At 42.0% G+C, this 144,179-nt stretch overlaps 3 protein-coding genes across 3 annotated transcripts; 2 read left to right on the top strand and 1 right to left on the bottom strand.

Moving 5' to 3' along the window:
• The first annotated feature begins 763 nt into the window (after positions 1-763).
• On the top strand, positions 764-2,311 carry LOC611985 (sugar phosphate exchanger 3-like). Its single transcript, XM_038586619.1, is given in 3 exon segments — positions 764-1,168; positions 1,170-1,709; positions 1,711-2,311. Coding segments are annotated over 3 exon segments (1,470 nt in total). The 5' UTR covers positions 764-839.
• Positions 2,312-55,437: 53,126 nt separating this feature from the next.
• GPR101 (G protein-coupled receptor 101) lies at positions 55,438-56,952 on the top strand. Its single transcript, XM_038586618.1, has one exon. It carries the CDS (start codon positions 55,438-55,440, stop codon positions 56,950-56,952), a length of 1,515 nt encoding a protein of 504 aa, XP_038442546.1.
• A 10,061-nt stretch (positions 56,953-67,013) lies between these two features.
• LOC611979 (transmembrane 9 superfamily member 2-like) lies at positions 67,014-143,784 on the bottom strand. Its single transcript, XM_038586617.1, has 17 exons — positions 143,432-143,784; positions 140,670-140,737; positions 139,036-139,129; positions 134,979-135,106; positions 134,413-134,542; positions 120,736-120,863; positions 114,847-114,958; positions 102,678-102,757; positions 99,269-99,374; positions 98,043-98,175; positions 96,902-97,021; positions 96,449-96,506; positions 87,475-87,634; positions 83,454-83,602; positions 81,546-81,657; positions 78,782-78,953; positions 67,014-67,210 (listed from the first exon to the last, which is right to left on the bottom strand). The coding sequence occupies exons 1-17, from the start codon at positions 143,621-143,623 to the stop codon at positions 67,143-67,145; spliced, it is 2,010 nt and encodes a 669-aa protein (XP_038442545.1). The 5' UTR covers positions 143,624-143,784; the 3' UTR covers positions 67,014-67,142.
• Positions 143,785-144,179: the final 395 nt, after the last annotated feature.

The raw sequence follows: 144,179 nt of genomic DNA, 5'->3' as shown, positions 1-144,179 counted from the left end.
ATTCCACTTATATGAGGTATCTAAAGTGGTCAAACGTGGGGCGCCTGGGTGGCTGAGTGGTTGAGCATCTGCCTTTGGCTCAGGTCATGATCCTGGGGTCCTGGGATCGAGTCCCATATCGAACTTCCTGTGGAGAACCTGCTTCTGTCTCTGCCTCTCTCTGTGTGTCTCTCATGAATAAATAAGTGAAGTCTTAAATAAATAAGTAAATTAAGTGGTCAAGGGATGCCTGGGTGGCTCAGCAGTTGAGCGTCTGCCTTTGGCTCAGGGCGTGAATCCCATGCTCCCAGGATTGAGTCCCACATTGGACTGCCTGCATGGAGCCTGCTTCTCCCTCTGCCTATGTCTCTGCCTCTGTGTGTCTCTCATAAATAAAATCATAAATAAATAAATAAATAAATAAATAAATAAATAAATAAATAATCAAACTCATAGAAACAAGAAGTAGAATGGTAGCTGCCAGGGGCTGACGAGAAGGAGGATCGGGGAGTCATTTAACAGGGACATTAAAGTTTCAGTTTTGTAAGGCAAAAATTTCTAGAGCTCTGTTGCACAACAATGTGAATGTACTTAACACCACTGAACTGTACACTGACAAATAGGGTGGTAAGTTTTATGTTATGTAGTTTCTCCCACAATAAAAAAAAAAAATAGAACTGTGGTCGCGGAGCCATGGGTGAGGTAGCGGCGCAGCGAGAGGCTGTGGGTAGCATAGCCCAGCAAGCCGGACGGTGGGCCGCAGCGAGGTGATTGCGGCGGATCTCGGAAAGAAGAAATGATGTAAATAATTCACTGTCCAAACTTTAAGGTCAGAGGTGAGAAGGAAGGTCAGGGAGACTATGGCCTGGCCAAATATTTTTCAAAGAGGAACTCTGTTCTCCCGGTTCAGCCATCATCATGTTGTTGTGTTCCTGCTTACCTTCTTCAGGTATTCGTTACTCCACACATCAAGAAAAACTTTTAGCAATGTCAAAGTCAGTATCTCTAAGCAGTGGACCCCAAGTGCTTTTAACAAGTCAATTAGCCTGCCTGTAGAGATCTGGAGCAGCAACCATTTGTTTCCCAGAGCAGAGGAAGCCACACTTTTCCTTGGGACACTGGATACTATTTTCCTCTTCTCTTATGCTGTGGGCCTTTTCATCAGTGGAATTGTTGGAGATCGGCTTATGATGGGTTCTATCTTTTGGCATGTGCTCTTCTGCACTAGTGGTGTTTGTCTTTGGCACTGTCACAGAATGGCTGCATTTCTACAACAAGGGACTCTACTGCTGCCTGTGGATTGTAAATGGCCTGCTGAAGTCTACTGATTGGCCCTGTGTGGTTGCTGTTATGGGCAATTGGTTTGGGAGAGCTGGACGAGGAGTTGTTTTTGGTCTCTGGAGTGCCTGTGCTTCAGTGGGCAATATTTTGGGAGCATGCCTAGCTTCTTCTGTTCTGCAATACGGTTATGAGTATGCCTTTCTGGTGACAGCGGCTGTGCAGTTTGCTGGTGGGATCATCATCTTCTTTGGGCTCCTGGTGTCACCAGAAGAAATTGGTCTCCCAGGCATCGAGGCAGAAGAAAATTTTGAAGAGGACTCACACAGGCCACTGATTAATGATGCTGAAAACAAAGATGAATATGAGCCTAATTATTCCATCCAAGAAGGCAGTACTATTACCCAAGTCAAGGCAATAAGCTTTTATCAGGCCTGTTGTCTTCCTGGAGTTATACTCACTGGCCTATGCCTGCTTGAAGTTAGTAAATTACTCCTTCTTCTTCTGGTTAACCTTTTATCTGAGTAACAACTTCGGATGGAAGGAGGCTGAAGCTGACAAGCTGTCCATTTGGTACGATGTTGGAGGAATTATAGGTGGGACTTTGCAAGGTTTCATCTCTGACATATTACAGAAGAGAGCACCCGTTTTAGCTCTCAGTCTACTTCTGGCCATTGGGTCCCCAGTTGGATATAGCCGTTCTCCAAACGATAAATCCATTAATGCACTTCTGATGGCAGTTACAGGATTTTTTACCGGTGGGCCTTCTAAAATGATTAGTTCTGCTATTTCTGTGGACCTGGGTCGCCAAGAGCTGATCCAAGGGAGCATTGAGGCTTTGGCGACTGTCACAGGAATTGTTGATGGAACTGGAAGCATTGGAGCTGCAGTGGGCCAGTACTTAGTGTCTTTGATCCAGGACAATCTGGGATTATGGGTATTCTACTTTTTCATTCTCATGACAAGTTGTACAATTTTGTTTATATCGCCATTAATAGTGAGGGAAATCTGCTATCTTATGCAAAGATGACAAGCTCACGTATTGAGTGAGTGAGTGTTGCCCACAGAAGAAAAGAACAATGGAAGACACATCAGGACTATTATTTTTTTAAATTCACCCTATTTGGGGGTTGTCTTAAGAGCTCCAACAAAACCTCAGAGTGTCAAGCCTCTTTCAACAGTGTCAGCCACTTGAGATATTGACCAGTGGTGAAGGCCAGGCTGTTTTTCTACACTACATGAGTTATTGTGGATGATTTTCACTGTTTCATAAATGTACTGATTGGCCCATGAATCTGCCAGCCTCTTTATTTGGCCTGTTGAAATTTATCCTTTTAACCTGAAATACTGTCTTGGACTTGGACCTTAATTCTCCAGCCTGGAAAGTTGAGTGGCCACAAGACAGTTGCACATGGTTTGCATCAATGACGGGCTCCACGAATAGGAAGGGAGCATTGGATTTTGCTTTGATAATGAATTTGCAAAGAGCAGTCACTCATCTTTGAAGCATCAAATCCTGGTAGTGTGCTCAAGCTGGATCAAGTGTAAGCCTGCCTTGGACAAAGACTCCCTTTGTTCACACTACATGGTGATTGGCTCAGTCACTCTATCTGATCTAAAGTTATTCACCTCCAGAAGCAGAAATACCTTCAAATTATTGTCACCTTGTTCTCCTCATTCAAAATTCAACTCCTGGAACTACACAGTCTTCGTTTCAAGAACCATAAGGTACATCATCAGTTGTCATGAACATTCCAAGGTGTAGCTCATGACTGAAGTACTCAACTCCAGATTTGCTCTTTGGGGACATTAGGATCCACTAGGACGCTAATCTGCTTAGCCCTGTTTTCAGAGAGTTGATCTTTCTCACAATTGGGTTCCTTGAGTTACTTCAGCAGAAGACTAGAATTAGAGACAGAGGACAGACCTCTTGTCCTAGTAAGGCATTAAGTATATGACCTTGAATCACAGGAATGGGTTACTAGGGCCTGGGGACTAGGTATCTATCCGTTAGCAGTTTGTAGCACGTATGTCTTCAAGGCTGTGAATTCTGTACTAATCATCAATATTTTTAGGTCATTCTGCATATGTATTTTAAATTATGGACATGAACTTGGAGGAAAATGTTCAATTTGGAGGGCTGCTTGATTTGTGTTGGGTTAGGGAATATTTTTCATCTTCTTGCTTTATACTCTAAAATGTGGTGTGTTTATGAACTTGTTCATGTTATTTAATCAAGGAGATTTCCAATCAGTTAATTCCTCATTACTGACAAAAAAGGGAAAATATGAAACACAGGAAGGGAAAATAAACTGACTTTTATAGTAAAATTTAAAATTTAAAAATTAAAATAAAAAAATAGATGGTGCAGATTCCATAGCGATGAGAGAGCCTCCGTGGAGTGGCGGGAATTCAACTGACCCAGACATTTCCCACAATGCCTTTCACTTCCAAGGAAGGCCCACTCAACACCTATGTCTCTCTTCGATGAGCATGATTTCTGCAGCTTTGTATTCATGATCCTACTACTGAATTTTCCTTCAGGGCGGGAGACTAAGGAAGCGGAAGCGCATGAGACAAGCATTTTCCCACCAACTGCTTCCCATATGATATTTAGCAATGTTCAACTTCCTCTAAGGAACAGCACACGGGAATTTGCAGCTGCTTTTCTCACCCATCTCCCCTTATTACCAGGCGCTCTGTCAAACTCACTCCACGTGAGCTTTTGACTAAGCTCATGGATCAACTGAGTCACTGTATGCATATGAAACATGTTCATAATATTTAAATATTTAAAACCCCATAATATTTAAAACCCCAGAGCCTACCTTTAAATATCCTCATTACTGTGAAACTCATCAGCAAAAAAAGAGGGACTCTGAGGCAAAGTGACCAAACAGCATGAAATTGATGAGCAGAGAATGGCTGGGAGAGAAAAGGAAACTCAGCTCTGGCTCAAATCTCACCTTGTTGAGTGTGTGTGTGTGTGTGTGTGTGTGTGTGTGTGTGTTGCTGATGGTGGTGGTGGTTGTTTCTGGCCAGCCTGAGATGTTTTCATTTATCACAGTATTTGTGTAAACAAGGCAGTTAATTGTCTAAATGTCATAAATATTTCCAGCCTAATTGAAGAGAACATCAATATGGGTTTTTGACCTCTCACCATTTGCATAATAAACTCTAAACAAATCTCTTATTACCAACTTCCCTGAAAAACAAACATATCCTGCTAAAAATAGAAAGCTCAGAAACAGATGGAGATGCATGAGCCCAAATCACCTTCACTGTGCCCTCAAAATGTCCCTGGATTCACTGACTTCTTTTGCCTCTCCTTCCTCCATACCTTTTCCGTTCCCATATCCTCCATCTAGAGCGGTGCCATCTTACCAGTGGATTCTCCCATAATAGACTCTCAATTATTTCTCTACACTGGATCTCTGCTTAATTGTAGTAATGACAGTAACAGTGGTCATCATGGTGGTGATAATGACCGTGATGTAATATCGGTGATAATGATATTAATAGCAACAACTGATTGAGCCCCTAATATGCACCAGGTACAGTACTAAATCCTTTATGTACGTGGCTTTTCTTTAACATGCATAAAAAGTGTTGTGAAATAGATACTGTGTCACCCCCACTTTACAGGTGAGGAAAAACTTAACAAAATTTAACACAGTTTGTAAGTAGAACTGGGTCTGTTCTGATTCCAAAGGCCACTATCTTTCTGTTCCCCCATGCTGCCACTAAGAATTCTGTTCTCAGACTTGAGAAAATGTGAAAAAAGAGCTCCAGGTGTTATAATCCACATTCATACAATGTATGACAACAAAGTAAAATGCGGCTTCTCTTTTTCAACCAACCAGCAGAACTTTTGTATCCAAGTGAAAGAAGATACTCTGAGTTGCACCCACAGGAGGACACACACTGAGTCCAAAGACAGAAACACTGCCCTAGTGTTGCAACGTTTCTAGCTCTCTTTATTTGAACTGCTTCCAAAGCTCACTTTGAAGCCACATACAAAAATGTGTCTCTTTACCGGAGAGATACAGCTCGTTTCTAAATCCAAAACATTCATTGCCAAGCATGATCACCCACCTTATTCACCAGTGTGGGCTCTAATGACTTTTAGCTGTTCAAATATAGCCTGTTCTCAGAGGACAAAGATTTGTCACCACTGAGGAGATTTGAAGCAATGTGCGACAGGCTCTGAATGCAATTTGACAATTGGGTTGCTTCCTCCTCCTCAACATCTAGCATCTGGTTTGCCTTTTCAAAATCTCATGGCAAACAGGCAACAAGGAATCAAGAAGTTCTCTTCTGAATTAAAAAACAAACAGACTTTTTCCCTTTAAATATAATGGTAAGTCCCAGAAAGTTTGTCTCCGCCAGCAGACATTCACAGATTCTGGAGGGGACCTCAGTGGAAACCAGTTGCTGGTTGTCCTTTGCTTTGGAGTGGCCAGAATCCAACTGACTCCCTGGGAGTTATTCACAATGAACCAGGAAACAAACTACTTCTCACTGCAACTCTCCCCTGGTTGGAACTGTTGACTCCAGGAATAAATTAATTGCTGGTATAAAACTCTATTCCTACTCTGTCTGATGTATGTCTGTGAGAGGAGAGAGTGAAGCCCTTTGCCAAGTGGCTGCTTAGAGATAAATGGGCAATGGCAAACCAGCCACCAGTTGGTCATCCTTGCCACCACCTTTAAATTCATATTTCAGGCTGTCTCTCCTGCTCCAAATGATAAAATATTCTAGCATATTTATTGCTCAGGAAGTAATCATCTCAAACATAAGCTTGATGTACCAAACCACATTGCTAAGTAAGATGCATGTTTCATGGATCAATTACCTTCATGCAAATAGCACAGCACTTTAATTAACACTCTCATGAAGTGTCAAGCTTTTTGCATTGGAGTGCCACACAGGACACGAAGAGGAGTTGTTATTTGGGGGCTAAGGAAATTATAACCACCTAACATCAATGAGAGACTTTCTGGACGTGGGAGTTGCAAAGAAAGGAGTGCTTCAAGATAACCTAAGCAACAGATGGCCAACCTATGGCTAGCCCATGGGCAAATGTGAAAGAAAACCGGAAGCCATCCTGAATGGGACTGATGCCATAATCAAATGTCATATTATATCTCTTGGATTATATATTGCCCTCAAAATGCCTGGGAGCACTGTAATAAACAAGCAATGAGGGGGGGAAAAGGGTTTCACGATGTTCTTTTCAAGTAAAGCCAACAGTGGACTGAGCCACTTATCAGAGGCACTAGTGAAGTCTAACACCTGCCCTCAGATCCCACTGAAAATCTCACCCTGAATAACCCAGGGAACCATAGTTGTGGGCAATGTATCAGAGACTCACTGGGCTCTTGAAGGCTTCCACCACCTTCCCCTCCTCACTTCTCATCCCCATGCACCCAGTCTCTCCCCCCACCCTCTGACAGTCATCTGAAGGACCTCTCACAGACCTCTAGCAGACCGCCTGAGGTGCTGCTACGGGTTAGCCTGGAGTCGCTGTGACTGCCTTAGATCTGTGTTTAACTTTATAAGGTAACAAACTGAAGCAAAACCCAGCTGTGATACCCAACTGAGGATCTGGTGTGAAAAGCACATTTTACACAAAATGTACCTATAATATTCTCATTAGTGAGTGAAATTAACATTCTTGCATGAACTGGAAATGCTCAATTTCTTCCCCAGGGTTTCTCCTCTCACTAGGCTGCCTTTATCCCAGTGAAGGCGCAAATAGCCTTTATTTGTGTTTGTGAGTATGCAAGCCTCTAAGAACTCTTTACCCATTCTCTTCCTCAGTCTGGCTTTTAACATTCCTCAAGGGAGAAAAATTTGTTTGACATGTAGCCGGAGCTCTCAATAAAGTCCAAATCATGTTATATGCCAATGAAATGTTGTAATAAGCACTGCAAGAAAGTTAGCAATGTCCAGTAAACATTACCTGTACTTGGTGCACATTTGCCTCTTCAACAGGATGGGATGCATCTGCATCAAGAAATGCTTTAGCAATACTAATGCAACATAAATTTAGATACATTCAGCTCCTCCCTCCTGCAAATAGAAACAGGAAGCCCTATGTTAGAAGGCTGAATGGCTGGCTGCAAAAAACAAATCCTTTTTTCCTATGCTGTATTATTTTCCTTCCATAGAGACTCTTGATTCTTGGTGAATTTGCTTCTAGATGGGTCCCATGAAACTTCAGATTGACAATGAGGGATTTGCATTTTCCCCAGCTCTCTGGGAACCACCAGCCAGAGAGAGAACATTCCCAATTTGCCATCTTTTGCAGCAGGGCATGTTGCCTACCACTAGCAAATCACAGAGCATGAACACAATCTCTCTCAAAGGTCGCCTTTGCTGCTGCTGCTGCAGTTTGTGAAAACATCAAGTTTGAGAAAAAGTAATTTCACATGAGCTTGTCTGGCACTACTACCTGAGACCAGTCTCTTTTTCTCCCCCTTGCACCTATCTTCAAAACACCACGTGTTAGTTTAGAGGTCCAAGTGACATTCCCCAACCTATCAGTGGCCCCAGGGCCAAGTCACGAGAGCTGTCGCCCCTGCGGACACCATTAGAGAGTACCCTTCCTTCTTTTGTACCACAGCAGACATCTAATCCACCTTTACATGAAATGCTTCAGCCCTTCAATATACTACACAGATATTGCTGAAGATTCCCTGTGTGCCCATCTTAAGAGGCAGCACAAAATTTCTACATTTTAATTGACAACCATTCAGAGCATGCATTGATGAAAGACTTTGTCAGTTCATGGCTCTGCGGACAGCCCTGGGAGGGCTGCTGAATCCACGCTTCAACTTAATGAAGTTTTTATGATGATGAGACAAACCAGCAATCCATTCCCAAGCCTGTAACTTATTTAGGACTATTGAGCAAATCTGTGTACATCTTCAGGAAAGTCAATAGGAAATGTATGTAGTCCTGCTCTTTTGTCATCACTAAGAGATTTTTCAGCCTGTCCATGTGGCCAATCCCATCTCTCAGTGTTGTTTCAGTAATATATTCTATAAGCAATTTTCCCTTGCTTTGCACGGAAGGCATTCACTTACATATTGATAGTGAGACTCATTAGCCAAAAGAGGCACTCGATTTGCCTTCTTTTCCTCTCCCCATCCTGGGACAGTCCCAAATGCCTCAATGGACCAGCAGAGGCAGCTGGTAGGTTTTTCTCTAGTGACAATGGCATTTGCTCTTAGAGGACGGGGGCTGAGCAGGGAGGCAGAGAGAAAAGGGTCATATGAACAAAGTCACTAATATTAAATCCCTTGTAATAATGGTAATAGTGATTATTTAACCCCTAAAACTGGCCAGATGTCATAACCAACAGTAATCATCTTCCCTGTTCTTTAGGAAAATAGGTGGTCTTTCAATGTACCAATGTATCTTTCCCCCAGCCTGTAATACAGCTGAAATTGGCTTGTACGGCACACTAACCCCAGGATTCTTTGTTACTGCCGTGTCACCCAGGTTTAAGTCCTAGCTCTTCTCTTTTCTAGCTGTGTGACCCTGAGGCAAGTCGCTTCACCTCTCTGAACTGTTTCCTATCAGTAGAATGTAGGAAAATCACAGTACCCACTGCACAAGGCTGTTGTAACACTCCAAATCAAGACAAGAGGATGCAACACTACCTACCAAGTGCTCTAAGATGCAGACAGACTATAAAGTAATTTATAAATGTAAGGAGACATCGTCTCCAATGCAGTGATAATCTAAGGTCATGTGGTTGCTGAGAGAAACTGCAAGATCCCAAAATGCTTCTTGATCAACAAGGATACTTCTAACTGCATGGAGTGCAATTTAGCAATAAGGATATTTCGCTGTGTTCTCCTCCCTTGAAGCATGCATCTTCCCTGCATGTGGGACACATCTACTAGGCAAAGCAGCTGGTTAACCAGCAACCCCACCTCCCAAACCTGCTGAGCGGTATACCAAGCCCTGTGACTCAGAGATAGCTATACCCCTCAGCCCATGTCTCCCCAGACATCAGCTCCCTCCGGTTCACATGCAGATTCGTGCATGTAGCTTCCACTTCCCAGGAGGAAGACACATGTTTGCCAACATGGAGTGGTAAAAGAGAGATGGGGTTCAATATGTATGTAGCATGGCTCCTTTACTACATGCAAACCACCAACTGGCAGCTCCTTGGCTGGTGGCCATTCAAATCCTAGAGCCCATCTGGCAATAGGATCGCATTTACCCCTTGGGGCTCACAGATGTATACTGGATGGCAATTAGCTGGAGCCATGGCTAAACAATTTCATTCCAGCTATCCCCCCCCAAAATTATTTATGCCCAATTACAGCATAAAAAGCCCACTAATAACCCATTGTCATTGGTTGTTCATGTACACACTGTATGAGGCCAGTATTCCACAGATACCAGCTTACATTGATACTAGTTTCATGAAATACTTTGCCATGTGTTATTCCACATTTCTGCTCACAATAACCCAGGAGGGACTAGCCAAGATTGGTGCTACCCTCGCCACTTTCTAAATGATGAGGCTAAGATGCAGAATGTTATTGCTCCAAGTAATTCAGATGGTTAGCAAGGGGCCTTGGCCTAGAACCCAGCTTCTTGACTCTCAGTGCTCCCTCTAGATGCTGACGCATGAACATTTGTTATCTTACGACTGAATAAGAAAGGCAGCTATAGTCATTGTAGGTGATGAGAGAGACAGAGGGGCTATCAGAACAGCCATATCAGGACCCACGTCTTCACTGGCCCATCAACACTCAGCATCTTCAGGGCATCATGCTCTTTGACCCTCTGGGGGCAATTACCGGCTGCCTCACTGCCTGAAATTCTCGTCATGTTAGTGCTCTCTCCACAGTAAGTACTCCAGGTTAACAGGCACGTTCCTTTGCATACATCAAAAAAGACTGGGGTTCAGGATCCCTGGGTGGCTCAGCAATTTAGCACCTGCCTTCGGCCCAGGGCATGATCCCAGGTTCAGAGATCAAGTCCCACTTCAGGCTCCCTGCATAGAGCCTGCTTCTCCCTCTGCCTGAGTCTCTGCTTCTCTCTCTCTCTCTCTCTCTTTCTCTCTCTCTCTCTCTCTTTCTCTTTCTCTTTCTCTCCCTCTCATGAATAAATAAATAAAATCTTAAAAAAAAAGACGGGTTAACCCAGCCTCTCCTACTCCCCAGAAACTCAGTTTCTACTGACTTCAATCTGAAACTCACCAGCCTGACATCTAAAATCACCATATGTAACCCCTACAACGTTACTGTGAATCGCCCAGTTCCTCAACCTCTTGGCTTCCCTGACGGAAGAAGCAGGGAAGAAACCACAGCGCAAAGGGAACAGCTTGGATCATTCATTAGGAGTAATGGGAAACAAACCTCAAACCTAACCAGGGCTGCCCATAAACAGGTCGCACCTTTCCTCAGTGTCCCCTGGGCTGAATCTCTTGTGAGCCCACCTATTTCTGAGAAAGCTCTTTTTACTGTTGTTATGTAAGCGTGCCCATTGGACTCTGAACTTTTGCATGGGAGGGGAGCTGCAGATGAAGCAGAGTCATGTTAGTAAGCCACAGACATTAAAGTCATTTCCTACTCCCTGGCCCTACTAATTACTGAAAATAATTATGCAACAGTAAGAGCTTTCTCCCTCGTTGTGTTTGGACGGATCATAATAGGAAGTTCTTGGGCAAATGAGAGGGCTAACAACTGCTTTGTTCAGAGTGGGAGAGAACAGTTAACTGCGAGGAGGGCACAGGAGTAGAACCCAGGAGAATTGGGGTAATTGAAGTTCACTGGGAAAGTTTCTCACCTTAGAAAGAAAGTCATCTTCTGAGTGGCTCTTCCCATATTTTAAGAGCAAAGCAAGAATAATAGCTCTTGTGCATCACTGTGGAACCGTGGACTTTCCCCGAACTGGAATAGGTAGCTCTTTGGTCAGATCAATGAAGGTAGTTTTCATGCCAGAGACCAATCACTTGCTCCTGTGGTAATTCCCAATAAGAGATCCCAGACATCACCAGTTGCAACCACTGAATCCAAGCTGCTGCTGTAAGGGAGGGGCTTACCGGCCTTTATGGTACCCAACTCACCACGATTTCTCATGGTAGGTCCCGTCTCTGGCACCTATAGCCCATCACCTGTTTGCTTATGATTTTTATAAGTAAAATTTATACAGAGAAATGTGCAAATCTTAAGTATAATATTCTTTTAAACAATATTTTATTTATTTATTCATGAGAAACAGAGAGAGGCAGAGACACAGGCAGAGGGAGAAGCAGGTTCCATGCAGGAAGCCTGACATGGGACTCGATCCTGGGTCCCCAGGATTACGCCCTGGGCCGAAGGCAGCACTAAACCACTGAGCCACCCAGGCTGCCTGTAAGTATAATATTCAATGAGTTTAGACACATACACACACCAGGATAATGCACATCCCTATCAACTACTTAGGAAGCTCCATCATGCGTGTGTGGGTGCATACACACACCCCTCCGTGGCAACCACTGGTGTGATTGTTTTCACTGAGGCCTATTCTAGTACTTCAGGTAAAAGTCAACATACAGCATTATACTCTTTTGGATAAGACTTATTTCACTTTCATAGAAATTCATCTATGCACTTGTTCATTCCTTTTTATTGCTGAGTAGAACTCCCATATGTGACGAGGCCACAGTTTGTTTATCCCTTCACCAGATGATGGACAAATGTTTGGGTTGTTTCCAGATGGAGGTTATTATGAATACAGCTGGTATGGGCATTCTTTTACAAGTGTCTTTGTGGAAATATGCTTCCATGTCATTTCTCATGAGAAAATGCCTAGAAGGGGGATTGCTGGGTCAGTGGGTAGGCATATACTTGGTTAAATATGAACTGCCAGATTTTTTTTTAATTTTTTTTTATTTATTTATGATAGTCACAGAGAGAGAGAGAGAGAGGCAGAGACACAGGCAGAGGGAGAAGCAGGCTCCATGCACCGGGAGCCTGATGTGGGATTCGATCCCGGGTCTCCAGGATCGCGCCCTGGGCCAAAGGCAGGCGCCAAACCGCTGCGCCACCCAGGGATCCCAAACTGCCAGATTTTTTTCCAAAGTGACTGTCCCATTTTACATTCCCATTGACAGTATATGAATATGCCAATTGTTCCACATCTTTGCCCACATGTGGCATTGTCAGTTGTTTTAATTTTAGCCAATCCAGTGACTGTACAGTGGTGTCCAGTGGTTTTGATTTGCATTTCTCTAATGACTAATAATGCTGAGCACCTTCTTATGTGCTCACCAGCCATTTGTATTATCCTCCCTTTGGGAGATATCTGTTCAAATCATTTGCCCATTTTTTTTTAATTTTTTTTAAAATATTTTTTTCTTTATTTATTTATGATAGTCACACAGAGAGAGAGAGAGAGAGAGAGAGGCAGAGACATAGGCAGAGGGAGAAGCAGGCTCCATGCACCGGGAGCCCGATGTGGGATTCGATCCCGGGTCTCCAGGATCGCGCCCTGGGCCAAAGGCAGGCGCCAAACCGCTGCGCCACCCAGGGATCCCAAACTGCCAGATTTTTTTCCAAAGTGACTGTCCCATTTTACATTCCCATTGACAGTATATGAATATGCCAATTGTTCCACATCTTTGCCCACATGTGGCATTGTCAGTTGTTTTAATTTTAGCCAATCCAGTGACTGTACAGTGGTGTCCAGTGGTTTTGATTTGCATTTCTCTAATGACTAATAATGCTGAGCACCTTCTTATGTGCTCACCAGCCATTTGTATTATCCTCCCTTTGGGAGATATCTGTTCAAATCATTTGCCCATTTTTTTTTAATTTTTTTTAAAATATTTTTTTCTTTATTTATTTATGATAGTCACACACAGAGAGAGAGAGAGAGAGAGAGAGAGGCAGAGACATAGGCAGAGGGAGAAGCAGGCTCCATGCACCGGGAGCCCGATGTGGGATTCGATCCCGGGTCTCCAGGATCGCGCCCTGGGCCAAAGGCAGGCGCCAAACCGCTGCGCCACCCAGGGATCCCCATTTGCCCATTTTTAATTGGGTTATGTGTCTTGTTATTGAGTCATAAGAGGTCTTTATATATTCTGGATACCAGCCCTTTGTCTTAGTGTTGTGAATATTTATTCCTAGTCTTTGACTTAACTATTCGTTTTCTAAATGGTTCAATTTGGTGAGAGGAAGTCACAAATTTTGATGAAATCTACCCTATTATTTTTGTCTTTCTTCTATGGTTTGTGTTTTCTGTGTTGAAAGAATCTAATCGATTTTTAAAAGATTTTATTTATTTATTCATGAGAGATACAGAGAGAGAGGGGCACAGACACAGGCAGAGAGAGAAGCAGGCTCCATGCAGGGAGCCCTATGAAGGACTCAATCCCAGGTCTCCTGGATCACACCCTGGGCTGAAAGCAGTACTAAACCGCTGAGCCACCTGGGCTGCCCAAATCTAATAGATTTTTAAGTCCTGTTGACACTGCCTCTTTAATTGGTCCTGGATCTGGCCCCTCTTCTCCTTTCTTTCCCTTTTGCAAATGACCAACTCCCAGCCACTACCAGCTTTTGTCAAGACCACTCCAAGAGCTTCTTAGAGGCCCAAAATAGGACTCACAATTCCCAACTCTTCACCCCTGCCCCACTCCTCCCCTGGTCTTTCCCATCTCTTTAAAGGTTTTATCATATAACTAGTCAAGCAAGAACCTAGAGTCATCCAGGACTTGTCTCCTTTACATCCATCCCATCACTAAGCACATTTGATTTTACCTCCTGCCTATTTCTCAAGTGCATATGCCCTTCTCTATCTCCTCTTTCACAACCTTAGCTCAGGCTACCCTGACTACAGCAGCTGCTCCTAACTGGACTCTCCAAGTCTACTCTTGCTCCCTTCATTCCCTTCTCTACAGAGAGTTAGAGTGACTTTCCCAGCTATCTATTGCTACATCCAAAAGCCTCCCCAAACATAACACTTGGTGGTGTAAAAAAAAAAAAAAAACTGTTTTGTTGTGTCTATAGATTCCAGGGGCCAGGATTTAGGGGAGGGCTCTTCTCTAATCCTTGATATCTGAGGTCTCAGCAGAGAGGAGAGTTGAACATTTGTGAACTGGAATCATCTGAAGGCTTTTTCACTCATATATCTGGCACTGGCCTGGGATAACTTAAAAGCTGGGTCCAGCCGGGACTGTCAACCAGGGCCTTAATGTGTCCTCCCCATGTGCCCTGGGCTTCCTCACAGCTATTCTTGGGGAAGCCAGATTTCTTACATGTTGATTTGGTTTCCAAAAATGAATGTTCAAATGAACATAGTGAAAACTGAATGCCCTTCTATGTCTAGCCTTGGAAGTCACATAGCATCACTTCCCTTATAACTTACTGGTCAAAGTTGTCACTACAACCAGTTTTGTCAGGAGAGGATATAAACACCACCTCCCAATGGGAGCTGTGTCAAAGAATTTGCAGCAACCACAGTGCCTATTCTGAACCACAAAGCAGATCATGACATTGCCTGATGATGGCTTCCAATTGCCTTGGCAGTGACTCTCAAGTGAGGATACCCCCTCTAGATGATGGCTCAGGATCACCTGAGGAACAGTCCAGTCTTCTAAGAGTTTGTGTTCTCTAGAAGTTAGAGATCATCCAACCAGCTTACTCTCATTCATTATCACCCTTCCACTGAGTGCATACGGGGCCAATACTTGCTCATAAGCCATCAGTGTGCAAGTTTCAAAGGTGCCCCTTGCCCCCCTACATACATGGGACCCAGTTCCAGTTTACATGAGCATGGTAAATGAAGCATGGGTTATATTAAGTCGCCACCCCCTTGCTCCCTAAGCCAGATGTCTTTGTGTATGACAAGAGATACACAATGATATATAATCCCCCTGGGAACACAGCTTTCTGGGTGTTTTGCAAGACACAACCCAACACCTACAAAAGTGTTTTCCCTGTCCTTGGTGCACCCTTAATTCTCTTTGTGCACCTACACCCTGTGCCCAGACTATCAGGAAACCATATCACCTTTCTCTCTAGACATGTATCACAGTCTAGCTGGAGTACAGTTATGAATGCTTTTCTAGTCTTCTCTACTAAAGAGCAAGCTCCTTGAGGCAAAGACAATACCTAATTCACTTTCATGCAAAGAGAAGGCAATTGTTTAAGTGCTGCAATGTGCTGTAGCAAAGAGTGCCTCTCTCCCATCATGGTGCCCAAATGCCTCAAATACCAACATCAGAAATGCCTTTCTCTGGGTTCCTGAGTATACTTTAAATGCCACAATGCCAGGTACATCCAATTCATTCCCACTGAAGTGTTAGTGGCACATCATGCTTCCTTCACGAAAATGCTTTAGGTTCATGGGGGAGAACAAGAATACCACCAAAAGAGAAGGATGATGGGGAGAAAGGCCCATAGAATAATTTCACCTTGCCATTGCCCTGTACATGTGCATTACCAACACCTTACTGTGGCAGAGCAGTACTCAACTGGCTAAACAAAAAAGATGTTTCATACCCAGAATGTCTCAGAAACAGTCCTCTCTCCTACAGTTACAAAATCTGGATTACAATTCAATGTCAGAAAGCCAATTCAGAAGCACTATTATACAGCTACTGGTGGCTCTAGAAAAAAGCATAAAGGACTCAAGAGACTTCATGACTGCAGAATTTAGAGCTAATCAGGCAGAAATTAAAAATCAATTGAATGAGATGCAATCCAAACTAGAAGTCCTAACAACGAGGGTTAACAAGGAGGAAGAACGAGTGAGTGACATAGAAGACAAGTTGATGGCAAAGAGGGAAACTGAGGAAAAAAGAGACAAACAATTAAAAGACCATGAGGATAGATTAAGGGAAATAAAAGACAGCCTGAGGAAGAAAAACCTACGTTTAATTGGTGTTCCCGAGGGTGCCGAAAGGGACAGAGGACCAGAATATGTATTTGAACAAATTCTAGCTGAAAACTTTCCTAATCTAGGAAGGGAAACAGGCATTCAGATCCAGGAAATAGAGAGCTCCCCCCCTAAAATCAATAAAAACCGTTCAACACCTCGACACTTAATAGTGAAGCTTGCAAATTCCAAAGATAAGGAGAAGATCCTTAAAGCAGCAAGAGACAAGAAATCCCTGACTTTTATGGGGAGGAGTATTAGGGTAACAGCAGACCTCTCCACAGAGACCTGGCAGGCCAGAAAGGGCTGGCAGGATATATTCAGGGTCCTAAAGGAGAAGAACATGCAACCAAGAATACTTTATCCAGCAAGGCTCTCATTCAAAATGGAAGGAGAGATAAAGAGCTTCCAAGACAGGCAGCAACTAAAAGAATATGTGACCTCCAAACCAGCTCTGCAAGAAATTTTAAGGGGGACTCTTAAAATTCCCCTTTAAGAAGAAGTTCAGTGGAACATTCCACAAAAACAAGGACTGAATAGATATCATGATGACACTAAACTCATATCTCTCAATAGTAACTCTGAACGTGAACGGGCTTAATGACCCCATCAAAAGGCGCAGGGTTTCAGACTGGATAAAAAAGCAGGACCCATCTATTTGCTGTCTACAAGAGACTCATTTTAGACAGAAGGACACCTACAGCCTGAAAATAAAAGGTTGGAGAACCATTTACCATTCGAATGGTCCTCAAAAGAAAGCAGGGGTAGCCATCCTTATATCAGATAAACTAAAATTTACCCCAAAGACTGTAGTGAGAGATGAAGAGGGACACTATATCATACTTAAAGGATCTATTCAACAAGAGGACTTAACAATCCTCAATATATATGCCCCGAATGTGGGAGCTGCCAAATATATAAATCAATTATTAACCAAAGTGAAGAAATACTTAGATAATAATACACTTATACTTGGTGACTTCAATCTAGCTCTTTCTATACTCGATAGGTCTTCTAAGCACATCTCCAAAGAAATGAGAGCTTTAAATGATACACTGGACCAGATGGATCTCACAGATATCTACAGAACTTTACATCCAAACTCAACTGAATACACATTCTTCTCAAGTGCACATGGAACTTTCTCCAGAATAGACCACATATTGGGTCACAAATCGGGTCTGAACCGATACCAAAAGATTGGGATTGTCCCCTGCATATTCTCAGACCATAATGCCTTGAAATTAGAACTAAATCACAACAAGAAGTTTGGAAGGACCTCAAACACGTGGAGGTTAAGGACCATCCTGCTAAAAGACATACCCAGAATGTCCCACACTGGTTATTTTCTCCACAGATGCAACTCACAACAGAAAAAATAAAATAAAGTTCCTCAAGACCTTAAGAATTTCTGTATAAAAGTTTAAAAAATAGGCAGAGGAAACCATCTAACCAAGATGATGGAAATTGGTAAAACCTTTCTGAAAAGCAATTTGGTTCTCTATGTCATAAGCCTTAGATTTAGAAATGCCCATTCTGGCAACTGATCCTATAGGGGAGGGGACAAAACCTAGAAAAAGAAATATGTGCAATGATACCCACCTATAATGGTGAACAAAATAGACAACCAAAATGTCCAATAATGGGGAGTTGGGTAGCTAAGATAAGAGAATACAATGCAGTCAATGAAAGTGGTATTTTCAATACCACCGTGTTTAATGACATGGGAAAATGCTAATGATATAATTTAGTAGATAGAGCAAAAGACAAAACCACATATGCAGTATGGACATGTTTATGTTATAATTTATTGCTGTATATACAGTGCCTAGAACAGTGCCTGGCTCAATAAATAATCACTAAATTAATAAATATCATATACATATCATATATAATATAGTCAGTGAGTGACTAAAATAATTGAGTGCTCTCACAACGTATCAAGCTCATGCTCATGTGACATACATACCCTGTTAACCTTTACCACAATCCTTGTGAGACAGTTACTGATATCTCAATTTTTACAGATGAGAAAGTTGGAAGTCCAAAAGGATAAGTGATTTTGCTCAAGGACACAGAGTTACTAAATGGCAGAGCTAAGATTCAAACCCAGGCGGTCTGATCCAAAGGCTAAGATCTTTAAAAATACAGTATTACTTCAGGTAGACTTTTGCACACATCTGGAAAAAAGACTGGGAGGAAAAACACCAGCATATTACCAGCACCTTATCTCTGAGTGATAGAATAAGAAGGAATCAGTCTTTTTTCTTTTTTCTAAGATTTTATTTATTTATTCATGAGAGATACAGAGAGAAAGAGAGAGGCAGAGACACAAGCATAGGGAGAAGCAGGCTCCATGCAGGGAGCCTGATGGGGGACTTGATCCCGGGTCTCCAGGATCATGCCCTGAGCCGAAGGCAGGCACTAAACCGCTGAGCCACCCAGGGATCCCCAGTCTTTTTTCTTCTTTTGCTTTCTCTTATGTTTTGAAGTCCCTACAATAATTATATATTGCTTTTGTATTCAGATTTTTTTGAACCAATAATTTCATTTTTAAACAACCAAGAACTTCGGAGATTTAGCAATCAAGTCCAGCCCTCTGTCCTAACTCCACACTCTAGTCCTAACCTAGCCATATGTTCTGATTCTGCCTTGCCAAACCCACCCCGACTCCCCAGCCATAAGTGTAAACAATGCTTCCTGACTGAGGTTGGAGTTAACTCTGTGTCCCTTTGCAGCCACCCTGCCTAGTGTCCAGCTTTTTGGCTTACCTTGGTCTAACCCCTTTCTCTCCCTTTGCCACTCAGGCTCTCTGCCTCCTAGCAAACCATTCCCACCCCATCTCTGCCCCCATCTTTCACTCCCAGAACCTATAGGCTCTGTATGACATCACTGCAACATCCACTGCGGCAGTTGGGGGCGGTGAGTCTACGTGCAGAGCCCTTGCAGTGCACAGGATTGAGGGACAAGCCACAACAGCCCTCTGTAACTTCTTCCCTTCCCTCTTCAATTACAGACCCCAAGCTGATTACGCCACTTGAATAAGGCCCGATCAATGCTAAATAGTTATATTTTATGATTCCTGCAGGTTGTATTCCTGTTATTATTACACATCACAGCATCATATTAGCTTTCAAAAAACAAACCAGCATTGATTTGCTGACTCACTCTATGGTCTCCTATGACGCCCAGATCTCTTTCCATTATGTTTGCATCTCCAGGCAAGGAGAGAATTGATTTCCTCTCCAGCCCTCTAAGAGGTTCCTGTTCACTCACTCCTCCCAATCTCCACTCTGCCTCAGTACTGCAAGTGGAAAAGTGTAGAAAGCAGTAAAACCCTGAGGTCTATTTGTTAAACCCCTGAGCAACAACAAAACAAGACGAAACAATCACAAGAAGTAAACTAAAGGTTCTTGCCTACTTTCTACCGAACTCTCCAATTTTTGTTTGAGAAACTTGGGTAGCTAAAAGTAGTTTATTTTATGGGCTATAAATCAATACAGTGGGGGGTGGGGTAGTTAAGAGCTTAAGCTATGGAGTCAGAGAGATCTGGATGCAAAATCTAGCTCCGAAACCTCCTAGCTGTGTGATCTTGAACAAATCACTTTGCCTTTTAAGACCTCAGTTTTACCACCTGCAAAATGGGAGTAATTATAGTATAGTCACTACTGCTATAATGTGACGTACGTGTTCCGAAAATTCACATGCTTGTAAAATTGCGCATTAAAAGCCACAGGACAAGGCACACCTGGGTGCTTCAGTGGTTGAGCATCTGCCTTTAGCTCAGGGTATGAACCCAGGATCCTGGAATCAAGTCTTGCATCAGGCTCCACGCAGGGAGTCTGCCTCTCCCTCTGCCTATGTCTCTGCCTCTCTCTGTGTGTGTCTCTCATGAATAAGTAAATAAATAACTTATAAAAATAAAATAAAAAAATAAGAGCCACAGGACTTATGGGGAAAAAATAAGTTTAGAGGCACAATGCTCAAAAACTTCATCAGCAACATATTTTAAAAGATAGGAACCTAATAACAGTATCACAATTTCATGCATGTTAAATAGTCAAGTAAAACATAAATACTACAATAAATGTGGCACCTTTAAAAAAGACCGGAGTCTGCTTGTGCAAAAAAGGTTGGAATTGCTGCAGCTTGTGAATTCTTGCCAGGGGGCGGAAGGAGGTCTGAAATGGGACAAAAGTTGTAACAGCAGCTGTGGACGGGTGTGGCTCTTATCATACATGGGGAACTGAGAGAGCTGCTGGGTGTTCAGGGGTTGTTTGTGCACACACATGCACACACACATGCATTGTGTATCCCTATATGGTGCCGTCCGGCTGGGTGCAGTTTCCTGTGCTCACCCAGGGTTTCTTGTGGAAGAGATCATGCATGAGAAAACACGAAGTTCATGCTCAAATTGTTTCCTAATATGTCAATAGCATTAGAACGAATTCACATTTTTCAAAACAAGAGTTCTAGTGGAACTTCCTGTACTGACTTCCTTGGCTTGAGAAGATTACATGAAAAAAGATGTTTAGCAAAAGGTCTGGCACATGGTCAGCTCCCAATAAAAGGTAGCTGCAGTCAGCCAAAGCGGCAGTAATAGCTCAAATCTATGGACCCTACAGTGCCTGCAGATGGAATCCAAAACCACCTTGATGTGGCTTTTCCTACACACATCTGATGGGAGGCAGTGGAAGCCCAGGAAAGCTCAGCTCTGTTCATAGTCAACTCTTCCCCATGTCCTACCAAGTGCCTATTTGCAATTAATTCTATGAATATCTCTTATGGCCCTAGAGTGCCAGATAGTGGCTCAGCAGTGTGAAATCTTTAAGAAGAGCCAGAGGCCCAGCTCTTGGTCCAAAAGAGCTTCCTCTCCTCTCTCTCTGAACAGTGAGAGAGGGTGGTGGTATAAGAGGGGCCAGGGCTAGCTGGCTGGAGGATCTCCAGCAAGCAATAGGAGACACTGTTGGTTCGGAAGCAGGGATATGACAGTATCGGAGGCATTGTTTAGAGCAGATGTCAGCAACCTTCCTCTGTAGAAGGTCAGATAGTAACTTTCAGGGCTTTGTAGGCCATATCATCTCTGTTACAATGAACCAAATCTGCTAGTGTGGCATGAAAGCAGCCATAAACAATATATACATGAATGAACATGGCTGCATTCCAGTAAAACTTTAAGTATAAAACACGCACTGAGCAAGATTTAGGCCACAGTCTGCCAACCTCTACTTTAGGGAAGTCTTATCTAATAGAATGTGTGCCACAAATGCAAGCCACATAGGTAATTTCAAATTTTTCTAGTAGCCACATTCTTAAAAATCAAAAGAAAATGGTATCATTAATTTTAATGTATATTTTATATAGCCCCCAATATATCATATCATTTCAACATGTAATGAACAAAAAAATTATTAATGAGATCTTTTACATTCTCTTTTACCAAATCAGATCTTTGAAATCTGTTATGGGTTGATTGGTAGACCACAAAAGTATGTTGAAATCCTATTCCCTAGTACCTGTGAATGTGATCTTATTTGGAAACAGGGTCTTTGCCAATGATCACATTAAGATGAGTTTGTGAGGGTGGAATCTCACCCAATATGACTGTTGCCCTCCTAAAAAGGGAAAATTTGGATACAGACACAGATACAAAGAGAGAGAGCCATGTAAAGAAGAAGGCAGAGATTGGGGTGATGCTGCAGAAGCCAAGGAATGCCAAAGGCGGCCCGCAAACCACCAGAAGCTAGAGGAGAGGCCTGGAGCAGATTCTTCCTCACAGCCCTCCAAAAGAACCAACCCTGCCTACACTTGGGTTTTGGACGTCTAGCCTCTGGAACTGGGAGATGATACATTTCTGTTGTTTAAGCCACCCGTTTGTGATATTTTGTTATAGTAGCCCTAAAAAAGGAATACAAAATTTATGTCTTTGTATTGTATATTTTCAGCACAATTCAATTCATACTAACCACATGCCAAGTGCTTAATAGCCATACAGCCATGGTGTGGCCACCATATTGGACAGTGGATCTTGAGAGAGAGCAATCTGGCTACCTCAAATTGATTAGCTTAGAGACAGAAAGGAATCAAAGACAGAGAGCTTGGAGATTAAGTGTAAACAAAGGACTTTTTGAAAACCTTGACCTTCCTTGAGAATGTATTAAATGGGATGGTTCTTGGAATTTATTTTCTCTCAGCAGTTTGGGGGCCCCCAGGAACTGAGCATGGCACAGCCAATGAATGCCCCATTTTCTTCAGCTTTGGCCAAAGTCATTTCATCCCAGAACTCCGTTTTCACTCCTATGGGGTATGATCATTTTTGTCTCCGAACTGACTTTTTCTGAATTCAACATGTGATATTTTCCCTTGAAGTAATTTGGCAGTGTCATCACTTTATTGATATTACGTTCCCCACTAACTGTATTTATAAATGCAATATATCATGTGAAGTGACAGGGCAACTGTAACAAAAAGTCTAGCTCCATTGTTGATATTTGCCTGCTGACAGCTTTCAAGCTTCTTTTCCCTCCTCCCCTTTGGTCCCACATCTATCAAGGCAATAAGAAAGCCTGGACACTCTGTCCCTTGGTCCTGGTGAGAAAGTTCAAATCAAGAACATCCAAACCTAAGTTCATGCCAGAATCTTCACCCCAGCCCCGTCCTCACAATTAAAACCTGAGCCAGTCACACCTTCTTCATTCAGGCTAAATGGATGGGCTTGAATGTCTGCCTTACTCTCCCCAGAAAGCCTCATGATGTGAATAATAGGCTTTACTATGTGTGACATCATCGGCCTCAAGATCTGAATCAACTTTGGGTGGGAGTAGGGAGCTTGGTCCTGCCTTCTGTGGAGGAACCTCAAGACAACTGGTGTTGACAGCTGGATGATTAAAGAGATGACCACTGGCTCCTGGAGGTCTTTCTTCTATTGCTCTCATCTTACTAACTGGATCCACAACCTGCTGGCAAGTATGCACTGCTGCCTGCTGCCTGCTGCCTGCTGCCTGCTGCCTGTTAGTGAGCTTGCATTAGAGTAGTCATTGCATTTAATAAGTCCTAGCAAGCCTTGGTTGTAGATATGACCAACCCAAGTCAGAAGTGTTGCATGTAGGGGTAAGAGTATGTATGGGATTGGGGCCCTTCTTAATGTAGCACTGAGTTAGACACTTCTGTATCAGATCAAATCATGTATTTCAATTCCTAAGCAAGCTATGACTGATCCTAGACTCAGAGGAATGACTCTTACTCTGTGACCACTGATTGTGTTTCTACTAGGCATTGGTCCTGTTTCATAAAGTGTTTAGGAAAAAGGATGATATCATGTGCAACATCATGGTCATGCGTGGCCACTGGTGTGAGAAAAAATCACCACCATGTGGAGAGCTGAAATCACACTCCTAAAAGCAGATGGCTCACTAGGGCACTAAATGTCTCTGGTGAAACAGAGATTCTGGTCCTCAGAATTATAGGGGGAGAAACTCATGGTAGCCCCATGGCATAGACCCTTATGAGAAGAACCCTGAATGCTTTATCCCATCCATCTTAAAGAACCAGAGGACACACCATCACTTTATTGAACCAATGAAGACTTTAGGTTCTATTTAGTGCCATAGCTGGTCAAGATGCCAAAAGATTCATTCAAACTCAATTTAAGCCCAGAGTCTCTAGAACAAATAAAACAATTGCCAAAAGAAAGGTCTCCACACTTGATAATATTGATTTGAGACTCTTTAGAGGAATAAACGTATAAACATAACCAGGGTAGAGAGAATTCCCTCAACATGAAGTATGTTTTCATGGGACACCTGAGTGGCTCAGTGGTTGAGCATCTACCTTCAACTCAGGGTGTGATCCTGGGGTCCTGGGATAGAGTTCCGCATCAGGCTCCCCATAGGGAGCCTGCTTCTCCCTCTGCCTGTGTCTCTGCCTCTCTGTGTGTCTCTTATGAATAAATAAATAAAATCTATAAAAAATATATTAAAATTTTTTTCATACACAGGGAGGAAAGAGAAAATGAAACAGAGGCCTGAAATTTGACTCAATTATAGATCTAAATTTTACTAAAATAACTTACACATCAGAAAAATAATAGGGTAATGAATGACTTTTGCACTTCTAAAACATACATCCTAAATTAACAAGTGCTTAAATGCAACAATTGGCAAACTTTCATAGCCTAATTGATGCCAAGGCTCAAATTACAGTTATACCTGGGGATCTCACTGAAGTTAAACAAGGTATCCTCTATATGCTTAGGGGAGTTCCAAACATAAAATAAAGGACAAAAAGGTGCTTTTTTTTTTTGTGAAGACATTTTAAGAATAGTTTAATTGACTTTTGCCTTATTCTTAAAGAGTTCCTTCGATGGGAGCAAAGTAAGAATTTTATATCAGAAGGAAAGAAAAACACTTATGAGCACGTATAATGCCTCCTCAACCTGAAAAGCAGGAAAGGATAATAAATAGCAAAAATCAGATAAAAATACTTCTATTATAATAGACACCATATTGCAAGGGCATTTAAAATTAGCAATGCATAACATTTATTTCCTTGACATTTGTCTTCCAAAGAGTTCACAGTGGTTTTTTTTTTTTTTCAGTTTTCATGTGTGTCCATTTATTGATTGCTGGGAATACAGCCTATTGAGAACACATGAAATGCATTTGGGGAGAGAAATGTACCAAATCTGAAATGATCAGAACTTAATCATCAGAACTACTGTCTTGCCTAAATTTCCCATGGTCATCCATGACCATAGAGGGCACAGACACTCCAACCCAAAAAGTAATAAGCTGATATAAAATTAAATATTTGGTATTCACAATTGCCTTGCTAAAAATAGAATCACATGAACTTCTTCCCTGCTATTTAAAAATAATGAATAATAGCCAATAGCCCAAATTAGCCAGTGTTCAAGCCTCATTAAAATGAATAGTGCCTAGTAGTGGATTACTTCAAACTTAACTACATGGTACTGCTGATTGAGACCCCTCCAAAATTAGAGGGAGCACAATCTGCAAGACTGCCTTCACCTATGACACCAATTACAAGCTTAAGGGTTCTTGCAACCACACTCAGCTTCAGTAATTCACTAGAAGAACTCACAGAGCGTTACTTAGCTGGCTCAGTGACTCTTGATCTTGAGGTCCAGAGTTCAGGCCCCATGTTGGATGTAGAGATTACTTAAATAAATAAAAAATAAATAAACTTAAAAAAAAGAACTCATAGAGTTAACTGAAAGCTGTTATACTCACAGTTATAGTTTATTACAGTGAAAGAAGATGGACTAAAACCAGCCAAGGAAAGAGATGCATGAAGCAAAGTCCAGGAAAGTTCCAAATGTGGAGCTTCTGGTTGTCCTCTCTCCACAGAGTCATGGACAGTATTGCTTTTCTGGCATCGATAATGTGACAATACACATGGGGTATTGCTAATCAGGGAAGCTCACCTGAGCCTTCAGTCCAAAGTCCTTGTTGGGGCTTGATCACATAAGGCTAGTTGGCCATCCATGTGTCCAACCTCAATATCCACTCCTTCCAGAGATCAACTGACACAAAGCCCCCACCCTAAATCACATTGTTAGTGCAGCCCAAGGCCGCAGAGCAAAGATATTCCCATCAGTCATGTCATTTCAAGGGCTTAGATATTACTTCCAAGAAGCCAAGTGCAAAGGCCAAACCTGTCTTTGGACAAGGTTAAATTCTTTCTTATACACCTCTGACATACATATACAATATTACTGAAATTACTGACTCCTTCCAATCAACAAATGGAAAATCTTTTGCTATTGTAGATTTGGTGAATATGTTCTATTCAGTGCATTTTTCAATAGTCTCTTAGCTGAGGTTTGCCCTCATCTTCAAAGAGACAGAGTAAGCTTTTACCCAGCTATAAAGGCAGTATCTCAAGAGCCATGCCATTGCACACAATCTTTGCAGGCATCCAACTTTCCCTGAGAGCAGAGGTATGATATCACACTGATGAAACCGTCTCCAAAGCAATTCACTTGACATACTCATTCAGGACATTCAAATAATTAAAGGAGCTCACAAGAGTGATGAGCCATTGCCCCACACAGAATACAAGAATATGCCCTTCAGTCAAATTACTGGGAATCATTTGGTCAATGAAGGCCACTCCAGCAGACACTGTTGGGAAACAACTATTGACCTTCTCAGCACCCAAATCATTAAAACAAGCCAAGGATTGTTTAGACATGATTGGGTTCTGGAGGCAACATGTTCCTTGTTTAAAATTTTTACCTTAGCCCACTTTATGCTGATACTTAGAAATCACCTCATCTTGAATGGGATTCCCTCCAAAAAAAGGCTCTATAATACAAGAGGCACTCCCATCAGTGTCCTCCAGAGATCCCTTCACTGTAGAGCAACCTCCTCTCTGTAGAGTAATCTCTTCACTGTAGCAACCTCTCTCCTACCTTCGAAGTTTCTGGACCACTCATAATACCCAAAAGTTGTCTCTAAAAAAACACCTGGTTTTTTTCTGGTACAAAAAAACCTATTCTCTTCAGCTTCATGCTACACATCATTAGAGCAACAAATGCTGGCTGCATAGAGCCCTTCTGAAGACAGAGACTCTCACAAGTGACTCAATATTCTTTTGATCATGGAGGCAATGAAATGAAAATGATACTTTCATACTCCTTATGAAATGAAAATGATATGTACATGATGGAGCCAAAACTGGCCCTCAGGTATATCTCACCTACAAGAAGCGGGACACTCCTGTCCTCAGTCTTCTGGCAGATACAGTGGTGCTGAAAAAGATTATCCATCTCTTATACTCCATGACCACCCAGGGAGCTTCTTGGGATCAACTGAGTGATCAGAAAAAGGAATTTGTACCCTTTACATTCAGCAGTGCTGCTGGATAGCAGTGCCGCTATCACCTAACCTGGATGTCCTTAAGCAAAGACAGGACTCCACTGTCAGCAAAATTAGCCAAACTTCAGGCAATCATCCTAACAATAGACAATACCTGGCCAACAATCAGTCCCATATGCACATTTTTACAGACTCTCGGCCTATTGCCAATGGTCTGGCCATCTGGTGTGACCAGTGGCATCAATTCCTTATCCAAGGTTGCCCCCTTTGGGGTAAGGAACGCTGGGAATTTATTGCCTCACAGATACCCAAAATATAAATCAAGGTCACAGGTATCCCAGCATGTATTTAACACCACAATACAAGGTCTCAGCAAGACACTCCTTATCGTCTTCTGAGTTTCAGGCATCATTGATAGTGAATGAGGCATTTTTGTCACTTCTATAGACTATACAATGCTGGGCTCTTCAATAAGGTATCGAATGAAATATTCACTTCTCTTATTGGTTGAAGGCTACAGCTCTCATAGAGTACCATAGTGGCTTACTTAAACAAGTTCAAATTCAAATAAGTGAAGTAGGGCACAATTCAGTCACCTGTGAAACATCAGAGGTGAATTGTAATAGAGTCTGATTCCATTTTTTATGTTTGATTGCTGACTCTGTCAAGCTTCACTCCCCCTTTGCCCTTTGTCCCACATTTGAGCAAGCCCATAAAGAGCCTGGATGTTCCCTCCCCTTGTGCTGACAGGGAAGATCAAACTATCAAAATCTAAGTCCAAGCATGGGAACCCTCATCCCTACCCTACACCGTAACCACAATAAAACCAAATCCACTAGCCTCTTCCTTTGTTCAAGCTACATGGACCAGCTTGGGAGCCTGCCCTGCTCTCTCCAGAAAGTCTCATGATATGAATAATAGCTTTTTAATATCACCTTGGTGTATGTATGGGATCATCAGCCTCAACTTCAAAACCAATTTGGGACAAAGAGTTGGTCCCACCCTCCTCGGGGCAACCACAATAAAAGAGATTCTCTTAATTAATTAATTAATTAATTGATAACTAATATAAGACATACCATCATATTTCTAACGAAAAATAACCTCCAGAAGAGATCAACTTTTAGTCATAAAAGGGGATTTTCACAACTGTATACATGAGGGAACAAGACATTTTAGAAGCTTATATAACATATCACATACCTCCCCCACTCCCACTTAGTTACAAATTAATTTCCCCTTAAGTATATTTGCAAAAACTTACTTTTCTAGCCTGGCAGAAAAGAATACAATGTTCAGAGCCATCATCTGTACAGAAATCCTAATAAAGAGTTTTAAAAAGCTGCAAAGTCACAGCTACCCTGGTATTGTTAATCCTTGAAAAAAGGAGATGATGTTGTCCAGGAAAGCTTTGTTAATACTATAGCCATCACACATTTGACCACCACCAACAAAAAAGTGGCAGCGTTAGGAATGAAGCCCTAAGTAGTTTTTATAGAAATGAAGATTCTGTAATAACCTTGTGGAGTGGGAATGGTATTGACAAATGCCATAGCAACCAAAACTGCTTGTCGCCTTGTGAAGATTAAAATCTTCCTGATGATCAGGCATTTGGCATGTATCTGTAAGTGAATGTATGAATAAAAAGCTTCCCTCAGAATAAAATCCACTCTGGGACTGCTAATACCGTTTGGGAAAGAGGGAACTTTGATTCTGGAAATCTCTCTTTTTCAGTCTAATCCTACATAGAAGATAACCATTTAGCTTCCAGTGAAAACAGAAAGGAGAAATCTGTATTTATGTGAGAATGTGAAGTGAAAAGGTACTTCAAGAGGCATCCAGGCAGGGCTCTTCAGAAATACTGTATTTCCACAGAATGGTATTTCATTTTCTTCCTTTGCCAAACGCTGATCACAGCCCTCACTCAGAGTTATTTCGAGGTCTAACTTCCATTCTTCCTGCCTTGGTTGCAGTGCTTCTCATTGTTTTGGAGATTGTTTTCCTTTTGCATTACTGGTAGACTTCATGATGGCTCAGCATCCTGTTGGCTTCAGGAAAAGTTCTCAGCAATCTAATCCAGCCTTGCCCATGGGTTGATAAACTCAGAAATATTTCCATTCTATCACAGTGCTCACCCTGGCTTTAGTCCCCATTGAACATGAGTGCTCTTCTCTCTCTCCTAGGAGACACTGCACCTCACTTCCTACCTGAAAGGAATTTTAATGGAAGGTTTCTTTTCTATTGTTGGAGTATAGTTGTCATACAATATTACATTAATTTCACGTGTACAGCAAAGTGATTCAACATTTATATACATTACAAAATGGGGATCCCTGGGTGGCGCAGCGGTTTGGCGCCTGCCTTTGGCCCAGGGCGTGATCCTGGAGACCCGGGATCGAATCCCACGTCGGGCTCCCGGTGCATGGAGCCTGCTTCTCCCTCTGCCTATGTCTCTGCCTCTCTCTCTCTCTCTCTCTGTGTGTGTGTGACTATCATAAATAAATAAAAAAAAAAAAGAAAAAAAATATCAAAATGATCACTACGGTCAGTCTAGTTACCATCTGTCACCATAAAAAGCTATTGCAATATTATTGACTATATTCCCTATGCTACACTTTTCATCTTCTCTTTTACAACTAGAAGTTTGTAACTCAATCTCCTTCACCTTTTTGCCCATCCCCTAACCTCCCTCTCCATTGGCAACTACTGATTTGCTCTCAGTAACTATGAGTCTGTTTCTGTTTGTTTGTTCATGTTTTGTTTTTTAGATTCCACATATAAGTGAAATCATATGGTATGTGTCTTTCTCTGACTGACTTATTTCATTTTATACCCTCTTGTTCCATCCATGTTGCTGAAAATGGCCTGATTTCATTCTTTTTCATGGCTGAGTCATATCCTACTGTGTGTGTGTGTGTGTGTGTGTGTGTGTGTGTGTATGTATGTACTAAACCTTTTTTATCCATTCATCTATGGATGGACACTTAGGCTGCTTCTGTATCATGGCTATTGTAAATAATGCTGTAATGAACATACGGGGTGCACTTATCTTTTCAAAGTAATGTTTTTGTTTTACCCAGACATGGGGTTGCTGGATTATAGGGTAGTTCTGTATTTAATTTTTTGAGGATGGGCAGCCCAGGTGGCTCAGCGGTTTAGCACCACCTTCAGCCCAGGGCCTGATCCTGGAGACCTGGGATCGAGTCCCACATCAGGCTTCCTGCATGGAGCCTGCTTCTCCCTCTGCCTGTGTCTCTGCCTCTCTCTCTGTGTATGTCTCTCATGAATAAATAAAATCTTTTTTAAAAAAGTTTAATTTTTTGAGGAAACATCATACTGTTTTCCACAGTGGCTGCACCAATTTACCTTCCCACCAACAGTGTACAAGGGTTCCCTTTTCTCTACATTCTCAACAACACATGTTATTTCTTGTCTTTTTGATACTAGCCATTCTGACTGATGTGAGGCAATATCTCATTTTGTGTTTTTGATTTGCATTTCCCTGATGATGAGTGATGTTGAGCATCTTTTCATGTGTCTGTTGGCCATCTGGATGTCTTCTTTAGAAAAATATCTATTTGGGTCTTCCGCCCATTTTTTTTTTTAAAGATTTTATTGATTTTATATATATATATATATATATTTTTTTTTTTTATGATAGGCACACAGTGAGAGAGAGAGAGAGGCAGAGACACAACACAGGCAGAGGGAGAAGCAGGCTCCATGCACCGGGAGCCCGACGTGGGACTCGATCCTCGATCTCCAGGATCGCGCCCTGGGCCAAAGGCAGGCGCCAAACCGCTGCGCCACCCAGGGATCCCTTCCGCCCATTTTTTTAATTTGATTGTGTTTTGGTGTTGAGTTGTATGAGTTCTTCGTATATTTTGGATATTAACCTCTTATAGGATATATCATTTGCAAATATCTTCTCCCATTAAATAGGTTACCTTGTCATTTTGTAGATAGCTTCACTCGCTGTGCAAAAGCTTTTTGATTTGATGTAGTCCCAATTATTTATTTTTGCTTTTCTTGCCCATACCTAAGAAGACAGATCCAAAAATATTGCTAAGATCAATGTCTAAGAGTTCACTGCCTATGTTTTCAGTTAGGAGTTTCATGTGTTCAGGTCTTACATTTAGATCTTTAATCCATTTTGAGTTTGTTTTTGCTTCTGGCATAAGAAAGTGGTCTAGTTTCATTCTTTTGTATGTAGCTGTCCAGTTTTCCCAGCACCATTTGTTGAAGAGACTGTCTTTTCTCCATCTTAAATTCTTGTCTCCTTTGTTGTAGATTAATTGACCATATAGGTGTGGGTTTGTTTCTGGGCTCTCTATTCTGTTCTATTGATTTATGCATCTGTTTTGGTACCAGTACCATACTGTTCTGATTACTATAACTTTGTAGAGTTTGATACCTGGGATTGTGATACCTCCAGCTTTGTTGTTCTTTCTCCAGATTGCTTTGGCTTTTCAGGAGTTCTTGTGGTTCCATACAAGTTTGGGATTATTTGTTCTAGCTCTGTGGAAAATGCTATTGGTTTTTTTTTTATAGGGATTGCACTGAATCTGTAGATTGCTTTGGGTAGTATGGGCATTTTAATAATATTAGTTGTTCCAATCCATGAGCATGGTATGTCTTTCCTCTAATGGAAGACTTCTTTTATCCTCTTTCCTCTCTCCTACACACACACACACACACACACACACACACACACGTGCATGCCCAACTTCTCAGGAGTTACCATCTCAACAAAGCAGAAAGAACAAAAATAACTTGAACCTTCCCTATGAGTTGCCAATTTGATGAACCCCTCTGATCCCCACTCAGTTCAACAGGTTGTTGTGCTCCTTTTCCACATAAGGAAACTTAAGGTCAGAATCAAAGAAGTACTTGCAGTACTAGCACTTGGCAGAACTGAGGTTTAAAGCTTTAATTCCTAGGTGTCCCCAGTTTCCTCCAGTCCCCCACAATCAGACCTAGAGATCAAGAGCAGGAACACGGAGAGGCCAGACCACTCCCTTCATCCCTCTCACCTTTAAAAGTACTAGTAATATCAAGGAAATACCCAGTGGCTTTTTCTGGGAATCCAGCCTGAGGTTTTCCCAACCAATCCAATCTTCCAAAAAGACCAAGTAAACAGAACAAACAACCAAAGCAGAGTTCTACCCCCTGGGCTGTCTACTTACTTCTGCCAGGGGTCCTGCCCACGTCCCTCTAGTCTAAAGGCATATGGGCCTCTGCTAAGTGCTGAGCAGTGGGTATGTTCCTCACTATTTAGCCTGGTATTCCCTCCTAGTTCTCCCCATTACAAGGAGGTTGCACAGTTATGAAGGGAAGCAAGCATTTGAACACTGGCAGAAGAAATCAAGTTTGAACTGTGAAGTTTGCACATGTGCAACAATAAAATTAAAAATATAGGGGCTATGTAAGAAATAAAAGAAGAAATAGATTTAAGAAGATACACACAATACAAGCGCTTCTTAAATGTGTCATGCAATTGTTTCTTGCAATTGTATCTTTCTTATCATTTTCTCTCTCCAGCATCTTACAGATCTGCCTTTCACAGAAAACACACTTGATGATGGGTACTGAATTGGAACGCTCTACTTGTGATAAACCTGTCCTGCTGAGTTTATATAAGGGGGGGGGATCAAGTAAGAGAAGATAATGCCATAATTGAGACAATAATAATTCTTCTTCTTACTTTTGCTGTTAAAAACATTTTAACATTTGAAGTGATGAATACATATCCTCTCAGTCTCTGTTCTTCAATACCACAACTCCTTAGGAGGGAGCGAACTCGGTGGCGTTAAGAACACTGAATGAGCAAGAGGGAAATGAAAGCCGGTGTTACAAAGCCCCGTGGCCAAATTCAGAGGCGAATGATAATTAGATTGCCGTTCAAAACGCACAGGCGATCCAGGCACACATTTTGAATCTCATCCACATTTGCAGAAGGGAAGAGGTAACAACGGCTGGAATGTTGCCTTTCAAAAGTATTAATGATGCACGATCAATTTTGTCCACGTATTAACAATAATTCAGACCTCATTAAGCTCCAGTGCCGAGAGCAACCCACATTTCGGCACAGCAGGCCCTTGCAAATTTATTTTCCCTTTGTTAAATTCAGTTTACTTGAATAGTTTGCCATGCAATAGGCAGAAGCTGCGCGGGGGTGGAAATCAATTTCTACGTCTGATCAAATACCGGTCTTTCTAACCAGCAGCGCCCACGCTCTACGGACACGCGGGCATCTTCCTGGCTTCCGAAGAGATGGGGCGATGCCCGGGGCTGCAGCTGACATTTAGTTATGAATACGCTGCAGAGCGATAAGCCCCCCTTTCTCCTCCCCGTACTTCCCCGAACAAAAATGGTGGTGGGGGCGACCGACCACAGCCGCTGGGGGGCCGTGAGATGGGGGCCGGCGGTCGCGCTGGGCTCAGGGCACGGGGGTCCCCTTGGCGGCGCTGTGCTGCAGGCTCTGCCACCGACAGGAGATGGCGCCCTTGGGGGCGGGCGCGGCCGGGCCCCGCGGCCAGGGAGCGCCCTGTCAAAGGCACACTTTGACTAATGAAATGAAAGCCTTGAAGCGTCCCTCGGGTCGGCGTTCTGTGCATCCCGGAGGACTCCGGAGTGGAGGTGGAGGCGCGGGGCAGTGGCAAGGTCTTCGCAGTTACCTCTCTGCGGGTCTGGCCAGCTCCGGGCGCCGGCGCCGGCGTACTGACAGCGCGGGGGCACCAGAGGGCGCCGTACGCAAGGCTTGCTTGCGCCATGAGCTGGGCAGGGTCGGGGTGTTGGGGGCCTCCGGGACGGTGGGGACCTGAATGAGCCTCCCCTAGCCCGCCCAAACCGCCGCTCTTGGCCTGCACCACTCCCAGGCCGCCTCAAGCAGTCCTGCACTTCTCCGGAACACCCGATCAGATACTATCTAATGACAACCCAGCAAAACGCAAATGAAGGAGGGGGAAGCATCCATAACACCTACGGGAGCGCAACCAAATGTCATATTAAACTGCCGAGCAGGAGCAGCTGCCATCAGACCCCCTCCCGGGGCACCTCCCAACCCCTTAGGGCTGGCTCTGGTCCTGAGGTACACTCCGCCTTAGAGATACAATGGTGCCCCATACCAAGGAGGGCTTCCTGTGGAGGACGCCACAGAACCGCCGCGCAGACATCAAAACAGCACCTTCTACTTGCCATCGCTGCTGAGTATTTTCACATGGATCATCTCACTTGATCCCCAAAGGAGTCCCACAAGGCATCCTTAGCCCCACTTTACAGCTGGGGAAACTACAACTCACCGGGTGTACAACCTAAGTTCACACAGAAACCACGTTCTTTCACTGTATGCAAGGCTTCCCTGATGGGGAACACAGCTGTCCAAATGGCTGCTTACACACTCCTTCAAGCCAGCAGGAAATATCAGAGCTAGAAGTATGCATATGAATTCCTAAAAATAACTCAGGCTCTAATCCCTTTTCACTTAGAAATAACCCTCCAAACCTTCCTCCAGTGCCCTCTCAGTGGTGTGTCTCCCATCGGTTGAAGGAAATGTCCCCACTTGAGTGAGGAAGGGATCACACACAACCAGAGCCACAAGTGGCCTCAGACACCTAGAGCCTCTTCTTGCAGAATCTCAGGCATGTGTTCTTGGCGGCATTTGTGAGATCTGCTTCCAGAGCCCAGCATAAGGGAAAAGCATCCGGTGGTTGAGAGGTGGCACCAAGCACACGGGTATGAGCTGCTGATGCCAGGGTCTTACCTCCTTCCAAAAGGCTGTACCAGCTCCTTCTGCCCACGTTAGCTTCTCCAGCCTCTGACCTCCCTGCAGCACTTACTGTAGGAGCCATTCTGTAGCAACTTGCTCATCTCCACCTCCTGCTCTCTGATTCTCTCATGTGTGTATTCGTTCCCTGTTGAGCTGGCGAGAACCACAAGAGCAGAGGCCATGTCAGCCCTGGGCACGCAGCGGCTCTCAGGGAGTTGTGAAATTGAATTATGACTGCATCTCTGCTTACAACATCTATTACTTTCTACCAATTAAACAAGGTGGCCCTGTTTGCTTTTCCTTCTAGTTTTTAGGTTTGTTTACTGAAAACAGTGAGGCCCGCTGACAGGTATAGTTTATAAAAAGAAAACAGTAATTGTGAAAATGTGAATCATCTCCTTCACACAATACCATGTTCATGGCATCCTCTCTTCTTGTTTGGATCCCTGTTTTGTCTCTCTTTTTAAAGTTTTTATTTAAATTCCAGCTAGTTAGCATACAGTGTAATATGAGTTCAGCTGTAGAGTGTAGTGATTCCACACATTCATACATCAGTCGTACTCATCACAAGTGCCCTCCTTCATCCTCATCACTTATTTCCCCCACCCACTCTCTCCCCTCTCATAACCAGTAGTATTCTCTAGAGTTAAGAGTCTGTTTCTTGGTTTGCCTCTCTCCCTCCCTCTTCTCTTTTTTTTATTTTATTTTGCACTGTATTTTGATAACAGGTAGGCATATATGCTATAGAAAGCCAGATACAAATTAATACTAATAGGAAACACTGCTGTCTGGCAAATTCCCATTTTCCCCATCATTTGCTAGAATGTGCTTAGAGTAGTGTTGTGTAGCAATCAGATGTGCTGGGCTGGATCTCTCTCTCTCTTTCTCTCTCTCTCTTTTCCCCATAACGCAGTACCCAAACTGGCTGTTACTGGTAAGAAACGGAAAGATGAGCAGTGAGGGGGAGAAAGCAAGGACTGATGAAGGAACATGATGGAAAAGGCAGAAGAGTAGAGGGGATATTGGAAATTGGAAAAGCAACAAGGCAGCATGGATATTACAAAGCCCAGTAAGTGAAGAGATGGAGTGTTATGGTCTTAATGCTTGTGTCTCTCCAGAATCCATATGTTGAAATCCTAATCCCCAATGTGACAGTAGTTGGAAGTGAGGCCTTTGGGAGGTGATTAGGTCATGAGGGTGGAGCCCTCATGAACTGAGGTTAATGCCCTTATAAGAGAGACTCCAGAGAGTTCCCTCACCCTCTCTGCCATGTGAGGACACAATGAGAAGACATCGTGGTCCTGTTGATGAACCAGAAAATGGGTTCCTTCCAGACACTAAATCTGCCTTGATCTTGGATTTCCCAGCCTTCAGAACTATGAGAAATACATGTCTGCTGTTTAATCTCTCTTCTGTGATAGCAGCCCAAACTAAGACACAGAGGAAGGCCTAAAGAGTTGGGACTTCTTCTTGCTAGACCATGGTATGGTGCTCCATCCAAAGCACACGCACTTAAGAAAGCTCCAGAGTTTCCAGATTCCTCCCCCTCCCCAATATTGCTGAGCTGCTGTCTCAGCTTGAACATGAGTTCCTCAAACCAGCTAAGGTACTTTTGTTGAAAGGGACAGGGTCTCATTCGGGATCCATTCAGAAAATGGTCCACCTCGTGAATAACTAAATCTAGTTAATGATCCCCAGTAACTGTTAACATCACAAAGAGAGACACCATGCATCTTCTGATGGAAGCACACAACCATCTATGAAGGAGTCTTGCCAAAAGGCAAACATGAGTTTGATGAAGCATCAATCCAACTACCAATTTATAGGAAACACAAAGGACAGAGGAACATATTACAAGACATCACAGGGATGCAATCAGTAAGATCCAGACTGTGGGAAACACTACAAAACAAATGATTTCATTTCTTTAACACATCAATTGGAGGGAGAGGATATGTGTGAACCTGTAGATAAAAGAGGCTTATCAAGCAATCACAATTGAAGACCTTATTTAGTTCCTGGTTCCAACAAACTTTATAACTTTAAAAATCCTATGGCATCAGGGCACCTGGATGGCTCAGTCTGTTAAGCATCTGCCTTTGGCTCAGGTCATGCTCTCAGGGTCCTGGGATCCAACCCTGCTTCAGACTCCCTGCTTAGCAAGGAGTCTGCTTCTCTCTCTCCCTCTGCCACTCCCCCTGCTGTGTTCTCTCTCTCTCCCTAAGTAAATAAATAAATTTTTTTTAAAAAACCTATGGCATCTAAGAGATAAGTGGAAATTTTAATACTCAGTGGATAGCCTGTGATATAAAAGAATTACTGTTGATTATTTCATATGTGATAATGGCATTGTGTTTATGGTTTTTTTTAAAGGTTTCTTTTTTAAAATATTTTATTCATTTATTCATGAAAGACACACACACAGAGAGAGAGAGAGAGAGAGGCAGAGACACAGGCAGAGGGAGAAGCAGGCTCCATGCAGGGAGCCTGATGTGGGACTCAATCCTGGGACTTCAGGATCATGCCCTGGGCTGAAGGCAGCGCTAAATTGCTGCGCCACCGGGCTGCCCTTTTTTTTAAAGGTTTCTGTGCTTAATTCAGAGATACATACTGTTCTATTCACAGATGAAATGATATCAGAGGTTTGCTTGAAAATGTTCTGGGTGTGAATATATATAGTAGTATTATTGATAACAGCCAAAAAGTGGAAACAATCCAAAATTCCATCAACTGGTAAATGGATAAACGAAATGTGGTATATTCATATACAATGGAATATTATTCAACAAAAGAAAATGTACAAACTACTGATAACTACTACAGCCTCAAAAACATTTTACTGCACAGCCCGGGTGACTCAGCAGTTTAGCGCTGCCTTCAGCCCAGGGCCTGATCCTGGAGACCCGGGATCGAGTCCCACGTCGGGCTCCCAGCATGGAGCCTGCTTCTTCTTCTGCATGTGTCTCTGCCTCTCCCTCTCTCTCTCTCACTCTCTCTTTCATGAATAAATAAATAAAATCTTTAAAGAAAAACATTTTGCTAAGTGTAAGAAGCTAGATGCAAAATCTGTATATTATATGATTCCATTTATATAAAATGTCCAAAAAAAAAAAAAAAAGAAAGCAGATTAGCAGTTGCAGGGGGCTCAGGGTGGGAAAGAGAGTGTAGGGAAATGAGCACAAGGAATTGGGGTGATAAAAACTTTCTAAAACTTGATATGGTGATATTGGTACAACTCTGTAAATTTACTAAAAACCATTGAGTTTTACATTTAAAATGGGTGAGTTTTATAGTTTGTAAATTATGCCTCAATAAAGCCATTTTGCTTTTAGTGCTCCAGGGGATAGAAGAAGGGAGTGGGTAGAAATTAAACAAAACAAGACTGGCTCTGATGATTGCTTAAGCTGGGTGATGGGTATATGGGGTTTATTAAACTATTGTCTTCAATTTTGCATATGTTTGATAATTTCCACAATAAAAAATAATTAAAAAGTGAGAGGAGGAGCTTGGAAGTTGAAAGTCATCAGGAACTAAGGCTTCTCTGAGGACCTGCTACTCTCACCATTTCTCTTTCTCACATGCCACATTCTCTCTCCTGGTGCCTCTGCTCTCTTGCCCATGCCCCTCTAATGACCAACTGACCAAGCCTCTTGATGTTCTCTGGTCCAAATCCCAGAGGGCACTTTCTGCATGGCCTGGCTGATCGCAAAGGCCACTCTTGGGCCAAGCCCTTGGTGCCAACCTAGGTAAGGACCACTCTTGGGTCAGGTGTCCATTCCTTTTTTTTTATTTTTTTTATTTATTTATGATAGTCACACACACACACACAGAGGCAGAGACATAGGCAGAGGGAGAAGCAGGCTCCATGCACCGGGAGCCTGACATGGGATTCGATCCCGGGTCTCCAGGATCGCGCCCTGGGCCAAAGGCAGGCACTAAACCGCTGCGCCACCCAGGGATCCCCAGGTGTCCATTCGTGGTCCAAGCAGCCCATATCAAAACAAACAAACAAAAACAAAACAAAACACATAATGATATAAGCCTAGTTCCCTGAGAAGGGGGCTGTGGAATAGGCTATCTGGGCCAGAAGCAGAAATTCAGTACTGCAGATGCTAGCATATTCTGTATTGCCCCCATTCCTATTGCCCATAGAACATAATGTGAGCTGTTATATTTCTGCATGTGGCTCTGGCAGTTGAGTCTGAGACTCAGAGCATGGCCTTGCAACAAGAATGAGCAAAAGTGACGGCATGTACCCCAGTCTAGCACTGGACAGTAAAAGCTAAAGAACAAGTCAAAGTCTTCCAACAGGCCTATGGACCTAAATGTCAACTAAAGATATTCAAAGGGCCCCCACCACCTGGAGGGTTCAGTAATTCAGCAGGCCTGGTACCCGTCCTCAGCACCTTCACTCTGGTGACCAACTCTCAAAGTCTCGTCCTGAAAGTCCTTGACCATGAAGATGATAAGAGAGGCCCAAAAAGAAAGAGAAAAAAGCTTCCGGGCAACCCAAACTGCCTCTGCCTGCTTGTAGTGGGGCAAGAAAGTGATGGTGAAGGGTTCAGCAGTGGCAGTTCACCCCTACCGCCTCTGAAGTGGTTGATTATAAACATTTCCCTGGTTATCACCCCATGAGCACACCTACAACCACCCACAGAAACGGCATGTTGCCTTAGGCAGGGAAAGTGCTGCATTTGAGCAAAAAACGCTATTCAGCCTCCAAGCCCCATTGGCTTGTCCCACTTGAATACACCACAGGAGAAGTAGGACTTTCCCCTTGCCAGTCACACTCCAGCCACCACTCCAGCTCTTCGGCTGGGTCAATGCCAAGGGGAAATTCATGATGTCAAGCCAATATCCAAGGCTGACACAATTAATTCCAATTAGCTGGCCCCCTTTTCTTCTCTCTATTGGCTCCCAAGGAGCTTTTCTCTGATGGTGCTAGTCCAGCCAGGGCTCTTTCACAAGCTCCGTATCTCAGATAGTTACTCTCCAGATGTGTTCACCGTGGACAGTGCGTACAGCCTGCCCTCAACGCAGCTCAGGCTCCAACATGAACATTGTGCTTCACAATGGACCAAACGCAAGTACCTTAAGGGTGGATCTGCACATGCCAAGCAACACCAGCGCCCTTTGACCAGTACCTTTTAGTCTCTGTCCCTGGATCCCAACATCCCCATGACATTTCTCCACAGCTCCACGGCACAGGTGAGCATGCTCTCCCAAAGGAAATCATGACAGCTCCATCAAGAAATAAAATACCGGGATCCCTGGGTGGCGCAGCGGTTTGGCGCCTGCCTTTGGCCCAGGGCATGATCCCGGAGATCCGGGATCGAATCCCACGTCAGGCTCCCGGTGCATGGAGCCTGCTTCTCCCTCTGCCTGTGTCTCTGCCTCTCTCTCTCTCACTGTGTGCCTATCATGAATAAATAAAAATTAAAAAAAAAAATACCTGTGTGAGAGAGGTTCTGCCTAAAAATATTCCCTCTCTTTAAAAGAAAAATCTTAAAAAAAAATTCCCTCCCCACCACCATTTACTTGTACATAGCTTGCTTCTGTTTTTTTTTTTTTTTTTTTTTTTTGCTTGCTTCTTTTTTAGGTCACTGGCTTTCTAAGTCTACTATTTCAGCCATTAGTCCTTTGCCCTCATTCAAACAGCCACTTTGTATCTGAACACACTTCCCTCTCAGCTCCCTCTTTACCTTACTTTTTACTTGGCCATTTTTTTTTCCACAGATTTTGGCTGGTATAAGAGAAGGCATGGATACTCCTCCTCAGTTTGCCAACCACAGGAGCACTTCCCAGCCATTCCACACCTGCCAGCAAGCCTCTCACTAGAGAAGCCCCTTGACCCAAGATGAGATGCTGTGAGAATCTGCCCACTTGGCCCTCATTCCCTCTCCTTATTATTGTCGGCAGAGCTTAGCACAACTTCTCAGCTACAGAATTACTGTTCCAGAGGAAATGTCTCCTTCCAGTTACAGTCAAGGCTCTAGATTAATTCGGTGGTTTGTTGATCACCCACACTGGTCCCAATGCATAAAGTCAGAGCACAAGCAAGTTGCAAGGGAGGATGCTGAATTCAGTGCAGGCCAGGAGCCACTGTCTAGGACAGAGGTTGACCAAGGCGCCCTAGACTCCAGACTCAGTGGATTGCCTTCAAACATCATGAACACGGGATCCCTGGGTGGCGCAGCGGTTTGGCGCCTGCCTTTGGCCCAGGGCGCGATCCTGGAGACCCGGGATCGAATCCCACGTCGGGCTCCCGGTGCATGGAGCCTGCTTCTCCCTCTGCCTGTGTCTCTGCCTCTCTCTCTCTCTCTGTGACTATCATAAATAAATAAAAATTAAAAAAAAAAAAACATCATGAACACTCTACAGTTGGGTTCTGACTGGTGCATGTGTGTGCATGGGTGTGGATGTGGGAATGTGCGCTTTTCGGTAGACAGGGTCCCTAGCTTTCATCAGCTTTTCAAAGGGGTCTCTGATCCAGAAAAAAAAAGTTAAGAAACACTGTTCTCAAAAAAACATAGGCTTGATCGGTGGTGCTTCTCGGACCATTGTGAAAAAGATTGGAAAGCCAGAGTACAGGGCAGGTCCTGGTAGAACTGAGAATGGTATTTCAGGACCCTTTTCTTTTTTTTTTTTCAGGACCCTTTTCACCAGAGCCAGACAGCTCAACCACAGCCAGCAATCCAGATTGAAATGCTGACTCCAAGGTTCACACACTGGAGGGATTCAACACTCTTGCCCAAGACTCAGTCAAACTCCTTACTCACAGACAAGAGCACAGATTAAAAGTCACTGGAACCACAGTTATAGGTCTCTGTCCTTCCTGTGGGTGGTCCCCTCAGGAAAAGGAGGAAAGTGAGCCCAGAGAAGGGAAATGGCCTTCTAACTCTCATGTAGGGAAACTGGGCCTGAGACAGGCCAGAAGTCAGATTCTCTGACACCTATTTACTTCATTCTAGCAAAGGGAGCCCTGACCCAATGTGAGCATTTGTTAGGAGAGAATTTGAAAAAGTTAAGTAATTCAAGAACCTCAAGAGGCCTTTAGATGGGTTAGAAAATATCTAACTGGAAAACCAGGGCAGTATGTGGCAAAAATCTAAAATACCAGAAACTTGGAAAGAACTATCTTCGGGCAACAAGTAGCCAAGTAAGAGAGAGACGAGCACTGGGAAAAGCGCTCCTTCCCCAATGGAAATGTGTCACCTTTGCTCAAGCAAAGGGAACAAAGACATTACTCAAAAGTGGCAGGACAAAGGCAAATTAACAATCAGGAGGACCAAGGGAACTGGAGAGAAACCAGCCAAGGCACCTGAAAGCCAAAGGCAAGAGCCATTTGAGGAATGGTCTAGGAAGAACGCCAGCAAGATGATCAGCAAGGACAATTGACAGTTGGGATAACAGCCATGCTTGGGAGGCCAGGAAGAGAACAGATGATACCACACGGGATATCACTGGGACGTCTGTTCCCTAGCTCTCACTAGAAGTGCTCAAGGAGCTAGACTAGACAGGGTCAAATGCTGTGGCTGTCCAAGGCCTACAGAGTAGGCTAAAAGTACAGCCTTCACTGGAACTCAGGGGCAAAATGTCTGCCGGGGACAAATCAGAAGCTGCAATTTGTCTTCACCAAGGGCCTCCCATGACAAAGGCTTGCACATTGACAATATGATTTCCATTCTTAAGGTAGAGTCCTAAAGAGGCCCCAGGGCACAGGTTGGAAAATACATACTTTTTATAACGAAGAATGAGCTCAGCAGACAACAGTTTATACAAGATGAAGGCATGCCTGACCAATCTATCAGAAATTGTTAAGCAGTAAAAACGGGAATAAGCAGTGAAAAGCATGAATAAAAAGGGAATGTGAAAACGAACCTTTTTGATAGGGGGCCATATCACTCTGGGACTGAGAGTATGTTTGTATCATGAATAAGCAATGGGCACGGGGACAGAAAACAGGGATAAACCTGACTTTCTCTAAGGAGAAGTGTAGACTCTATGGCCTCCTCCTGAACACTGATGAAGATCTAACTTATTTGATTTACTCAAAAATTCTGTGGAAGAAAGTCAGCCTAGTAAAAACTTCAGGTTTCCAGGCAACACCCAACCCTTCTGGGTAGTAATATGTTAAGCTCTTTAGATTAAACTGCAGGAAGATGCTGAGAGGCTGTGTGAGTGGGCTGAAAAGTAGCAGGTGAGCGTCAGTGTAGGCAAGTGCAACATAATGCACTGGGAAAAAGAATCCCATTAACCACTCAAAATAACACACGGAGCAATCAAGCCTCCTTTGTACAAATCCTCGGGACATCTGCATACAAAATGAAAGGGCCAATTGTGCTATTAGATCAATGGAGTGACATAGAGATCATCTACTCCAATTCCTCCTTTGGGGAATGAGAAGGGACAGAGCCAGGACTCAAACCAGAAGATCTGGACATGAGCATTTATTCTTTAAGCATCAGTAATAGATCAGGATCATGGAAACAATGTGGTGTCCTGGAGGACTGTGGGCTTTTAAGGTAGACACAATCATATCCCACCTCCACTTCTAGCTGTGCACAAGTGAAGCGAGTTGCTCAAGCTTTCAGGGTCTCGGTTACCTCAACTGGAAGATGGGAATCATGCAGGGTTGTTATGAGGACTAGGGATATTTTAAAAGTGCTCCACAAGAGGATCTGGATAGGCATTGCTCTAAGAAAGACACACAAATGGCAGCACACACATGAAAAGATCGTTAGGGAAATACAAATCAAAACCACAATGAGCTACCACCCCACATCAACAAGGATGGCCAGAATCAAAAAAGGGGAAATAAAAAGTGTTGGTGAGGATGTGCAGAAATCACAAGCCCAACGCACTACAAGTGGACATGTAAAATGGTGCAGCTCTTGTGGAAAACAATCTGGCAGATCCCAAGCTAAACAGCATCACCCTACAACCCACTGATTCCACTCCAAGACATTTACCCAAAAGAACTGGAAACAAGTGTTCAAACAAAAACTTGTACATGAATGTTAACAGCAGCACTATTTGCAATAGCCAAAAGATAGAAACAGCTCAAGTGTCCATCAACTAATGAGCAGATAAGCAAATGGTAGTCTATCCATACAACAAAACATTATTTAGTCACAAAAAGGAACAAAGTGCTGAAACATATCACAACATATATGAACCTTGAAAACACTATGTTAAGTGAAAGAAGCCAGTCACAAAAAATATTACATACTATATACTCCCATTTACATGAAATGTCCAGAACAGACACCTCTATAGAGACAAAAAGGAGATTAGCGGTTGGTTAAGGCTGAGAAGTGTGAGTGGGGGATATGGGGCTCTTAGCTAAAGGGTATGGGGTTTCTTTCTGAGGTCATGAAAATATTCTAAAACTGACCATGGTGATGGTTGCACATATCTGTGAATAAACTAAAATCAGTTCAATTTTACACTTTAAATGTGTGTATGGCATGATGATTGTATCTCAGTAAGCCTATATAAAAAATGTAATGCATTCTACAGAAAGTGATGTGTTGGTAAATGTTTAACATCTGGATCTCAGAGAAAAACGTCCAAATTTGTAGTGTTTGATGATTTCCATGGTGAAAATATTCTCTTGGCCCATTTCAAGTGACCGATGTGGTATCAGTGGCTGCAGTGCTAGGAAGAGATGTGTAGAAGCACACCATTGTAACATATTTGCACCCTACAGATAGAATGGACATAAATAACCTCCAGATCACAGGTAATAGTAAAAGGTGATAAAATAATTAGGAAGTGATGTGTTTTTTTTATTATCCGTGTTTTGAATGTAATTCCACTTAACTGTAGGCTTATATAATTTCACTTTTAACAAGCACTTGCAAATTCCTGAACACGTAACAGTCGGCTCTCACAAACCAGAACAGACTATCTCCAGGTACTTCACTGTAACCACTAAGCACTCCTTTTGAAGAATTTCACAGAAGCATCTTCTAGAAAAGTGCTACCTTTTGCATTCACTTGGGCAAAAACTCAAAAACATATATAGCCATTACAGTTTGGCTTGAGGAGGTTGATTTTTCCCCCTCTAATGCTGATATCTGAGCATGGCAGAAATATTTTCCTAAATGTGGAAACATGCTCCTATTTTCTGTAGACTCCATTCTGAGGCATTTTGGCAACGTCGCTACAACCCACAAGCAACATGAACTATTCAAGGAAGGCATATGAGCACACTAGAATTCCCTTTCTCTGGTCAACACACTGGCTCCAGGGCTCTCTTCTGATTCTTAACTATCATCAAGCTCAGTGTCTGTACTGTTTTATGAAGTCAAATTTCCAAATGCCTTACTTCAGTGACAAATAAAAAGTAAGTCAGCCTTTGAAAACCCCAAAGACCCTGATATTTAATGCAGAGTCATGGGAGGTTTGAAGTGTTTGGCACTCTGAATATTCACTACTAATTAGCAATGTGTCAGTTCTAACCACCCAAGCCCTCAACCCAAGGAATACATGTTGTAGAATGGGGTAGGCCTGCCCAATGCCCCTGTCCCCTTGATACTGCAGCAAAGCCACATTGTGAATGTCTTGAGCCTCTGGGCAAGATGACTCAAGAAGAGTAAGTGTGGTTCCAAAGATGAGAGGGTTTCCTGCTCTGGGAGTGACAGTGAGCAAAGCAGCTACCAAAGAGTGAGCATTGATGTTGTCCACATGCTACTTGGATGACTTTGAGCAAATTATTTAGCTTCTCTGAACTTCAGTCTTCTCATCTATAAGATAAGGAATACTGGCAATACCCATCTCATAAGACTGTTGGGAAATTAGATGACATGAGGTGTATAAAGTTCCTTGCACATAAGTGAAATGTTTTAAAAATTGCTTACAATTGAGAAGGAAAATCATGTAGCAGCTACTACAATGTAAAGTCAGACTCTGTCCTAAATTCAAATTTTAGGCTTGCCTGTTCCCAAGTGACTTTGAGTAAGTCATGGCTCCTTCCTAAGGCTTTGGCTCCCCAACTATTAGAAGAGGCTAATGGGGCAGCCCCGGTGGCTCAGCAGTTTAGCACCACCTTCAGTCCAGGGCGTGATCCTGGAGAACCGGGATTGAGTCCCACATCGGGCTCCCTGCATGGAGCCTTCTTCTCCCTCTGCCTCTCTCTCTCTCTCTCTCTCTCTCTCTCTCTCTGTGTGTGTGTCATGAATAAATAAATAAAATCTTTATTTTTTTTTAAATCTTTAAAAAAAAAGAAGAGGCTAATGGTAGCACCTGTCTCATGGCATTCATTAAGTGAGCTCAGAGACATTAAGTGCTAGGTACACTGTAAGTCCTCAGTAAATGGGTGCTGTGAGCCTACCATGAGGGGATGGACACGATTCTGCAAGCATCTGAGAAGAGCTCACATTTTGTTACCATCATGTAAGGAAGGTGGGGCAAAGACACTGATTACTAGAACACAAGGGTGTTCTGATGACAGCCAAGACAGGGATGCTGGGAGTCCTGATGGTTCCCTCAGACAAAGGCCTGTGTATTAATGCTTGAGGTGGGATCCTGCAGACACAAACCATTGGCCTTGGGTTTTTTTTTCCAGGGATTCTTTTGTATTTACAGTTTTATTTAGTTATAATAGATGTAGATTAAACCGCACATATCTGAAGAGTACAGCCTGATGAGTTTTGACATAGGTATATACACCCACAAAACCATCACCACTGTGAAGATAATGAACCTGTACATCACCGCCAAAAGATTCTTCGTATCTCTTTTGTAATTCATTCCCCTTCCCTCCTTTCCCCATCCCAAGGCCACCACTGACTTGCTTTATGTCACTTTAAATTCATTTGCAGGGATCCCTGGGTGGCGCAGCGGTTTGGCGCCTGCCTTTGGCCCAGGGCGCGATCCGGGAGACCCTGGATCGAATCCCATGTCGGGCTCCCAGTGCATGGAGCCTGCTTCTCCCTCTGCCTGTGTCTCTGCCTCTCTCTCTCTCTCTCTCTCTCTCTGTGTGACTATCATAAATAAATAAAAATTTAAAAAAAAATTCATTTGCATTTCTGAAATGTTATGTAAATGGAATCATGCAGTATGTACTCTTTTTTGTGTGGTTCCTTTCACTCTGCATAATTACTCTGACGTTCATCCATGTTGTCATATCTATCAACAATTTGTTCTCTTTTAGCTGAACAGTATTCCAAGGTGCAAAGATAGCATCCGCCTGTTGGCAGACATTAGAATTGTTTCCAGTTTTTATCTATTAATAATCAAGGAACTACAAACATTCCATGTACACCACTGCATGGGCAAACCTTCTAATTTCTTTTTTTTTAAGATTTTATTTATTTGTTCATTTTTCCAACATATAGAATAACACTCAGTGCTCATCCCATCAAGTGCCCCCCTTAGTGTCCGTCACCCAGTCACCCCCACCCCCCACCCACCTCCCCTTCCACCACCTCTAGTTCGTTTCCCAGAGTTAGGAGTCCCTCATGTTCTGTCTCCCTCTCTGACATTTCCCGCTCATTTTTTCTCCTTTCCCCTTTATTCCCTTTCACTATTTTTTTATATTCCCCAAATGAATGGGACCATATAATATTTGTTCATGAGAGACAGAGAGAGAGGCAGAAACACAGGCAGATAGAGAAGTAGGCTCCCTGCAAGGAGCCTGATGCGGGACTCAATCCTGGATCCCGAGATCACGCCCTGAGTCAAAGGTAGACACCCTATCACTGAGCCACCTAGGCATCCCTCGAATTTCTTTTAGGAGTGGAAAGATTGAATCATACGGTAAGTGTGTGTTTAACATGTTTTTAACCAAACCCACTTTCCACTGTGGCTGCCCTATTTTACATTACAAAAGCAGTGCAAGAAGGTCATAGTTTCTCCAAGTCCTCATTAACTATCTGTGGAAACACACATTATGATGTGCTGTTCCTTGTGCTTGAATTTTGTTGAGGTTCTTGGATCTGTGGGTTTATAGTTTTTATTACCTTTAGGAAAGTTTCGGCCATTATATATTCACATAATATTTCTGTCTCCCTAACTACTTTTGGGACTTCAATTACACCTGAAGTTGTCCAACAGCTCACTGTCACTTTGTTCATTTTTCCTCTCTTTTTTCTCTCAGTTTCATCTTGGACAGATTCTATTGCTATGTCTTCAAGTTCACTAAAGTTTCCTTCTGCAGTGTCTAACATGGGAATAAGGTCATCCAGCACATTTCTCATCTCAGACATTAATATTCTTTAATATTAATATTCTGTTTTCTCCCTTCTGTGTCTCTCCTTAACAAGTGCATGCTCTCCCCCACCTTCTTGACCATATGAAGTCTATTTTAAAAAATACTATTTTAATGTCTTTGTCTACCAATCCTATCATCTGTGTTTCTATGTAAGGAGTTTTCTTCTCATGGGTCATACTGTCCTGTTTTGCCTACCTTGTAACGTTTTATTGGATTTTAGACTTTGCAAATATTATCTTGTTGGGTATGAAATAATTTCTGTACTCCTATAAATATTTTTGAGTCAGGAAGCCTGGGTGGCTCAGCAGTTTAGCACTGCCTTCAGCCCAGGGTGTGATCCTGGAGACCCAGGATCGAGTCCCACATCAGGTTCCCTGCATGGATCCTGCTTCTCCCTCTGCCTGTGTCTCTACCTCTCTCTCTCTCTCTCTCTCTCTCTCTCTCTCTCTCTCTCTCTCTGTCTCTCATGAATAAATAAATAAAATCTTTAAAAATAAATGTTTTTGAGTCTTGCTATGGGTTGTGGTAAAGATATTTGAAAACTGTTCAATTCTTTCAAAGCTTGATTTTAAGCTTTGCTGTGTAGGATCAGAACAAACTTTAGACTAAGGTTAATTTGGCTCTACCACTAAGGCAATGCTCTTCTGAGTACTCAGTCTGATGCCCTAAATGTTATGAAGTGTCTTCTCTCTGGCTTTTGGGAAACTGAGCTATAGCCAGCCATATGTGAATTCTAGAAATCACTCTACCTATTCCTTTTGAGTCATTCTTTCCCCAGCCATAGGTAGTTTTATCACACAGATGTGCTAATCAATGTTTGGGCAAAAAATTTGAGAGGTACCTTTTACAGATCCCTGGGGTGCACGTGTGCTCACATGTGCTCTCTCTCTCTCTCTCTCAAGCCCCTCTCTAGTATATTACCTTATAAATTCTAACCACCCTCACATCCCTGAATTCTAAATTGTCTCTCCTCTATTTAGGCAGATTTTCAGGTTCAGCCTCAGTTCCCCACCTGGAAACCCTTTCTATATAGTAAACTGGGCTCATCTCATTTAATTCTCTTTTCCTGAGGATCACTGTCCTGTACTTCTTGTTTTCCAGCATGTGAAATCATTATTTCATATATCTAGTCCACTTTTTTAGTTGTTTAAGGTGGAAGGGTAAATCCAGTCCTTTTTTACTCTTTCATGGCCAGAAGCAGAAGTCCAGATTTCAGTTTTTAAATATTTGAGTTGGATTAGTTTGGAGGATTTTTAATAATACCCTGATAGAAAGTAGATGGAATCAAAAGTCAGAAACTGGCAAGATCCTTAGAGATTATCGAACACCACCCTGGCCTCATTTGGTGGATTAATGAAACTGAGATGACACAGGGAAGGGGATCTTCTCATAGTCACACAGCAAGCTAGCCACAGAACTAGGACTAGAAATCAGGTCTCCTGCTCTTCATTTCTAATCCATCCAATTATTTTCTGCCAATATTCTCTTCCAAACCATTTGATTTGGATAGACATAGCTTTGAAATCCACACCTTCAGTCTTGCCCAAGCCCACAGAGTGGGCTCACACCCAGATAGTATTTAATTCCCTTTGGATTTTGCAAACACAACCACTAGGGTTGACCTAAACTGAATGCCAGAGCAGCTCATAACATGAAAAAACTTAAAACGTCCCCTGGGTAGGCACTCCAGAACAAGACCATATATTATTCCCCATTGACTTATTATGAACTCACAAAGCAAAAAGGAGAGTGACTTCGAATATAGATGAACTAATTTAGTCATTTCACCACCTGTGGGAGCCATGTATCCTACTAAGAGAAGTCATCAGCACCGTGCCTGCATTTGTCTTCCCGTAATTCTGGCAATTCACCTGGATTCCAAACTTTTTTTTCTGAGCTGGGGCTCTGGGAGCCTTTCTGCTGTATCTCTTGAGCCATCCCAGAAGCAATCTAGGAAATGTCCCTGTGGTAGAGTCAGTTAGAACAGGTTTTAACTATCAGCTCCATGGGATCCCTGGGTGGCGCAGCGGTTTGGCGCCTGCCTTTGGCCCAGGGCGCGATCCTGGAGACCCGGGATCGAATCCCACGTCGGGCTCCCGGTGCATGGAGCCCGCTTCTCCCTCCTCCTGTGTTTCTGCCTCTCTCTCTCTCTCTCTGTGACTATCATAAATAAATAAAAAAAAAAAAATTAACTATCAGCTCCAACATTTGCTTGCTGTGCAGCCTTGGGTGAGTGATTTAACCTTTCTGTAGGGACAGGGATGGTACTATTATACACCAATTCTAAAGTGCTTTTTTTAAATTTTTTTTTTGCATTTTAGCATCTTTGAAATCAAGAGGTATATTGCTGAGTGATGTGACAGTTAAATTTGCAGCTATTTTTCCTTAATGATATATGATATCTTGGATTCTAAAAATACTGTCTGAATCTCTAACTTGCAGAGTTTCCTCAGGGATTAAAGAGGATAAAGCAAACATTAGCGCTTGGCACACGGTAGGCACTCAAGGACCCTTGCACCTCTGTTGTTACCAGAACCAATACCTGGCTGGGTCGTGGGCCTGTGATTTCCCTCATCTAGCAGTTAGTACATCCCTCAGGGCAGTGTGATGAGGGGAACAAGTCTGGGAAGACCAGGATGGCATGCTGCTGGCCAACGTTGCAGTGTGTAACTGTCATCAGGCCCTAGAGCCCTTTCTAGTAGCTTCTTGCTCTCCAGCCCTGCCTCATTAATACCACTATCCCAAGCTTACTTCTTCTGCCACAGAATTGTGAAGGTGGGGAAAAGGACTAGGTGGTTTTTTGTGCCATTACCCCAAACTCTCCCTGTTTCATCACAAAGAACCTCTCCAGAATCTAACAAAGCTTGTCAGCTGAAGGGCTCTTCCAAGGCCATCAGAATTAGAGCCTGCAGGGCCTAAAGCCAAATTCACATTCTCCAAGGCCCCCCTACATACCTCCAGTTGGGATGCTGATACTTGAATGCCTTTGAAATTCAAGGACACCAACTCTGTTCATGCCTGGAGGGAATAAAAGGAAACAGACACCTGAGGATTTACAACCTTCTAATATCTCCGTGTACAAAAAAGTGACTTTAGTTTCTTCCCTAGAGCTTCCTTGGCTTTCTTGCTGTCTCCTGCAGGCGGACTGGCCTCAGTTGCAGAGGCCTCATCCCACTCAGGCTCCTCCACTCCCCCTCATCCCACCTAGTGGCCAGGGGTGCAGCTGCAGACTCAATGTGCCCTCCATCTGAGACACCCACTTTTAATATGTACCTCGAGGTCTGCGCCCTGTCCCTGACGGGTCCCAGCAGTCCAGGGAACCCTCAGAACCACAGTGGAAAGGAGGAGAGGGCAGGATGGACTGACCTGCCCTTTATCTCTGGCCACTTTTCACAGCTTGACTGCCTCCCAAATGATGCTAAAATATCAGAGTCTGAGTGAACTGCCACTTGACAGTGCATGCCACCCAGGATTCTGCACCACGGCCAGCATGAGGCTAGAAATTAATAACTGTGAGCGATTATCATGGAAACTGTCTCCAGGAAAAACGACCAGGTTTATACCATTCAACCTTGGGAAGATAAAATCAGGCCTAGCAGAAAAAAAAGACAAATGGTCTACAGCAAATGTAGGACTTAAAATCCAAAGAGCATCCTGGAGCCTGATAAGACACCTGCCTTGTCTACCTGTCCAGGAGGCATGGGGTGCAAGAGTGGGGGGCCATCTCTCTCTAGCCCATCAACCGACTCAGAAGCTTGTGCTCATTCTAAACCCTCTCCAACACCTCCTGCCCTTATCTCTCACCTCTGTCAATTTTGCCTGTCTGTGGGTCTATCTGTTGAGCCCCCTCCATGTGACCTCTCAAGACCAGACTTGTCCCCTGCCACAGCCTCCTTTCTGCTCTTGCTTCATTCAATGTCTCACACACTCCCAACTCAGCCCTGCTTCTAGAAGACCCTGGAAAAACAGAAATCTCATCACATCACCCTGCACAGAAACAATCCATGAACAATAACAGCAATATATTTATCATTGTTAAGGCTGAACGGTGGGAACATGGGGGTTTACTTTATTATTGCTACACTTTTGTGTGTTTGAAATTTTTCATAATAAAACAAATACTCGCCAGCCTTCTAGGTATCTCAGGATACAGTTCCCAGTCCCTATACTGGCATTTAAGGTCCCTCAGGATTGGCCCCTGCCCCATTTTTTTCAGCTCACCTCCTGACACTCACCATGCTGCAGCCTCTCTTGTCACCCAGCTCCCTCCAGAAGCCTTATCTCTGTCACTGTGTCTCCTTTTCCCTTGTTTCTGCCTAGAAAAAGTTTCCCCATCTCTTGGAAACCAGATGCAAATGACCTCTGGACTGGGATATGGGATACCTTTCCAGGCCTGGCCCTCCATTTCTTATTGGGGGGTTGTGGGGGAACATGCCTATGCCCTGGTATCTGCCCAGGCATGACACAGAGCAAACACTCCATATATGTTTGGGAGAGACCAGAAAGTCTTGGTTAATAAAGCAGGTGCAACATTCATTTGAACTTGAGCAAGTAGGGTAATCACTCTTTGTCTCTATATAATGAAGATAATAGCACTACTTATCTCATGAGGCTGAAGTAAGGATTCGGTGGTGTTTTCCCGGTAAACGGCTTAACACAGTACCACAGTACCTGGGGAGGGGGGGGTGTAGACTTATAGATAGACTTCAATCAAATAATATAGTGGCTAATTAAGCAGCTTCTCTTCAACGAGATGTTCCCCAAACTCACAGGAAGCAAACTACTGTTTAGCCCTTGCTGGGAGCTAGAAAAAACTGTGGGAAATTGGTGACCACAAAGGATCCCTCTCTAGGGCCCACGGGTGGTTCTTACTTTAGGGGAGTGGAGATGAGGGGGGTCTTCAAAGGTCGTGGCTCAAGGAGGATCGGGCTCAGGTTTCTGCTCCTCTTTGGAAGAACCGTGCAGGTCTGTGGCCGGGGCATGACCCGAAATCCGGCGTTGAGGGGGGCTGGAGGCAGGAAGGTACAGGTTTGCACGAAAATCCGACGCGGCGACAATCTCCAGTCTGTGAGCTGTTGGCGAGTTCGGGCCGTCCCGGTGGGGCCGCGGGGTGAGAAGATGGGAGCGGGGTCCGCGGTGGCGCCCCCCACCCGCCAGCCCCGCTCCTCCCGGCGCCCGCGGCCTCGTGCGTCACCGGCGAGGGCGGGGGCCGAGGGGAGGGGGGCGCCGCAAGGTGAGGGCCCCGCGCCGCCTTAAGACGCCGTGCGCCCCCGCCGCCGCTGCTCAGAGCTTGCAGCGCGGCGCGCCGGCCGGACGTGCGGGCTCAGGCGCCCCGCTCCCTCCGCACCCCGCGTCCGCCGCGAGCTCCCAGCAGCTGGCGCCTCGGGAGTCAGCCCGGACGATCGCAGCGAGTCTCCAAGGGAGCGGCACGCAGCTCCCGCCGTGCGACGCCTCAGCCAGCAACAGGTAAGCGGCCTGGCTCCGCTCCCAGAGCCGCAGCCCCCAAGCCTGCCTGGCCCTGGACGCCCGCTCAGCCGGGGTCCGACGGCAGCCGCGCTGGGGCGACCTGAGCCCGCCTTGAGCCCCTCTCGCCTGCCCGCGGCCCTCACCTTTGCCCTCGCACTTATCGCGCGCGGCCCCCCGCTCTCCCCTTGCTCCCCATCCCCTCTTTTTTAGTCTCTCTTCGATTTTCCCGTTTCCGTCTCTTCCTGCCTCTCATTAGCCTGCTGTCTCTCATTCGTTCTCTCCATTCCTCTTCCCGGCATTTTCTCTGCCTCTCGGGGTGGCTGTCATCCTGTCTCTGTCTCTCATTCTCTCTCTGTCTCTCCGGGTCTCTTCCTCCCCCATCTCTTTCTCTTTCTGCCTCCCAGTATCTCCCGCCCTGCCTCTCTCTGAACTCTCCCACCAGCCCGGCACCCCTGCTTCCTCTCCTGCTCTCCTCGACCTCCCCTTTCCCACCTCCGTGGCCAGCCAGGAGACATCCAGGACGGGCTGGAAGATACCGGGAGGGGGCCGAATTGGGAGGGGGTCGCAGGAGACATCCTCCCTGCATCCAGCCGCCGCTGCGCCGCTGAGAAACTAGGAGATTTATCCGCCAGAGCCCCGGTAGCCAGGGCGGCAGCTGGTTTCCATGGCAAAATAGTCAACCCAGAGATAGAGATTGGAGAGAGATCCGGCCAGAGAAAAACCGAGGGGAGGGATCGTCGGAGACACACGGAGAGACACAGATACACGCACCGAAACGTACAAAGTATTCTGTGAGAGTCCTGGGGACAGAGGGAGAGGCAGAGAACCCGGCTCTGTAAGCGCACTCACTAGCGAGATAGCCTGAGCCACGATAAACAGGGACAACCGGGAGAGACAGCAGTAGATCTTCAGAGGCAGCAGCGAGAGACGGGCGGGCAGCGACAAAGAGGGAACTTAGTGCGCGGGGACACAGAAGCCGGAGGGAGACACGCGGGAGGCAGAGGGAGACGAGGAAGGGCGAGACGCGAGGAGCCACGGAGACCGACAGGGACACGCAGGCGGCGAGGAATACTGAACAGGTGCACTGGGGACCCACAGAGATTGTCAGGGAGATGGGCTGTGAGAGACAGGGAGACACGAAGCTGCACCGGGAAAAGACCGAGAAGCGCACGCACTAGCGAGCGACACAGACCCTGACAGGCAGAGACACAGAGAGATGGGAGCGCACCAGCCAGAGACGGAGGGAGAGACGAGGACAGACAAGGCCGGGAGATGGGCTGGGAGGGACAGAGAGAGAGGTCCGCACACACCCACAGACAAGGTGCGCTGGCGAGAGAGTAACCGGGCGGGGTTGGGGGGGTGGTCAGAGGGGGAGCTGAGTCCGAGAAACTGGCTGAGACCTGGAGGAACAGACAGGAGTAACAAGGAAACAGAGCGGCTGGAGAATGACAGACTGAGAACGACAGTGCGCACGTGTTAGCGAGAGACTGGGAAGGAGAGACAAGACAGAGTGAGAGACCCGGGCGAGAGAGTTGGAGAAAAACGGTGAGACATGGCCACACGCCCCAAGAGACACAGGACAAGTGCCCTAGTAAGGGACACTGGGGATAGACAGAGCGACACGTAAACAGGCAGAGACAGCGCGCTGGCATAGACAGCGCACGCGCATGCGCCAGCCGAGAGATCGCTGGAGAGACACAGAGACAATGGGGAAGAGACGCGGAGCGCGCACACCCACGGGAGGGGCGGGTGCGGGGGACCCCAAGACCCTGAGAGAGCGAGGGGGAGGGGAAAGAGAAGGTTCGGAATAACTGCCCTCCCGCGGACCCGGGCCACACGGGGGGTGGGGGTGTCCCGGGGGGGGGCGGGGAGTGCCCGAAGCGGGCCCCCCCACCCCTAGGCGGGGTGACTAACCCGGCCCGGGTGTTTCTTTCGTCCCCAGCACAGGCACGATTACGGTCAGTGCACCCCCTCGCCACCCGCCCTGCGTCGCCATGACGTCCACCTGCCCCAATAACACCAGGGAGAGCAACAGCAGCCACACGTGCATGCCCCTTTCCAAAATGCCCATCAGCCTGGCTCACGGCATCATCCGCTCGAGCGTGCTGCTCGTCTTCCTCACCGCCTCCTTCATTGGCAACATTGTGCTGGCGCTCGTGTTGCAGCGCAAGCCGCAGCTGCTGCAGGTCACCAACCGCTTCATCTTTAACCTCCTCGTCACTGACCTGCTGCAGATTTCACTCGTGGCCCCCTGGGTGGTGGCCACTTCCGTGCCTCTCTTCTGGCCCCTCAACAGCCACTTCTGTACAGCCCTGGTGAGCCTTACTCACCTGTTCGCCTTTGCCAGCGTCAACACCATCGTGGTGGTGTCCGTGGATCGCTACCTGTCCATCATTCACCCTCTCTCCTACCCGGCTAAGATGACTCCGCGCCGGGGTTACATGCTCCTCTACGGAACCTGGATCGTGGCCATCCTGCAGAGCACCCCCCCGCTTTATGGTTGGGGCCAGGCTGCCTTCGACCAGCGCAATGCCCTCTGCTCCATGATCTGGGGGGCCAGCCCCAGCTACACCATCCTCAGCGTCGTGTCCTTCATCATCATTCCACTGGTTGTCATGATTGCCTGCTACTCCGTGGTGTTTGGTGCCGCACGGCGGCAGCATGCTCTGCTGTACAACGTCAAGAGCCACAGCCTGGAGGTTCGAGCCAAGGACCGTGTGGAGAATGAGGTTGAAGAGGGAGAGAAGAAGGATGTGTTCCATGGCCAGGACAGAGGTGAGGTCAAGGCCAAGGAGGGCAGCGTGGAGGCAGAGGCAGGCAGCATGCATGCCCAGAACGGGAGCATGGACAGCAGTGCTGGTAGTGCAGCGGCCAAGGGCAGCAAGGACGTTGGAGAGAGCAGCTTGATGTTGGGCAAAGGCAGCGTGGAGGGCAAGGATGAAGGCACCGGACCTGCCAGCAGCAGGAAGGCAGACAAGGGCCACGTCGAGGTCAGCCAGTGCAACATTGACTTAGGTGAAGATGATGTGGAGTTTGGTGAGGATGACATCAATTTCAGTGAGGATGACATCGAGGCAGTGAACATTCCAGAAAGTCTCCCACCCAGCCGGCGGAACAGCACCAGCGACCCTCCTCTGCCCAGGTGTTATCAGTGCAAAGCGGCGAAAGTGATCTTCCTCATCATTTTCTCCTATGTGCTGTCTCTGGGGCCCTACTGCTTTCTAGCAGTTCTGGCCGTGTGGGTGGATGTCCAAACAAAGGTACCCCAGTGGGTAATCACCATAATAATCTGGCTTTTCTTCCTGCAGTGCTGCATCCACCCCTACATCTATGGCTACATGCACAAGACCATCAAGAAAGAAATCCAGGATATGCTAAAGAAGTTCTTCTGCAAGGAAAAGCCCCCCAAAGAAGACAGCCACCCGGACCTGCCCGGAACAGAAGCAGGTACAGAGGGTGGGACTGGAGGCAAGATTGTCCCCTCTCATGATTCTGCCACTTCGCCTTGAAGTTAGTTCGAAGGCAAACCTTGGACTGTGCACAGTGCAGAAACGGGAACAGCTTTTTTGACGTGGACCACCCCCAATCCCGGTAACACCAACCCATACCATTTCAGGCACAGGCCTTGCACACATCCTTCTCACCACAAGATAGAGAAATATATGGAAGAGGTAAGAACTGGAGTCTTCCCTGACAGGTGTGCCCCTCAAAGCCCAGACTTGAGGATTCTGGCTGAGATATCCCCCCGAAAAATTATTAGGCTCTAAATTTCTTAAAGCAACAAGGGATATCCACTTTGGACCTGTGTCTGTCTCCCCAGAGCTACAGCATTTCGGCTTTTGCTCTGGGGAAGAAGGAAGATGATGCCGGACTTTTAGGCCCTCGGGTCAAGAGATTATGGGAAAGGGCTACAGTCTGTGTTTAACTGAAAGAAAAGCAGCGGACCAAATCATTCATGGAGCCCAAGAAGCAGAACCCAACTGACTGATCAATGCATGAGCCAAGATCTGAACTCACGAGACCCACAATCTGGTGTAAAGACTATTATGGAAACTAAGGCAAAGGGCATCGAGTAGTTAAAATACCAAGGTTTCTAGATCCTTTAAAGGGATCTGGAAAAACAGAAGAGGATATTAGGGCATGTTTGAAATGGGAAGGTAGTCCAAGGGAAAGGTTAGAGAAATAACACACATCTATGAGGCTAAACAGTTGGCTTTTTTCTGTAAAACCCTGAGTTTATGCAGGAGCTAGGACCCGTGCCATTCCATGCAAATGGAAAATTGTCAATTGACACTAAAACTGTTTTCTGTATCCTATTCAAATTAACAGTGGGACAGAAATCATGCCACTAATTTTATGATTTTCCCTTTGTGATTGCTCAAAAGAATCCTCCAAATCTCCTCTGTCCGTCACTTATGGGGGTGGGGGGGAAGCGTTCCCAAATAGGCCTTTTTGGTCAAACAATATTTCCAGAAAAAAAAAAAAACAATGCAACTAGGGGTGGCCGAAAGAGTTTACAAAACTCACACTGCCAATCAAGAGGGATGCGCTCATCATAAATCTCGTTTGTGCCCATGGGATCTCAGACAAGAAACATGACCTCCACATGGGAACAAGTAAGGCAAGCTAAACATTTTTCCTCCCTCCAGGCACACCCATGAGTCTTTTCCACCTGTGGCCCTCTCTAAAACCTTTAAGCTCCCTGCAGATGTGGAAGAGAAATACAAGAGAGTCATAAATAGCAGAGAGGGTGGTTTTGCAATACCTGGCAAGCATCCGACCTATTTCAAATGATCCTAAACTCGAAGCATTCAGGTCAGGCACATCCTAATTACTGCTATTGAAATACATTGCTTTGGGAAAGATTTTTCAATATCTGAATTATCCCCAGGGTCAATAAAGAGGAAGGGCTTTTCTTATCTCAAACCCCAAAATCATTTTGGGTCAGGATCTACTTATGTATTTCTGAGGGCACAGACCACATGGACATGACTGAATTCACATAGACCCCACACACACACACACACACACAAATGGCCAAGACAGTGTTTTCAATCCTCGTGAAGATCAAATCAAAGCAACTCCATGGCCGGTCGGTCACCTGTTCTTGCAGAAATCTTACGTTAAAGTGGGTGGAGGGAGCAGAGGGGGTATTTGGTTGAGAAATGGTTCATCAGGTGGTTGTACATAAAGATAGCCATATTCAGAATTTAGCCTCATCCTTGTGTGATTGCCATGTCTATATTATAACTCAAACTTCACTCATGTAAATGCCCAGCTCATTGAACTCTTTATCTCTTCCTCCTCACAGATTCCAACATGAGCTTCTCAAGGGGGAGAGGTAAATAGCAGTGCATGTGGGCTGTGAATCAGTCTACATGGAAGTTTGGGATTGCCATGTTGAGAATTTAGGGAAGGAGAGGGGTATAGATGCAGACAGTATTGAGCTGGCCTGTCAACTCAGTGTGTCCGTGAAAATCTTATCCGTTCCAACCTTGTTACCCTGGAGCATGTGGTCATTCAGACAAGACATGTGGGCTGATGTTTCTGCTTGCCCTACCATTTATTTTTCTACTAAAATGTATAAAGTGAATTAATAGTCATAAATTTATTATACTGATTTATTGCCAAACTCTTATATTGACCTGTTGTCAGAGGATATCTGGGTGGAGAAGTGGCCTGGGTGGCCAGTCCCCTTCTGAGGGGAGGGGTATTATTGCCTAAAAGATCTGTCATGGTCAAAACAGTTCAAAGTAGTGATAGCCTGTCCTTTGAGCAGACATGCTTACCTGGGTAGGAAAGAGAATTTCAAACACAAGTGTCTCCAAATACTTTGTTGAAACTGAACTTCTTGTTTTATTTTTAAAGCTCAACCCATTCAAAGCATAGCAGAGAAAATTGCCAAATCCCCAAATCAAAATGGAGCCAGAACCCGTATGCGTGTGGTAAGTTCACTTAACAGCACACACAATATTCTCTGGGGCACCAAGACCCACCCACTTCCTTGATAAAGTTCCTCTTTTCCCATGTTTCAGTCATTGTCCGTACTTACAGCAAATTGGATTTTTCAAAGGTGAAAACGTTTTGAAAATAGGAGACTGGAAAAGAGGACCTTTAAATTAAGAGTACTCTGCTGACATTTCCTACTTAATGAACAATAGGGCCTCTAGTTAGCTTGAGATAGCGACTGCTTCAAATTTTGTGCTATTTTGAATAAAACACTATCAACTTAATGAGGTTTTACTGCACATACTGTTTTGTCATTGAAAAATCCAAAAGCACACAAAAAAGTCATCATTAGCCTCACAGATCCTCATGTGCAATCGTTTTCCCTAAATGTTTTTAAAAGAGGTGTTCTTTTGCCAAGGCCACTTCATATGTGCAGTAAAAATCCCATTAAAGTACAGGGGCCAGACAAACCAGGCTTTGAAATGATGTGATTTCCAATTTAATGATTTCCTTATTTAAAAATAATAAAGCATCTAGTTTGCCAAGGAGTCGCAGGTGCTTTCACTAACACACCAATTTCAAAAAGCTTGGGAAGGCAGTAATAAAGAGCAAGCCTTAGGCTTCTATGGCTTCTGTGATTCAAGGGTCCATCTTCTGAAGGCACGAAGGCACCACAAGTCAAGTCGCAGCTCCCTGCCTACCTCTTGCCATCAGGCTCCTCCTCTCCTTTCCCTGATGCCCCTCCAGGAAGCTCTGTGTGCTCACCTCCTTCATTGATTCCCCCACATGCCGCCCTGCACCCAGAGCTGACAGATTCGCAGGGAAGGAGAGAAGTGAATGGTAGGAGTGACCAGCGGTCAAAAGTATCTTTCTGTCTCCTCCCCCACTCCAATCCAGTTTAGAGATGATGAGATATCAACCTCAAATCCAACAGGTAAGGAAAAGTGCCATTTTATAACTTAGGAGATAGGCCCCTCGTTTCTTACCCCAAAAGCACCCAACACAACCCATCTTTGGGGACATATCCAATCCTGTAGATACTGTCCACTTATGGCAGAAAAAAAAACATTAAAAATCCTTTTACCTATAAAATTATAAGGTGCCTAACATTGCCTTATTTTATACATAATTAGCCAATTAAGCTAAAGGTACTTCAAAAGATTTTTTCATACTACCTTGAAGAATAATTTACAAGATTAAACTAGGCGTTCTTAGACTTTGCCAAAATGCTCTTAAAAATGTCTGAAACATAGCATTTGGAAGAGAAGAATTATGCATCAGCTGGTAATTGGAACACTCCAAAATAAAAAACCCTCAGAGGTTGTGGGGATGAAACACAGAGAATCACAATTTAAACTACTGAACTGTTTTTTTTTTTCTCTCTCTCTCTCTCACATAACCTCCCTCTCCCATATTTTGAGGGGAAAAATATCAAAAGAAGTGTTTTCCCCTTGTAATATTTTATGCTGTGTTCCTCTTTAAGACAAACCCCATACTGTCAAGAGAGGCTTCTCTAAGCAAAATGTCTTTTCCTTCTAGAGCACACAAAAGATTAAAGGAACAGTTGGCTGCCAGCCAGTTACCAAGATAAGGAGAGAAAATCTGGTCAGTCATGGCTTTTAACCCTCTCCCTCCTTATCTCCATCTTTCACATTTTCTATGGACTGGACAGGTGCTCTTGAGCCCCTCCCAGCTCATACAGGAGGAAATCAGAGCAGTGAGCTACAAACGGCAGACCATAGCCTAAACCTTGAAAAGAAAAGAGGCCCTTGTCAGAAATTCTTTCCAGTTACTTACAAAACAAGCTCTTCCTCTATGGCAAGTGCCCAGCTTGCTTACAGCAGTCTTCTGCTAAAAGCAACAAGACTGGCTGGAGGAAGAGGTAGGAAAGTGAAAATTCACAGAACTTGACCACTGACTGCCATGTCACTGGCAAGTTCACTGCTCTTTGGTAAGTAGAAGAATCCTCCAGGTAAATGAGGATTGCCAATAGGAGTCAAACGTTCCCATCATTGCTTCCCAAAGCTCCTAGATCTCAAAGTACATACACCAAGAGGAAACCACGTAATTTCTACACTCACAAGAGGCTCGCTATGTTTGAGGACTCATTACTGGATCTCCCTTGTTCCAAAATGTAGTCGAAAACGAGATTGGTTTTAGTTTGGTGCTTTAAAGTTGAAAGGATTCCCCCCTGCTTCATCTGTGTTACAACTTTAATGTTAAAAATGTGATATTTTTATCTGTTTCAGTGGCGTGTTCCTTTCTGTAGTAGTTCTCCTAAATGTAAGCTGTAACTGTATATAAAATACCAGTGTTCTTGGCGGTAAGGTGCTAGTTATTAGACTGTATGTGTTCATAGATAGTGTCATCCTCAAAAATGGATAGTACGTCCATGTAAAGTTAATAAAATGCATGCAGAATTCTATGTGTGACCCACACCTTGGTCAGTTTCTGAAGTAAAACATAGTACATTCGTTTTTAAAATTTCAGTTTTAAAGTGTATACTACAGGCTGTATAAGATGGCTCCAAGGTGAGGTGGCAGGTACAGGTGCCTTTCATTCCTTAAGTCTCTGGTAGTCTCTGACAGGTGAGAACTTATTCTGGTCCAATTGATCACTAGTGGGAATTAATCATCTTAGCCAAAGTCCTCAATGGCAGTTCTCCACATAACGCTTGGCACTGGTATGCCTGTTGTCCATTAGCTGAATGTACAGAATGCAAAATCAAAAAAAGACAATCCTTTCCCCCTCAAAGAGCAAAGACCCCAGGATAGGCTATTGGAGTCCTGTTCACAGGATAAAAAAAATACTGTACTCTCAAGACCCAACCAGTCCCTGACTGTGAACTGACAGGATGCATATTTAGCAGATCTATATTGTGACAATTCCTCCCCTCCTAGAGCAGCACCCAAAACCAGAAAAAGACTGCTCTCAAGTTTTCCTTTGATCGGTTGCCTGAGAGATGAGAGAGAGCACGGACAGGTAAATAAAGTAGTGGTGTCATGGCTAAGGTGTTTGAGAATATCACAGTCATCTCTCAACAGCATTCGCATCAGACAAAGAGAACTCTGAGTTAATTATATTTTAAGAACAAAAATATTAAAACAGAAGACTATGTATATATGTATACCCTCATTGAGTAATTTCTAAAACTGCCTCTATAACCAAATTTTATGTGCTGCTTTGAGACTGAAAACAATAGATACTTTCAGTCAAAAACAGTCCTCTTTAATCTGTTCGGTTTTGAATTTAACATTTTCCTTTTCCTTTGAAAAAAATTTGTAATTTAAAAGTGCCTTTTCAAAGGATTGCCACATGACAATCCTGGGGCCAAGTTCCCATTGGCACAGCTCACATTCAGGTGCGCAAAAGGGGTGGGCTTGGTCCTCCTGCCCCAGCAAGAAGAGAAAACCCTTCACACAACAATCAAATTCACCAATCAATACTGTTACATGGGCCAGTAGTCACAGAGACTCTGCCCAAGGACAAGGTTTCATATGTGGGTTGACTGTAATTGGATCCTTTCTAAAATGGTTACAATGCATTTTTATTTTTTATTTATTTATTTATTTATTTATTTATTTATTTATTTATTTATTTACTGAACAGGAATAACGGACTCCTGCTTGGGGAAGGCAGAGAGATTGATGTTTGTGGCTTAACTAAAAATTATTAAGTAATGCTTTTGTTTCTTAAATAGGTGCTGTTAATCTGTCCTTGGTATTCTTCTTAAATATACTAAATAAAGTCTAATTTTAATGTGCGTATCTGGTTATTATGCTGAGGTCGGTGGGTGGGAAAACAGTGAGGAACACACACAACTGGGTCTCTTTTGCCAGAAGGGAAGAGATGGGATAAACTAACTGTATTACATGGTTGGATGAAATATAAGGGCTCCAAGATTTCACAACGTGCTGTCCAATACAAGAAATATGCAAAAGGATGGGGGAGTCATCCTGATGAGCTGTGCCTTGGTGGAAGATAGGCATGTGCCTTATTCCTCTATGAACGAAAAGGATTTCAAAGTGACAGTGGGGTGGGCAGAGTGGCAAAAGGGCCAGGTGGTTGTTGGGATTCCCAAATGGCAGTCTTTGTTACCAAGGCACTGAGGTTTGAGCAGGGGGTGGGGAGGCAAGAGCCTTCATTTTTAGGACACAGTACTGCCCAGCACCCCAGATCACCCCCACTGGGCTCCTGCCCCTGCTGCCCCTTCACTCAGGGTGAGGACACCTCCCGGGGTACAATCCAGTGCCAGCCACTTCAGCTCAACCCCAATTCACCAGGGTTTATGGAACAGGAGGGCACATGAGGGTCACCTGGGTGGCTCAGTGGTTGAGCACCTGCCTTTGGCTCAGGGTGTGATCCTGGAGTCCTGGGATTGAATCCTGCATCGGGGTCCCTGTAGGGAGCCTGCTTCTCCCTCTGTCTAGGTCTCTACCTCTCTGTATCTCTCATGAATAAATAAATAAAAATCTTTAAAAAAAGAGGAAGAACTGGAGGGCCAACGCATGTTCCCCAGAGCCCGGGGTGAGAAAATGATTATACCTTGCCCACCACCCATGACATATGTACACACAGGACACAGGCAAGATAGTCAAATATGTCTAAGATGTAAGAGGCCACAAGTTCCTCTGGAGCTGATGTGCTTGACCTACTCGTAGGTAGGTAGACCTACATCAGGTCTTCTGTCATCTCTTCAGCAGCAGTTCAAAGAATTGCACACCTCATGCTCCCCAAGTGACATTCGTGGCCCACACTCAGAGAGGCTCAGGGAGCTATTCATCTCCATTTCAATTGAAGTAAAGTGTTCTCCATTTTTCACTCCAAAATCAGCTAAATACTGACTTGCACATTGTATTTCAAGATGTCCAAAGATGGCAGCACAGAGAACTGCACGCAGCTGCCTTCACCTTAATCCATGAATACCATCTAGGCAGTGACTTTTTCCGACTGCAAAAATAAATTTGCCTCTCTTTTTCTTTTTAATACTTATTATGGAAGGAGAGGTGACCTACAATGCGATGTTAGTTTCAGGTGTGCAACATAGCGATTCAACAATTCTGGATGTTCCTCGCTGCTCACCATAATAGGTATAGTCACCATCGGTCACCATACAGCATTATTACGGTATTCTTCACTGTATTCTCTATGCTGTACTTTTCATCTCCATCACTTAATTTTATAACTGGCAGTTTGTACTTCTTAAACCTCTTCACCTATTTCGCCCATCACCCCCTCCCTCAGCAACCAACAGTTTGTTCTCTGTACCTATGAGTCTGTTTCCATTTGTTTGTTCATTTGTTTTGTGTTTTAGATTCCACATATGAGTGAAATCATACAGTATGTGCCTTTCTCTATTTCACTTAGCCTAATACCTTCATGGTCCAGCCATGTGTCACAAATGGCAAGAGCTCATCCTTTGAACACATTCGCCTTTCGAGCAAACTACAACCATCAATGCAAATAGGAAGGCTTATGAGCTTAGATAAAATGCTCAGGCAGCCAACCGGGTGAGAAGAGTCCCCCCGAAGTTCACTATAACTCTGCTTAGTTCAAAGTAGTTAGAGGAGAATGGAATTGGTTCCAGTGAGTCTCAGAACAGCAGTGATCCCTCCGAGGCAGGGCACGGGGCTCAGCCTGGTTTTGAGAGTAAGTGGGAGAAGGTGGAGACGATCTGAAAATTCTACCATCAGTAGATACCTCTGACTTTCTACAGCCACTTTCTCTCTCACAGGTCTGTTCCAGGACCCAGACCTATTTGTCAGGGGTTTGAATTCCGATCCTGGAATATAGAAAAAGGCATCCTACGGGCTAGAGAATTACTCTGTGACCCCATCCCTCTCCATCCCAATCTCCCCATCAAGAGCTACAGGGCTTCTTTGATTCCCACACACAGAAACAAGTACTCGTCAGCTTACGGACAGGTTTGAAAATGTTCATGAATTGAAGCTTGTGCCTACATGGTTCTCAAACATTTTCCTCAATGCGGCCAATATTTATCAATCAAATGTATCACAAAAAAATGTATGATTTTCATGGCTGCTCTCCCAAACTTGCAAGCTTGGAGGATGTTTGCTGTATGAATTCCCGACATTTTGGGAGTTATGATACCTGACTATTGTTTAGTCAAAGCAAATAAATCCAAGAAAATTGACTCCAAAGATTTTTCATCTACACACAGCTAGGTCAAACTTGAACATTCTCAGCCTTCAAAGGACAGCAAACAGAAAAAGAAAACCAATAACCAGAAATGTGCAGATTTAATTGAGGAACAAGACAGCAGTACCCAGCATTTCGTAAACTCTATACACTAAACCAATGTGCAGGAGCATCCAGGTGGCTCAGCCAGTTAAGTGTCTGCCTTCAGCTCAGGTCATGATCCCAGGGTCCTGGGATCAAGCCCCTCCCTAGTTAGGGCTCCCTGCTCAGTTTGGATCCTGCTTCTCCCTCTCCCTCTGCTCCTCCCCCACACCCTGCACGCACTCTCTCTCTCACAGATAAATAAAATCTTTAAAAAAACAACAACAACAACAATGTGCATTGTTAAAATGGTCATCCAAGGGCACCTGACTGGCTCAGTCAGTAGAGCAAGTGACTCTGGATTTCAGGGTTGTAAGTTTGAGTTCCATGTTGGGTGTAGAGATTACTTTTAAAAATAAATAAAATAGGGACTCCTCGGAGGCACAGTGGGTTAAGCGTCCACTTCTTGGTTTTGGCTCAGGTCATGATCTCAGGGTCATGGGATCGAGCCTCGAGTCAGACTTCACGCTCAGTACAGAGTCTGCTGGAGATTCCTCCTCCTTTTCCCTCTGCCCCACTCTCTCTCTAAAATAAATCAATAAGTGCAGCCCCAGTGGCGCAGTGGTTTAGCGCTGCCTGCAGCCCAGGGTTTGATCCTGGAGACCCAGGATCGAGTCCCACATCAGGCTCCTTGTATGGAGCACACTTCTCTCTCTGCCTCTCTCTCTCTCTCTCTCTCTCTCTCTCTCTCTCTCTCTCTCTCTCTCTGTGTGTGTGTGTGTGTGTGTGTATGTGTCTCATGAATAAATAAATAAAATCTTTTTAAAAAATAAAATAAATCAAGAAGTCTCTTAAAAATAAATGAATAAATACATAAAAATAAAATGGTCATCCAAATACAAGGGTGGAATACAGTTTGTACAATCCACTTAGGTTAGAAAAATTCCCATTTTACCTAAGATTTATTTGCAAAAGTTCTGATGCTGTAAACAAAATGAAGAAGAAAAGAAAAAACATGTCATCTGAAATGCCCGTGTGCTCAGCTTTCATTTTGTAAAGAAATGTGCCTCACTTGCTCTAATTGCTTTCTTTTTTTTTTTTTATTGGTGTTCAATTTACTAACATACAGAATAACACCCAGTGCCCGTCACCCATTCACTCCCACCCCCCGCCCTCCTCCCCTTCTACCACCCCTAGTTCGTTTCCCAGAATTAGCAGTCTTTACGTTCTGTCTCCCTTTCTGATATTTCAATTAAGCCTTTTTATGGTATCTTTTCAGGACAGTCTGACTTAGAATAAGCCTGTTTCCAAATCAACCTGTTTTTTCCACATAATCAGTATTTTGTGTCATACAAACCGAGACCAGACAATGAGATTTTTTAATGCTGTATATTTAAAATGTGTACTAAGAGGCACACACACACACACATATAGATAGATTTTCACATAGATATAGATGTATATATTCAAAAGCAACGTTGATGTGCCTGGAAGCCTTTAGGAACATTTTTTAATCCACTTTCACCACACTGTAGATTTTAATAAGAAACCAGAAACAAGAAAAAAATCCAGTCGTCCCTGAAACAAAATGAAAAAGATCCTTGTTAACCAGAGACTATATCAAATCAAAGTAGCTTTCTCAAAAATGCAAAGCATGTCAGTTTTGAGGTGGGCTACTGATTCTCTAAATCTCAAGACTCATACATTATCAAATAAAAAATCACCAGGCTTTCTTGCTGAGCAAAGAGGATGAGCAGCAGGGCTAGAGGCAGCCACCTGCAACAAGATGTGAGAATCCATTTGATTGAACGCTGCAGGTCTCTAACCAAAGCAAAAATAAAAAATGAGTAGCTTAAGTTCTCTATTTCAAAAAGGTTACATAGAGGTCCAAGGCTAGTTTCTAATATAGTAAACTTTATATAACTTGCTTCAATTTAGAAAATGTAAATAACCATTATCAACTTATTAACACAAGTGGCAATAATCCATTATGTACTTGCATACTCAGGACATACATTAGTTTTATAAATCAAAGTTTGGTCTTATTAAATCTGATAAAAATCCCATTACTGGAGATTTACCCTAAAGAAATGTCCCCATAGAAGAAAAAAATTACATGCAAAATGGTGTTCCTAACACTATGATTTATGATATTGAAAAATTACAAATAAACCAAATGCCTCCAAATAGGTGACTTAGCTAAATGATGGACTAAGTGCTCAGTGAAATAAGATTGTCATCAAAAATGACAAATTTAAAGACTGTATAGCAGCGTGGACCAAAGAAGATCCCTTTATATGTAGGGTGATACAATTCTGGGCAAACTTTTATTTAACATAGGATTTCATTGATGTTCATGTTATAAAAACAATTCTCAGATGATATTAAGGTTCAATGACTTGGTCAAAGAAAACTTCCAGATCCTATAATCTAATGGGGCACCCCAAGACAATTCAATCATCTAGGAAAACATGTTAGTCACAGAAAGCTTTAGGCATGGTTTAGTCTCTTTTCCTTTGCCAGTTTTCAAGCTCAGAGTAACTTCCCATCCAGTATGCCATCATGCCACTTCCCTCCCATCCTTTATAGCTCCTTGTCAGGAGTCAGTGTAGTATAGTGATTAAGATTATGGACTCTGGATTGACATGAATCTACTCCATTGGTTACTAGCTGTATGATCTTGGCCAAGTGACAATCTTGCCAAACCTCAGTTTTCTCAACTGAAAAATGGGGATGATAATACCTATTCCTACATTAAGCTTCCCTTTCTGAATCCAACAACTTTGAAGGTTCAGGAGATGACAATATTTAGCTAACACATGTCTCTGAATCTAAGACATTTCTGATTTCAATTTGCTGCACACTATCCTCATAAACTACTGAAGTGTCCATGAATTCTCAACTTTTTGAGGCTTTACTTACAATACCCAAATTGTCTCCTACCCTAAACACAGTTCCATCAACTCTCACACTGTTCTGACAGGCAGCTGAGCTAAGTGAGTGGACTTTGGGGTCAGCAGGCACTTAGCTATATGATATAGAGCAAGCTACCCATCTCCTTTGTTCCTCCTAAATGAAGAAGAATTCTATCCCCACCCAAATAACAGGCTTGACCAGAGGAAAAAAGGTAAGATACATTAGGGTGCCCATCAGAGTAGGCACTCAAGAACTGAGAGCTAGCACTCATGTTCTGATTTGGGGCTTGAAAAATATCGTCACATGGGGTTTATTTAATTAGTGTAGTAGTCCTCAACACTGCCTGTACCCTGGAATCATCTAGGGAGATTTAACAACTACTATTGCCTGGATCACAACCCCCAGAGGTTCTGATTTAATTGATCTGGGATACAGCCTAAGAATCAAGAGCTTGAAAATCTCCCCAGGTGATTCTAATATGCAACCAGGGTCTCAGAATCCCTGGTCTAGCCTGCCTTTCTCCTTCCCACACACCCTCCCTCTCATCCTTCATGTGAACAAACATAAGTATGAAAAGAGGTGGGAAAATGTGCCTTCTAAGGGCCACTGAACCACACAACTGAAAAGCAACTTAAAGGATCTGGAAAGATGAAAATATTTTTTTCAACAACTCAATACTTGTACTACGATTTGAGGGCAGAAAGAGATGAGCCAAGAAGGGAGAGAATGTTCACTTGGGTGTCTCTGTCTACTTTTGCCTCAGGTTAGAGAAAATACTAAACCAATACTAGGAACATCCAGATTCTTTTTAAGCTCCATAACCTTTTATCATTAGGTCAGGTGATGCAGGATCTTGATGAGGCAGTCCAAGACAAGCAGAGAAGCCTATTTCTCCCCACGACCTTTCCCTAATTGCAATTCTATAATGAAAAGAATTCACAGCCTGATCCTGGGACTGCTCTCCAAAACACATTTCTTCGAAGGCTTTCCCAAAGCAGTCATTATATATGCACACTTGAAAAGGAAGAAGAAACTAGCTAAAGAAAACATTTTGAATGTCTACCACATGCTACTCAAGATGAACAAACCTTTAAAGAGTTTTTCCACAGAGGTGCCTGGGTGGCTCAGTGTTTGAGCATCTGCCTTTGGCTCAGGTCATGATCCCAGGGTTCTGAGATCAAGTCCCGCATCGGGCTCCCCACAGGGAGCCTGCTTCTCCCTCCACCTATATCTCTGCCTCTCTCTGTGTGCCTCTCATGAATAAGTAAATAAATAAATAAAAATTTTAAAATAAATAGAATCTTTCCACAGCCACTGTGGGGTTATATTCCAATACACATGAATTTCAGAATTTGCAGCAGTAAGATGCAGACAAAAGGTTTTCCTCAAATTGTATTTAAAGCCATTAAACAAAGGAATAAAGAGAAAGTTTGTTTGGAGAAAAGAGTCTTGGGGGCCTTGACTCCCTTCAGTCATGTTTGATTCGGTATTCATGAAACACTTTCTCTGGGCCTGGCCCTTGCTGGCTGGGTAATGAGAAGGATAGAACAGGGCTCTTGCAGGGAATGATCTCAGGTTATAGCTATCCCACACATCTCCACTGACAGACGTCACATTCTCTTCATCTCTCCTCTAGAAAACTCTTTAATCTTGTCTCTACCTCCTGTGTCTGTCTGTCTGTCTCTCTCTCCCATTCTGCACACAGTCAGAGTGACTGTGAGATTTCCAAAGCACAAACTTGATTGTCATGCCTCTACTTGCAAACCTTTAATAGCTCCCCATGGCAAAAGCACTCAAACCCCTGAGTGTATCAGAAACCTTTTAAGCTGTTAAAAATAAACATCAGCAAGGATTCTGATTTGGGGCTTTGGGTTGGGTCCTGGGCATCAGCTATATTGGTTTTCAATAATTTCCACAAAGGAATGTGATGTAAGACCACACTGGTGTTGGCACACAAGGCCCTCCAGGACCAGGCCACAGCTTCCTGCTTTAGAACTTGTTCCTGCCACTCCATGCCTTAAAATTCAAACTCCAGCAGCCCCAAATCACATCTAGATCTCCACATACCATGCCTTGTTCAGCCTGTCAATTCCACCTTCAAACTGTAAGACTTAGTCTTCCCTCAAGACTCTTCTAACACTTTCTCCTGCAAAGCTGTCTCTGACCTCCTTCGCCCTCCCCATGACTGAGCTGGACGCCCCTGCTCAGCACCTTCACAAGACCCTGAGCTTCACTTTTAGTCTTCTGGTCACAATGCATGGAAAGGATCTGTTCACAGGCCTTCTCTCTCCAGACCATAGCCAAGAGGCTAGGGGTTAAGCCTTACTCAGTTTGGTACCCCCCCCCCCACCCAGTGCTTGGCAGAGTGCTGAGCATGTTGTAGGCAGACAACAAATGTTACACTGAACTGTTTGGATGAACTGCATGGCAATGTAAACTCCATCAGGACAGAAGTCTTCATCCCTTTATATGAAGTTTTGTTCACTGCTAAAGCCCCAGTCTCTAGGGCTAGTGCCTGACACACAGTACATATTCAATATACACTTCTTGAATGAACGGCAAGAATTTGGAGAGGGCATCTCAGAGAAGGTTCTCTAAAGTTTCACTCAGAGGCATTTGAGGACGGGAGGCAGGTAATCCAGACAGAGCCAAGAGTACTCATAAAAGTCTGGAACAGAGATCCCTGGGTGGCGCAGTGGTTTGGCGCCTGCCTTTGGCCCGGGGCACGATCCTGGAGACCTGGGATCGAATCCCACATCGGGCTCCCTGCATGGAGCCTGCTTCTCCCTCTGCCTGTGTCTCTGCCTCTCTGTCTCTCTCTGTGTAACTATGATGAATAAATAAATAAAATCTTTAAAAAAAAAAGTCTGGAACAATTAAGCCCTGACAGTTCTAAGGAATAGTGAGAACTGTGGCAGGGGGATTGGCATGTTAAGAGTGTATGACCAAAGAATTAAGGGAACATCAGGGTGTCTGGCTGGCTCAGTTGTAAAAGCATGCAACTCTTGATCTTGGAGTCTGAGTTCAAGCCCCCTGTAGGGTATGAAGATGACTTAAAAATAAATAAATAAAGTTTTTTGACAATATTTTTTAAAATATTAAAAGAAAAAAAATAGAAGCAAGGGAATATTAAAAATAAAAATCCTATAGGAGAAAAAAAAAAAAAAATCCTATAGGAGAAAAGACTGCAAAAGTAGGTGAGAGCCAGATAGTAAATGCCAAGTTAAGAAGTTGGGATTTGATTAGGCAGGCAGCTGGGAGCCAGTGAAGATACATAAGCTGGAGAATGAAATTTGTATTTCATGATAATAAATGATGATAATAATGATGAAAATGATATCTGAAAGGGAAAATAAGGGAAGGGAGAAGAAATGTGTGGGAAATATCAGAAAGGGAGACAGAACGTAAAGACTGCTAACTCTGGGAAACGAACTAGGGGTGGTAGAAGGGGAGGAGGGCGGGGGGTGGGAGTGAATGGGTGACGGGCACTGGGTGTTATTCTGTATGTTAGTAAATTGAACACCAATAAAAAAATAAATTAAAAAAAAAGAAAATGATATCTGTTGTTTATTAAATACTTAGATGCTTGGCTGTGGGCTAAGTGCTTACATGTATGATCAGAGTGAGTTGAAGTCTATGAGTTAAGTACTAGGATTTTAACCATTCTATAAGGAAACAGAGGTTCAGAGAGCCTGTTGACTTACCTTACAATACCCAGCCAATAAGCAATACAGCTAAGACTCAAAGCCAACTCTGCCCGATTGCTCTAGGATAGGGCGATCAACATGGGCTGAGGTGACCATGAACTGCTTTGTGCAGAAAGACCTCAAAGAATGAGCAGCAGTTGGACAGGAAAAGCTTGGGGTGCAGGGAGTAGAAATCAATTCAGGTATGAGATGCCACAGAATGTAAAATACACAAGAATGCCAGAGAATGCAGATTCTGCTTACCATTAGGGAATGGGATACTTACTTTCCTTTGAAATGTTTTAGCATGATACTCAAAACTAGAATACTGGCTACTAAAAGGACCAGAGTTAGAGTAGGTCTGCAACTACTTGCACTGGGAAAAACAATGGGAGCCACAAGTTTTCAATATCCTTGAGAATAGAGAGGATTCCATCCTACTCATTCCTACAGCACCTAGCATTTAAGTCCACAGATGTAAATTGAAACCAAAACGAGCTGGGATTGAAGAAGTAATGAATTTATTATGGAGGAAAAGCTGGAAGAGTGTGCATCTGTTTTTTTTTGAAACAAGTGTCAAAAAAGGGTATGCAAAAAGACTGGAGGTATTCTGTTTTCATCACCTATTCCCAAGGGCAATATTCCATTGTCTTAGGTGCACCAATCTCAACACTCCCAATTAAGAGCAGTCCACCTGATCAAACAGAGGACCACAGAGGAGATTCCATAGGCATTCTTTGATTGTTGGTTTAGCCTCAGCTCAAGGAAAGTGCCTCTCTCTTGAGGAAGACATGGAAAGTTGTATTTAAAAGAATGAACTTTGGAGTCGGACAAACCTAGGTTCAACTGAATCATAGCTCCAATACTTACTAGCTGGGTGACCTTGAACAAGTCACTTAAATTCTCTGAGTCTCAGTGTCCTCATCCATACAATGGGAAGAATATGACCTAACACCTCATGATAATTAGATAATGAGGTGAAAATTAAGTGAGATAAATACATGCAAATAGTTGGCATATAGTCAACTCAACAAAAAGCAAATAGTATGAGGTCTATGTTTCCAAAGTCCCTATTAGCACATAGCCAAGCCCATAGAAGCTTAATAAATATTTGGTGGTTGGTTAACAGTTGGCATTAACAGATTTTTATCCTTTTTGATCTTTTGGCCTTTAGAACTGAAATTTTCAATAAGGCAGAGACAACTCGGTACAGTAAAACATGAAGGGCCTACTACAGCTAACATTTGTGCATTGAGGTAATTGGACTTTTCCCTCAGAGTATTTCATTTTACACTGTGTGAAAACATGGATTCTTCACTTTAATTTAGTGATAAAATATTACACAGTAGACATTCTCAAAACATATTGAGCTTCATTAAGTTCTTTTAATGAATAAAAATATATTCAAAGCACAGACACTTAGTGAGAAAGCCACCAGAGAAGCACTCTGCTCTTGGCTAATACTTCTTCTGGGTCTTAAAAGCTCCTTGTACCAAACTGGCTTCAATCACTGCGTGGTGCTTGGTGGTTCAGAGTCTCAGATTCTAAACATAAACTTGATTCTTGAGACAATCAAAACAGTATTTTGAAAATAGCATTAATTTCTAAGTAAAAGTGAGGTTCACAAGTAGTTCACTCAAGACCAACGTTTCTTAACAGTGGCACTACCGACATTTTGGGCCAGATAATTCTTTGTTGTAGAGGGCTGTTCTGCACATAGTAGGATGCTTAGCAGAATTCCTGGCCTCTACCCACTAGATGTCTCTAGCACTCTTCCAGCCATGACAATTAAAAATGTCTCAAATATTGCTAAATGTTCCCTAAGAAGCAAATTCACCCCTGGTTGAGAAACAATGCTCTAGAATAATAGACCATGGCTGAATAATAGACTGTGGCTAAATGCAAACATTTTTCATTGCTTGCCTGATATATATGTCATCACATAAAAGATTTCATTTACTACCGAATAGCAATGCCAAGGTTTACATTAGGCTATAAATACCATTATTATAATACAACCTAGCACTTTAGACTTTTAAAGAAGGAATCCTAAGTGTTACATCTTAATTGGTTATTGTGATTTTATGTCTTCCTTATCAAAATGAAAATACATTCTTTCAATTCATTTTGTTTTTGTTTTTTTTTTTTTTCAATTCATTTTCAAAGACTAACTCATTTGGGTCACCTGGGTGGCTCAGTTCAATAGAACATGTGACTCAATCTCAGGATTGTAAATTCAAGTCCCACATTGGGTGTAGAGATTACTTAAAAATAAAACTTAAAAAAAAAAGACTAACTCATTTGTTAATATCTAAAACACAACTTGATGCAAATAAAAATTCACTAACTACCCTCCAATCAAGACCAAGTATCCATACGTGAACCATCAATGAGCATCTATTAGAAATCACAGGAAAACTATCAGAAAAGAGCATAGCTACTCAGTAATGCACAGACTTAGTTTCTTTTTTAACTAACTTAACCAGCTGTTAAACTAGTTTTTTAAAACCAGTTAGGATTTGGGGCAAGTCACTCACACTTAAATTTATTTTTCTTAGCCTATACAATACAAGGTTTCCCTCCTGGTACCCTTTGATGATATTGTTGATATACTATGACTTATCTTCCCTCTCCCTGTCCCTTTAATCCTTCTTTGACACGTTGTTTACAAATCTATAAATGTGCTACCGAATGAAAATTGGGTAGAGGAACACCAGCCACAATGCACATCACTTCCTTTGGCTCAAAAAATGAGAGGAAGAAAACAATGGGATGCCATTTTAGACGTACTGTGTTAACAAAAAGGAAAGCCACTTTTGGGGTTTTGTTTTGTTTGTTTTTTCACCAATAATACTCAATGCCAGTCAAGGTTGTAGGGAAACCCAATACACTGTGCTAATGGCAGAAGAGCATAAAGAACCATAAAAACATTTATGCTTTTTGACCCTGCTATCCCATTTCACAGACTATCTTAAGGAAATAATTCAAAACAGAAAACAAAGTATGATAGGCAAGAAATAGTTAAGCAATCTGTTCAATATATTAAACAGCCTTACAAATGATAAATATAAACGATTCATATTTGGGGTGCCTAGTTGGCTCAGTTGGAAGACCATGTGACTCTTGATCTCAAGGTCATGAGTTCAAGCCCTATGTATATTTTACTTAAATAAATAAATTTTTTAAAAAATAAATAAAAATATAGGATTTGTAGCAACATAGGAATATACTTAGCATATAAATAATCTTCCACACAGTCACAATACTCAATATTGAAAGATGACAGCTGTGAACAATATCCTTCTGCTGTAATGACACAGATGAATCCAAATACCAAAGACAAATGTGGTGACCACAAGGAAGAACTTTGGATGAATGCATAATTATTCTAAATAAGTGTGAAACTCCTCAGCATTTTTAACATGAGTGGATATTGCTAATTTTCAAGTTGCCATTTTTTTTTGAAAAATCCTCTCAGAAGTGTTTGTCTACAGCAAGAAAGAGTAATCAGCAATTAATAACTGTACTTTTGTGTACATCTATAGTCTCAAGACTAATGATTTAATTAAGGATGTCTTCCTCAAAAGTGAAACAACATGAACATAAGCAATAAGCCTTGCTTCCTGCTGTGAACCTCAAAACATAATGATGATGAAAAAAATAAAATAATTCAATAGAAAAAATACATACAATGATGAAATGTAAAAAGATGCCATTTAAGGGTCTATAAGTAGATAGGGCTTCTTAAAGAACAGTTCTAGAAAATAGATGTCAAAAACACTTCATGAGACACCTGGGTGGCTCAGTCAATATTGAGTATCCGACTCTTGATTTCAGCTCAGGTCATGATCTCAGGGTCATGAGATCAAACCCCATGTTAGGCTTGCTGCTCAGCAGGGAGCCTGTTTCTCCCTCACCCTCTACCCCTACCCTCCCCCCCCATTCCTGCTCTCTCATTCTATTTCAAATAAATAAATAAAACCTTTTTAAAAAAAAAAAAGATGATGGGCAAAGGGGCGCCTGGGTGGCTCAGCCAGTTGAGCATCTGACTCTTGATTTTTAGCTCAGGTTGTAAATTTGGGGTTGTGGGATTGAGCCCCCCATAGGGATCTGCACTCACAGGGAGTCTGCTTCTTTCTCTCCCTCCCGCTCTGTCCCTCCCCTCCATTCTCTCTCTCTCTCTCAAATAAATAAATAAATAAATCTTTAAAAAAAGATAATGGTCAAAGATGGAAAGAAATTAAAATGAGTCAGTCTTGTGGAAAGGAAGTGCTACACTCACTGGAGTGGGTGTTTGAGTTGGCAGTACCAACGGGACGTGCAAATGTTCAGAATCTAACCGCATAGAGGTTATATCTTGGGATACAGACTTAGGAGCTGTCAGCATTGAGAAGGTAAACAAAGCCATGGGACTTAATGAGCTCTGAAAGGGAGAGGGTACAAAAAGTGTACTGAAACGCTAAAGATTAAACCTTGTATAAAGGTTAGAGGAAGGTGATAGGAAGAAGAAGGGAAGCAAAGGAAGGCCCAGAGTGATGCAAATCACATTGGGTTTCACAGAATAGGTGCTAAGTAGTTAGCTGCAGAAGCCAAGGAGACTGAAACCTAGAGAAAGCCATTAGATCTGTTAAGGGATCACTGGGAATCTTCAAGAGTCAGTATTCAGTAGGGTGTGACAGAAGAGATGGCAAGTGGTGGAGCCAACCAATGGGAGATTTCTGTCAGCAGTGTGACCATTCAAGAGTCTATCCACCTTTGGAAAGAAGCTGTCATCATCCAAGACTCCCAGAAAAAAAGCAACCTGAGTCAAAGTGCTCGGTATTGAAGAAAACAGAAGCCTGAAATCACTGTGTGAGACACATCCAACTGCACATCACCCAAATAGAAAAGCCAGTCACTCACTAGGAGAGAAATCCAAAACAAAAGACATGAGGGGTGGGCAGCCCCGGTGGCTCAGCGGTTTGGCGCTGCCTTCGGCCCAGGGTGTGATCCTGGAAACCCAGGATTGAATCCCTCGTCGGGCTCCCTGCATGGAGCCTGCTTCTCCCTCTGCCTCTGCTTCTGTCTCTGTCTCTGTCTCTGTCTCTCTCTCTCATGAATAAATAAATAAAATCTTTTAAAAAAGACATGAGGGGTGTAGACAACATCTACACAGAACATCATGAGGATCCGCACTGACAATACTGAGGAAAACAAAGCAGACATAAAAGAGTATATCCTATAGGATTCCATTTACACACAATTCAAAAACAGGTCAAATTAATCCATGCTGCTAAGAGTCAGGGGAACTGCTAAGAGGGGAATGGTTGCCTTTGAGTAAGGTGAGTGGAGAGAAGTGGCTTTCAGGGTGCTGATCATGTACCATTTATTAACACTGGCAGTAGTTACAAAAGTAGGTTCACTTTGCAATAACTCATTGAGCTGCACACATGTGTTGTATGCACTTCTCTGTGTGTCTATTTCAATACAAAGTTAGGAAAACTGGAAAACATATGAGGAGCCTGGTTAGACTAGAATGGTGAGACATTCTCAGGCCTTCAGGTTTAAATAGAACATCTAGTGTCGGAGAGATGAGAAGAATCCTGCACAGTCTTCTGTGTACTGAGGAGTTGAGACTGGAAGTTCACAGGTAATACAATATTTAAAAATGAGCCATCTCCAAGATGCTTTGGTTTCTCAAGTAACACTTACAATTGCCTTAAGTCTCTAATTTCTGACAAATTTCCACTGTTGATTTTTACGAATCTGTTGAACCTGAGAGTTCAAATCAGAGACAATACTTGAAATTTGTCCAAGTGACCTACATACATCATATGACTTGAGCAAAAACCAGAACTTAAAAGTGAAGCAAGTAGAGGGGCGCCAGGCTGGCTGGGTTGGTGAAGCATGGGACCCTAGATCTTGGGGTTGTAAGTTCGAGCCCCATGTGGTTTATGGAGATTACTTAAAAATAAAATCTCTATTTTTTAAAAAAGTGAGGCAGATAGAGTGGAACGCTGCCTCGCTCATCCTGAAAAGGATTCCAAGCTCTCCAATTTAATTATTTCTCTAACTGGATCATCTTAAAAACCATTCAATTTGTCGCCTACGTTAAGCATTAATCTAAATGAGAGTTGCCATCTCATCTGAAACCCAAATAACAACCCCAAATGAGTAATCCTGAGAGGTATACATCTTGTCCCCCGCCTCTAATTGCTTATATGACCACACATTTACTTAATCTATTTTTGTTAATTTAAAAGTTATTCAAGCCAGTTAATGTTTATGCTTGGAGGCTATTCAAAGGTGATTACACATAACCCTTTCTGTGCTTTGGAAGACATCCCTACTGTTTAAAGACATTCACAAGGGACAACCTGGAAGCTAAGTACATAAGGTCCCTCCAGTTCCCCAGGCTTTGCAATCTTTTATCCCCAAAGCATAAAAATGAACATGATGACTTTGTTCCCTATTCCTTCCATTAATTGCTAATTGATGGTTATTACATTAGGACTATCTCCAAGTCTCTTCAGAGAGTCTGAAATGTGTGAAATAATTCTATGGTTACCTGTGAAAAGGAAGAAAATCAGGACCATAACCATCATGTACCCAAAGTATAAAATGATGCTTGCAATGCCAGTGATTTGAAGTTTGGTCAAGAAGTAATGAACCGCATACATAAAAAGATAAACAGCCGTGAAACTGCTGGTAAAAAAAGCTCTCCACCACCAGTGGTAATCCTGGCAAAAGAAGCAGAAAAAAACAACTTTTTAGGTGAAATCTAATTATAAAAGGGTTAGCAATTACTGTAATGACAAACCACACAAAACAGGCCCCGTTCTGGGCTCCCTGCATGGAGCCTGCTTCTCCCTCTGCCTGTGTCTCTGCCTCTCTCTCTCTCTCTGTCTGTCATGAATGAATAAATAAAATCTTAAAAAAAAAAACAGGCCGTGTTAGATTATGGAGTAAAAGAAATAAAAGGGGAAGTTTTATAAGAAATGTAATGTGGTAGACACTGACTAATATATGTCTGCATGGGGTGCCTTCACATTTATAAACCCTCTGTTTCCAGGGAGACCACGTGTGCCCTCGGGGTCTGCACTTGTAATGCACACATCCTTTCTATCAGGGCAGTGTCTCCACCTTGGAAGGCTTTCACGTCGCTTCAATTTCCCTGCCAAAGCCGCACTGGGCTCAGGCCAGGTAGGAATAGGTTAGTATAGAAATTTCAGATAGAGCTTGATGGCAAATGTGATTTATTTTACCCGGCTCAATTCGGGACCCATGGAACCATGACTGAGGTCAATATTCAGGTTAGCCTCACCCTGCCCCACAGACTCCCACTGATACTAATTTAACTGGAGAGGTGCCTAGCTGGCTCAGTGGGTCGAGCCTGCGACTCTTGATCCCAAGGTTGAGTTTGAGCCCCATATTGCGTGTGGAGCCTACAAAAGAAAGAAAGAAAGAAAGAAAGAAAGAAAGAAAGAAAGAAAGAAAGAAAGAAAGAAAGAACTGAGGGAGGGAGGGAGGAAGGAAGGAAGGAAGGAAGGAAGGAAGAAAGAAAGAAAGAAAGAAAGAAAGAAAGAAAGAAAGAAGGAAAGAAAGAAAGAAATTTCACTTGTAAAAGCAAGGGTCAAGGGGACTTACAGTGCAGAAGACAGTTAACATAGCAGGTCTGAAGTTACTATCTTTAGAGGGGCCTGCTTGCAAGGTTGGCCCTTGGCTTACATCTGGGAATTTGGCATTTAATCATTCCCTGACTGATAAGAGTGGCTTGCTATACCTAAACTGTACATTGTGATTTATGATGAGCACTTGCTTTTCTTTTGGGAGTCTGGAATTTTTGTAGTTGCTAGGCAGAGGGTGCCTATGTGACCAGCTCCTAATGAAGACCTTGGATACGAAGTCTCTAATGGGCTTCCTTGGGCCCAAACATTGCACATATATTACTATTTTTTTAATTTTTATTTATTTATGATAGTCACACAGAGAGAGAGAGAGAGGCAAAGACATAGGCAGAGGGAGAAGCAGGCTCCATGCACCGGGAGCCCGACGTGGGATTCGATCCCGGGTCTCCAGGATCGTGCTCTGGGCCAAAGGCAGGTGCTAAACCGCTGCGCCACCCAGGGATCCCTATTTTTTTTTTTTTTTTTTTTTTTTACTGCTGAAGAAAGGAGTACACCTGATGTAACTTCTTATGGAAAAGAGAATGCTTAGTAAGACTGTACATGGATTTCCCCAGGCTTCACCTGTTTTTTTTTTCCCCTTGCTGATACTGTTGTGTGTCCTTTGGCTCTAACAGCCCTAGCCATGCATACATCCCTGTGCTGAGTCCCATGAGTCCTTCCAGTGAACCGCCAAATGTATGTGTGGTCTTGGGAACCTCCAAAACATTTCTTTTTTAATCTCTTTAGTAGGCTCCACATAAAGCATGGAGCCCAATGCAGGACTTGAACTCGACCCTGAGTTCAAGAGCTGTGCTGAGATCAAAAGTTGGATGCTTAACTGACTGAGCCACCCATGTACCCCACCTAAGACATAGAAATATATACATTATATGCCTATGGGTGTATATTTCATTCATGATTGTTGCAGATTTTCTATGACAAAAATGTATCATAGAATTAATGAGAAGCTAAGTATAACATATACAAAATTCAAGTTTTTTATCCTTTTACCTATCGCTCAAGAAGAAAACGCTCTAAGACATCATGTATATGATAATCATTCCCTAAACTTTCTATTGTCACCTTTAGAGAGTCTCATTTAACTACCAAAACAAGAAAAATGTAGGGGTTTTCAGAAAATAATTTTCACTACCACCTTAGTTATACAGAATGACATCAGAAAAAAAATGGGGGTGGAGTAGGGTAAACAGAGTTATTTATGTCCATGGTAACCAAAAGGCAATGAAATGAAAATTAGAGAAAGGGCCTTTAGCAGCAATCTCAAACCCATAAAACACACTGCTGGCCTACGTGGTAAAAATTTTAATTGTCAAGAAAAAAAACCCATTGAACCAGATCTTTTATATGTCTAAATATCAAATCAGTTCCCTATATTTTTCTATGCTAACTGAATATTATGCAGCAATTATTGTAACTAGCCAGAGAGAAATTGCTTTCTGTTTAAATCTTCCATCAAAGTCGCATTAACTTGATAGCTGCATCAAAATCAAAATGTGTCATCAGGAAAACACAATATAAAACTGATCCCATGTTGTAGAAACCATGCAGTTAGCAGTTGTTTCAATTTCTTGCTCAACACAGGCTTCTAATTCCAATAATGCGAGTTTTGGAAACAGAAAATGCGTTCACTTCTTAGGTCTTTACCTCAGCGCACAAGTGGAAATAACACAGCAGAACTGTAGCTTCTGAGCAGGTAATCAGGAGAATTATAAAGACCAAGAAAAGGAAGCCAAACATGAAGTACAACTGATGAGACCTGAAAATGAAAATGACAGCTTTAAAATTAACTTCACAATACACGGAGAGCCTGATCCGAATCCACATGGGACATGGCCACACTTCTCGAACCTTAGCCATGCGTTCCCAACCTTTATCTATACATCCAGTACCCAAAACATATGCCCTGACCCGTGTGGCTTCAGACTTCTGCCAGATCTTGTCCAGTGCGCATCTGTGTGGCTACTTACCCATAATTCCCTGCTCATACAATTTAGGATTCACGTGAGACCCATCATTATCTCTATCATTTTCTTTCTGCACATTTTAATCTACACTTTCCCTTTAGCAATGGAAAATTGCAAATACCATGAATACCAGCAACTATGTTACACAACAGAAAATCACAGACTCAAATCCTTGGCCGTTGAAGGTCTATTGACATGCAGCCTTCCCCAATAGGTTTTGATAGCACAGCACACATAATTCTATTAAATATACTTTCAGACACACCTCTTCTTAAAGCTTCATGTGTGGATTATATTTATGTGAGACTTGGGAGGAAGAAAGCCATTTTTTTTCCGTTATTATAGAGCCGAGCTAACTAAACTGGGAGGAGTAATTTTAAAAGCCTCCTGAAGAAAAGAAACTGAGGAACCAATCAATATCCCATTTTAAAAACTCCTGCAGAATATATACCTGGGCACAAGGCCAAGGGACAGGACTTGGGGAGAATCATCTCTATAGATAATGAACATACACAAAGTTGCACACTCTTTTTCATTGAAACAAAGCTTGTCTGAAGACTTCCAGTTTTCACTTTAAAATTATTCTCCCATCAAAAACATCTGGAAAACACAGTTGCTATAATCTATTTTGCAGCATGTTAAATATTTATTTGCTGACAAGGTAACAGATTTTATTGCTTATCTTTTAAACAAATTTGGCACAATGTTGTTTAAAAGGTGAGCAATTAATGTGCATGATATGATTAAGCCTAACTTTTGATTACTTGAAAGCTGTATCTGAAAGATTGCATTGGGATGAAAAATGTCCTAAACACAGCTGGCTACTGCATTTGATTTTATGGTGCCTTTGCCCCATCTCCAAAACTCCCTCTGCAGTACCACCCCACTCGACCTGCTCCTGAAACCAGAATACAGTCAAGAATCAGGAATTAAGAAAAAAGTGACTTGGAGAAGCTGAAGCTGTCGCATTTGCATCAGAGAGTCCGGGTTCTTACTTTACAGATCAAAATTCTTAAACCACGACAGGTTCAAAGTGGCAAATAAAAAGAGGAAAGCTGTAAGGAGTAGGCATCCTGACACCAGAGCTAACAGTTGACAGAAAGGAAAGCAGAAAAACATTACTTACGGCTCAGTACAGATGAAGACCCAAAGTATTTTTAGCAGAGGAACTCTGAAATCGTGCATGGAAGGTCAGTATGGAAAAGAGATACACATCAGGGCTGCTTTTTCCCATTTTTCAGCGCCTCCTTTCAAGGGACACCCCTGCCCCACCCCCTGCAAAGGCTCAGGGAAGTAGAGTGTGAGCCAATTTTAAGTCATCTGGAAAGGCTTAACAAGAGGTTATTACTTTAAAAAAAGGAAACTCGCATAGAAATTTCCATCAAAAAGTGTCTTTTAAAACTTGTGAATTAAGTCTGAGTTCCCTAAGAAATTCCCATGGGGTCAGATCGCTATTTCCTGAATAAAGCTGGGGGGGGGAGAGCAAATGAAGTTTTACCACACCAGAATTTAATCTCCTTGGAATACAGGAAAATTAATTGATCAACAGTTAAGATTTTTTTGAGATTTCTGAAGATACATTACTCACCAAATGCTGTTTAGAATGAAAAAGAGTTGGATGAAAATACAGCCAAAGGGTAAAATGCCACCAATGACGATGCCAAAAAGTGGTTTCGTTAAGAAAGTCTGCTGAGGAACATGACGGGGAATCTGGTTTGTGTGAACTGGACACCTAAACTGCTCCAAAAGAAATTAAGTGAAAATCAGAATGACATGAAATTGAAGTGAATTTATATACATATAATCACAACACAAAATCCTGAATCAGGACAGGACATGTGGTCAGAGGCTAGACCAACACTGTGAAATAGAAATGTAATGCAAGCCATACTTACAGTTTTAAATATTTTACAAGCTAAATCTTAAAAAGTGAAAAGAAACAGGTGAAATTAATTTATGAAATATTCATTTCACTCCAACATGCCCAAATATTCTCAGTTAAATTTGTCATCAATATAAAAATTATTAAATAGATGTTTTATGTTTTGTTGTTCTGTTTGAAATCCACTGTGTTTTTTTACACTTCCTTGCAGCATTTACCAATTTGGAACTAGCCACATCTCAAGCACTCGAAAGTCGCATGCGGCTAGTGACCATGATACTAGAAAGCACACAGCTAGACAATAAGGATGTTTATGCTTTCCTATCAGTTTCAAGGGAGAGACTGGACAAGGTTTTGTGGTGATTATTCCAATATGAAGTAATTAATTTCAAAAAGCCCTCTCAGAATGTGTGGAAAACCCAAAAGACTCAACCAAAAAAATGCTAGAATTAATTCATGAACTCGGCAAAGTTTCAAGATATAAAACCAATGTATAGAAATCGGTTGCATTTCTATACATCAATATATAGAAATTGGTTGCATTTCTATACATCAATAATGAAGCAGCAGAAAAAGAAATCAAGGAATCGATCCCATTTGCAACTGCACCAAAAACAATGAGATACCTAGGAATAAACTTAACCAAAGAGGTAAAAGATCTGTACTCTGAAAACTATAGATCATTGATGAAAGAAATTGAAGAGAACACAAAGAAATGGAAAAATGTTCCATGCTCATGGATTGGAAGAACAAACACTGTTAAAATGTCTATACTACCCAAAGAAATCTATACATATAATGCAATCCCTATCAAAATACCAACAGCATTTTTCACAGAGCTAGAACAGACAACCCTAAAATTTGTATGGAACCACAAAAGACCCCAAATAACCAAAGAAATCATGAAAAATAAAAGAAAACCTGGAGACATCACAGTTCCAGACATCAAGCTATATTACAAAGCTGTAGTCATCAAGACAGCATGGTACTGGTACAAAAAAAAACAGACACATAGATCCATGGAACAGAAAAGAGAACCCAGAAACGGACCCTCAACTCTATGGTCAACTAACCTTTGACAAAACAGGAAAGAATATCCATTGGAAAAGAGACAGTCTCTTCAACAAAATGGTATTGGGAAAACTGGACAGCAAGATGCAGAGGAATGAAAATGTACCACTTTCTTACACTACACACAAAAATAAACTCAGAATGGATGAGAGAGCTAAATGTGAGACAGTAAACCATCAAATCCTAGAGGAGAACACAGGCAGCAACTTCTTTGCTCAGCCATAGCAACTGCTTATTAGACATGTCGCTGAAGGCAAGGGAAACAAAGGCAAAAATAAACTATTGAGACTTCATCAAGATACAAAGATTCTGCACAACAAAGGAAACAACAAAACTAAAAGGCAGCCTACAGAATGGCAGAAATTATTTGCAAATGATATAGCTGATAAAGGGCTAGTATCCAAAATCTATGAAGAGTTTATCAAGCTCAACACCCAAAAGATAAATAATCCAGTTAAGAAATGGGCAGAAGACATGAAGAAACATTTTCCAAAGACATCCAGATGGCCAACAGACACAAGGAAAGACGTTCAACATCACTCATCGTCATGGAAATACAAATCAAAACCACAATGAAATATCACCTCACACAAGTTAGAATGGCTAAAATTAACAACACAAGAAACAGCATGTATTGGCAAGGATGTGGAGAAAGGGGAACCCTCTTGCACTGTTGGTGGGAATGTGAACTGGTGCAGCCACTCTGGAAAACTGTGTGGAGGTTCCTCAAAGAGTTAAAAATAGAACTGTCCTACCACCCAGCAATTGCACTGCTGCGGATTTACCCCAAAGATACAGATGCAGTGAAATGGCAGGACACCTGCACCCCAATGTTTATAGCAGCAATGTCCACAATAGTCAAACTGTGGAAGGAGCCTCAGTGTCCATCAAAAGATGAATGCATAAAGAAGATGTGGTCTATGTATACAATGGAATATTCCTCAGCCATTAGAAACAACAAATACCCACCATTTGCTTCAACCTGGATGGAACTGGAGGGTATTATGCTGAGTGAAATAAGTCAATCAGAGAAGGACAAACATTATATGTTCTCATTCATTTGGGGAATATAAAAAATAGTGAAAGGGAATAAAGGGGAAAGGAGAGAAAATGAGTGGGAAATATCAGTGAGGGTGACAGAACATGAGAGACATCTAATTCTGGGAAACGAACAAGGGGTAGTGGAAAGGGAGGTGGGCGGAAGGATGGGGTGACTGGGTGACGGGCACTGAGGGAGGCCCTTGACGGGATGAGCACTGGGTGTTATGCTATATTTTGGCAAATAGAACTCCAATAAAAAATATGCAAAAAAAATAGAACCACCCGGGGCAACTGGATGGTTCAGTTAAGCATCTGCCTTTGGCTCGAGTCATGATCCCAGGGTCCTGGGTCAAGCCCTCCATCAGGCTCCCTGTTTCTCCCTCTCCATCTGCCCCTCCCCCTGCTTGTGCTCTCGCTGTCTCGCTCTCTCGCTCTCTCTCTCTCAAATAAATAAATAAAATCTTAAAAAATATAGAACTACCCTAGAACCCAGCAACTGCACTACTAGGTATTTACCCAAAGAATAGAAAAATACGAACTCAAAGGGGTACATACATCTGAATGTTTATAGCAGCAATGACCACAATGGCCAAAATATAGAAAGAACCCAGATGAGTGGACATTCATCTGTCTCTCTCTTTATATATATATAGACAGACACAATGGAACATTACTCAGTCATTAAAAAGAATGAAACCTTGCCATTTGCAACCATGTGGATGGAGCTAGAATATATTATGCTAAGCTAAATAAGCCAGTCAGAGAAAAACAAATGCCATGTGATCTCATTCATATGTGGAATTTAAGAAGCAAAACAGATGAACATAGGAGAAGAGGAAAAAGAGAGAAAGAAGCAAACCATAAGACTCTTAACAATAGAGAACAAACGGAGGGTTGCTGGAGGGAAGCGGGTGGGGATGGGCATTAAGGAGGGCACTTGTGATGAGAATACTGGGTGTTAGATGTAAGTGATGAATCACTGGATTCTACTCCTGGAACTAATATTACAGTATATGTTCACTAACTAGAATTTAATTAAAATTGAAAAAAAAAGAATTTCTCTTAAAATGTGTCAGTTTTCAGACCTTTTTCTTTTTTCTGCTCTGTGTGGAACTCCAGCTCCTGTTTGATCTTGTCTGATTTCTCCCCTGCAAACTCACACTATATCTTTGTACAATCCTTTTGCAGTGTGGCCTCATTTAGTCTTTTTGGTATCCTGCTCCTTTACCCTATGCATGGAATAGGCTGACTTCAAACCTATAAACTGAACAGCTCCATTTTAGGGACTGTATCTTGGCTTTCTTCCCCTGCTATATAATCTTATTACTTTTCTGACTTTGTTAAAGTCAGCCTTCCAACAATTTATCCCTTTAATTTCATCCAACAGAGAGAGACAGAAATATAAACAATCCATAAAGTAGGAAGCCCATTAAATAGTGTCTTTTGAAGCATTACTGTGTTTCATTTTAAAAAATTTTTTAATCTTTTATTCCAAAATTATCAGTCTTCACAGTTTTCACCTATGGTATATTTTCCATTCCATGTATATACATGTATATACACATTGAGATTATTTTAGACATCAATGGTCAAAAGCAGTATTTCACAAATTTACCTTTTTCTTGCTTCCAAAGTATGCACCCAAAAATGTTAATGGTACAGAAATTCCAAACCACATCGCAAGGATACCTATGAGAGTACTGAAGGAGATGGCAGCTGATGATCCTTCCACCCAAAGGATCAGGTTCATAATGAAGAGGTCGACAAAGACGATACTAGGGAGAAAAAAATGTCGTCAGGAAACAATACACCTTCAGGAAAATGCTATAATCATATTTGATGTGAATGTCAGAACATTTTTTGGTGGGAAGGATATAATAAATGACAAGGCTAAACCCTAGGAGAATATTAAATCTCACTGTGAAAACCCAGCCATTCAGCAGGAGCTTAAACCCAATACCATATAATAAGACAGCAGTTTATTATGAGACATAATCTCCACATCCTACTCATCTTTGCACCTCCAGAGTCTAGCAGAAAATAAATAAGGTGTGGAGTAATACACCATGGAAAAACTCAATGGGCAATATAGTGAACATGATTAAGAGCATGCATATACTAAAAACAGATTTTAGAATCCTAGACTGAAATGGGCTATGAGCCTCAAGCCCAACATGTGCTCACTTAAAATGAGAGCTTAAATGAGTCACTCAAACACAACATGTCAGCTAGCTGCTCAACCTACTGGATAAATCACCAGGCACACCCAGCTACTGTGTCCTGTTTTGTTCCAGGCAAGTTTGGTCAAAGCTACAGGTAAGTATGGGTATGGGTATGGATGTGAGTGTTTCTGAAAGCCTAAAAGATGAGGTTGAAAAGGTGGGCAGAGGCTAGATTGTGGGAGGCTTTGCACATCAGGGTAAGGAACGTCGACTTGATGCTGGCAACATCAGGAAGCAGCTGAAGGGTTTTTACACTCAAAGCTCTGGGGTACATAGTGCAGTCTTCCTGGCAGATGGATCTGCAGGATGGCCAAGGACAGACCTGAGAGAAGAAAAACTAGAGACAAGGAGACTAGGTACATAGTGGTGAGCATCTGTATGATGTGGTGATGGTTAAAATGTAAATTATGTCTGTAAAAGATATGAAGCACTGAGAGTCCTTTGGTTAAAGATGGCAGATTGATATCACACATTTGGTTCTGCCCCCTCCTCAAAACTCTGATAAAAAAGTAAAGAAGCTTTAAAGTGGCATGAATAGGGGGATCCCTGGGTGGCCCAGCGGTTTGGTGCCTGCCTTTGGCCCAGGGCATGATCCTGGAGTCCCAGGATCAAGTCCCACATCGGGCTCCCTGCATGGGGCCTGCTTCTCCCTCTGCTTGTGTCTCTGCGCCTCTCTCTCTCTCTCTCTCTCTCTGTCTCTCATGAATAAATAAATAAAATCTTTAAAAAAATAAAGGGGCACGAATACATAAGGATGTCCAATACAGGAGAGAAGACATTAGCAACAAATTTTGGAAAGCAGACAGCAAATGGACAAGTAGTAACTGAGGTAGTAGAACTGGGAAACCTGTACCCCAAGTTGTCTGTAGGAAGAGCTTAGAGGCAACTCAAGTTATACTACAGAACTCCAGAAAAGTTTCAGGTGTTTGTAGCACCAGATGCCCCTGTAAGCAGGAGGGGAGGAGTGGATAAAAGTAGGATTGGTTGAAAGTCAGCCTAAGGCACTCACAGACCTTCAGATTCTCTCCCCCGCCCTGGAGAGCCAAAGAACTTCCTGGCCCCAGCAGAAGACTGAAGGTCTAGTCTCTTAGAGAAGGTCCTTAAAGCTCAGAAGAAAAACTTTAGAAAGAAAAATCTATGATTGACATCCTCAGAGAGATCAGAGGAGCCACTGCAACCATGAAGCAAGAGGACATTTTAAGGACTGGTGAGAAATACAAGAGCTCTTTTGAATTGGAAATATGACAGTGGGAATGAAAATTTCAGTAAAAGGGTTGGAACATAAAGCTAATGATATATCTTAACAATGTTAGGAGGAGGAGGATTAGGAGGAGGGCGGGGGAGGAGAAGAGGAAATGAAAACACCCTAAGCGCCCATCGAAAGATGAATGGATAAAGTAGTTGTAGTGTATATATACAGAGGAATATTATTCAGCCTAAAAATGGAGGAAATCCTACCATTTGCAACAACATGGATGGACCTCGAAGGCATTGTGCTAACGGAATTAGAGAAAGACAAAAACCATATGATCTCACTTATACATGGAATCTAAAACAAAAACAAAAGCAAACCAAATTCGGGGTGCCTGAATGGCTCAGTTGGTTTAGCATCATGACCCTAGGTTTCATACCCTAGGTTTCAGCTAGGGTCATGATGTCAGGGTCGTGAGATCCAGCCTGGTGTGGGCCCCTGCACTCAGCGGGAGGTATGCTTGGGATTCTCTTCCTCTTTCTCTCCTTCTCCCTGTCCCCTGCTCACTCGCTTGCTCCCTCTCTCTCTCTCACCCTTTAATCTCTCTCAAATCTTTGTTTAAAAAGATTTGATTTATTTATTCATAAGAGGCACACACAGAGAGAGAGGCAGAGACACAGGCAGAGAGAGAAGCAGGCTCCATGCAGGGACCCCAACGTGGGACTCAATCCTGGGTCTCCAGGATCACACCCCAGGCTGAAGGCGGCGCTAAACTGCTGAGCCACTGGGGCTGCCCTCAAATAAATCTTTACAATAAAAGCAAACCAAACTCATAAATAAAAAATATTGGACTTGTGGTTAACTGGGGCCAGGGTTGGGGGAGGAAGGTAGTCAAAAGGTACAACTGGGGCCAGGGTAGGGGGAGGAAGGTAGTCAAAAGTACAAATTTCCAGTGATAAGTACATACTGGGGACATAATGTACAACATGATACCTTCTGCTAACACTGCTCTGTGATAGATAGGGAAGCTGTTAAGAGTGTCAGTCCCAAGAGTTCTCATCACAAGGAGAGAATTGTTTTTCTTTTTCTTCTTTCTCTTCCTTTTTAGTGTATCTATATGATATGATGTATGTGAGCTGAACCTATTGTGGTCACCATTTCATAGTATATGTAAACTGAACCATCATGCTGTATGCCTTAAACTTATACAGTAATGGATGTCAATTATTTCTCAATAGAACTGGAGGAAAAAAAGAAAAAAAATGAACAGGTAAAAAATAAAGAAAAATTAGATGAACAACCCAGGCACGTGAAAAATAGGAGTTACTTTAATACACGGGCTTCTTAATATCTTTTAGGGATATTTAAGTAATTTGCTCAAGGTCAGACAGCTGAAAAGAAGCAGAGCTGGGATTCTAATTCAGGTGTGTGTGATTCTTTAAAAAGCAAGCTGTTTCCATTCCACTGTGCTATCCTAAAGCCTCCGTGGTGGGAACCCACCCTGCCAATCACATCTATCTTCTCTTCCCCCAGACGTTCCATCAAAGACCAGAGAGAGGGAATGTGGCATCAGCCACATCATGATGCACCAGGTAAGGCACTGAGGTCTCCTGTTTAGGGAATCTCTGGTTAATTCTTTAGTTGGCAGTTCTCTCAAGGTCTATTCCAGTTCTAGGATTTAATGCTGCCTTCCTATTTGCTATTTTTCTCCAATTTCTCATTCAGGATCATTTTTTTTGGATGTTCTGCATCTTTCATTATAAACCAACTTCAGCCATTTCTTCCTTCATTTTACTATATCTGCTTCACCCTCCCCCCTGAGTATATGATCTCTTCCGCCTACTAAACCTATGTCAGTAGGTACTTCTATTGTGCTTTTAAAGGCTCACACTTGCTCCTGTGGTTTGGAGCCCTTTCAAACAACAACAAATGCATCAACAGTAAACCTCCACCTTAGGTCTCATTAGTTTCTGGCATCTTAATAAGGGAGTCTGGTTTCCTATGATTTAACCATACTTCTTCAAATGTTTCTTAATACCTTTCTGCTCTAATGAATTTGTTCAGCCACAATATTCCTCTGCCAAATTTCCTAGCTTTTGAGAGGTTCATTTCAGCTGTTATCATCCCATGGCAAGAAAAATTACTTCTCACTTGACAAATCATAACCTCCCTTCTTATACATAAACTCAATTAACCCGTCTCAACAATTTCCCTTTTGAAAGTACACTCTAGAATGTTAATATGTGTTTAACAATTCTGTGACTGCCCTTCAGTTTCAAGTTTTTATATTCTAAATGGTTCTTCCTTTGTTGATATCTAATTATTTCTAGACCTTTCCATGGAATCTTAAACAGCAAAACTAAAAGGAAACCAAAGAGGTCATCTGGTTTCATCTCCTACCTGAACCACTTATCCACACATTCATCAAACATTTATTGAGTACCTATGTGTTGGGCCCTGGCATTCAAAGATAAATGAAAACCTTTGCTCTGAAAAGCTCAGCCTAGTGGGAGACAGAGATAAACAAATAAATTACAATACAACATGGGAAATGCGATAGCAGGTGATAAACACAGAACAGTAGGAACACAGAAGAGTGACCAAACATCCTTTATAGCTCACAAAACAATTTCACAATCCATTAGTTCACTTACTTCTCTGAACGACTCTGCAACACAGGCATGACAGACAAGGAAATGCACAATCAGGAAGGTTATAGGACTTCCCAAAGCCACTTTCCTAAAATTGAGGGCCTAATAGTAAGTGCTGGAGTTCAGACTTGCTTCTTTCTAATTGTAAAATAGCATCAAAGTATGCTACCTCTTCCTTTTCCTACACACCACTTTTGGGGTTACATGAAAAAAAGTATATGGTTTATCTTCCTTTCTTTAATTTCTTTTAGGGAGCATACGTGTCCCTTAGCCTAAATGCTTCTACTTTTAAATCTAAAGAAATTTTTACACTGCACAGTTATGGCAGTGTATGAGCTACTTGCATATATACTATGAGTCAATCTACCACATTCTAAGAAATAGAAATGTCAGTACCTTGTGATTCTCTCTCCCATCTACCTAAGAGAGCCCCTAAGCCACTTCAAGGAAATATGTCCTTTGTATCATGCCTGCCTTATTGCTTTAAAATAGCATTCAGTTCTACTAACAGAACTAGGAAATTGAATCTGTTCTGCATTTTTAAATTATTCACTTGATTCAGTCATACAGTAGATATTTACTGAGCACTTATTCCATATAAGGCACTTATCCTCTATATAAGGCACATGGTTACACACTGTGAAAGATATAGAAGAATAAGGCATAGTACTCACCCTCGTGAGTTTTAGAATGCACAATTAGATAAAGTATATCACAAATAACCCCAATCTAAAGAACACTGTGATAAGTGTTATAGTAATGATAATAGACGCTGTACATTCCAGAACATGGAAGTGATGGCATTTGAGCTGGGACATAAAAAAGAATAGAAATTTGGCATTGGAGGATTGCAAAGAAGTGATTACAAAAAGATGGAACAGCATGAGCAAAGGCATGACAGCAGAAGTGAAGAGTAGCTAATAACCACAGCTACCATTTATACCTAGCACTAATGCTAGGCACCATTTCCAATCCATTACACACATTATCCCATTTAATCCTCACAGCAACCTTGAAGTAGCTAATACCATGATTTGCATAGTACAGATGAGGAAAGCCAAGATGAGAGAGGTAAAATCACTTGCCCAACATCCCATAATCAGTAAATATTTTTGAAGCTCTTTTTTTGCCTTTAAAGGACAACTGCATAATGCAATCATTATAAATCTGTGTTGACAAGCATACAAAGTATTAAGATGTAATCTGTATGGCAATAACAGCAAAAAGAAGGGAGGAGGGAAAGGAGCTATATAGAAGCAAACTTTTCATATAAACTTGAAAGTAAATTGGTATTAACCCAAACCAGATTGGCATAAATTGAGACATTAATTGTAATCTGTGAGGGAACCACTAAGAAAATAATTCAAAAAAATAGAAGAAATGTCATAGGAATAAAAATGGTGCAGTAGAAAATATCTATTGAACACAATAGAAGGCAAAGATCTCAAAGAGATGCCTGTACCCCTATGTTCATTGCAGTATTTTTCACGACATGATCAAGACCTGGTAACTACAAGGAGGCAGCACTGGGAAATGAACTGCTGTGTGTGTACAGAGTGCAGAGCATAGGTGCATGCAGGCACACACATGCACATGTATGTGTGTGCGTATGTGCGTGTATATGTGTGTGATGCTAAAGCTTGTGCTAGTATCTTCTATCACTACCTCTCCACTTTTATAGTTATAAGTTGTTGTTACTGTTATTTATAATGAAATTATTTAAAAATAGGTGGGATGAGCACTGGGTGTTCCATGTTGGCAAATCGAACTCCAATAAAAAAATATACAAAAAAAAGAAAAATTTAAAAATTTAAAATTTTAAAAAAAATAAAAATATGTGGGGTGCTTGGGTGGCACAGTCAGTTAAGCATCTGACTCTTGATTCAACTCAAGTCTTGATCTTAGGGTGTAGAGACTACTTAAAAATGATAATAATAATAATAATAGTGATAAAAATAAAAAGTTAACATGTGCATATGGTATAGGATGCAAAAGCTTAAAAAAAGAATGACAAGTCTAATATAAATATTCTCCTTCACACTACTGTCCCCCAGACACCCAAAAACCCACCCAGGACACAACCACCATTACCAGTTGCTTTTCAAATTCAAAATTGTTTTTACTTTTACAAAGCTGTGGCTTGACACTGCATCATTTCACAATCCATGTAAACCTGAGCTGTGTTATTATGGATTTCTCAAATTTTTAAATTTTTCTGTGTAAAACATTCTTCAGAATTGATCCCATAGAAAACATGATGAAAGCAGCTATTGGTGCATTGCAAATGCTAATGCCTTTCAGACAATAATTATTTAATTTGACTAATCAAGCTTAGTGATATGGCATATTCTAAGTCTTTTACATCTATTTCAATGATATGACTTCTTTTTACAATAAGATAGAACATCTGTGTGATGAAAAATGGTCATTATTCATCTTAAGCCATGAAGGCAGAGTTTCAGGGGCAATTTGTGTTTCTTTCCTCTATAGTGCCTAGCATAATGCCTTAAATTTAGTAAAAACAAAACAAAAACATAATAAGTATGTTGAATGAGTAACAAAATAATACAAAGAATAGTGAATGGCTTATTGATTGGCTCTTGATTTAATATCCCTTGTATTACAATCCAGTATAATGACTTTTGCACAATGGCACTTTGTGCCTAATTTATTCAGTTTTGAATTCATCTGAGTCTTGAACTTGAAGCAACAAATATCCAAAGTATTGTCAAGGACATCACTTTTGTACATAAATGTAATAAAGCATTCACCTCAGAAAAGACCACCCATTCTAGTTCCCTTGAAAAGAGTTATAGGAAAAGCAGATGGCTCTATTCAAGGTGTCCTTAGTTTAAATATGTAAAAAATTCTGAGGTTTCTCTGTTTAATGTGCAAACTTGTAATGTTCAATCCTTTCAATGTCATATCTTTTTCCCTGGAGTTTTGAGGGAACCCAACCACGTGGAGATGAATGATTATGGATCTACAGAACCCATCACTGCACTGCATGATTTATCGCATGATACTCAGTCACAGAACATTATTAAAGCATTTTCTTTCACTTTTTCACTAATCAGAATATAATATAACTGAATTTACTATGTCTAACTTTCATTATAAGACCTCTTCCAGTTATTGTGACATACTCCTAGCATCACAGACATGGGAATTTCATAACAAATAGGAATTAAAGTACCACGTGACAAATAAGATATAATCCACTAATTTTTCCTTAAAAAAAAACCTGTCCTTCATAACATATCAAGGAAAGAATATTGGAAATGAAACATTCTATGGGCTACATTATGTCCCCCCCACCCCACCCAGTTCATATGTTGAAGCCCCAATTCACAATGTAATGGGATTTGGAGGCAAGCCTTTGGGAGGTGATTAAGCTTAGATGAGTCATGAGAGTAGGGCCTTCATGATGAGATCGATGCCTTTATGAGAAGAAACATGAGAGTTCACCATCTCTGCCTGCCATGTGGGGAAACAGTAAGAAGGCAGTCATCATCGGCAAGCCAGGAAGAGAGCTCTCACCAGGACCAGACCCTGTTGGTGCCCTGATCTCCTACATCCCTGCCTCCAGAACTGTGAGCAATCAAATTTCTATTGCTTGAACCCCACCCCAACTCCAGTCCATGGTATTTTGTTATGGTAGCCCAGGCTGACTAAGGAGATGAAACTCCCAAACTGAGTCGGCATTTCATCAGTGAGGTTCTGTGGGAAGAGCCCTGGAGGGGATGCAGAGGGGACATTCATTTATCTATAGCCTGGGGTCTGTCATTGACTTCCCATGTGACCTCGGACACTTGCTCCCTGATGTGACCACTGGTCCCACATCTCTATAATCAGGGGCCACACTGAGCTACTGGCAGCACCACCCACTCCCAATTAATTGGACAGTGACTCTACCTGGGAACTGCAGTCACTGATGACACTGCAGGAACTAGGGGAATGGGAAGAAATGATCACAGAAGCCAGTGACAAGGGGGAATAACACAAGGGAGTGCAGAAATTGCCATTCTGGGCAGCCTGGGTGGCTCAGCAGTTTAGCACCGCCTTCAGCCCAGGGTGTGATCCTGGAGACCCGGAATGGAGTCCCACATCAGGCTCCCTGCATGAAATGGAGCCTGCTTCTCCTTCTGCCTGTGTCTGTGCCTCTGTGTGTGTGTGTGTGTGTGTCTCATGAATAAATAAATAAAATCTTTAAAAAAAATTGCCATTCTAACATAATATATAATGTGAGCTGTATAACTAAGATGTGCATTTATGAAATCTGCTTCCAAACCAAAGATCAAAATTAAATACAGCAGCACCATGGCCATCTCTTTGTACCGGAGGCTATGATGTACAAATAAATGAAAGGAATGCAGATACCACAAAGGGAGAGAATGCTGGCACTACAGAAAACACAGTGGTTACCCATCTCCTTTCTACTCATTATTATCATATACAGTGATTTTTCCAAGATGGAGTCTAAAAGCCTAATTGTGTAGAGAAAAAAGAAGAAGCAATACTAACCCAGGACACAATAGTGCTGTCAACAAAAAATTTGTCTTCCAGTTAACACCTTTAAGGGCTGGGGAAGTAAAAGAAATAGTTATTATAGCAATTTATGCAGCTCACTGTACAACTACTTTATACCTAGGACACAATGATATTTTGAGAGACTGGCTAAAATGCCCCATGCAGGGTGGGGCTCAGTGGTCGAGCATCTGCCTTCCATTCAGGGCATGATCCCAGGGTCCTGAGATCGAGTTCCCAATTGGGCTCCCTGCGAGGAGCCTGCTTCTTCCTTTGCCTGTGTCTCTGCCTCTCTCACTATGTCTCTCATGAAGAAATAAATAAAATCTTTAAAAATAAATAAATAAACTAAAATGCTCCATGCAATTTTTAAATGTTTTCCTTTATGGCCTCTTAATTTCTACATTTAACACACCAACTAACTGGAATGATAACAGTTGCAGTGCTTACTCTTATACATTCTAGCGGACACATATCCAGCAGGAGTTCCCAGGAGGATCCATAACACAACAGCACAGGTCATTAGGGCACCCCGATTGGCGGGGGAAAGAAAGCCGAGGCAGGCCAGAACTAAAGGTACAGAAAAGAAATATCAAAGCAGTGACAATAACAGCCTCAGAAGCACACAAGACCTTATAATAAATTAAAGGTCCACTTTATTAAACACATTATGTGTAACAGTACACAAGGAATTTCTGTGGTATGAGTATTTCAGTAACCCTGTGAATGAATGTTATCTACTTAGCTAACAACAATTTTTTTCTTAACAAAAAAGGTGTGATTTTCAATAGCAGGCAAATGAAGTCTGTTCCCAAGACTTTGGGTCCAGTCTTTAATCTCGCTGTTTAAATACAAATTAAACAAACTCACTCACTCTTCTCTACTCCACTATCACTCCCTAAACAGCAAACCATATTTCACACCAAAATTTCCTTCCACTTCCTCTTATTCGAAGTGAGGAATTAAAAAAAAAAAGAATCAAAGCAAGACTCCACCTTAGGAAAATGTAACCTCAAGAGCTAAATTTTTAAACTATCACTGACATGTGAAACACCTAATAAGCCATATTTTTTACAGCAGCTTTGTTTATGAAAATCACCACTCTGGCTATCAAAAACTGACAAGCTCCATTTTTACCTTATAAATGAAGGCAGCCAGGGTTCATCAGCTGTTCTAAGACTACTAAAGAGGCCATTCTGTGTAGACATTTAAAGACCAGCACCTAGGCTTACCATATTTCAAAATGCTAGTCGTTAATTATGAATTCCCTTAGTCCACATAAAAAATATGCTTCTACCCTCATGCTGATTTTCAAGAAAGCATCTGTTTTACAAGGCAAGGTATATGTGTATTGGACATTACAATAAATTATTCAGAACTGAAGAAGCCCTGAAAGGTCCTTGACATAGGAATACATTTAGACTTGTATCCTTAATTTGAGAAAATGAAAATATAAGTACTATAAAACACACATTTTCTTAAACTTTAGGTATTCTCAAAGTCATTTTGCACACATGGATCAAAATTGGACATATGCCAGCAGTTGACTAAGAATGTTTAAGACAATACCTATTGATCTTAGCCTACTCACATAAGGTAACAAATGTCATGATCAAAATTTGTGTTCCTTGGCCCAGGAAAACCGACAGCAACATTCTTCTCTTTGGAGGTCTGAATACATCTCCATGAACCAGCTTCCAACCAAAGTCCTCCTGGATGTCTTCCTGCATATGAGAAAGACATGTGTATAACACATGTATGTGTGTAAACACACACTATTACAGAAAGTTACCAAAACTCTGAAAATTAGATGAAAATTAATTTTCCTCTAAAGACAGACTAACTGGAAACCAATAGCTCACTTTGGATACTCTGGAAGGTAAGTGATCCTGCCATAGATAAATTGCTCCCTAGCTCTATGGTTTGCACTAGGGGGAATGTGTTCATCATATAGGGCACATACCTGGCTTAATTTCATGAAGAAAGCAAAATGATTTAACATACAGAAGGAATTCAACCAATTTTACAGAGATCTAAAATTCACCAATACGCAAATGATTATAAGTCAAAACAGTATAAATGAGATAAAATAAATTTAACCTAAAGGACAGTATTTTGCAATGTTTAGTACATTTATCTCATGCTCCAAATTAATGAAAACCTTAAATAATAATATTTTGGAAGTTCAGAAACACATAAAAAGGAATAGAACCAGAGTTGATAACAAATACTTCTCTAGGGCGGTTCAGTCAGTTAAGCAACTGCCTTTGGCTCAGGTGATGATCCCGGGGTCCTAGGATCAAGCCCTGTATCCATCTCCCTGCTCAGTGGGGAGTCTTTTTCCCCCCTCTCTCCCTCTGCCCCTCCCCTTGTTCATGCTCTCTCTCTCTCTCAAATAAATAAAATTTAAAAAAACACAAATACTTCTCTAATAACCTTACTTGTACTTTTTAAGGATCTATACAACTCCATAATTTCTGATTTGGTATAAGAGGCAAAGTGACTAGACATTGAAAACGTGCTGTATTCAAGGTATTACTCTAAGTAAAAATATAATATTGGCAGCCCGGATGGCTCAGCAGTTTAGCGCCGCCTTCACCCCAGGGCCTGATCCTGGAGACCCGGGATTGAGTCCCACGTCGGGATCCTTGCATGGAGCCTGCTTCTCCCTCTGCCTGTGTCTCTGCCTCTCTCTCTCTCTGTCTCTCGTGAATAAATAAATAAAATCTTATATATAGTCAATATATATTATATTGACAACTGGGCAGAGTAGGCATTTAAATATGTGCTGAATCAAATATGTGCATTTTTACTTACAGGATTTATCTGATTGTATCTGATAATGTCTCTGTGGAGAGTCCTTAATAGAATCATAGCCACCATCCCAGATAAGAAGAGAATGATAACAAAGGAATTCATAATACTGGAAAATTTAAGGAAGAAAAAGAGAGACAGAAGTTAAATCTCAAGTTCCTTTCCTGAACAGGACAAAGAAAATGTGTGTACATATAAAAGAAAGACATTCAAATTATCATTATCTCGATCAGTTTTCCAAGGTTAAACTTAAAATCAAGTGCTGAATATATCAATATATTAAATGAACGTAAAGCTCTACCACAAAAGTGTATTACAAATAAAGCAGTAGAAGCAACACTATTATTCTTAAGGGGATTTTAGAATTATTTTTAAGAGTACATTCGCAAAAAGAAGTGAGAAGTGTATAAGAACAATAACAGAAACTCAGTTCCAGAGTATGGAACTGAGAATGAAAATTCAGGAATCAAGGTTGAAATAATGGCTAACTTCTTAGCTGACAGACCAAGGTTGTACTCTCTTTATCATTCTATGAGCTCAGGGTAATGATCCTATGGACAACTTACGTACCAGCTCTTACTATTTCTAAAACTAAAATTTGGGGGCACTTGGATGGCTCAGTCAGTTAGGTGTCTGCCTTCAGCTTGGGTGATGATCCTGGGGTCCTGGGATCGAGCCCCACATCTGTCTCCCTACTCAGCCGGGAATCTGCTTCTCCCTCTCCCTCTACCCCTCCTCCAACTCGAGCATGCTCAGTGTCTATCAAATAAATAAATAAAACCTTTAAAAATAAATAAATAAATAAATCTAAAACTAAAACTTAAAAATTATCCCCAAATCAAAACCAGTGCCTCTGCCATCCCACCACCCAGCCAAACCCAGACACATCAACAAGGTTTCACCGGAATCTCTGAAAAGACCAGCATTGTTTTTAGAAAGGTGCCAATAAGATGATTGAGGTTTACAATGGCCAAGGTAGAGATGGTGGTGGGGAAGGCCAAAATAGGTGAAGCAGGTACACACTTCCAGTTACAAAATAAACAGGTCACTGGTGGTTACCATAGGGGAAGGGGGCTAGAGGGATGGGCAAAATGGGTGAAGGAGAGCGGGAGGTGCAGGTTCCCAGTTAATGGCATGAATAAGTCATGGGGTTGAAAGGTACGGCATAGGGAATATAGTCAATGGTGCTGTAATAGGGCTCAATGGAGTCAGATGGCAGCTACACTTGAACAAAGCACAGCATAACCTATAAACTTGTCCAATTACCATGTTGTACACCTGACACTAGTGTAACATTGTGTGTCAACTATACTTTTTGATATAAATAAGTAAATAAGGTATCCCTGGGTGGCGCAGCGGTTTGGCGCCTGCCTTTGGCCCAGGGCGCGATCCTGGAGACCTGGGATCGAATCCCACGTCGGGCTCCCAGTGCATGGAGCCTGCTTCTCCCTCTGCCTGTGTCTCTGCCTCTCTTTCTCTCTGTGTGTGACTATCATAAATAAATTTAAAAAATTTAAAAAAATAAAATAAAATAAAATAAATAAGTAAATAAGCAAGCCCTGGGGATAAAAGGTACAGTACAGGGAATATAGTCAATAATATTGTAATAACTGCGTATGGTGACAGATGGCAACTACACCCATCACGGTAAGCATTTTGTAAAGTATAGGACTGTCAAATCAATATGCGGTACATCCGAAACTAATAATACTGTACGTCAACTGTACTTCAATTAAAAATTTTTAAAAAGATGATTGATGTCTAAAATGTCTGTTAAATGTAAGTAAATTAGCTCGCGACAGAAACTAAAGCATGTTCTTCATTACACTATAAATATCAATACTACGAGACATTAGTCCCCACAATGTATCTGGAGGCCCTCTGCTTTCACAGTCCCTTTGGAGAAACCATTTACATAAATTTTATCTGAAGAGACTTCTGGGGGTGTAACAAAATTGGACCTTCACAGTTGCCCAAACAAAAGACTCTGTGGAAAAGCTACAATATGACCATAATAATGAAGATGAGAAGGAGGAGGGAGAGCAGGAAGAGAAGGAACAAATCTAGAAAAATAGGAGTGGGAGATGCTGTTCTCACTTTTTTAAAAGATTTCTTTGTTTAGAGAAAGAGAGTGCAGGTGAGGGTGGGAGAGAGGCAGAGGGAAAGGGAGAGAGAATCTCAAGCAGACTCCCCGCTGAGCATGAAGTCCAATAAGGGGCTCAATCCTTCGACTCCGAGATTATGACCTGAGCTGAAATCAAGAGTCTGTGGCTTAACCAACTGTACTACTCAGGCACCCTGCTATTCTCACTTTAAACGCAATGGCAATAGAAAAAAATCATCTTGAAGGCCCATACTCACCTTTCCTCACTTACAGTTTTACTTTTCTAGTCATCTTCCATCCCACATCGAGCACCCTGACCTCAGCCCTTTGCTCAGCCCTTTGCCACAGTAATGCCCAATCACCACCTTCTCAGCTGGTCCATCCCTCTGTCTCAGGCTGAAAAGTCTCACTCTGGTTTGGACCAGATTCCTGAGGAATCCAACACTTTCACTCTGAATCCACCAGAGAACATAGTGAGCTTCGTGGGAGCAGAAGCCTGCAGGCCTCTCTCACTGTCCCAGGGCCCAGCAGAGCGCCCAGCCCCCTAACAGACCCTGGGCAAGAAGGCCAGCCGAATGAGCCCCCTTTCACTCGCACACCTTATCTCCACACAGTCCTCTCTGTCGTCTGACCTGCTGGCAGAATGTCCCCTTGACGAGTTTTGGTTTCTCATCTGTAATCCCTTGCCCTTTCTCCTGGCTGTCTTCTCCAACTCTTAGGCATCCCAACCTGCATGTACCCCAGCTGCTCACTGCTTTGCCCCCTCTCGGTTTCGCTCAGACTTTCTGAACCCGGGATCAAGTCCCGCATCAGGCTCCTGGCATGTCTCTCATGAATAAATAAATAGAATCTTTTATAAAAATAAAAACTAAATAAAAATATATATGTACAGGGGTGCCTAATGGCTCAGTCAGCTAAGCATCTGACTCTTGATTTCTGCCCAGGTTATGATCTCAGGGTCCTGGAAATGAGCCCTGCATCAGGCTCCACACTGACCAGGGAGTCTGCTTGACATTCCCTCTCCTTCCCCTCCCCCTGCTCAATCTTTTATTTATTTATTTATTTTATTTTCTTATTTTATATAATCTGTATTATATATACAGATATATATATTTATATATATCCCCCCACTCAAGCTACATATTCTTCATTTCATAAAGTATGTTACCTAGGGGTGCCTGGCTGGCTCAGTCAGGGGAGCACATGACTTGATCTCAGGGTCGTGAGTTCAAGCTCCATGTTAGGGGTAGAGATTACTAAAAATAAATAAATAAAATTAAAAATAAAAGATATAACTAAAATACTCACCTAAACCACTGAATGTTGGTATGAGGCATGGACTCCAAAATATAATCCCATCTAGATGCCCACCTGATGTTTTTGTTTTCCTAAAAAAACAAAAAATATACAATTATATGACCAAACTTTCACTGACTTCTTGCTAGTTATAATGCTAAAACAGACAGAAAGTTATTCTGCATGTACTTTCTCCATTTCTTTACTGCTAACTTCATGGAATAATGAGATATACCATGGCATTTTTATCTTCTTTTTATTAACTGGTATTCTTCTTCATTCCAGAAAGGGACTAGGAAGAAACAAATTTTAGCTTGCTGCTGTTCACCAGAAGTAGCATTCTTTAAAAAAAAAAAAAAAAAAAAAAAAAAAACAGACTATTTATGGGCACTTGGAGGACTCAGTCCGTTAAGCTTCTGCCTCCAACTCAGGTTGTGATCTTAGGATCCTGGGATCGAACCCACATCAAGTCCCACATTGGGCTCTCTGCTCAGTGGGGAGCCTCTTTCTCCCCCTGCCCCTCCCCCTACTCGTACTCACCCTCTCAGATAAATGAAAATTTTAAAAATAAAACAAAGCATCTATTTAAAGTAATCTCTACACCCAATGTGGGTCTTGAACTCACAACCCTGAGATTAAGTCCCGTGCTCTTCTGCCTGAGCCAGCCAGGCAACTCTGCATTTTTATGTTAAGTCTTTTGAGATGTAGTAGCAATAAGTTTATAAAAGATGCTTTGTTTTCAACTTTTGTAATTTTCAATACTGAATAAACCACAAAAAAATACAATTAAACAATCAGGCTGTTTTTCCTGATGTGTGATCAAATTCAAACTGTCAGTAGCTTTTTTCTTAAGATTTTATTTATTTATTCATAAGACACAGAGAGAGAGAGAGAGAGAGAGAGAGAGAGAGAGAGAGAGAGAGAGAGAGGCAGAGACACAGAGGGAGGAGCAGGCTCCATGCAGGGAGCCCGATGCGGGACTAGATCCCGGGACTCCAGGATCATGCCCGGGGCTGAAGGCAGGTCCTCAACCACTGAGCCACCCAGGCATCCCATATCAGTAGCATTCTTATAAAATATCCCCAGTAGATGAAAATCTTAACTGGTAATCCGCAGTAAATACTTACACCATTAATACAGAGTAATCACCCCTCAAATCAATAACATGCTCTTAGCAAAAGGAAAATGCTGGTACAAATAGACCAAGTAGTATTTGAAATGACTTAGGTGTTTTTTTCTGAAGTTTAGAGTTGGAGGATGGAGAAACTCAATGTGCACTGCTTTTCTTTTTCTTTCTTTCTTTTTTTTTTTTTTTCATAAGTAAGCTTCATGCCCAGCACAGGTCTTGAACTCAAAACCCTGAGATCAAGAGCTGCATCCAGCCAGGTGTCCTTAATGTGTACAACTTTAAAAAAACAACCCTAAGGGGCACCTGGCTGGCTCAGTCAGTAGACCATGCATGCAACTCTTGATTTTAGGGTTGTGAGTTTGAGCCACACGTTGGGTGTGGAGCTTACTTAAAAATATAAAAATTTATAATAATCTAAATGATAGATTTTCATTGGGTTTTAATTCAACAGTGGATTTTAGTTAAAACCCGATGACCAGGTGATCGCAGTTAACATTACCAGTGACGGGGTATGTTGACATCAAGTGCCTTCTAATGTACAGTATCACTTCTGCAGTATAATCTCTGAATGAATGTATGGCCTGAGCCTGGTCATAAAGAACCATCAGACAGACCCAGATTAATGGTCATCCTGCAGATTGTAAAGTCTTTATAAAAATTTCAAGGATGTGAAAGACAGAGAAAGATGGAAGAACTGGTCTGGATTGGAGATCAGAACTAAACAACACATAATCCTGCATGGTATCTCAAACCACAAAGGGAAAATGTGACATTGTTGGCCAGCCAGTGACATTTGAATGGATGGATGTGGACCAGATGGTAATGTGATACCAATGCATGATTTGGAGAGTTATGTGCTAGTTATATGCTATGCTAATAGGAAAGTGATCTTTTTATTTTTTTATTTTTTAAGACTTTATTTATTCATGAAAGACACAGAGAGAGAGAGAGGCAGAGACACAGGTAGAGGGAGAAGCAGGCTCCACACAGGGAGCCTGATCTTGGGTCTCCAGGATCACGCCCTGGGCTGAAGACAGCGCTAAACCCCTGAGCCACCCAGGCTGCCCGGAAAGTGATCTTTTTAGGGGAAAGACTGGAGTGTTTAGGAATGATAGAACACCTACCTCTCTAAAGATTCAGAAAAAGGCTAATACTAATGGACGCACAGAGAAGGGTGAACAAAGCAGCAAATGAGTTAAACGGTAACAATTGGGGCATCTGATTTAAAGGGACTATGGGGGTTCTTTGTATTGTTCTGGCGATCTTTCTGTAGTCTGAAATTGTTTCAAAATAAATTATTATGTAAAGCCTATCAGGAAATCAGAATTTATAGACAAATCAAGGGATAAATACTCATTGCATAAAAGAATGTATCCTAGCCATTCTATTATAATATAGTTTCTATAGTAAAATGTGACTTGATTTGTATGAATCTGAATTACAGGCATCTTCTTCACCATCTGAATTACAGGCATCTTCTTCACCAGCCTATCTATTGCCTTAAGCAAGATAACTCATATCAAGCCTTTCAGAAAGGAGAGATACTTTCAAATACGCAACATGAAGTTTGGATTTTAAATACAAAGAAAGCCTAGAGAAATCTGCAGTGGTGAAACCTAACAGTTTTTGCACCAAACATTGCCATCTGCTGGAAATAACAGGCCATAACACATATTACTCTTCCCTAAGAAAGTAAGAAACTACTGAAAGATCCTAAGGCACCTTTGAGAACAAATTGATCAATGCAGACAGATAACTAAGTGGTGGAACCTACTTCTTAATCCACCAAAAACTCCTGAGTTATTCTGCTTCTTTACACACCAGAGTTTCAAAATCTTTTATAAGACATAACAATTCTCATAAAATCCCATGAGGTAAACAAGTCTTTAGTGTTGTTTATATTACAGGCACAAGCAGCAGAGGTAGAAACAAAGACAGGACTCGAGTCCTGACACAATATTTCACCATGGATCTTACTCAACAAACATGCAGGGCCTCCAAGAATCCAATGGGCAGTTAGCTAAGGCTTCTTCTAGTCCAGATGTTTTCAACTGGGGGAGCAGCACCCCCTAGAGGGCATAATGAAAATGTGCAGGGATGCTTCTGGAATTTGCAGCATAGGATGCCAGACTTCCTGCAGTGCCCTCAGAGACCAGCCCCCCAAAGAATTAAGAAAAACGTCCAAAATGCACCATCCAATGTAGTGTGAGTGAAAAACTGCTGATGATTATTATCCATGCCTGGATTCTAATTCCATTGCACAGATAAAGTATTCTTTACACGTTTTTAATATACATTGACTTTTTCGTGGAATGCAACTACCATGTAAATTGAAGGGAAAGGGTGCTATGTTTGCTTTGAAACTTTTCTTACAGTATTTTTTCAGGTAATCTCTCTCCCCAATATGGAACTCACAACCCCAAGATCGAGAGTAGCATGCTCTATCGACTGAGCCAGACAGGCACCCCTGGATTGAAACTTTACCAAAATTGATCAACATTTCAAGATATCATGCCATCATTTGGAAATATGTGGTACTTGCGCTACCAATGTACAAGTCTTGTATTCATCTACATCCACAGCTGTCACATTTGCAGTGATCATACACATTGGCGCAGGCACCAGAAATGGGCTGAAATATGCACTGAACTACATGCTATTTTATTTGAAATTATTTTCCTTTTATTTTGTTATAATTAGAGTGTTATACTGATGTTTATTAAAACCATGCATATAGACAGGTTCATACAGTACCTATAAATACGAATTGACAGTAGTAAAGGGAAACTGCCAAAACATTTGATATTAAAATAGGACGTCAGGGGTGCCTGGGCAGTTCAGTCAGTTGAGCATGTCTGACTCTTGGTTTCAGCTCAGGTCAGGAACTCAGAATTGGATCAAGAACCCACGTGGGGCTCCGAGCTCAGCACAGAGTCTGCTTCCCCCCAGCTTCCCCCTGCATACACACATACGCTCTCTCTCTCTGGCAAATAAATAAAATTTTTAAATAGATAAATAAATAAATAAACAAACAAACAAATAAGGACATCAATGTGATAGGGTTGAGAACTACTGATCCATTTCAACACTCTCATTTTATTATGGAGAAACTGAAGTCCAGAGAGGCAAATGAACTTACTCAAGGTCACATTATGAGTCTGAGGCCAGCTAGCACCAAAATACCAAAATTTTCCGCTTCGCAATTCAGTTAGTGGCCCATGCTGCCTACAAATCAAGAATGTATTTTGGAGGGGGAGGGAAAACAATGCTATAAATGTGGCGAGGGTCCCAGGATGGCCCACCTATAAAGCTTATACAACTCACATACATGGCCAAAAATACTGGGATTAGAGTGAAACAAAAAAATATTTGGTTGGTAGTACAAAAACAGTAAGTGGGGCACCTGGGTGGCTCAGTGGTTGAGTGTCTACCTTCAGCTCAGGTCGTTATCCCAGGATCCTGGGATGGAGTTCCAAATCGGGCTCCCTGCAGGGAAACTGCTTCTTCTTCTGCCCATGTCTCTGCCTCTTTCTCTGTGTCTCTCATGAATAAATAAATAAAATATTTTTAAAAATAAAAAGAAAAGAAGTCCAGCTCAAGGCCTCTCTCTTATAAAGCCTTCCTGGCCAATTCACCCACCATGATGCCTTCCCATTTTAAAGTCACACCATGTATTACAGATGCAGTATTAAGAGCCTGGACTCTCTAGTCAAACAAAACTTGGTTTATAATCCTTTACATTGGTGACATGGGGCAAATGACTTTCCTCCTATGAGTCTCAGTTTTATTTTCTATAAAATGGAGATTTAAAATAGTACCTGCTTTCAGAGGACTATTGTGAGAAACAAAGTTAAAGTAGGTACTTTACAAAAATTCCCATGCCAGGCATATAATAGGCACTCGATAAATATTTGTCATATAAATGGATGAATAAAAGGTCTTCATTCAGATGGGTTTTTTTTCATTCAGATGTTAATCTTTATGACCCATCCTGCCATAACTGCTGAACAAATTTGAAATGCAAACCCCAAACTTTATACCCATTTGGGAAAATGAATCACTTTCTGAAAGCATAAAGTGCACAAAATGCGTAAAAAAACAAAAAGGCAGACTTTCTTAAACTAAAAATGATATTGCCTCTGGACCTTTCTGCAGCTAGTGGCTGCCTGACCAGGGGCTCAGGCCCACAATCTCAGCTGATGACCATGGGCTCTGCTTCCAAATGGCAACTTGCAGGTGGCTGCAGGGGAGATACAAGGAGGTCTAAGGTGATAGAGGAAGGCCAGAATGATGGAGGTCACAACCAAGGTGGCTGAGGAGCCCCAGCTCCTGCATGGCACTAACATCTATAAGTGGCTTGACACGTGCATGAAGTTCAGCTTCCCATCCATGTCCCCCGGGGCCTGGTCCCTGTGTCAGGATCACACCTCTCCTCCCCTGCTGACCCCGAGAATGACTCTGTGTGCCCGAGGTACATGGGAGGCTTCCACAGTCTGCCCGAGGGTGAGACAGTGTCGTTCACCCAACCCAGGGCCAGGAATCAATCCATGTTGCAGGACCTGGTAGGATTTTCCGTGCTGGGATGGAGAAACAGCAAAAAGAGGGAAAACATGTGCAAGCACGGGCCAAAGGGGAAACTCCCAGGAAATGTGAAGGTCTAGATCTTTGCCAATAGGGTAGCCCCTCATCACACGTGGTTATTCAGCACTCACAATGTGGCTGGTCTTAAGTGAGATGAGCTGCAGGTATAAAATATATGCCACATTTCAAAGACTTGGTACAAGATAAGAGAACCTAAGGTATTTCTTTACCAAAACAAGTGCTATACAAATGCAGCATTCTCGTTAATAAGTGTGTTCCTCACAGGGGTATAGGTTATCAGTTCTGACACTACATGTATGCTAAGGTTGAACAAATAAGTCCACATATTGTAGATGATAGGGGCCAGGTTTCTCAGTGTCAGAAAAGAAAAGTTACCAATGCGCAAGGGGAGAGGGCTAGCCCGAACACTGCAGTGGCTTACAGTCACAGATACTGGTATGAACTCATGTTCATGTATTTCGTTATCCACTCACTTACTTTTATACTTTTCCATTTGTGATTAATAAGTCATCTGTGGAGTGCTACTTTGCCACTGTGAGAGTAACCAGTTTTCCCAATAACTGTTCACCTCCAATTTTTTTTAAAGATTTGATTTATTCATGAGAGACACACAGAGAGAGGCAGAGACACAGGCAGAGGGAGAAGCAGGCTCCATGCAAGGAGCCTGATACAGGACTCAATCCCAGGAATCCAGGATCAGGCCCTGGGCCAAAGGCAGATGTTCAACCACTGAGCCACCCAGGCATCCCCGTTCACCTCCAATTTTAACATCCATTGATAACATTGACCTGAATCGATTATTTAATTGGAGGGTGAAAAATAGTAGTTTTCAAATTAAATTTCCACTTCAAATAGTCATTACCACTGAAGGTATTCAACAAATGAAGACAGAATAGTTGAAAAAATCCTTCATAAGCCGTAATGCAGTTTATTTTTTATTACAGTTACCAATGTATGAAGCTTTGCTTCTTATTTGTCTACTGAAAGCTCAAGCTATCTTATAGGTTAAATAAGATTCTGTGAGCTACTCTAAGATGCAACAACCATATACACTTAGGAGATCCAAAGTGGCAACCACAATGCAATATAAATTATACTCCAGAAGAGTACTCCAGAGCCAAGTGTGGCTGTAAAATGCCGAGTTAGACTCAGTCAAAAGGTTTCTTTATTAGGAGACTTTTAAATATTTTACTAATGTGCTTTGTGAAGCTAAGAAAGGAAGTAGTAGAAAGGCACTTGACTGACTCAGTCAGTTAAGCATCAACCTTCAGCCCAGGTCATGATCCTGGGGTCCTGGGATCAAGTCCTGCATAGGGCTCCCTGCTCCTTGGGGAGCCTGACTCTCCCTCTGCGTCCCTCACCCCCGTGTCTCTCATGAATAAATAAAATCTTTTTTAAAAAAGGAAGTAGTAGAAAGTAGCATTTTCCAAACTTATTTGACTAGTGTTCCAGGGAATGCACTTTGAGAAATGTTGATATCTATCATTATCACTGGGTCAAAAAAGCATTTTTCAACTCAAGACAATAAAATGAACAGCACTAGAAATATACATCACCACTCCTCCTGACCTCCTCCACCTACAACAGCAACATTCTGGTGTTCAGATGCACGCATGAGCTACTGTTGTGTGAGACATTTATAAATCACATGTTCCAGGACACCTGGGTGGCTCAGCAGTTGAGCATCTGCCTTCAGCTCAGAGTGTGATCCTGGGGTCCTGGGATCAAGTCTCGCATCATGGTCCCTGCAGGGAGCCTGCCTCTCCCTCTGCCTGTCTCTGCCTCTGTGTGTGTGTGTGTCTCTCTCTCATGATTAAATAAATAAAATCTTTAAAAATAAATAAAGAAATCACATGTTCCTGTATCCACCAGAAGGAATAGGAAACACTGTGTGTCTACTATGGGCTGGGCCCTATGCTAAACCTTTTATGTTAGTTCACACATTTCTGATAGTAATCACAGGAGGCGATTATTTTATCCCCATTTTACAGGTTAGGAAAAAGAGGTGAGAAGTACCCTGTCCAAGGTTCACACAGCGAGTACATGTCAGAGCCAGAATTCAAACTCAGGAATGTCTGGTTCTTTCCACAGTGCCACTTCTTGAAGCTAAGGGCCTTCTAAGCACCCTAAAGGAGCTTCCATGGGAGAGGGAAATAATTCCCTCTTCTGGAAGAGCTTCCAGGATATGGACCTGTTAAGATACAAGGGGTTGGGACCTAACCAAAATAAGGAAATTTCCCCAATCCTCCCTTTTGGCATAGCTACATCTGAACTTGTACTTCAACTTTTAACAGCCACAGTTGCTTCCTGACAGGCAGACAGTCCACTAGCACTATACCATGTAGGCTCCTGGTATGAACCTGAACCTCAATTTAGATGTGCTCTCCCTTGGCTTTTACTATACTATAAACATAAAAGTTCCTACATTTAACTTTTTTTAAGTAGGCTCCACACCCAACGTGGGGCTTGATCTCACAAACCTGAGATGAAGAGTCACTCTACCGACTGAGCCAGCCAGGTGCCCTCCTACATTTAAATTTTTAACACCTGATGAATAAGTGATAAATATGTAGAAGGGCTTCAGTTTTTTGATCAACTGCTGATAGTAGCTTAGACTCAATAATATTCTCAATCACTGGAGAAGGGTTATTTTCCTTTCTTTGGGGTATATTTCACTTTCTTCCCCCAGATTACACTTGCGTATTTCATCCAGAGATCAGAGGGCTGACTGGACTATACTACTTTGGGTAAACCTCGGGATGTAGGATCAGGTAATCCTGATCTCTAGCTGGACAATCTAAAGTACACACACACACACACATCTCTAACATAAACGTTTCTCGTTTTCTTCACAGTAACTCTGCAGACAGGAAATAGAATAGACCTTTAATACAGAAAGCCAGAATGGTGGAGTAGAAAAGCTATGAGTCTGGGGGCTAGACAGACCTGAGTTTGAATATCAATTCCACCTTCTGCCTGCTATGATCCTGAGAAAATTACTTCCTCTCACTGGGCTTTGGTATCCTCATTTATAAAATGGATATAACCATGGGGATCCCTGGATGGCTCAGTGGTTGGGTGTCTGCCTTTGGCCCAGGGCGTAGTCCTGGAGTCCCGGGATGGAGTCCCACATCAGGCTCCCTGCATGGAGCCTGCTTCTCTCTCTGACTGTGTCTCTGCCTCTCTCTGTGTGTGTCTCTCAAATAAATAAATAAAATCTTTAAAGAAAAATAAAATGGATATAAGCACATAGGTGATACACAGGGACAAAAGCAAGGCATCCCCAACCCGGAATGGCTTTAAGAATGAGATTAGGAAAAAATCCTGTTGTAATGGTTGTCAGGCCATCTATAGAAATGACACAAACGGAGCAAAATTTGTAAATATTTATTTTTTTTTAATTTTTTAAACTTTTTTTTTAATTTTTTTATTTATTTATGATAGTCACACAGAGAGAGAGAGAGAGGCAGAGACACAGGCAGAGGGAGAAGCAGGCTCCATGCACCGGGAGCCCGACGTGGGATTCGATCCTGGGTATCCCGGATCGCGCCCTGGGCCAAAGGCAGGCGCCAAACCGCTGCACCACCCAGGGATCCCAAAATTTGTAAATATTTAAAGAAATTTGAGATCTAATCCCAAATAATGTGATTAGGGTTTGGTTTCAAGAAGGCACATCTAAAGCTTTAAGAAATAAGCCCTTTATACAAAAATCAAGTATCATCAAAGCTGAATCAAAAATATGAGATATAGTCCTTTAAAAAATTAAAAAGAGAAATGCATAGATCTATATAATCATAATTAGGTTTTCCCTATAAAAGGAAGTCCCCAAAGTTAATCTTTTGGTGAAGCACCTCTAATACTGTCCGGGGATAAGAGAACCTAACCCATAGTTCGTAGGCAAGAAGAGCACCAGAGTGCCATGAATATCATCTTTTAATACTCATTTCCCTTTGCTCTGGGGGTCCTATGCTCACCAAGAAACTTTCCATTTATTCTATTCTATTCATATTTGCTTTCTCACATATCATTATAACAGGCAGATGTGCTAACCAGCTAACATGAATGGTGTGGTCCTCTAGGCATGTATATATAGTTCTTCATGTAAATTAATAAATTGGTATTCTGATTTATACATTGGTCCCATAGCAGTTTGTTTAGTATGAATCAATCTTCTTTTGATATGCTCACAGAATTAAAATTCTGAAGCGGGCAGCCCCGGTGGTGCAGCGGTTTAGTGCCGCCTGCAGCCCAGGGCGTGATCCTGGAGACCCTGGATCGAGTCCCACGTCAGGCCCCGAATCGAGTCCCACGTCGGGCTCTCTGCATGGAGCCTGCTTCTACCTCTGCCTGTGTCTCTGCCTCTCATTCTCTCTCTGTGTCTTTATGAATAAATAAATTAAAAAAATAAAATAAAATAAAATTCTGAAGCAAGATTTTGAAAGACTGACAAAAACTTAGTACTGCTGAGTGTGTGAGGAAACAGCAGATCCTCAGGCTGAGCAATTTGTCTGGACAAGAATTTGACAATGTGTTATCAAAATATGTACACTCTTTTACCTAACTAATCCTACCGCTAGGAAGTTAACTTTAGGAGATAATCACACAAGGAAAAAAGTAAGAATGTTCATTAAAGCATTGTTTATAATAATTAAAAATCAGATATTTGAGTTGTTCGTATTGATAGTGCACTAACTAAATCAATTACGAATAAAATGGAGTACAGGGCATCGGGGTAGTGCAGCTTGATTTCAGCTCAGGTCATGATCTTAGGGTCATGAGATCGAGCCCCATGTGGGGCTCTGTGTTCAGCATGGAGTCTGCTTAAGACTCTCTCTCCCTCTGCCTCTGCCCCTCCCCAATGCCCTTCTCTAAAATAAATTTAAAATAAATCTTTAAAAAAATTAAAAAATAAATGTACTATGCAATAAATAAAATAAAAAGGATGTGACTCTATATATATTGACATGGAAAGATGTCCATGACATACACATGAGTAAAAACAATAGATGCAATATCTCATCTGTACATAGCTGCATATTTTTTGGTACCATGTGTAGTGTTTCCCTTGTATATTCTACAGAACACTATAACCCCATGAGTCCTGCCATGGTCTATGAAATGCCACGTATTGGGATCCCTGGGTGGCGCAGCGGTTTGGCGCCTGCCTTTGGCCCAGGGCGCGATCCTGGAGACCCGGGATCGAATCCCACGTCGGGCTCCTGGTGCAGGGAGCCTGCTTCTCCCTCTGCCTGTGTCTCTGCCTCTCTCTCTTTCTCTCTGTGTGACTATCATAAATAAATTTAAAAAAAAAAAAAAAAAAAAAAAAAAAAAAAAAAAAAAGAAATGCCACGTATTATAATCATCTTTGGAAAATTCACAGTGCCTTTTAACATCACGAGTACTCTGGATGCCATTGTTTTCATATTGTTTAACTTAGCATTATCCAAATTAACTGCATCATAGAATCCTTTTTTCACATAACATTTTTAAAATACAAAGCAGAAATAAATTAAATACAAAGCAACGAATTTCCAGAAAAACCTTTGGGAAACATGGGCATCAGAGAGCTGATAGATTATTCCGCAGAATGCTAATAGTCACTCTGTATATCTATCTAGCTACCCAAAATCCAGACCACTACGTAAAAACAGCTACTTACAAGAGAAAAATGACAGATGTAGGAACAATAACGAATGCTATATGCTGGGGACCTGCTCTGTGTCATGCTAAGGTCATCATTCTGAAAATGAGTGTGAAATGACAGGAGGAAAAGAAATCGAACCTGAGATCAGATGACTTACCTAAGCTTACCCAGCTAGTAAGTGGCCAAGCCTCAGTTTGAACCACAGGTTAGTCTGAAACCAATAAAGATGCTCTTTGCAGGGCGCCTGTGTGGCCCAGATGGTTAAGCATCCAACTCTTGGTTTTGGCTCAGGTCACAATCTCAGGGTCGAGGGATCGAGCCCCACATTGGTCTCTGTGCTCAGCATGGAGTCTGCTTGAAATTCTCTCTCCCTCTCCCTCTGTCCCTGCCCTCACGCCTTCTCTCAAATAAATAAATAAATAAAATCTTTTTTTTAAATGATGCTTTTTTCACTACACTCTGTTTCTTCCACAACATATTTGTCCTTTATTTAAGCAGCCTGCCAGCCCACCAACCCCAGGCACCATCCCTCTGGTTTCCCAGGTACTTCTTTCAAACCTCTAGGTGAAATAAAAGAAAAGTAAATTACCTAACACAGTTCCTAAAATGTGGTAGATTTCATACTGAATTCCTGAAACAACTGTCCTCTCATGGGTTTCAATATAAATAACCTAACTACTTTCTTGGGCTCTTTGCTGTGTTATACAACTTTGACTATGAAAACGAAGGCTTTACTATTAATGAAGCATATGGTATTTAAATACTTGATTTGGAATGAAAGCAAGATGCTGGCAGGGAATACTTACTTCAAATCTCACAGAGTAAGTGTAGGTTATGTTCAACTTCTCTGTATTTTCTCCAGAAATCTCCATAGGGGGTCCACTGCAAGTTAGGTTGTTTTCATCTGAATGCTTATAGCTAATAAAAGAGGGGGGAGGAATTTTTAGACCAAACTGCCACTGTGAATTTCCAATTCATGGCTATTCAGGCTCATAATGATAGCAGACTGAAAAAATACGCCTTTCATTATATTTCATATTTAAAACTCCTTATGACTTAAAATACCTTTGTTTCTAAATGCCCCTAACAGATGGGAGTCAATATACTGCCCAAAAGAGAATACAGGTACCCTCGCTTTTCTGAGGCCCACTCTATGCCACTTCACTTTTACGCAAGATTCACATTTGCACCTGTTTTCACTAACTGAAAGAAAGGCAAAGAGGATTTTCACTTTTATGAAAAATCAAAAAGAAAATTCAGCATTGGTTTTGCAGGGAGCCATTATAGAGGCAGCTCACACCCCAACAGTGAGAGTGGCACACCCCCAAGCCCCTTCCCTAGGAACTACACTCATCATTTTTTTATTTATTTTTTATTGGTATTCAATTTGCCAACATATAGAATAACACCCAGTGCTCATCCCATCAAGTGCCCCCCTCAGTGCCCGTCACCCAGTCACCCCCACCCCCCACCCACCTCCCTTTCTACCACCCCTTGCTCATTTCCCAGAGTTAGGAGTCTCTCATGTTCTGTCTCCCTCTCTGATATTTCCCACTCATTTTTTCTCCTTTCCCTTTTATTCTCTTTCACTATTTTTTATTCCCCAAATGAATGAGACCATATGTTTGTCCTTCTCCGATTGACTTATTTCACTCAGCATAATACCCTCCAGTTCCATCCACGTCGAAGCAAATGGTGGGTATTTGTCGTTTCTAATGGCACACTCAGCATTTTGATATCAAGCCACCAGAGCTTTGAACTATGTGAGTACCTGTGCTTTCTCTCGGGTTTATCTTGTGGTATCCATTAGCAAGATGTGTCTTAAGGTATCAGAAAAGCCTAAGAGGGATCCTTGGGTGGCTCAGCAGTTTAGCGCCTGCCTTTGGCCCAGGGCGTAATCCTGGAGACACAGGATCGAATCCCACATCAGGATCCCTGCATGGAGCCTGCTTCTGCCCTCCCCCCTCTCTGTGTGTCTCTCATGAATAAATAAAATCTTTTTTAAAAAAGCCTAAGAGAGGTGACTTGGGGGGTCTGGGAATGCTCACAAAATTTTCCATATAGATCAATGGCAATTGCTTCTTCACTTTGGCATTTCAGCTTCCAAAAGCTTTTGTAGGAACACTTCACCTACGGATAGCAGGGGAAAACATGTCCCTAAGAAGCTTCTCATGGGGCACCTGGCTGGCTCAATCAGTAGAGCATGCAACTTTTGATCTCAAAATTGTAAGCTTATGTCTCATGCTGAGTGTAGAGGTTACTTTAAAATAAAATCTTTATTTTTTAAAAAATATTTTATTTATTTATTTATTTATTTATTTATTTATTTATTTATTTAGAGAAAGAGAGAGAGAGGCGGAGACACAGGCAGAGGGAGAGGCAGGCTCCAGGAAGGGAGTCCAACATGGGACTCGATCCTGGGTCTCCAGGATCACGCCCTGGGCCAAAGGCAGGCACCAAACCAGTGAGCCACCCAAGCGTCCCAAAATAAAATCTTTAAAAAAAAAAAAAAAGAACCATCTCTTTGCTTGTGGATAGATTTTTTTTAAGTCCTATTAGCAAATGGCTTTATTTCTCACCTTTCATCTCATCCCTCTTCAATATATTAAACATCCTATCTTGTAATCTTAGCTGTAGGCTTAGAAAATCAAACAGATGAAGCAGGAATCATATTTATAAGCAGCCAGAGATCTTAGGGCCTACTCTGTGTAAAATGCCATGCTTAGCTGATGAAAGGTAGTGAAGACATAATATATGCAAGCCTTTTGTATTTGAAAAGGATGGTTATAAAAAATAGAAGGTGGAAAACAAAAACTAAAGAAGTTTGAAATTAGACAGAACTGATGAATCTAACAAGTGCCTGTTCATGAAAAAAAAAGACTGTAATATCACTTTAAAAATAAAAGAGGAATAAAGAGAGAGAAATCAAAAGGAGAAAACAGCAGTGCTTCCCTTTTCAATTATTTACTAAACATACAACTTATCCCTTGACTTCGGTTTAAAGACTAATATGCAAAAATAAAAAAATAAAAAAAAGACTAATATGCAGTCCTTACAAGATTGTTATTTATACATGTATATGCACAATAAAACCATTCACTCACAATTTGGGGAGTTATTGACATGTCCCTCTTCCTATTCATTTTTGTAACCCTAGTGTCTGGCACATGATATGCCCCTACTAAGTGTTTGTAGGGTGAATTTTATTTAAAGCCTAAATATATTTTTAAATAGCTATGAATTGGGGCGCCTGGGTGGCTCAGTCAGTTAGGCATCCGACTCTTGATCTCAGCTCAGGTCTTGATCTTGGGGTTGTGAGTTCAAGCTTTGTGTTGGGCTCCACACTGAGTGTGGAACCTACTTTTTAAAAATTTTAAAAATAAAAAATAGGGATCCCTGGGTGGCGCAGCGGTTTAGCGCCTGCCTTTGGCCCAGGGCACGATCCTGGAGACCCGGGATCGAGTCCCACGTCGGGCTCCCGGTGCATGGAGCCTGCTTCTCCCTCTGCCTGTGTCTCTGCCTCTCTCTCTCTCTCTCTCTGTGACTACCATAAATAAATAAAAATTAAAAAAATAAAAAAATAAAAATAAATAAAAATAAAAAATAAAATAAAACAGCTATGAATTAAAGAAACGATCACTATTAAGGCTTGTGATAAAAACTTAACATCTACAAAAAACATAACATATGTCATGATAATGCAAATCAAGTTTTACTGTTTAAATATGGGCCTTGAACCCAGCACAGGAAATATCTGCATTTCAAAAGAGAGAGATTATGCCGCAAAAAGGGTATTAAGATCTCCAATCAATGTAAGCCCTATTTCAAACCACCGGCCTTATGTATGGCCTTTTGGGCCATTTTCAAAATGTTGGCCTTTACTAAGTGAGATGGGAAGTCACTGGAAGATTCTGAGCAGAGATTGACATAAGCTGACATTTCAAAAGGAATGCTATCTTGAGAACAGACTGCTGGAAGACAAGGATGGTACTAGGGAGACTGGGGAGAGTTTTGCCATCAGTCAGATAAGAAACAATGTTGTCCTGGACCAGATGATCGTGGTGGAGGTGAAGAGAAGGGGTGGATCTTGACTATATTTTAAAAGTAGAGTCCCATGGTCTGCCAAAGGATTGGAATAGATACAGGGTATAAGTGAAGAATGATAAAGAGGAGTCAAGGGTGCTGCCATAGTTGGGAGGCCTGAAAGGCTGGAAGAATGTAGTTGCTATCTGCTGAAATGGAGAAGACAACAGGAAAAACAGGTTGGAGGAAAGATTACAAGTTCATGTTCAGTCATGTTAAATTTCAGATGACAGAGCTCCTGGATGGCTCAGTGGGTTAAGCTTTAGACTTTCGTTCAGGTCATGATCTCAGGGTCCTGGGATCCAGGGTCAGGCTCCCTGCTCAGTGGGGAACCTGCTTCTCCCTCTTCTTCTCCCTCTGCTCCCACCCCCCACTTGTACACTCTCTCTCTCCCAAATAAATAAATAAAATCTTTTTTAAAAATTTCAAATGCCTACTAGACATCCACATGGTCATGTCAAGTAGACAGCTACATATACAAGTTTACATATCTAAGTTGTTGTGGGATCTAACACCATGAGACAGGATAAGATTACCAATGTGTTAGTATATATGAAGAAGAAAGAAGTTCAAAGACTCAGTTCTGGGGCCTTCCAACATGAAGATGTTGGAGAAATGAGAGGACTTATAAGCAACCAGTGAGACAGGAGAAAATCAGTAAAGTATGGTAATCCAAAAGCCAAATGAAGCAAGTAATTTTAGGAAAAAGAAATTATCAACAATGGTAACCATCAGGGAAATTAGCTAGGTACAGTCCCTAACAGAAAACACAAGACTGTAGGCCTAGAATGCCATTAGGCCTAACTCACTTATGACCTTGAGCAGATTGCCTAATTCTAAAAAAAAAAAAAAAAGAATTATATAGCATAGTCCTTGTTCTCAAGAGACCCACATAAATGACCTTTACAATGATTAGATAAAAGTTTTATTGCATGCATACATAAACTGTTACTATGGGCAGTGTAGAATAAATACAAGTCTAAAAATTACTTTCTTGGCTTTTTCACCTGAATCTGACAATATGAGATATAACTGTAAAGCTTAAGTTTGATTTTCATATAGCTGATGAGACTAGCTTCTTGGATGATCATACTTTGCCTGTTTACTACCTAATGATTTTGAATATGAGCAGCCATCCTGAGTTGGACCTCGCAGTCCATCATCCTGACATTCTGACATTGTGTATGTCTGACATACACATGGGGGATTGCCTTTGACAATGACTAGTATTTCCTGGCCTCTCTTGGCAGCTATCTTTATTCCCTATTGTTCACAAATATGTCCTGATTCCTTTAATTCTTCTTTCACTTCCTAAGTGTAACACCTTGTGAAGGTAAATAATCTTCAAAATGCTTAATATAGACATTAACTTGAAAAGAATATCCTTTTTCTAAGACAAACCGGAGTTGGAAAGTACCAGTGTTCCTCACCACTTGGGGTCTATTTAATGAAATCCATAGGCACTTTTGCCTAGAAAAGTACACATAAAATATGCATAAAAATTTCCAGAGTTTGATACATCAGGGTCCATATTCTAAACTCCTAATTCAGTTCTATCCTTTCACCGATGAGGAAATTAAGCCTACGACACATCAAGTTAACCTACTCATGGTCAAAAAGCTTGGTGCAATACAGTCTCTAATCTCTCCCTTTGGGAACCATCTGTGACAGACAGAACAAACTTGGCTGAAGTCAAATAGGGCATTAGCCTTAAAAACAATGAAATCTGATTCATTTCTATGAACTTAGGGTTGGCTTGCAAAATGGAACCAGGAGAGATGAGAATAAAATCCAAATTTCCTAATTCCCTCAGTTAGAAATTCCTTTCCTATAGTTCAGAAAACTATACATGTGCCTTCTTTAATATACTCACATAAGTTTCAAGGAATAACTTCTTTCCTCTATCTTAGTACTTGAGGTTTTATAATATTTTTCCCATAATGGACCATGATTTTATACATTGTGTGCTATGTTCCCCTCTCTGTCTTAACTGAAGAGTTCTAACTCTAATTGAAGAGTTTCAAAGGATCTTAGTTGGAACATTAATGGTCACCTGTCTAGTCTCTTGTCCAATGCTGATTGTCCATTAAATTCATTCAGCATTTACTTACTAGTGACCACACACTATAATGGATGCTTAATTATAAACTCTCCAATAGCTGGGCCATCCAGGCTCTTTCTATAAATGTCCAGGGATAAGGTACTCACTAATTCTTGAGATTGCTTATTTAACTGCTAGAGAATTCTGTTAGTAGATTCTTCCTTAAACTCAGCTGATACCTGCCTAACAGACTCCAGTAATAGACCTGTCCTCTGATGAAACACAAATCTAAATCTGAGCTCTTTGTCATATGGCAGCAAGGAAAAGAGTGTCAGGATGCCCTCAATAAGTCTATTCCCTTCTAGATCTACCAATTCTTCCTCACACTGCATGGTATTCAAATGCTAACTATAGGTAGAAGAGAATAAATTGCCTGTTTGATTTTTCAAACTGTATGTCTGAGGTTACATTACACGTGTATCCTAAAAATGAAAATTCTAGTTGAGAACTTCTACATTCTGAATTAATTTTTAAATTAAAGGAGCTAATTAAAAAGATATTCTATAATTACCTTTGGGGGTCAAGTCTAGCAGCAACCAATCTTACAACACCCCAATTTCTTTCACTTTCTTTGTGATATGTAATAGTAATATCAATGTGGTTGAAGAGGTAGAAAGTATTACTCTTGTTGAAGTCAGACTGCAAAAAGAAATGGAAATTTTAAAGAAGTTTGAACTTTTCCAAGAAACTAAAAAATATAAAATCTGACCATTGAATCAAAATGAGATCTACTATAATATTATTGGTTATATTCTCTATGCTTTTTATCTTCATAACTTATTTATTTTATAACTGGCAGTTTGTACCTCTTAATCCCCTTCACCTATTTTGCATCCCCCACTCCCCTCCCCTCTGGCAGCCACCAATTCTCCCTTGGAACCCTCAGAAGGAACCAACTCTGCCTATACCTTGATCTTGGACTTCTGGCTTCCAGAACTGTGAGACAATAAATTTCTGGATTTTTTTCTTTAAGATTTTATTTACTTCAGAGAGAGAGATTTTATTTACTTCAGAGAGAGAGAGAGCATGCAAGTGCACACAGTGGGGGAAAGGGCAGAGGGAGAAGAAAGAGAGAATCTTTTTTTTGTATATTTTTTATTGGGATTCGATTTGCCAACATATAGCATAACACCCAGTGCTCATCCCATCAAGTGCCCCCCTCAGTGCCCATCACCCAGTCACCCCAAACCCACCTCCTCTTCCACCACCCCTTGTCAGAGAGAGAGAATCTTAAGCAGACTCCCATTGAGCAGGGAACTGGCACAGGGCTGGAACCCAGGACCCTGAAATCATGATCTGAGCCAGTCGGACACTTAGTGGACTGAGCCACTCAAGCGCCCCAAACTTCTGTTGTTTTAAGCTACCCATTTTGTAGTGTGTTTTTAGCACAGCCCTAGCAAAAACAAAGGGCTTTGCAATATGAGCTTTGCAATCAGACAGCGTTTACTAGCTATATGACCACAGACAAGTCATTTAACTTCTTTGAGTCTCAGTTTCCTCTTTTTAAAAATGGGAACAATAAGGGTGCCTGGCTGGTCCAGTTGGTATAGGATGTGACTCCTGATCTCAGGATCATGAGTTTGAACCCCACATTGGGTGTAAAGATTACTTATAAAAAATTTTAACTAAAAAATTTGGGGAGCATAATAGGATTGGTCATAGAATTGTTGAGGATTAAATAGAACAATGTGTGTATTCAGTGCAGTGCTTGGCATAGGAAACCTTCAATAATATTAGCTATTACATTACCCAGGCCCTTCAATCTTCAGAAAAGGAGGCCAAATGAACCTTGTCAATTACCACATTGAGTAATCTACAATATGCAGGACTTCTAGATTAAGAATTATGGCTCTGCGAATTCCAGAATTAAAGGTGATGGCCTTGAAGGAATTTTAGAGATCCTTTAGTACAATGGATAGAGAAGAAGGTGAGAGCGATCCTATGGGGGAATGTCACAATCAGCTTGGGGTGGAGAGTAAGTACTGCTCACTGCAGTGCTGTCCATAATCGCAAAGAGCTAGAAACCACCAAGACTATCAACATAGTTAAATGAAACATGGTGTGATCATATAGAGAAATAAAATGCAGCAAGATTTGCAGATACTAATATAGAGTATATCATGTATTGGATGTCCATGACATATACTATTAGAAGCAGCCCAGCAGAGTGGTTAAGGATGTGGTCTCCACAGTCAAGCTGAAAGCTCAGGTATGGCATGTACTAGCCTGTGTGACCAAGTTGCTTACCCTCTCGGTGCCTCAGTTTCTACATCTATAATGTAGAGATCATAACAGTACTTATGTTAATGGCTGCTGTAAGGATTAAATCAACCCATGGAAAGCATCTCAACCATTCTTGGGCATAAAGCACCCAATATGGTAGGTAAAGTGGTAACAAGGCCCTTTAGGATCTGGATGCTGCTTGTCTCTCCAGAGTCAGCTACATGACTACAAAGAATTCTTTATTCTGTGCTCTCATAGCACTCAGCTCATAGCTCAGTCACTGACCACATTGTAGTCGGTGTATTTCCATGTTTACATCCCCTAGTCAATTGTGTTCTCCAGTAGATCACAAGGTTAGGAACTTTGCTTCATTCATTCATTCAGCAAATATTTTTGAACTTCTATTATGTACCAGGCACTTCTTAATTATGCCCTAAGAGCTAATATCCTGCAGGGGCTCAAATAATACAAGAGGTAGTTTGGTATGTTGCAAAGAGAACAGAATTTGGATAAAAAACATTGGAATGCAATTCAGATTTTGCCACATATAGTCTTTTGTATGCCAGTCTTTCTTGGCTTTAGTTTTCTTAAAATGGGGTACCATCACTTACTTCATAAAATTGTTAAGTGGATTAAGTGAGAAATTATAGGGAAAGAACTAGCACAACACCTGGCACAGAATAAGGAGATCATCAGATGTTAGTTTCCTTCCTACTAGATGTTAAAATTACGCTTTAAGAGCACCTGGGTGGCTCAGTCAGTTAAGCATCTGCCTTTGACTCAGGTCATGATCGGGGAGTCCTGGGATCAAGTCCCACCTTGGGCTCCTTTCTCAACAGGGAGTCTGCTTCTCCCTCTCCCCTCCTCCTACTCATGCTCTTTAAAAATCAACTCTCAGGGATCCCTGGGTGGCTCAGTGGTTTAGCGTCTGCCTTTGGTCCAGGGCGTGATCCTGGAGTCCCGGGATTGAGTCCCGCGTCAGGGGCCCTGCATGGAGCCTGCTTCTCTCTCTATCTCAAATAAAAATCTTTTTAAAAAATGAATAAAAATGGGCAGCCCGGGTGGCTCAGCGGTTTAGTGCCTGCCTTTGGCCCTACTCTCAGTGTGGGGAGATCGGGCCCTGAGTTGGGCTCCCTGCTCACCACAAAGCCTACTTATTCCTCTCCCTCTGCTCCTCCCCTAGCTCATTCTCTCTCTCTTTCTCTCTCTCTCTCTCTCTCAAATAAATAAATTAAATCTTAAAAATAAAATATTTTTTAAAAAGTTTAAGAAATAAAATAAAATGTACCACCCTAGGTGGCTCAGCAGTTGAGCCTCTGCCTTCTGCTCAGGGTGTGATCCCAGGGTCTGGGATCAAGTTCTGCATTGGCCTCCCTGCCAGAAGCCAGCCAGCTTCTCCCTCTGCCTATGTCTCTGCCTCTCTTTGTGTGTCTCTCATGAATAAATAAATAGAATCTTAAAAAAAATGTATCACCCTGGTAATGGAGGTTGATAATGGAGGAGGTTGCGTACATATGAGGGCAGGGGTATATGGGAACTCTCTGTACATTTCCTCTTAATTTTGCTATGAACCTAATTCTGCTCTAAAAAATAGTCTTTTAAACTAAAGACAAAAACAAGACATAAAAATAAGTGAAAGTAAGGAACTATCATGCCAAATTCTATTTGCCAAATTTCTGGAGGAAAGCAAGAAGCCAGAGAGGTAAGCTGGGTGAGGGAGCACAGATGCAGCTTTTGCCCTAAGGACACCTGCTGTTCTGGGCAAACTTGAACTTAGGTTTGGGTAGCCTCATTAGATAAAGAGGAGAGGACTCTGGGAGGGCCCTCCCAGGTGAGAAAGCTAATATGAGACCCTCTGCACGTTAAGCTGAGACCACCCACTCCTCACAAACCAATACCCTCAGGGTAAAGATGAGCCAGAAGTAAGCCTTCTCCACACTCCCAAAGGACTGTAGGGAAGATGGCCTTGATGATAAACAGAAAAGAGGAGTGGGGGAACTGTCCTTGAACATTTGTGGCCACAAGCCAGCCCTAACAGAGATTTGTAGTTTGGATTCCCATCACCTAAGGGGCCCCAGGAAATTCAAGTTGTGAATTTGCTTTAAGGTGGTCCCAGACTGGTATTTTCCAAAGATGCTTTGCACAAGTAAATGAAAATCTTCTCTGGAGGAAAGGACTTTGATCCTAAGATTCAAAGAAACTCCACACACACTTTGGGGGGTGGGGTGAGGGGCAGAGGGAAAAAGAAAGAGAGAGAGAGAGAGAGAGAATCTAGAACAGGCTCCACCCTCAGCACAGAGCCCAATGCAAGGCTCCATCTCACTACCCTGAGATCATGACCTGAGCCAAAATCAAGAGTCAGTCGCTTAACCAACTAAGACCCCCAGGCGCCCCGCCACAATTTTTAAGAATCATGTATGTGCAGTCAAAATAATGAAGCACACAAGGAAAAGGGGCATCGAGAGCAAGAACCAGCAGAAACAAACTTGCAAAAATTTCAGATCCAGGAATAATCAGAAGCAGATTTAAATATATTTATTTACTTACTTATTTACTTGGGGGGGGTGAAGACGGGCAGGGAGAGAGAGAATCCCAAGCTGGCTCCACACTCAGCATGGAGCCTGGCATGGAGCTCAACTTGGGGCTCCATTCCACAAGCCTGAGACCAAGACCTGAGCCAAAATCAAGAGTCAGACACCTAACTGACAGAGCCACCCAGGAACCCCATTAAAAGCAGATTTAAAATTAACTACATTTACTAAACTGAAAAGAAGTAAAATACAGCCATGACAGCATGTGTATGAAATAGAAAAGTATTAAATCATGACTTAGCAAATTTGCAAAAGAACAAAATAAAACTTGCAGAAATTAGAAAATTAATCATTGAAATTAAAAATTCAATGCCTGGGTGCCTGGGTGGCTCAGATGGTTGGGCTCTGCCTTCGGCTCAGGTCATGGTCCTGGGGTCCTGAGATGGAGTCCCGCATCAGACTCCCTGCTTGGCAGGGGGCCTGCTTCTCCCTTTCTCTCTGCCTGCTACTCTTTCTGTCTCTCTCTTCAATAAATAAAAATCTTTTAGAAAATTAAATGCCTATCGGTTTGTTTTTTCAGGATTTTCGAGGTATGTTTATGAATGAAATAACTTATAAATTGATTATCAGACACCATGGCAAAGGGGTTGAAAATGTGAGAACAGGGATCCCTGGGTGGCTCAGAGGTTTAGTACCTGCCTTCAGCCCAGGGCATGATCCTGGAGTCCTAGGATCGAGTCCCACATCAGGCTCCCTGCATGGAGCTTGCTTCTCCCTCTGCCTGTACCTCTGCTTCTCTCTCTCTCTCTCTCTCTCTCTCTGTGACTCTCATAAATAAATAAAATATTTTTTTAAAAAAAAGAAAACGTAAAAAAACGTAAAAAAAAAAAAAAGAAAACGTGAGAACAAAATCTCAATAGGGTTGATATGAATGTTACCGTATTAACACATTTTTTCTTTTGTCTAGTTTTTATTTAAATTCTAGTTAGTGGGACGCCTGGGTAGTTCAGTGGTTGAGCATCTGCCTTTGGCTCAGGTCATGATCACGGGTCCTGGGATCCCTCTGTCTATGTCCCCATCTCTCTCTCTCTGTGTCTCTCATGAATAAATAAATAAAACCTTTAAAAATAAATAAATAAATAAATTCTAGTTAACATACAGTATAATATTAGTTCAGAAGTAGAATTTATTGACTCATCACTTACATAAAATGCTCGGTGTTCGTCACAAGTGCCCTCAATGTCTATGTTTATACGGGAAGAGACAAGTGAAGAAAAGAAATTATAGACTAGAAGATAGGCCAGAACACAGCACAGAAAAAAATGGAAAATACAGAAGGGAGATTAAGAGGCATGGAGGAGAAAAATAAAAACATTTAACACAGCTTTAATTGGAGTCTAAAAAGGAAAGGAGAAAGTATCTGACAATGGCTGAGAATTCCAGAACTGATAAGAGGCACCAATCCAAGAAACTCAAAAAATTACAAAGATTAAAAACAAAGCAAAACAAAAATCTATAACTAGACACATAATCATGAAACTCCATGAGCTCTTCTAAAGAAAGAGGTAAGTAATCATTCCATTTCATGGAATCTAAAATGCCACTAATTATAAAGCATTATTTTAGGGGCACCTGGGTGGTGTAGTCACTTAAACATCTGACTCTTGGTTTTGGCTCAGGTCATGATCTCAGGGTCGTGGGATCAAGCCCCAAGCTTAGCTCCACTCTCAGCAGGGAGTCTACTTGGAGCTCTCTCTCCCTTTGCCTCTGTCCCTATCCCTTCCCCATTTACTCTCTCTCTCTCTCTATCTCAAATAAATTTTTAAGACATTATTTTATGCACTGCTGAGAAAAAACATTGCCAATTAAACTTTGACAAGCCATCAACTGAAAGGGACACATCCTGATTTCAAAAATGTTAAAATATGGGAAAACATGAGTTTTAGAATCAATAAAATGTGCAATATAAAAATAATAAATGATAAAATAACAGAAGTGAGACCAAATGTCATATCAGTAAATGTAAATGGGCTTAACTCATCTATTAAGAAGAAGGGGCTTTCAGAAGATACCACAGAGCAAAACTCAACAATATGTTGTATACAAAAGACACACCTAACACAAAGAGGTTCTGAAAAGTTAGGAAGGGACAGGCAAAGCTACACCAAGGGAATGTAGGCAAAAAGAAAGCAAGGGAGTTAGACTTCCTCCTCCTGACATGATAGGCTAATGCAAGACCAGATTTATCCTTTCACTTTAAACAACTAAAAAATGCATAAAATACATGAAAACAACAGTTTTTAAACCTCAGACAACAAAGAACATTAAGAGATTGATCACTGGGGTACCTGGGTGGCTCAGTTGGTTGAGTGATCGACTCTTGGTTTGGGCTTAGTTGATGATCTCGGAGTCGTGGGATTGAGCCTCCCACACTGGGCTCTGAGCTCAGTGGGGAGTCTGCTTGGGATTTTCTCTCCCTCCCTCTGCCCCTCCCCTCTCTCTTGTGCTCTCTCTCACTCTCAAATGAATAAACAAATCTTAGAGAGAGAGAGAGAGAGAGAGAGAGAGAGAGAGAGAGAGAGAGAGAGACTGATCACCAAGAGAAAGGTAACAAATAAGGGGAGCCAGACTATTGATTCATGCTGACTTCCCACGGAGAATTTCAAGGCTTCGGTGCAAGGAAAGGGTACCCAAGCAGATCCCTGCAGTATTCTGGAATGGAAGAGACAAAGTTCACAGTCCAGGGACACCCAGGGGTGAGATGGTGTGGGGTAGACTACCAGAAAGAAGAGAGCTGCACAGAGCTTTCTGGAGCTATGCAGAGGGCTCTTTCATCCCAGCATTCATCACTACATGAGTATAAAGTGTGCCAGTCATTGACTTACTGCCTCTCCTCTCCAAATTCATTGTTTCCACCTCTATGAAAATTACCTAGGCCCTTTAAAAATGTTTCCTTTGCAAGAAGGCATTGAATGAAATGTTGTCAGTAGAGGGCGCTGGACAGACATTACCAGTGGACACAACCTCTAAAGAATTCATGGATCCTCCTGGCCTTCTGCAACCCTATGCTGTATGTTGGTAAATTGAATTTAAATAAAATATATCAAAAAAATAAAAATTAAAAAAAGAATTCATGAATCCATGTGTCACAACAAAAAGAGAGACAAAAAGACATCAAGGTTGGGGAGGGAGGGATGAATGGGCAGAAGGCAGAACACAGAAGCTTTGTAGGGCAGTGAAACTACTCAGTATTATAATGTAACAGTAGATACACGTCATTATACAGTTGTCTAAACCCCTGAAATGTACACCAACAAGAGTGAACTCTACTGAAAACTGCTCTCTCGGTGATAACGGTATAGGAATAAAGGCTTATCAATGTAACAAATGTATCACAATCTGGTAAATGATGTTGATCATGGAGGGGGGCTATGCATGTGTGGGGGCAAGGGATCAATGGGAAATCTCTGTATCCGCCTCTCAATTTTTCTTTGAACTTATAACTGATCTAAATAATAAATCTATTTTGGGGGGACCCTGGGCGGCTCAGTTGGTTAAGGGTGCAACTCTTGGTTTCAGCTCAGGTCATGGTCTCAGGGTCGTGGATTGAGCCCCATGCCAGACTCCACACTCAGCATGGAGTCTGCTTCTCCCTCTCCTTCTACTCCTCCCCCTGTCCCGCTCCCTTCATCTCTCTCTCTCAAATAAATAAATAAAATCTTAAATATAATAATAATAATAAATCTATTTGTTCAAAAGGACACATCATTCACCTCTTGATGAAAGAACGTATCACTACCTTATTTCACCAAAGCCATCAAACCTGAATCTGATCAAGCCACTGGATCCATCTGCCAATTTGCAAGAAATAAAAGAGAACATGCAGCACTGTTTGGATGAAAGACACAGGGACAAATGGATAGAAGTGTGATAAGTCAACTACTTTAAAATGCTAATTGGGGGCACCTGGCTGGTTCAGTTGAAAGAGCATGCAACTCTTGATCTTGGGGTCATGAGTATGAGCCCCACGTTGAGTGTACAGATTACTTAAATAAATAAAATTCTAAAATAATTTAAATGCTCATGGTAGAATCTAGGTGCTGGGTATATGAGTATCCATTATATAATGAATAAAGCTTTTCTACATGTTTGAAATTGCTCATAATAAAAGATTTAAAAAGATATATGATATATTCAAGTCTAGCCTATAGTGTCTAAAACTACAAAAGAAACTTAAGGAAGTGATTAGGATAAAAGTTAGAATAGTGGTTACTTTAGGAAAAGGATATTGTAAATAGGTAGGGATACCTTCTGAGTGGCTGGCCACATTCTACTTCCTGACCCGCTTGAGGTTGACAAAGCTGTTCCCCCTTGTAATAATTCATCATACTTTATATCTGTTCTATGTGGTTTTCCATATCTGTATTTCACAGCAAAAAGGCTTTTTTTAAGTCCATATCCTTTGACTCAGCAATTACCCTTACATAAACTTATCCTAAGATAATAATTAGACAAGAGTATACAGATGGTTGTACAACAATAACTACCATTCATTGAGTGCCCACTATATTTATTTATTTTTTTTTTAATTTTTTTTTTTATGATAGTCACAGAGAGAGCCCACTATATTTAGACACAGCTCCAAGCACTTCATTTTTTTAAGATTTTATTTTCTTATTTGAGAGACAGAGAAAGCAGGAGTAGAGGAGAGGAGGGAGTGGGCAGAGGAGTAGAGGGAGGTGCAAAGGGAGAAGCAGACTCGCCACTGAGCGTGGAGCGACTGGGATTTGATCCCAGGACCCTGAGATCCTGCCCTGAAGTCAGACCCTTAACCCACTGAGCCACCCAGGTGCCCCTCTAAGCACTTTATAAGTAGCATCCTATCTATCCTCACAACAACCCTATGTGGTATATACTCTCTTATTCCCATTTTACAGATAAGACTCAAGGAGAAAAAACAATGTTAAAACCAACATAACATTGTGTATCAACTATATTTTAACTAAAAAAAAATAAAATAGGGGCCCCTGGCTGGCTCAGTCAGATAAGCATCTGCCTTCAGCTCAGGTCAGGTCCCAGGGTCCTGGGATTGAGCCTCACATCAGGCTCCTTGCTCAGTGGGGAGTCTGCCTCTGCTCCTCCTCCTGCTCCTGCATGCTCTCTCTCTAATAAATAAATAAAATCTTAAAGAAAGAAAACAGCTTTTAAAAATAAAAAATCAATGTTCACTGCAGCATTATTAAATAACAAACATTATATGGTTTCATTTATTCAAGGAATATAAAAAATAGTGAAAGGGATTAAAGGAGAAAGGAGAGAAAATAAGTGGGAAATATCAGAGAGGGAGACAGAACATGAGAGACTCCTAACTCTGGGAAACGAACAAGGGGTAGTGGAAGGGGAGGTGGGCGGGGGGATAGGATGACTGGGTGACAGGCACTGAGGGGGGCACTTGATGGGATGAGCACTGGGAGTTATGCTATATGTTGGCAAACCAAACCCCATTAAAAAATATACAAAAAAATAACAAAAATTGAAAACACCTAATCATGATGAAGTGGATAAAAATTACATTCCAGAGGCTGGCTCAATATTTACCAAAAAATGAAAAAACTGGGGCACCTGGGGCAGCCCCAGTGGCTCAGCGGTTTAGCACTGCCTTCGGCCCAGGGCCTGATCCTGGAGACCCGGGATCGAGTCCCACATCGGGCTCCCTGTGTGGGGCCTGCTTCTCCCTCTACCTGTGTCTCTGCCTCTCCCTTTCTCTCTGTGTCTCTCATGAATAAATAAACAAAATCTTGAAAAAAAACTGGGACACCTGACTGGCTCAGTTGGAAGAACGCTCAACTCTTGATCTCAGGGTCATGAATTCAAGCCCCACGTTGGGTGTAGAAATTACTTAAAAATAAACTATTTTAAAAGATTTATTTATTTATAAATAAATAGAGGAGGGGGCAGGAGAAGGAGAGAATCTCAAGCAGGCTCCAACTCCCCACTGAGCACAGAGCCTGATAATGGGCTTGATCTCACCACCCTGAGATCATGACCTGAATCAAAATCAAGAGCTGGCCACTTAACTGACTAAACTACCCAGGTCTCCCAGTGAATTAACTTTTAAAAATAAATAAAAAGAGAACCTTTAAAAAATTATTATGTTCCATCCACACAATGAAATATTGTGAAACTGCTAAAAAGCATAAGCACTTTCTTGTTCTTGTATTCCATCTATATATGAATAGATAGGTAGATAGATACTGACCACGGAAAAAAATTCATTATAAACTTCTAAAACAAAGAAGTAGATTACAGAAATAAATATATACATATATTATTTACGTATGTATATAAAATAATCCCACTTAGATTAAGAAATTACATATCCATAAAAAGAATCTATTAAAATTGAGGTGGATTATGGAGAGATTCTCACTTTGTACTCTTTATACCTCTGGGTTGTATGAGGTTTTTTTTAATATTTTATTTATTTATTCATGAGAGACCTAGAGAGAGAGAAAGAGGCAGAGACACAGGCAGAGGGAGAAGCAGGCTCCATGCAGGGAGCCTGTTGTGGGACTTGATCCCGGGACTCCAGGATCACGCCCTGGGCCGAAGGCAGGCGCTAAACCACTGAGCCACCCAGGGATCCCCTAGTATGAGGTTTTTATAAACATGTATTTTGTAACCATGTTGGAGGTGGTTGCACAATGTGAATGTATAAATTTTTTTTAAAGATTTTATTCATTCATTCATAGAGACACAGAGAGAGAGAGAGAGGCAGAGACACAGGCAGAGGGAGAAGCAGGCTCCATACAGGGAGCCCAATGTGGGACTCGATCCCAGGACTCCAGGACCGCGCCCTGGGCCAAAGGCAGGCGCCAAACCGCTGCGCCACCCAGGGATCCCTAAATTTTGATAAAAGTCACTGCTACCCTGGCCAACTATAGCTCTTTATTTTTTTTAATTTTTATTTATTTATGATAGTCATACAGAGAGAGAGAGAGGCAGAGACATAGGCAGAGGGAGAAGCAGGCTCCATGCACCGGGAGCCCGACGTGGGATTCAATCCCGGGTCTCCAGGATCGCGCCCTGGGCCAAAGGCAGGCGCCAAACCGCTGCGCCACCCAGGGATCCCCAACTATAGCTCTTTAATTCTATTGGTCCATTTATTCTTCACAGACTTGGTCTTCAAAGATGTGGTTTTTACATCATCCCAAAGAACCCACTTTCATATATGCTATCAAACACAGACTATATTAATCAAAATTTCTCTTATTCATTAACTCCTCTCTTCTGCCAATTCTCTTTTTATTTTTTTTATTTTTTTATTTATTTATGATAGTTACAGAGAGAGAGAGAGAGAGAGAGAGAGGGAGGCAGAGACACAGGCAGAGGGAGAAGCAGGCTCCATGCACCGGGAGCCCGACGTGGGATTCGATCCCGGGTCTCCGGAATCACGCCCTGGGCCAAAGGCAGGCGCCAAACCGCTGCGCCACCCAGGGATCCCTTTTACTTTATTTTTTAAGTTTATTTAGTTATTTAAGCAATTTCTACATCCAACATGGGACTTGAACTCATGACCTGAGCCAGCCGGGTACCCCTTCTCCCTTACTTTAAAACAATTATCAATTGCCAATTAAGCAGTTGTTTGCTGCTTCTCCTCCCATATGCCCTATCTCAATGTTTCCTATTGTGAAGAATACATATCACTGGGGATAGATGAGATGATTTTAGGTAGCAGGTGAAAAACTATATTCTACTCTACTTTTATATCTACATATTTGAAAGTGAACAAAAAAATATAAGCAGTACACTAAACCTATATTTTCTGGGATATTATAGTTTCCTTTCTAAGTAAATTTGTTATGGATTATCAAAAATAGATAAATAATGGGCCTTGGGCTGGCTCAGTTGGTAGAGCACGTGACTCTTGATCTCAAGGTTGCAAGTTTGAGTCCCACTTTGGGTATAGAGATTACTTAAAAATAAAAATCTTTAAAAAAACAATTCAGGGGCACCTGGCTGGCTCAGTCAGAAGAGCATATGACTCTTGATCTTGGGGTCAAGAGTTGAAGCCCCAATGTGGGTGTAGAGATTACTAAAAATAGACACAAAAATTTTTAATAAATAATAATATAAGGTGCCTCAGATTTGGCAAAAATCGCCAAGATGACAGTGCATAAATGACTGAAATTTAAGAAGTATTGCCCTTTTCTCTGGAAAGAAATAGCTAAGGGTACCATCAGTTAGATAACCAAGCCAGAAACTGGGCAGTCATCCTATACTATTCCTTCTCCCGTCTACTTTGTCCCCATCGCTGACCTGCATCGAGTCTCCACACATAAAACAGATTAAAAGCAATGCTTTCCTGGTTGAGCTCTTTCATGGCCACTCAGCCTTTTAGTCATCCTCCATGACAACCCCAAGACACTCCTGTTAGTCTAGCGCCCAGGGGGAGACTGTTTGATAACCACAAGGCAAAACAATGAGATTGGGACTGCCAAGCTAAAAAGATCTGAGTTGGGGGATCCCTGGGTGGCGCAGCGGTTTGGCGCCTGCCTTTGGCCCAGGGCGCGATCCTGGAGACCCGGGATCGAATCCCACATCGGGCTCCCGGTGCATGGAGCCTGCTTCTCCCTCTGCCTGTGTCTCTGCCTCTCTCTCTCTCTCTGTGACTATCATAAATAAATAAAAATTTAAAAAAAAATAAAAAAAAAAAATAAAAAAAATAAAAAGATCTGAGTTGGAGTCCTACTGCTGCCCCTTAACTAGCTGTATGCCTCTAGTCATGTCACAACCTCTCGGAGACTGAGTTTCATCATCCGTAAAATGGCAGCAGTAGATCCTAGCAATAGCGCTGTTCTAAGGATTAAATTAGTCACTGTATAAAGTAATATAACATTGCTCCTGGCACATAACAGGCATTCAATACGATTTCCCTTACCACAGCACAGAGGACCTCCCTCCATGACCTGGCTGCTGCCTACTACTCTCTGTTTCAGCTTCATTTCTAGCTGTATCTCCCAAACCCTAAACCTTATACCACAGACATGCTCGGCTCCTCACAGTCCCCCAATCATAGCATCCTGGTTCAGATTTCCAAATTCTTGATCACACTGATTTCCCCTACTATAAATGTTCACCCATCCATTTATTTCACAAATACTTTTTCATTCTCTCCATTATATCCTCCTTGTCTGTAGTCTCCTATCATAGAATATTTTATTGTACTGATTTGTCTACAGGTCTGTCTCCTTAGGACTGTGAACTTCTAGAGGGCAAAGACCATGTGTACTTGAGTTTGTATTCCCAACACCTAGCACAAAACTTAGAAAATGGTAGGTATCCCATTAATGTTGGCTAAGTGACAATAATAGAAAGCAAATTATAAGTGAAGCAACATTCTTATATTTCTATAGCAAGTTCTCAACACTTACATGGATAATGCAAGCATCTTTCGATACACCCGTTTTGGTAATAAAACATCCTATCGGGAATCCCGGTGAGCAGTACTTTCTTCCATCCTCAATATCCTGACACCATATTACTGGCATGTTATCAATAATCCTAAGTATAAATATTTTAAAAATAAAAGATTTAACAACCATTTCACACCAAGCAGTACCAATATCTTCTGGCATATATTAAAGTTCAAATTTTAAGTCAAAGTCACAAAGAATAGGGATCCCTGGGTGGCGCAGCGGTTTGGCGCCTGCCTTTGGCCCGGGGCACGATCCTGGAGACCCGGGATCGAATCCCACATCGGGCTCCCTGCATGGAGCCTGCTTCTCCCTCTGCCTGTGTCTCTGCCTGTGTATCTGCCTCTCTGTCTCTCTCTGTGTGACTATCATGAATAAATAAATAAAATCTTTAAAAAAAAAGTCACAAAGAATAGTATACCATTTCAAGTATCTATTAAAACTACTTCTTTATAAAAAACAAACTACTTTGGAAAAGACTTCAAAAATTAAGTCATGTTATCTCAGTGTTATCTCAAACCTACCAGTGATGTTGATAATTTAGCTGCATTCCTTTCTTCAAAAAAGCCAGCTTTCTCATGTGGTTGTCATTTTCTGTATCATAGGATTTTACACAAACTTTTCTACATGTTTCCGTTTTGTTAAAAGAGAACTGTTAAGAAAGTATTAAAAGAGTAAAAGATTTGAGTAAATTTTATGAAACAAGTATCACAAAATAAGCACTTTATCTTATAGATAAAACTTTCCCTCAGAGACTTCAGTGTACCATCATCCTCAATACTATCTCCTTTGAATTTCCATTTATATCTGAAATGATTATACTACACACATGCACACACATAATATGCTTTTACCACTAAGCAGAAGAATTTGCCTTCTTCAAGAACATATAAGGTGAGATATAATATCCACTGTAGCTTCCTAAAAGCACCTTGATATATATAGAACCCTTTACTTAAAAGTAGAAATAAAATCCCTTGTAGTGATGATCACACAACACTGATTATACTAAAAAACATTAAATTGGACACTTTAAGGGGCGCCTGGCTGTCTCTGTCAATAGAGGATGTAATTCTGGATCCCAGGGCTGTGAGTTTAAGCCCCATCTTGGCTGTAGAGCTTACTTTAAAAAATTGGACACTTTAAGTGGATGAATTATTTGCCATATGAATGTCTCTCAATAGAGCTGTTACCAAAGAAGTGATAATAAAATATTTGATACTTTTACTATGAAACCTCTCATATACAAGTCTAGCTATGGGGGATTATCAGGGTAAAGGAGCACTGTTATCAATCAGGAAATAATGAGCAAAAAGAAACTATGAAAAATAGTTACAGTTATCACCTCATAGCCTGAAATCATACAAATATCAACCAAAAAGTTTCTTCTTGGCAACTGAGAAGAACACTGTTTTCTTTCTTTTTTTTTAAATACCATCATGTTTCTTCATTCCAAGGAACAGCATTTCTTGAAAAAGTTCACTTATCTATTAGGACAATGGTACTGCATGGGAGTATTTTGTGCTACTTTAATTATCAAACAGCTAATGCCTGACACACAGAGCAAAGGAATAGATCAGTGGAGAACCCAGAATAGGTCTACACAACTATGTCCGTGTGATTTTTTGACGAAGGTGCAAAAGCAATTCAGCGGAAGAAGGATAGAGAGTCTTTTCAACAGGTAGTGCTAAAGCAACTGCACATTTAAGACAAAAGACCCCGAAAATCAAAACCAAAAACAAAACCTGTAATTTCCATCCAAACCTCATACCTTGCACAAAATACCGCAAAATAGATCACAGACTTAAATATATACAGACTTAAAACTATAAAGTTTTAGAAGAAAACATGAAAGAAAAATTTTAAAACCTAAAGGCTATGACATCTCCTTAGAGTTGACACCAAAAACGCAATCCATAAAAAGAAAACTTAATTATTGGACCTTATAAAAATTAATGTTTGCTCTGTGAAAGACTTAAGATGAAAATATGGGGCTGCTTGGCTGGTTCAGTTGGTAGAGCATACTACTCTTAATATCAGAATCATGAGTTTGAGGGGATCCCTGGGTGGCGCAGCGGTTTGGCGCCTGCCTTTGGCCCAGGGCACGATCCTGGAGACCCGGGATCAAATCCCACGTCGGGCTCCCGGTGCATGGAGCCTGCTTCTCCCTCTGCCTGTGTCTCTGCCTCTCTCTCTCTCTCTGTGACTATCATAAATAAATAAAAAAATTTTAAAAAAAAGAATCATGAGTTTGAGCCCCACATTGGGTATAGAGATTAGTTAAAAACAAAAAAAAATTAATATTTTATTTATTTGAGAGAGAGAGACAAGAGAGAGCATGAGCAGGGGTAGGGACAGAGGGAGAAGGAAAAGAAGACTCAATGCTGAGTGGGGAGCCCAGGTGCCCCAAACATAAAATCTTAAAAAAAAAAAAAAAAAAGATGATGCAGGACATCTGGGTGGCTCAGTGATTGAGTTTCTGCCTTTGGCTCGGAGCATGGTCCTGGGGTCCTGGGATTGAGTCTGGCATCAGGCTCCCCTAGGTCTCTGCCTCTCTCTATGTCTCTCATGAATAAATAAGTAAAATCTTTTTTAAAAGGATGATGAAGGACAGCCCGGGTGGCTCAGCGGTTTGGCGCAGCCTTCGGCCCAGGGCGTGATCCTGGAGTCCCCAGATCGAGTCCCACATCGGGCTCCCTGCGTGGAGCCTGCTTCTCCCTCTGCCTGTGTCTCTGCCTCTGTGTGTGTGTGTGTGTGTGTGTGTGTGTGTCATGAATAAATGAATAAAATATTTAAAAAAAAAAGGATGATGAAAACACAAGCTACAGACTGGAAAAAAACAATTTGCATGCTACTGTTGCAACAAAGGAATCACACCTCAGATATATAAGGAATTCTGAAAACTCAATAGTAAAGGGACAAACAATCCAAATATAAAATGGGGGAAAGAGGAGACAGGGGCACCTGGGTGGCTCAGTTGGTTAAGTCTCAGCCTCTTGGTTTCTGCTCAAGTCATGATATCAGGGTTGGGAGATCGAGCCCTGTTGTCAGGCTCTGCACTCAGCAGGAAGTCTGCTTGAATATTTTCTACCTCTACCCCTCCCCCACTCTCTCTCTCCCTCATTCTCTCTCTCACACACACATGCACACAGACATACACACACACAGACATACACACACCAGTGAGTACAGGTAAAACTAGTGAAATCTGAATAAGCTCTGTGCACTGTACCAATGCCTATTCCTCGGTTTTGCCATCGTACTGCAGTCATGCAAGATGGCTATCATTGGGCAAACTTGGGCACAGGGTACAATGAATGACAGCTCCCTGTTCATGGTTTTTTGGTAGCTTCCTGTGAATCTAGAATTATTTCAAAATAAATAATTTTAAAAGAACTTAAACCCTGGGGATCCCTGGGTGGCTCAGCGGTTTAGGGCCTGCCTTTGGCCCAGGGCGCGATCCTGGAGTCCCGGGATCGAGTCCTGCGTCGGGCTCCCGGCATGCTTCTCCCTCCTCCTGTGTCTCTGCCTCCCTCTCTCTCTCCCTATGTCTATCATAAATAACCAAATCTTTTTTGGGGATCCCTGGGTGGTGCAGCGTTTTGGCGCCTGCCTTTGGCAAGGCACGATCCTAGAGACCCGGGATCGAATCCCACGTCAGGCTCCCGGTGCATGGAGCCTGCTTCTCCCTCTGCCTGTGTCTCTGCCTCTCTCTCTCTCTCTCTGTGTGACTATCATAAATTTTTTAAAAATTTTTTTAATCTTTAAAAAAAAAAAGAACCTAAAGCCTGATGGTCTCCCAAGTGTATACATAAATTAAAATTGACTGAACTATATACTTTCTTCTTTTTGTTTAGTTTAAGTAATCTCTACACCCCATGATGGGCTCAATCTCATGACCCCAAGACCAAGAGGCACATGCTCCTCGGACTGAGCCAGCCAGCCTCCCCTAAAGCATATATTTTCTTTTTTTTTAAGCATATACTTTCAATATGTGCAGTTTTTTGTACTTCAAGTAGATTTCAATGAATTTGGAAAAAAGAAGGAAAAAGTTAATGCCTTCATAATCATACTGCTTATGAAAACATTCTTACTCTATCCTCATATCTATTAAGATATTGAAGGTAAAATCAATAGCCAATGACAGTCCAATGACATGTGCTTATACCACCATACCCAAAATATGCAGGAACAATAAAGTAAACTTTTTTTTCTTTATAAAGCAAAAATAAAATTTGAAAGGCAAAATCTTTATCTGGAACCACTACCTACTGCAGAGAATTTCAAGAGCACATTTTCATGCATTCTTCTGGCAACACCACAACCTATCTTTCCTTTTCTTCTACCTCTTTTGAAAACAAAGACTCTGCAACAACTTTAAGTAGCCAGTTTTGAAAAGATTGGAGTTCCACATCGGGCTCCCTGCATGGGGCCTGCTTCTCCCTCTGCCTGTGTCTCTGCCTCTCTCTCTCTCTCTCTCTCTCTGTGTGTGTGTGTCTCTCATGAATAAATAAAAAATAAAAAAAAATTTGAAAAAAAGATTCAATTTAAAATAATATTTAATAAGATCCGCTGAATAACCTTATAGGGAGATGATGTTATTCGTTCTCCAAATAGTACTTGTCCAAGATTTTCAGAAGGGTTTCTCTTTCCGGATGCTTGACAGAAGTCAAAGCTAAAGGAGAAGTTTAGGTAAGGTTAAAAAAAATCAGCAAATCTATCTTTGTAATTTGTCAAGCCTCTTCACCATTAATGGTAGATACTTCTAAAAACATGACCCAGAAAGTGTCTAATTATGATTTAAAGACCTCATTATAGATTCCTTTTTAAATTGTTTAACCTCTTATAGCTATGAATTCATTATTTAAAATGCTCATGGTAGGGATCCCTGGGTGGCTTAGCAGTTTAGTGCCTGCCTTCTGCTGAGGGTGCAATCCTGGAGTCCCGGGATCGACTCCCATGTCGGGCTCCCTGCATGGAGCCTGCTTCTCCCTCTGCCTGTATCTCTGCCTCTCTCTCCTCTCTCTCTCTCTCTCTGTGTGTGTGTGTGCGTGTCTCATGAATGGATAAATAAATAAATAAATAAATAGCTCATGGTACTTGATGCTTGTAATGTAGGTAATCAAATCTTTAAAAAAAACGAACAGTATTTTCAGGGTTAAACTTCAAATAACATAAAAATAAGCAAAGAGCAGTTTCAAATCTGTACTACTTCTAACCTGAGATTAGAAACTGCTATTATTAGTTCAGATCAAAGGGGAACTTAACAACATAATCCCTCCTCAAATACATGCCCACAGATTCACACACAAATCAAACGGTTACTACATGAAAAGAATTACAACTACCTCTAAGTAAATGTCAATATATAAAATTGAATATAAAATGGTAGAAGTGAGGATCCCTGGGTGGCTCAGCGGTTTAGTGCCTGCCTTCGGCCCAGGGCGTGATCCTGAAGACCCGGGATCAAGTCCCACATCAGGCTCCCAGCATGGAGCCTGCTTCTCCCTCTGCCTGTGTCTCTGCCTCTCTTTCGCTGTGTCTCGTGAATAAATAAATAAATAAATAAATAAATAAATAAATCTTAAAAAATAAAAAATAAAATGGTAGAAGATAAAAAGCAATGGTAGGCTCGTGTAATATTTTAAATGCTCATGCTAACACCCTACATTTAAACCTAGTATTTTAATGGAAATTAGATCTGATTTTACTTCTGTTTATTTAGGAAATAAAGTAATACCAAGGGGAGCTACAATTATTTTTTGAAAAAGTACATTGTTTGTTGTTATTCTCAAATGCTTGATATTGATCTTGATGATGTGATACTGGCTCACCACTAAACTAAGCACTTGCATCCATTAAAAACATTAGTATAAACCTTCATATCCCATGTTTTAGAAAAAAACTACAACTCCACAATGATTTCTTAAAGCCCAAAATGTAGTAAATTTCTAATTTGCTTCTCTTAGAATAATCAAGTATAGCAACTTCCTAAATTTTTAAGCATTTGTCTCACTCTGAAAGCTTTTTATCCTAATCGTTTTGTTCCTGTTACTCTTATTATAAAATTACCACCATGTTTCTTAGTATATCTGGGGCTTTCATTCACTGTCTTTAAAAAAGTAAAACACATTTTAACACAATAATATTGGAATTATGATATAACCAAAATTATATCAATTATATCAGATATAATTATAATATTTATAACTTACGTATTATATTCATAAGGTAGAACAGATTCTGCTGAATCCAATCTATTTACAAATAGTGGTATGGATGACTACAAAAAGAAAAGAAAGCACTCATTAATAATACAAAATAAAGGGATGTCTGGGTGGCTCAGCGGTTGAGAGTCTACCTTCGGCTCAGGGCATGTTCCCAGAGTCTTGGGATCAAGTCCCACATCGGGTTCCCTGCATGGAGCCTGCTTCTCCCTCTGCCTGTGTCTCTGCCTCTCTCTCTCTCTCTGTCTCTCTCTCTCTCTCTTTCATGAATAAACAAATAAGATATTTTTTTTAAAAAAGAACAAGGATGTTCTTTACACAATAATATAAATTGATCTCTAAGCTATATTGTTAAATGATAAAGGCACATGAAGATGAGAACAGTATGCTCCCATTTGTGTAAAAAAGAAAAAGAGGAAAAGAATAATATAAACACATAGTTGTTCATTTATTCATGAAGTCCCTAGCAGGACACATGAAAACCTGGTAATATCGGTGCTCTTCAGGGAGGGTTACTATGTGACTAAAAAACCCAGGTAGTTGAGACATTCACAGAGAAAAATCTCTTATCTGTCTCTAACCTTGTATATGATTCTAAGTGAGATCATTAAAATCAGGAGGATGAACATTTTTGTAGACTGACATATATTTCTTTTTTTTAAGATTTTTTATTTATTCATGAGAGACACAGAAAGAGAGAGAGAGAGGCAGAGACACAGGCAGAAGGAGAAGCAGGCTCCATGCAGGGAGCCTGTTGTGGGACTCTATCCGGCTCTCCAGGATCACACCCTGGGCTGAAGGCAGAGCTAAACCACTGAGCCACCCAGGTTGCCCTAGACTGACATATATTTCAAATTACTTTTCAAAGACTTCAAGTTTAACTATTTTTTTAAAATTTTAACTATTAAATCAATCTAAATGCTATCACAAGGCAGCAAAGAGACAAGCCCTGGAGAAGGCCCATTGCACAGGAAAAACAGACTGATCTCTTTTATAAGAACCCCAGACTATAATAAAGAGATGCAATTCCTGGTCCTAGATTGGATTCTAGTTTAGTTATTTCAGGGATAGCTAGGAAAATCTGACTATGAACTTGGTAATACATGAGATAAAGGGACACCTGGCTGGCTCAGAGGTTGAGTGTCTGCCTTTGGCTCAGGGTGTGATCCCAGATTCCCAGGATTGAGTCCCACATTGAGCTTCCTTCATGGAGCGTGCTTCTCCCTCTGCCTTTGTCTTTGCCCCTCTCTGTGTGTCTCTCATGAATAAATAAATAAAATCTTAAAAAAAGAGAAAATCTTCGCCTAGGGACACCTGGCAGCTTCAGTGGGAGGAACGTGTGACTCCTGATCTTGGAATCTTGAGATGGAGCTGCAATTGAGTGTAGAGATGAGTTAAATAAACTTTAAAGAAAAAAAGAAATCTCTGTCTAAAAAAATCTAATACTGATGATAGTTACCATTTATTTAAATCTTACTAAGCACTAGGTGTAATTGTGCTTTTCAAAACATTGTCTCGTTTTATTCTCACAAGTCTGAGCGGTAAATAATATCTTGGTGTTTGCAGGTAAAGGGCCCAGGGGAGACAAAGTGCATTAATAAGAATTAAGGAGGTAAAAAGCGTGAGACCGAAGGAGTGAGGAGTGACAGAAACATGGTGGGGATGTAACTAAGACTACAGTGAGGTAGGTGAGAGAATGAGTGAAATAGCCGATGGGGATTAAGGAGTGCACCTGTGATGAGCTCCAAGTCTTTGCATGGAACTGTGGATAACTAAATTGTACAACTGAAACTAATAAAACACTGTATGTGAACTAGTTGGAATTTAAATAAAAACGGAAAGAAAAAAAAAAAGACCACAGTGAGTTTGTGAGTCCTGAAAGGGAGAGAGTACATGGGGGACAATAGGAAAGGGAAGAAGACAGGGAGAGGAAAGAGCCAAGGCGTGGGAAGGTACGGAGCTGCGACAGAGGAAGAGGAGCTAAAAGAGATGGAGAAGCAGCCCATAGGGAGAGAGGTGAGGGAGGAGCTCAGAGGAAGGCGGAACAAAAGAACCTAAGGGCGGTGGAGAAGGAGCACTTCTAGAAGGAAGCAAGAGAGGGCGTGCCCAGAGGGAAGAGGAAGAAGGGTGGAGTCAGGCAGGAGGGGCAGGGCCCAGAGGGGAATCTTAGAAGGAGGGGCGGGGTGTAGGGGAAGGGAGGAATGAGGGGCGGGGCCGAGATACGGGGGCGTGGCCAAGAGGGAGGGGAGGGGCTGTGATGGAAGTGAGGGACGGAGGGGTGGAGAGAGATGGGGCGGAGCCTAGAGGGAGGGGCGGGGCCGAGAGGGAGGGGAGGGGCTGCAAGGGAAGGGAGGGAGGGGAGGGGAGGGGCCTAGGGGAAGGGAGGGAGGGGGCGGAGCCAAGAGGGAGAAGAGGAAAAGCTGAGATGAAAGGGAGAGAGCCAAGAGAACTTTTATGCTGGGGGGAAAGGAGGAGTTATTAGGACGGAGGAAGAGCTGAGCGGGAGTTGGACGAACGGAGACTAAGGGGAGGAGCCAAAAGGGAGGGAAAGAGAATCTGGGAAAAAGAGAGGTCCGGATCCTCCAAGTGCGAGGCTCAAAGATAGCGACATTGAGACACCCAGTCATAGAGAGGGCTTTGGCGTTCTGGGTCAGAGGCAAAGAGCTCGCGAATATGGTCTCCCCCGGTGTGCCCCATACCCTTATCTGAACCCCTCCCCTCACATATCACTGCCTTCCACTGGTCCTCACCTTGCAGGCTGCATTCTTTCCGGCCGCCGCCTCGCAGAAGTTAACTGGAGCCAACCCGGGGAGGTAGAAGGCCTCGCTGCGGACGGCCTGAAGCCCCAGAAACAGGCCCAACCCCAGGAGCCACCTCAGCCCTGGGAGGGCGAGCCTGAGGCGGCAAGGGTTGGTTCCCATTTGGGAACCACGAGTACTCATTTGAGGAGCCGGCTCAGGGCTCGGGGACACACACTACAGGCGAGATCGAACCAGTAGAGGAGAGAAAAGGAAACGATAAGGAAGAGCTGCGTACCGGGACGAGCCGAGACCACTAGTGGGACTAGAACTCTGGGGAAAGCCAGTTATTGCGGCGAGACGGTGGCCTGGAACCCGTTGCTAGGACGCCAGGCTGTTTCTGAGCTCACGCAGTACGCATGCGTACGGTTCCCCGCTGAGTCTCCCCCAGCCCACCCTCCACCTTACCTCCCAGACTGCCCCCCCCAGTGCCCCACCCGCAGCCGGGCACTTTCCCGCGATTGGAGGTGACTCTCGAAGCGGGGGCGGGGGCGAGGGGGACAGGATAGACTGGCTGAGAGGTCTCATAATCGCAACATCACAGCATCATAGGCTGTCGTGCCCTCCCCGAGTTTGCCACAGTCCCAAAGTAGCAGTGTTAGCCGCCCCCCACCATCCTCACTTCTCCCTGCCAGGTAGTGGGACAAGAAGGGGGGAGAGGGGGGAATTCCGGGGCCAGGCTGTCCACTATGGTGGGTAT

The sequence above is a fragment of the Canis lupus genome, chromosome X (genome assembly GCF_011100685.1).
Source record: "Canis lupus familiaris isolate Mischka breed German Shepherd chromosome X, alternate assembly UU_Cfam_GSD_1.0, whole genome shotgun sequence".
Classification (NCBI taxonomy): domain Eukaryota; kingdom Metazoa; phylum Chordata; class Mammalia; order Carnivora; family Canidae; genus Canis; species Canis lupus.
Note: the sequence above shows the minus strand (reverse complement) of the source record. Positions and strands in the feature narration are given on the sequence as shown.

Excerpts from the sequence above, each read along its gene's own strand:
- GPR101 (XM_038586618.1), top strand. The coding sequence starts at position 55,438 with ATGACGTCCACCTGCCCCAATAACACCAGGGAGAGCAACAGCAGCCAC.
- LOC611979 (XM_038586617.1), bottom strand. The coding sequence starts at position 143,623 with ATGAGTACTCGTGGTTCCCAAATGGGAACCAACCCTTGCCGCCTCAGG. Across the intron at positions 102,758-114,846 it reads CTTACTCTGTGAGATTTGAA|GAAAACAAAAACATCAGGTG; the intron begins GTAAGTATTCCC and ends TTGTTTTTTTAG. Across the intron at positions 99,375-102,677 it reads ACCAACATTCAGTGGTTTAG|TATTATGAATTCCTTTGTTA; the intron begins GTGAGTATTTTA and ends TAAATTTTCCAG.